This window comes from Ceratotherium simum, chromosome 33 (assembly GCF_057802395.1).
Source record: "Ceratotherium simum simum isolate JZ-2026a chromosome 33, ASM5780239v1, whole genome shotgun sequence".
Lineage (NCBI taxonomy): Eukaryota > Metazoa > Chordata > Mammalia > Perissodactyla > Rhinocerotidae > Ceratotherium > Ceratotherium simum.
This window is the reverse complement of record NC_141932.1, coordinates 16611924-16718950: the sequence shown is the minus strand read 5'-3', so window position 1 is coordinate 16718950 and position 107027 is coordinate 16611924. Positions and strand designations below refer to the sequence as shown.

General features: G+C 55.8%; 5 protein-coding genes and 1 long non-coding RNA gene across 10 annotated transcripts; 3 read left to right on the top strand and 3 right to left on the bottom strand.

Annotated features, from left to right (window-relative positions):
- Positions 1–1840: 1840 nt before the first annotated feature.
- Positions 1841–21947, bottom strand: EXOC3L2 (exocyst complex component 3 like 2). Its single transcript, XM_087421563.1, is given in 14 exon segments — positions 1841–2504; positions 4838–4959; positions 5735–5890; positions 6315–6437; positions 9337–9472; positions 10493–10603; positions 10816–10916; positions 11019–11120; positions 12073–12184; positions 13694–13997; positions 14000–14083; positions 14086–14313; positions 17941–18479; positions 21779–21947. Coding segments are annotated over 14 exon segments (2424 nt in total). The 5' UTR covers positions 21796–21947; the 3' UTR covers positions 1841–2215.
- Positions 21948–26105: 4158 nt separating this feature from the next.
- Positions 26106–54846, top strand: MARK4 (microtubule affinity regulating kinase 4). 4 transcript variants are annotated; one of them, XM_087421562.1, is made up of 18 exons: positions 26107–26430; positions 30913–31113; positions 33119–33172; positions 33266–33314; positions 34022–34087; positions 34169–34239; positions 35333–35389; positions 37617–37853; positions 41358–41477; positions 41895–41994; positions 43354–43463; positions 43563–43722; positions 46161–46378; positions 48749–48852; positions 51068–51346; positions 51496–51575; positions 52544–52588; positions 53851–54067. In XM_087421562.1, exons 1-18 carry the CDS (start codon positions 26380–26382, stop codon positions 53913–53915), a joined length of 2067 nt encoding a protein of 688 aa, XP_087277688.1. In that variant the 5' UTR covers positions 26107–26379; the 3' UTR covers positions 53916–54067. The 4 variants fall into 4 exon arrangements, with proteins under 4 accessions (XP_087277687.1, XP_087277685.1, XP_087277688.1 ...); XM_087421560.1 differs by lacking the exon at positions 51496–51575 and having other exon boundaries at positions 53851–54846; XM_087421561.1 differs by lacking the exon at positions 51496–51575 and having other exon boundaries at positions 26106–26430; positions 33119–33314; positions 46161–46252; positions 53851–54846.
- A 1954-nt stretch (positions 54847–56800) lies between these two features.
- LOC147912858 (uncharacterized) lies at positions 56801–61649 on the top strand. The gene is made up of 3 exons (XR_015549484.1): positions 56801–57526; positions 58567–59302; positions 61420–61649. It is a non-coding gene; the product is annotated as an uncharacterized LOC147912858 (long non-coding RNA).
- CKM (creatine kinase, M-type) lies at positions 58406–65511 on the bottom strand. 2 transcript variants are annotated; one of them, XM_087421556.1, is made up of 7 exons: positions 65319–65511; positions 64281–64439; positions 63586–63804; positions 61074–61245; positions 59930–60053; positions 59181–59370; positions 58406–58697 (listed from the first exon to the last, which is right to left on the bottom strand). In XM_087421556.1, exons 1-7 carry the CDS (start codon positions 65509–65511, stop codon positions 58519–58521), a joined length of 1236 nt encoding a protein of 411 aa, XP_087277682.1. In that variant the 3' UTR covers positions 58406–58518. The 2 variants fall into 2 exon arrangements, with proteins under 2 accessions (XP_087277682.1, XP_087277683.1); XM_087421557.1 differs by having other exon boundaries at positions 63586–63718; positions 64285–64439.
- A 10876-nt stretch (positions 65512–76387) lies between these two features.
- KLC3 (kinesin light chain 3) lies at positions 76388–84071 on the top strand. The gene is made up of 13 exons (XM_087421555.1): positions 76388–76462; positions 79240–79505; positions 79962–80192; positions 80519–80588; positions 80958–81177; positions 81569–81656; positions 81745–81846; positions 82252–82425; positions 83040–83130; positions 83207–83244; positions 83325–83431; positions 83629–83692; positions 83953–84071. The coding sequence occupies exons 2-13, from the start codon at positions 79248–79250 to the stop codon at positions 84022–84024; spliced, it is 1515 nt and encodes a 504-aa protein (XP_087277681.1). The 5' UTR covers positions 76388–76462; positions 79240–79247; the 3' UTR covers positions 84025–84071.
- On the bottom strand, positions 83284–99684 carry ERCC2 (ERCC excision repair 2, TFIIH core complex helicase subunit). The gene is made up of 24 exons (XM_014795242.2): positions 99666–99684; positions 99280–99379; positions 98258–98335; positions 98119–98181; positions 97837–97950; positions 95166–95282; positions 94958–95074; positions 94573–94696; positions 94363–94459; positions 94113–94246; positions 93867–94035; positions 91728–91846; positions 89536–89605; positions 89387–89456; positions 89187–89288; positions 88057–88120; positions 87437–87558; positions 85923–86015; positions 85745–85817; positions 85452–85522; positions 85194–85337; positions 84922–85065; positions 84323–84421; positions 83284–83427 (listed from the first exon to the last, which is right to left on the bottom strand). The coding sequence occupies exons 1-23, from the start codon at positions 99668–99670 to the stop codon at positions 84329–84331; spliced, it is 2283 nt and encodes a 760-aa protein (XP_014650728.1). The 5' UTR covers positions 99671–99684; the 3' UTR covers positions 83284–83427; positions 84323–84328.
- Positions 99685–107027: the final 7343 nt, after the last annotated feature.

Below are 107027 nucleotides of genomic sequence, written 5' to 3'. Positions count from 1 at the left end.
AACTCGTAGAAGCAGAGGATAGAATAGTGGTTCCAGGGGATGAGGGGTGGATGGGGAGTTGTTAGATGGGTACAAAGTTGCAGTTATACAAGATGAGTAAGTTCTAGAGATCTGCTGTGCATCATCATGCCTGTAGTTAATAATACTGTATTGTGTGCTTAAAAATGTGTTAGGAGGGTAGATCTCATGTTAAGTGTTCTTGCCACACACACACACACACACACACACGAGACCACATATTCTGTGACCCCATTTAAATGAAATATCCAGAATAGGCAAATCTACAGAAATAAAAAGTAGACTAGTGGTCACCAGGGCCTGAGGGGGATAGAGGGTTTGGGGGTGATGACTAAGGGGTTCAAGGTTTCTTTTTGGGAGGACGAAAATGTTCTAAAATTGATTGTGGTGATGGTTGCACAGCTCTGTGACTATATGAACAGTGACTGAATTGCACACTTTAAATGGGTCAATCATCTGGTATGTAAATTATGTTTCAATAAAGCTGTTTTTACGTAAGGCACTAAAATCTGTAAAGGACATTGCCAACCTGAGATTAACACATCTTTTTTTTTTTTTAATTTTTTGTTTATTGCAGTAACATTGGTTTATAACATTGTATAAATTTCAGGTGTACATCATTATACTTCTATTTCTGCATAGATTACATCCTGTTCACCACCCAAATACTAATTACAACCCATCACCCCACACATGTGCCGAATTATCCCTTTCACCCTCCTCCCTCCCCCCTTCCCCTCTGGTAACCACCAATCCAATCTCTGTCTCTATGTGTTTGTTTGTTGTTGTTATTATCTACTACTTAATGAAGGAAATCATACGGTATTTGACCTTCTCCCTCTGACTTATTTCACTTTGCATAATACCCTCAATGTCCATCCGTGTTGTCATGAATGGCTGGATTTCATCGTTTCTTATGGCTGAGTAGTATTCCATTGTGTATATACACCACATCTTGAATTAAACGCCTACAAACCACGACACGTTCATTCCCCAACTCCTCTCTTGTATATCAATGACATTGAAAGTGTCATTTGGGGTGTTGAAGTGAGAAGGGTACATCCTCTGGACTTCTCACCTTGTCCTGGGCAAAGAGAGGTTAAGCAATTCCCCAGAGAGGAAGAGGAACCACAGCCCAGAGAGGGTCAGCTTCCTGCCCGGGGTCACACAGCCCCGGGGCTCCAAGAGTCCTGAATCGCCACCTTGCAGAGTTCAAATGTGCGTGCATGAGGTTCCAACCCCAGCCCCAAGGCTGACCCCTGGCTGCCTCCTCCTTCCGACTTATCAGGAAAAAAAACCATGCCAGGAAGCATCCATCATAGGCTGTCCAACCGGGCCGGAGGGGCAGGGGTCAGCAGGGAGATGACCTCAAGGTCTCCATGGGGACCAGGATCCGGCGGGGCTGGGGGTGAGGAGCTGGAATTTTTCCCACCCTGAGATTTTCCTGCGTCAACCCAGGAGGGTGCCCTGGATGCTGCTGGCCCTGCCCCCCACCTCCTTCCTTTCTTGACACAGCTTCCCGGCTAAGGATGGATGGGAAGGGCGTGCCAAGGTGGAATTGCCAGGCCCAGCAAACGGACAGGAGCTTTGGGATTGACAAAATGAGGGACCTTGGCTCAGAGCAGCCAAGGGCCTGCCGTGGAGCCATGCAGCCTGGGGACTCGGTGTAAACGGAGCGGCTGGGCTCGCCCTGGCCCTGCAGGGCCCTCCACTGCCCAGCCCAAGAGTTGGACCCTAGCCCGGCCTTGGGCGTGTGAGAAGCCGTTGGCCCCGGGCCCTGCCCCTGCTCCTTCCTCCCCCACACACGGGACTCAGCCCTTCCTTGTGTTAAATAGAAACCTCTTTATTCTAAGTATCGTACATTCTTTAATACATTGGATTGGGGCCAGACCTTGAGGTGAGGGGAAGGGGGGGCCTGGGATATTTCTGTAGAGTCTTCCGAAACACCACCCACCACATGCTGGGCTGGGAGGTGGTGCTAGGGACGAGCTTCGTGGCCTTGGGAAAGTCCTTGCTCCCTCCGGCCTCTGTTTCCCTTCTGCACAGGGAGTCTGGGGTGGTGGAGAGGACCTCTAAGGATCTTTTCATCCCGGGGGTCTGTGGTGGTCCCAGGCAGGGAGTCAGGAGGGGGCCCTACAGGAGGATGGTTTGTCAGCAGCAAAGACGCGGGGCACTGAGGCGGGGACCTGGGAGAGTCTCAGCGTTGGGCCCGAGGCCGTGATGGGGAGGGAGGCCGGGGCCTGCGCAGACAGGCCAAATTGGGCCTGGCCAGCCGGGAGAGGGGCAGACGGCCCAGGAAGAGAGGGAGGCTGAGGCAGAAGGGCGGGCGGGGCACGGGGATATCTGAGAAGAAGGCCCGGTCCCGGGGGGGTGACAAGGTTCCCCCTTCAGACAGTTCCAGGTCCCGGGCCACGGCCAGGATCTCGTGGCGGGCGGCTGTGTTGCGAAGGCCACGGATGTCCAGAAGGGCCGCCACGTGCTTCCGCCTGGGGTAGAGGAAGGAACAGGTGCACGGGGGGTTCCCTGCTCCACATGCACACCCAGCCCCCATGTGGACCCCACCTGACCCTCATCCGCCCCAGAACCTGCCTGAGCTCTGGAGGCCCCTTGCACCCCCCCCCACATCCCTCCTCCATACCAGTCCCCCTCAAAGTCCTCCCCCTCACCAGCCCCCCTAGATCCCTCCCTTCCTATCAGCCCCCTCCACATGCGCATCTTGCACCAGGCTCCCCTCCAGATGTCTCCCTTCACACCAGCCCCCCAAGTCCCTCCCCCCATACGAGCCCCCCTCCAGAATTTCGCTTCTGACCACTTCTGACCACCACCATCAGTTTCAGAACCTTCAGCTCCAAACTCAGCACACGAGTTTTCCTTTTCACCCCGGTCTCGCTCCTGATTAAAATAACCATCAATCTTTACTCCCAACCTTAGACAGCTCCTAAATTTCCATTCTGGGCCCCTCACACCTGTTCAAGCTCTGGAATACAGCAACCCTTAACTTCACCTTCACTTTCATCTCTAACAGCTCCACTCAGATCTAGCCCAGAGGTGTTCACCCACGTTCCCATCCTAACCCTCTCCTCACCCCAAGGCCAGGTCTGGAAGTTTTTCTGCCACTGCGGTGCCAGTGTCCTCATGTAAAACTCAACTCACGATTGCTCAGTCTAGATCCCATTCTAGAACCTTCACCCCCAAATTCGGCCTCGGAACACTCATTCACTTCAACCCCCCCCCCCAACAACCCATTCCCAGAATCGTGCTCAATCAAAATTCTACTCCAGAACTAGAACTCACCTTGGGGACCCTCCCTCCAACTAGAACCTTTGTGCTCAAAACCAACTCTACTCTACAATGCTTGCCCCTAAATCCAACAGAATGGAAACTTCACCTCACCTCAGCTCAAGATGGCAGACCCCAAACTCAACTTCAGAACCACCACCATATTTCAACACAAGATCCTGAACCCAACATTCCTTTCCAGAACTTTCAAACACAGCTCTGGGGCCTTCACCACTCCCTCCAAGCCAGCTCAGTATCTTCACCTTCCCACATCCCAGATGGAATCCCCACAGCTCCAAGACACTCATCTAAAATGGGACTCAAGAACCTTCCAGCTCAACCAAGCTCCAAAACACGGCCGCAAACTCAGCCTTGGAACTGCTCCTCCCAGCCCACCTTGAGCTTCCAACTGAGCTTTGGTTCAAGTTCAGAAACCCCAATCCAGCAGGAATGCTGGCATTCCACCCCCCACCCCCCATCCCCCCACACACACACACTCCCACGGGACTACAGGGTCTGTGCCTTTCCAGGGACAGGCACCCCACACCCTAGAACCAGAGCTGTCCATCCTGAATCAATTCCAGAATCCTCACCCTCAACCTCTCGCCCTCAACCCTGGAACTTACACCCCACTGATGCCTCACTTCCTGGTCATGTGGGGTTCTGTCTCTTTGGGTACAGAATGTCTGTCCAGATAGCACTGCATCACTGCCATCACCATCGGTATTTACAGGTGGCAGTGGGGGGTGGTCTTCAGGTGCACCGCTTTAGGGCCAACCAGCTGCCGGGGTTCAAGTCCCAGCTTTGCCACTTGCTAGCTGTGACATCTGGGGTAAGCTACTTAATTTCTGCCTGCCCCAGATTATGCCAGACGCTTCGAACAGCACTCCCCTTTACTTGCAAATATTTTCTAAAATAACTTTTATTATAGGCCTTACTTATAGAGTGAGTGTGTAAGGCACTTTCCTAGGTCTGAGCTAAGGACTTGATAAGCAAGAACTGGCATTGTACTGTTGTCATCATTGATGATAATGATAATGATAACGATAACGAAGAATTGCCCAATGATCGGATGAGAAGAATACTATCATTCCCTCATGGAACAGATGAGGAGACTGAGGTTCAGAGTGGTTCACTGAGAAAGGAAATGGCCCACCATGATCGGAAGGGCGCCTGCCGCTGTCCCAGTGCATGTGCGCCTGTGTGCCCATGCGTGTCCCCGTGTCCCCCGCGGCTCCCCTGCTGGGCCGGCCCTTCCTGCCGCCGGGCGGCCCGGCGCCCCCCTGCCCCGGGCTTCCTGTGACTGCCTGTTTGTTTGCGAGCCCTGGTGGCGGCGGCGGCGGCCGGCAGCGACGGCGGCGGCAGGAGAAGGAGGGAAATCGTATTAATAATGCCCTGGTTCCAGCAGGAAACGGCCGTCAGACACGCTCACCGCCTCTCTCCCTCGCCCAAGAGGCAGGAAACGCAGGGACGGATGCCAAGGCCCGCGGCGGGGGAGGGCGTGGGGGGGGGGAGGCCGGGTGTTGGGGGGTGCTCTCACCTGATGTCTGGGTAGTCCCGCACCAGCACCCCCACTTCCACCTGAATGCTGGGCGTGTCTTCCAGCTGTAGGACTTCGGCCAAATGGGGCACCACGGCGTCCAGCCACGAGGCCTGGGACTCCTGCGGGAGAGGGCCCCGGCTCACACTTTCCCCCCAATGCCCACCCCACAAACCACACCCTTCCAAGGGCGACCCCTCCCGGCCTCAGTGTTCCCATCTGTAAAACCGGGCAGAGGACAGACTATCGTCAGAGGTTATCTGGAACTTTTGGAAATTTGAAGAAAAATCCATAATATAATCCACTCCCAGTTTTACAGATAATTTGGGGCTCAGAGACACCCCTTAGGACCTAGCCAAGTTTGCAAAATGTTACCACTGGAGGAAACTGGGTAAGAAGTACATGCGATCCATTTGCATTCTTAACAAAATTTCCAAAAAAAACAAAAAAACAAAACATTTCAAGGACTCCAGGCTAGAAAGTCCTGAAATAGCGGCTGAGTGAGGCCCTTCCGGTCCTGCTGATTACAACTGGGTACAAATAAGAGTAGGTGATTTTAGATTCTTGGATTTGGGAACGCTGTTTCTGTTGCGTTTCCCTTCTATCTGGGCTCACATAATAGCTCATGTTTCTGGAGTGTTGTCTCTGGGCCAGAAAGGGTCCTAAGCACTTAAGTGGACTTAACTGATCGGCTCCCACAACAATGCACAGGGACCCTGAGCCTCCGCATTCGCGCACAGAGGCGAGCGTCACCGTGAGAAAGCCGATTTTTACGCGCGCGGGGCAAGGATCAGAGTGTTCCTACTGCTTGAAAGTTGAGTGATGGTCTTATTCTAAGGCCCTGCCCCGGCTGTTTTCCCGGGTCCTGGAGCTCCCCGCCCCCCTGGCCGCACTGACCAGCCGCCTGAACAGCCTCTGGAGCTGAGCCGCGTCCTCCCGGAGCCTCCCGGCCACGCGGCTGCGGGTCCGCGCCGAGCGGCAGCGCAGGCGCCCGCGGAGCAGGGGCCGCACGTACTCGACCAGCGCCCGCCGGTGCAGCTCGGCCACCAGCGCCTGGGGACCGGGGAGACGCGAGGGGGGGTGAGCCGCTGGGCCCCGCTCCCGGCTCCCTGCCCACCCGCGCCCACCCCGGCACCCAGCGTGGAGCCTTCCGCCCGACCCAGCTCCCAAGGGGCGACCCCTGTCCTGCCTGATGATACCGCCAGCCCGCGGACACCCCCTAGCGGCCCCCAAAAGATGCCCGATCCCAGACCTCTCCCCATTCTCTGCAGCTCCACCGCCCAGAGGCCCCAACCCAGTCTGTACCCGGCCCTACCCCCCAGTACCGCGGGCACGCCTCACCAAGACCCCAGGCAGAGCGCCACCCATCTCACCCTGAGAGAGCTGCTCCCCACCTTGAAGGGGTCTCCGCCAGCGGAGCGCTCCTGCTCCCCCCTCCCCTGCGGCAATCCCCCACCCCCACCCCGCGCAGGCGCACCTGGTAGGGCTCGTCCTGCATCCGGCGCAGCGCCAGGGCCTGAGCGCCCAGCGTGCCCACGATGCCTTCCAGGGCCTCCGGGCTGCTCAGCCACTTCCTGCGCATCAGCTTGTTGAAGTGGGGCTGGGGGACAGAGCGGGGAGGGTTATAGCTCTCTTCCCTTCCACACTCTTTCTTCACTTACCAATTCAACACATGTTCCCGAAACATGCAGCTGAACCAGGGCTGCGCGGTGCTGCGGACACAGCTGTGATGGAGACAGCCCGACCCTGCCCTCCTGGGGCTCACAGTCCAGGAGGGGAGACAGACCCCACCCCAGAAAGTGACCACCCAGAGTGGGCAGGGCTGGGGGGAGGGAGCCCAGGGACGAGCACAGAGGGGATGCCTGGATCAGCACAGAGAGTCGAGGAGGGCTTCCTGGAGGAGGAGACACCAGAGCTGAGGCCCCAATGATGGTCATTGTTAACCAGGTGAGGGATGGGAGACAGAGTGACTCATTCGGAGGGAAGAACCAGCGTGAAGAAGGTTTAGATTTCAGAGGGTCCTGCCGATCAGAGGACCACAAAGAAGGTCAATGTGGCTGGCAAAAACACCCAAGTAATTCTCGGGCTGCAGTGCAAATGAAAATGGGGGACCCTTATTCAAAAAATTATTAAGAACTTCAAGACAGAGACAGCAGAGCATTAAACCAAGCTGTGGCCCTTCTAAGCAGGAGGCCCTGTGTGACAGCCCAGTGGAGAGATGGAGCTAGTCAGGTGGGTGGAGTAGAGTGCACAGGGCCTCCTGGGCGGTGTGAGGAGCCCCCACTTACTCCCGAGGGCACTGGGGAGCCGTGGCAGGTCCTGAGCAGGAGAGGGAGAGGGTCAGGTTTGTGCTCTGTCAAGATTGATGGGAGGGGGCAAGACACAGGCAGAAATCAGGGTGGGGAGGCTGGAAGGAGGGGAAGGGGGCTGAGCAGGGGGAAGGAGAACACAGGTGGCAGAATTCCTAGGATGCAGTGAGGCACCACCTGTGCGGGGAGGGGAGGGAGGCTTCAGAAGAGATCCTGGAGGTGGCTGGGCAGCGGGTCTGTCCCTGAGATGGAGGCTGGGGGGAGGGAGAGGGAGATGCCGCAGTCTGGATGGACACTGGGAGCTTTAGGTGCCGGAGACATTGGGGGTCGGCGTCCAGGGGGGCTCTGAAGCAGCTCCCTATCCCACTCGGCCTCAACTCCCCTTCCTGCTCTCTCATCCCGACAGCAGCCCAGTTTTCTGAACCCACAAAAATGGGGCCTGTGGGCTTCTGTTGAGAAGCAGGTGGGAATTCAGTGAGCTGAGGCTCTTGGTCCAGAGCCTGGCTCAGGACGTGTTGCTATCAAGTCTGTGCATTTGTGAAGATAACGATGGCCAATACCCGCCGGCCAGGACCCGAGCTAAGCCCTTGATGGCCAGTCTCATTGCTTCCTCACAGCCACCTGAGAAGCCTGGAATTTCTGTGCCCATTTTCCAGATGAGTAAACAGAGACCCCACAAGGATGACCAAGTTGCCCAAGGTCCCCCTACCTGGAAGTGGTGCAGCCAGGCCTGGAACAAAGACTGTACCCCCTTCCCAGCACCCCCACATTCACCTCCCCACACTCGCTCACTTTCATTCACTTACTTGTGCATTTAGTCACTCAACAAACACTCTCTGAGCCCAGCCCTGGGTGGCTCACTAGGAACACATGAGACAACGCTTGCGGACACACCAAAATGAGATAAATAAAACTCCAAGCACCTGATAATCATAAGCAGGTGGGGGAATCTGAACACTGATCTGATATTGGACGATATTAAGGAATTATTGTTCTGTTTGTTAGGTATGAAAAGGGCATTGCGGTTATGTTTGTTTAAAAAGGATCCTTATCTTTTGGAGATGCAGGCTGGAATGTTGATGGATGATGATCAGATGTCAAGGATCTGTTTCAAAATAATCCCGTGGGCAGGAGGGCGGGGGGAGATGAAATCAGATTGGCCAGGAGTCTATACTCACTGTAGCTGGTCCCCAAGAGGTCATTCTGTCATTCTGCCTACTTTTGTGTTTGTTTGAAATTTTCCATAATAAAAAGCTATTTTAGAAACATTCCAACAGATCCCTGTCCTTGAGGAGCTAACATTCTGGTGGGAGGAGACGATTTAAAAAAACCACCAACAACAAAGGAGATAGCATGGCAAGTGGCTGTAAGTGCTGTGGAGACAAAGAGAGCGGGGATGGGGGAACGGGGCTTCTGTTTTAAATAGGACAGTCAGGGAAGGTCTCACTGACAAGGTGACATTTGACTCAAGACTTTAGAGAGGGAGCTATGTGGCTATTGCAGAGAAGAGGGAACAGCAGGTGCAAAGGTACTGTGGCTGGACCATGTCTGTCATGTTAAGGAGCAGCAAGGGGGCTGTGTGGCTGGAGTGGAGCAGCGAGGGGGAAAGTGGGAGGAGATGAGTCAGAGAGGGAATGGGTCAATGATCAAGAAGGGCCCTGGGGGCCAAGGCAAAGACTTTGGCTCCTGATCTGAGGGAACTGGGAGCCATGGAGGGTTCTGAGCAGAGGAGGGACAGGATCTGATGTACAATGTGGACTGGGCATGCATTACAACCAGGAACACACACACCTCCCAGTCTCATTCCCCAGTACTCCCACCACCCTCCCCACATGCTCTCATCCACCTCTGAACTCAACCCCCGCTGGGCGTGCACAGGAGCCTATAGATGGGTGAGGGGGGTCTAGGGCCTAGGAGAGGCTGGGCAGAAATTTGGAGGATCTCAGTGGGGAGGGGCTCCACCCATTCCCCAGGCCCCCTCCTGCTGGTGGCTCTCCCCCCCATATCCTCCCACCTCTTCCTTCCTGCACACACCTCTGCCCCCCAAACAGCCCAGACATAGCCATCACCCCCCACCCCCGCCTGCTTCCCGAACACTGACTCACGGGCTGAAAGGAACTGCGGGATGCAGGGGCGCTCCCCTGTCCCCTGTCCTGCACAGGCCCCACCCCAGCCCCCTGCCTCACTCACCTGCAGCTCCTGGAACAGCAGGTCGGCCAGGACACCGTGGCAGAGCCGGGTCACACGGTCCAGAGCGCTGGCCGCTGCCTCCCGGGCCGGCTCACTTTCGGGGGGCCCCACCCGGGCCAGGCGCTCCGCCAGAGCCCTGTGGGGATCAGTGCAGCCAAAAGTCAGGGAGCCCCAACATTCAGCCCAACTGCCTGGACCTCTCTCCCTCCTTAGATGGACGCTGTATTTTGGGGCACCGGGGTGACAGGCCAGATGGGGGAGCTGGGGAGGGCCTGGGGGATGAGAAATATCGGGGGATGTCTGGGAGGCTGGGGGATGTGGAGGCTCTGTGGAATGTGATTCTAAACATCTCTACTGTAATTCTAAAATGCTACCCTTCTCATTTTCTGTCACTGTAACAGAGATGACCCTCCATCACTAAAAGGAGAGGAACATGGTCTAAGCACAATTGGGCTCTTTCTGTCTCGATTCCAGCAGGTCCCCCTCTGGGAAGGCATCCCTCAGAGTCCCCACACTTGTGGGAGTTGACAGAGGTGCCAGGTTCCTCTCTGCAAAAGGGCGGAGTCAACGATCTATCCATTAGGCACAAATTCCACAAACGATGGCGCATCTGACAGTGGAATACAGTTCAGATATTACAAAGGAATGTGGGGACTCCCCACGCGCTCTCAGAAAGACCTCCGAGCTGTGAAGGGGAAAGGGCAGAAGTGTGTCCAATATTCCACCATTTGTATTTTTTTCAAAAAGGAAAAGGAATAATAGGTATGCACCTAGTTAAATATATTTGAAATTTGTATCCTGAATTTTCAATTAGGTGACTGCATTGCCCATGTTTAAAATGCATTAAAAATCAGTTAATAAAAAAGAAGGTAAGATGAGGCAAAAAAAAGAATCTGGAATTGTTAGAGTGTTTGAGTCTGACTGCTCAGTTCTCACAATTCTAACACTCCGAGCCTCTGATTGCTCTAATTCTGGTGCTCGGTGATGCTCTGTGATGTGAGGCTTTTTAGGACTCCCAGGTTTTATGCTTCTAAGGTCCCGTGGACACGTCTCTCTGGGAGGGCAGCTCTGTGGTCCCCCCCCCAGGATCCGAGCGCCCCAGTTCAGCTTGTCCCCCGGGCTAGCCGTCTCCCCCACACGCTGTGGGTGCTCTCACCTCAGGGGGGGCCCGCAATTGACCAGCGAGATGGTCCTGCTGATGTAGGCGTCACGTGGCAGCTCCCGGAGCCCTGGATTCTCGTGGAATCGCTCTGCGCGCTGCTGGAAGCTGGTGGGAGGGGGTGTGGAGGAGGACATGACAGATGGAGACGTGCTGGGTAAGGGTCCCTCGCTGGGCGCTCAGCCCAGCGAAGCCTGGGACCCCCACTGAGGCCCCCCTGCCCCTCCTGACTTGATTTCCTTTCATCTCTCCTCTCTCTGTTGGATCCCGCATCCTGACCCCCGCCTCCGGCGCGCGCGCCCTGCCCCCAGCCCTCCTACCTCTGCAGGAACTCTGCCAGCCCCCCCAGGCAGCAGTGGGCCATCCGTTCCCCGAACTCCTGGCTGATGCGAGGTGCTTGCTCCGTGTGCTCTTCCAACAGCTGCGTGGTCAGGGGGCGAGAAGGGGTGAGGAGGGGCGAGGTCCCGCTTTCCCACCCTGGCACCCCCCAGCTGCTCCTCCTGCCTTTTCCCCCACCCCCTACCTCACACACGTCCTGTGCCAGGCTGCTGGGCCGGTCCTCCGGGCTCCCCCAGCGCTCCTCATCCTCCTGCAACACTCGAAGAAGGGCTGTCCGTGTCTGAGCCTGGAGCGGGGAGGTGCGGGGAGAGGCAGGAGTCGGGGGCTGCTGGGAGCCTCTCCCGCCTTTCTCCCACCATGATCCCCGCCTCTGAGCTCCAAGCAGGTGTGGATTCTACCCATGAACTCCTCAAGGTTATGCTGCAGAGGGAGGCTGGACCAGGAAACCGCCCCAGCCCTTTCCATCCCTAAGTCTGCGATTGGAAGGAGTCTGTGGTTGTAAGCCTGCTTCATCTAATAGCCAGAGGGTTTAAGGGTCTATTCTCTCATGAGCTGATGGCCCTAAGACTCTGCTCTCAAATTCTGCAAAACAATCATTCAAGACAGTCAGATTCTGTGATTCAAGAATTCCAAGGGTCTGGGATGCTAAGGTTTACATATCTCTGATTCTCTGGTCCAAGTTATCCTCAATTTCAGTGAGTCTGAGAATTTAGACACGTTCGAGTCTCAGAGTCTAGGCTCTCAAGTTGCAAAGATTCTGGTTTCTGTGGCTGGGGCAGGACTGGCGTTCAGGCAGGAAACACCCCTGTAGCCGGGCTGGGTGTCTACGGTTGGGCCGTTCTGCTCAGCGGCGCCTGTGCCCGGTTGGTTATGAACCATCAGCCCTGCTTATACACTGAGATGTCTTGATGCCCTCCTTCTGTGAGTCTTCGGGTCTGTGAGCTGAGGTTCTGTGACTCTCTTGCTCTAAGACTAGAAGTGTCTGAATGACCTGAACCTTACTGAGTGTCCCTATGCCCCGCTGGGTGCTTGTGATACAACACTGACCATAAGACAGAAGTGAGTAGCATGGGCTTACATTTCTGCGTCTTTTGGACTGAACTTAGAAGTCCATAAAGGGAAAAGGGAAATGGAAATAGCGAAAGGGGGAGAGGAGAGGCCCCCCAAGCCCACTGTGTCCCCTCCCTCCCTGCAGAGTGCCTCCTGCTCCCTAATCCTCAATGCCAAGTCCCAGATACCTTAACGTCGGTGACACATTCATCCTCCAAACCCCGCAGGGTGCCGGGGGACAGAAGGGGTCCCAGCTCTCCGTTCTCCAGGGCAACCACGTCCACCAGCCCTAGGACCTCTCTGGGGGGGAGGTGAGAGATAGGGAGGTCTGTGAGAGCTGAGGCTGGGCAATCAAACTCTTCCCCATCCCCGTCCCCTCACATCCGCTGTGTTTGTGACCCTGGGCCACTCCCTTCCTCTCTAGGGCCCAGCTTTGCTCATCCCTCAAAGGAAGTCTCTGGAATTGTTGCTCCCCTGGCTCCAGCTCTCTGAGTCAGCTCCCTGATGGATGGTGTCCAGGCAAGACTTGTAGGGGTCAAGTCCAGGCGTGATGATCTGGCACGCAAGATCTCACTCATGATCAGCTCCACCAGACAGAAGCTTCCTTCCACCACTGCTCTTTGTCCCTAGTGCCTCACCTGGCCTTGGAGGCTGCCCCAGTCCAGCCCTCACTCTCTGCTTCTACACTCTTGCATCTGGCCTGTGCAATATCTTCACCCTCCCCACTCCTCCCCACCACTCACACACACACGAGGCTTTTGCTCGTGGCATCTTCTCAGCCAGAAGCACCATCTCCCTACAAATTGAACTTAACTCATGCCCCACCATTCCAGGAAGCTTTTCAGACTACGCCTCCATCTCTCATGGATGGTGTGACAGTGTCATTAACACGTATTCCCACATGGGATCTAGGAGGGTGATGTTGATAGCTGCTGCCTTCCCTTTCTTCTGGTGACAGTATCCTGATTCTGTTTGAGGAACCACCCACCCTCTTCACTCTCCAACATGTGGCTTGAGTGTGGCCAAGTCCCTTTTCCCGGGAATGGGTAGGTGGCCCAGTTATGGCTAATCACCGTATTTTATCCCCTGGCCACAAGGATAGGATGTGTTAGCATTCAAAGGCCTGAGAGTTATAAGATTCTAAGACTGGGAGGGTCAATGGTGTTGAGGTTCTAGATGCTAAGATTACAGAATTCCAGGGGCCAACAGTGCCACAGTTCTCAAACTGGATGGATCAACAGTGTCAAGGTTCTAGATCCAAAGAAGGGATGAGGCTAAGGTTTAGGATACGAAGGCTCATTGGTACTAAGATTCTAGGATTGAAAGCGTCATCAGTTCTAAAGATCTAAGATTGGAAGACTCAACAGTGTTAATGTCCTAGGATCTAGAGAGAGCAGTGTAAGGGTTCTAGAATACTAAGGGTCAACAGGGCCAAGATTTTAGGACAAGAAGGGTCAGCAGGGCTAAGGTTCTAGGACTAGAAGGATCAAGGATGCTAAGATTCTAGGACTGGAAGGGCGCGCAGCGCTAAGATTCCTAGAGTGCTACGTGTTGACCATTCTGAGGTTCTTGGGCTGGAATGGTGCTGAAGTTCTAGAACTGGACGGACCAGTGATGCTAAGATATTGCGACTGGAAAGATGGATGGTGCTAAGGTTCCAGGACTGGAAGGGTCAACGGTGCTAAGGTTCTAGAATTGAAGGGTCGGCTGTTCCAAGGTCCTCAGGATCTGAACAGGGGAGGGGCAGGGACCCCGCGACCTTGGGGCAGGGGTCCCCAGGCTGTGCGGCCTGCGCGGGCCCCAGCTCACCTGGGGTACACGTGGTTGTGCCAATGCAGCAGCGCGTAGCGGTCGGCCAGCGGCAGCCTCCGGCGGGCGGCGACCCCGAGCCACTCGGCCAGCGCGCCGTGGTAACCGCGCAGGTAGACGCCGAAGGCGCCCAGGCCGGTAGGGTAGGCGGGCGCCAGGCGGCCCCGCACGACGGCCATGTCCTCCAGCAGCCGTGCCCGCAGCGCCTCCAGCTGCGCGGCCAGGCCCAGGCGCCCAGGCGCCGCCGCCTCAGGCGCTCCCGCGCCCAGCGCCACCGCCTCGGCCCAGCGGGCGCGCAGCTGCGGGCGCCCGGGCCCCGGCGCCCGTCGGCCGCCTCCTCCTGCACCAGCACCTGGCCCAGCTGCGCCACGGCGCCCGCGCCAGCGCCGCGCCGGTCCCGGGGCCCGCCAGCGTCTCGCGCACCAGCGCCCACAGCTCGCGCTGCAGGGCCTCGTACAGCAGCGCCACGTCCCGCGCCCGGCCAGCGCCCGCGCCCTCGGCCTTGGGCGGCCCCGGCGCGCCGCCCCCCGACGACGCCAGCTCCTCGGCCTCCAGCTCCAAGATGTGCTCGTCGGCCCGCGCGAGCTCGCGCTGCTGGATTAAGCTCAGGATCTCCAGCACTGTGGGGGCAGAAGGGGAGGGCAGGGGTGGGTGGTTAATGGGAAAGGGTGGGAGGAGGGGAAGAGGGTTAGGGGAGGGGAAGGTGAGGAGTCAGGGGCGTTTCGGGAGAAGGGTGTGGAATGGGGGCAGAGGAAGGGGGAGAGAGACAGGAGAGCAGGGGTGGAGGAGGAGGTCCTGGGAGGAGGAGGAGGAGAGTGGGGAGAGGAGGAGACAAGGGGGAGCAATGAAAGAGGGGCAGGGGGTCAGGGCTTGCGGAGGGGAGGAGGGGAGGGGGAAGGCCATGGAGGAGGGGGCAAGGGAGAGGGCAGGCCATGGGGAGGGGATAGGAGAAGTTAGGGAAGGGAAGAGGGGTTTGGCAACGGGCAGGGAGTCTGGATGTGGGAAGGAGGTCAAGCACTAGAGAGTGTCAGATTGGGAAAAGGATGGGGGAGTCAGAGGAAGTGGGGGTAAGGGGTTGAGGAGGAAGGGAGAGCATTAGGGCTTGGGGTCAGGGGTCAGGGCATGGAGGAGGGTATCAGAGAGTGGGTAGGACATGGGGAGGGGTCAGGGGAGTTGAGGGGTTAGGATAGGAAAAGTGCATCAGGGCCACAGAAAGGGAGCAGAGGAGCAGAGGGATGAGGGTGAGCAGTCTGAGCCAGGTAACAGGGGAGAGGGATGGAGAGAGCCAGTGGGCACTGGGCAGGGTGGAGGTGTGGAGGTGGGGAGAGGATAGTAAGACCAGCGATGGGGTCTTTTGGGGGTGGGACAGCTGTGGGGGTGATCTGGCATGCTGAGTTCCCAGGAGAGAGGAGTCATGGGGTTGGGAGGCCTCTGAGTAAAGGCAGAGGGAGGGTCCCAGCGGCCCAGGGTTACCCCGACACCTCCACCCCCCTCCACTTCCTCCCTGGCAGAGAAACTATTTCCTGGCCAGCGCTATTTCTGCCCATCCGTTTCCAGAAGGCGGGAGCTCTAGTCACCCCCTCCTCACCTCCCTGCAGTGCCCTCCCAGTCCCCAGGGAGCCCAGGCTGAAATAGCCTCTGGCCGGGATGTGGAGGGCACAGGAGGACGCAGAAAGGGCTCTCCTGAGGTCCCAGTGGGCTGCCCGTGGAGGGAGGGCTAGGAGGGGGGATGGGGGGAGATAGAGACAGGGTGAGGATGGAATTGAGTGAATGGGGGGAGTAGGACAGGGCTGGGGATGCGGATGGAGTTGCAGGGATGGGACTGGAGATGAGAGTGGGGATGAAGGTGGGCGCGGGGATGAGGGAGTTGAGGATTAGCGTGAGGTTGGGGTTGAAATCTGTAGAGGAGGATGGGAAAGGAATTGAGCATGGCGTGTGGGGCTGGGGTGGGGATGGGGTTGGAGATGTGTGTGGAGATGACAGGTGAAAGTTGAGGACAGGAAGAAGGGAGAGATGGATACGAGTTTGAAGATGACGTTTGGACGTGAGTTGGGGTTGGGAATGTGGATGGAGTTGAAGATGGAGGTTGGGAATGGGAGGTTAGGACTGGGACTCAGGATGAGAGTGAGGATGGGATTAAGAATGAAGGAGGGGCCAGCCTGGTGGCGAAAGCGGTTAAGTGCGCGCTCCACTGCCGCGGCCCGGGGTTCGCCAGTTCAGATCCCGGGCGCACACCGACGCACCACTTGACAAGCCATGCTGTGGCGGTGTTCCATATAAAGTGGAGGAAGATGGGCACGGATGTTAGCCCAGGGCCAGTCTTCCTCAGCAAAAAAAAAAAAAAAAAAAAAAGAGGAGGATTGGCAGATGTTAGCACAGGGCTGATCTCCTCACAAAAAAAAAAAAAAGAATGAAGGAGGAGGTTGAGTGTGGGGTTGGGATTGACACTGGGGGCTGTGGAGGGGCTAGGAATGGAACTAGGGCTGAATGAGGAAGTTGAGGGGAGGGGTTGAAGGTGGGTGCTGAGACGGGCCTGGGGTTGGCATCAGGAGTGAGACTGAAGAGGGGAAGGGGTTGACATGGTACGTGGGGATGGGATTGGAGTAGAGGAAGGGGCCATGGGTGGGACTGGACCACGGCGGTTGTCATGGTGTTGGCATAGCGATGAGGTTACAGATGGCGTTTGGAGAAAGGGATAGTTGGGATTAAGCATGTGGATGTGTCTCAGGGCGGAGATTGCTGATGGGGTTGGAACAAGTATGTGGTGGAAACCAAAACCACATTGTGCAAGACACTGGGATTTGGGGTAGTGTTGGAGTTGAGGAACAGATGGGGTGTTGTTATGAGTTGAACTGTGTCCCTCTCCCCCTCAAAAAAAGATATGTGAAGTCCTGACCCCCAGACCTCAGAATGGGCCCTTCTTTGGAAACAGGGTCTTTACAGAGGTATCGAGTTAAAATGAGGTCAGAGGGTGGCCCCTGATCCAATATGACTGGCGTCCTTGTAAAGAGGGGAGATGAGGACACAGAGACAGACATGCACGGGGGGAAGATGATGTGAAGACACAGAGCATCCTGTGACGGCGGAGGACGGGAGTGACGCAGCCACGAGCCCAGGACGCCAGACTGCCAGCAGAGCGCCAGAAACTGGAAGAGGCCGGGAAGGACTCCCCTGCAGGTTTCAGGGGGAGCACGGCCCTGCCGACACCTTGATTTCAGACTTGTAGCCTCCAGAAGTGTGCGTGAATCAGTTTCTATTGTTTTAAGCCACACGGTTTGTGGGCCCTTATTACGGCAGCCCCAGGAGACTAGTACAGGTGTTGGTAGAGTTGGGGGACGTAGTTGGGAGATGAAGGTGGACGTTGGGCATGGGGTTGAGTCTGAAGATGAAGTCCAGACGTGAGGTGGGATGGGGATGAAGTTGACGGTGGCTGCTGGGGCTGGGGGCTTAGGACTGGGGTGGAGTTAGGGTCGGCGTTCAGAGTGGAATGGAACAGGAGATGGGATTGGGGACGAAGGAGGAGGTTGAGGTGGGGGTTGGAGTTTGGGACCAGGGTTGGGGCTGGGGATGGGAATGGGGTGGAGTATGGAGGTTCGGAAGAGGGAGAAGGTCAAGGTTGAATGTGGATACTTCGAAAGGAGATGGGGTTGAGGTTGAATTTGAGGGGACGGAGGGAAAGAGGGTTGAAATTGGGGATAGCGGGCCGGCCCCGTGGCTCAGCAGTTAAGTGCGCGTGCTCCGCTGCTGGTGGCCTGGGTTCGGATCCCGGGCGCACACCGACACACCGCTTCTCCGACCATGCTGAGGCCACGTCCCACATACAGCAACTAGAAGGATGTGCAGCTATGACATACAACTATCTACTGGGGCTTTGGGGGGAAAAAAAAGGAGGAGGATTGGCAATAGATGTTAGCTCAGAGCCAGTCTTCCTCAGCAAAAAAAGAAAAGAAAAAAAGAAATTGGGGATAGGGAGGGAATTGGAGGAGATGGGACCACAGTTGGTGGTTCGCGTGTCGCTGGACGTTGGGGTGAGGTTGAAGATGGCAGGTGGAGAGGGGGATAGCAGGGGTGGGCGTGGAGACGGGGCTGAAGCTGGAGCCTGGTGACGATGGGGACAGGACTGCAGGGGTACAGGCTGGCGATATACATGGAGGTGGGCAGATGGAAACTGGAGAGGTGGATGGAGACGGGGTCACGGGTGGAGGCGTTGTGATTCTCCCGGGTCTGGGCCAGGGCTCCCAACTCACCTGACAAGGGCTCCTTCATCTTCGGGGGCTCTGGGACCTTGGGCGGGGGCTCAGGAGCCGCCTCTCCCGCAGGCACCACCCTCTCGGCCAGTGACGCTCGCCGGGGCTTGGGCCCACGCCCCAGTCTCAGGAAGGCCAGTCTCCGGGCGGCCTCCCCGGCTGCCTCCTCGTCGCCCTGCGCTCGGGTCCCCTGAAGCCTGGCCAGGAGGCCAATATCTGCAGAGCTCCTGCGTATTCCAGGCACCAGCATACGGCCCAGGAAAGAGCGGGACTGCCCGTCCCCGGGGCTGCCTGCCCGTCGACCAGGGGTCCAGCCCAGCCGGAAGGGGGCCAGGCCTGCCAGCTTCTCCAGGGTGGCGCGGCGGCGACAAGATGTCCCGTTGGGCAGGGTCCCCAGCTCCCCAGCCTCCTCCTCTTCCAGCCCTGGCACTTCCTCAAAGGGGTTCCGAGAGGACCTCAGGGGCAGGGTCCCCGCCCGGGGCACCTTAGAGTCTGCCACCCCTAGGCTCTTCAGGATGGGCATTTTGACAGGCAGGGACCTGGGGAAAAAATAATGGGCCATCGATGGTGTTGATGACAGTGGTGTGTGGATGACAATGCTACTGTGTACCCAGCACTTTGGGCCATGTGTGCCAGGTCTGAGCACCTACTAACCCTGTGAATCTGCACAATCCACAGAGGTAGGTGTTATCATTATGCCCATTTTGCAGATGACGAAACTGAGGCTCAGAAGCAGGAAGGCGCTTGCCTGAGCTCCCAGAGCGATTCAGGGACAAAGCCGGGATTCGTGCCCAGACCTGTTTGATTCCAGAGCCTGGTTCTTTCCCCTGAGCATCTGCATTCAGACCCTTTCCCTGCCTCACTCCTGCCCTGGAATGTTCATCATCTTAGTGGACCCTCCTACTCCGTGAGGAAGCAGGCCCAGAGAGGGGAAGGGTCTTTCCTAAGGTGGCACAGCCTGCGAAGGGCAGAGACTGCATGGGGACCCAGGCCCCACTGTCTACCCAGACATCCATGTCACACATCTGGGCACCTACCTCTTCTCCCTTGTCCAGTCGGTACCCGTCACCCCTACCCCACCCCATTCATTCCGTCAGCAAAAACTTACTGGGAAATATCCAGAATAGGCAAATCCAGAGAGAGAAAGGAGATCAGTGGTTGTCAGGGGCTGGGAGACGGGGACTGGGGAGTGGCCGCTTAATGGGTACAGGGTTTCTTTTTAGGGGGATGACAATGTTCTGGACTAGACTGTGGCGATGGCTGACAACATTGTGAATGTCCTAGATGCCTCTGAATTGGACATTTTAAAATGGATAATATGGTGAATTTTGTGTTATGTATATTTTACCACAATAAAAAAATACTAGGTATTTGCCATGGAGGCGTTGGGGATACAGCGACGGCCAAGGCAGACGCAGGCCCGGCCCATTCCACCTCCTAAGTCCCTCGTCTCCTCCCTCTCCATGGCCCCTGCCCCAGACCAAGCTCCCTCCCGCTTCCCTGCTGCAGCCTCCTCCCTGGTCTCCAGCCTCTAGTTTTGGCCCCTCCAGTCCACCTTTGACAACTTTGTTAAGACACAAACCCACCTCTCCCCTTCCTCTAACCTTCCATGGCTCCCCAGTACCCTGGGGACAAAATTCAGGCCCCTCACCTGCCAGCCGTGCACATCATCAGGGCTATCCCACAGTCTCCTCATCCTTATCCAGGCTCCTCTGTTGATCCTTCTACATGGAAGCCTGTTCTCCATGCTCCATTCAAGGTTTAGGAATGCCTCCTCCTCCAGGAAGCCCTCTCTGATACCCAAGCTGAATCAGGTGGCCCTCTCAGGACTCCCCCTACCCCAGCCCTGCCCACTCTGGGTCGTCACTGTCTGAGGATGGGTCGGCGTCCCCCCCTAGGCTGTAAGCCCCAAGAAGGCAGGGTCGGGCTGTCGCGGTCACCACTGTGTACCCAGCTCCCAGGGCAGGCACTCGGGGAATGAATGGGTGCTACACAGGAAACGGAGGAAGAAGGCAAGGACCTCATTCCTTGTGGGGGAGGAGGAATGGAGAGTCAAGCTGGGGAGTTCAGAAAGGGGCAGGCCACGAAATGCAGTGATGCAGGCCTTGGGCATTTTCCCAAGGGCACTGGGAAGGCACGGAAGGGCGCTTTTTAAAATGATGAAATAGTCCAAACTTTCAGAAAAGTAGAGAAAACAAGCTTAATAAACTACACCCGTGGCTACAATTGTAGTTGCATCTGAGGCAAACGTTCCCTCTGTTTGTTCAGGGCTTTTTAAGAATAAGGCATCTCAAATGGACCGAAGCCTCCTGCCACCCCTCCCCGATCCCGTTCCCTCCAGCCCTCTCCCAAGGAAAGCGGCATCCTGAAGGTTCTGTCCACCGACCGGGCAGACTGTTACCCTGTGCAGACACAGACTTGCATCCAGAAAGAATACATTGTTTTACATGGTTTCCTACTCTCTATAAACTATGTATATTGCAACTTGCTTTTTTTTTTTCTTTTTAGCTCACATTATAGGGGTGAGATTTATCCACACCCATCTCTGCGGCTATGTTTGATTTAAGTGTTGCATACTATTCCACTGTGTGACGATGCAAAATCGTGTCAAGTGTCCGATGTTCACACGTTCTCTTATTGCTGGGCACGTAGGTTGTTTTGAACCAGGACAGGCTCTGAGCAGGCGAGGGCCAGGGTCAGGATTGGGCAGCCACGTAAGGGTGTGTGGGGGACCTGGGGGAGGCTGGCGCTGGAGGGGCCCTGAGTTGGCTGGGCCGTGGGCAAGAGCATCTTCTTTCCTGGTGGGGAGCCCCCATGTTTCCTCCCTGACTCCAGCCTCTAGACCTGAGCTGTTGTTTCTGAAGCCTCCTGTTCCTAGAAACACCATCCCAGCCTCCGTCTAGTTTCCATGGTCCCCTATCCCCTGGGGAGGCAGTCACCATGGCACCCCTTGCCTGGAGGCCCCATGGCTGTGGGCAGTTGATACCAGCCCCCCATGCACACACTATCACACACTGGTTTCTCTATCTTTCATCTTCTAGACTGGCTTCCATGTGCCTCATCCCCAGAATGCTCCATCATCCCCCAGAACTGGCTCCATCATCCCCCCAAAACTCCACCTCCTCCTCAAAACAGGGGGCTCCAATCGCCCTCCAACTGAAGTCAACATCGCCCAAATTAGATCTGACATTCCCCCACTGGCTCCCACGTCCGCCCCCGAGCTGGCTCCAATACCCCCAAACCATTTCCAACAGCCTCAGACCTGGCGGCAACATTTCCCCAAAACTGGCCCCGACGTCTTCCCCTTCCTGGCTCCAACACCCTCCTCTGCAAACTGGCTCCGACATCCTGCCCCCTCCAGCCCCCTCGTCTGCCTCCCAGTGCCAGGCCCCTGACTCACTTCCGAGGCATCCCTCAAGCCCCCAGCCTCCAGGCTCCCGCAGGATGTCTTGGCCACCATTGCTTCCCCCGTCTCCTCCTCCTCTTCCTCACTGCCAGCCTTTCCCCAAAGCCCCAAACTCTCCGCAGGCAGCCTAAACTCTGTTTGCAGAAGTTGTCACCTCCAGTCCCCAGTGTCTGTGTTAGAGAATTGCCCTTACAAATGGCATGTCCAAGACCAACCCCAACCAATACACCCTGATCCAACCTTGCTCCCCAACAATCCCATCACCAGCCCAGCCTGTTTCAAGCTCATCCACATCTCCACTCCCAACCCTGTCCCCATCCCCGTCTCCTGCTCTGCCTCCCTCCCAGCCCTTGTGCCCTCTCCCGTCTCCAAGACCCCGTCTCTTGAGGATGGAGCAAGGCAGTCACCCGTCCCTGGCTTCAGTCTTCCCACCTGAATCCAGAGGGCATCAGACCCGCCACCTCTCATCCTTCTTCTCCCTCAGTGGTTCCCAATTCTCCACGGCTCCCCGCAGGCTCTCTGCATCCCCAGGGTCTCCAACGTCTCGCCTGCAGACTCCTGCTCCCGTCTCCCCTTGCCCTCTTGCTAGTGCCTCCCGAGGTCAGGCCCCCAATTCTCTCTTTGCCCCCAGCCGCTCCCGGCTTCAGGTCCCATCTCACAAACTCTGATCCAGCCCAAATCCAGAGTGGCCCCCGGGCGTTTGAATCCTGCCCCCTCCTCCAGCACGCTCACCTCTGTCCTCAGTGGCTTGTCCTTCTGTCCCTGCGGCTGTCCTGTCCTGAGGCTACTTCGGCCAGGAATGCTGAGAGCTTGGATCTGAGGAGGGGGGTTAGAGGAGGTCAGTTTCCTGTCAGGAAACCCCTCCCTCTCTGGGGCCAGGGGTGGGAAGGACTCTTTATCTGTCTGCCCTTTCAGGCCCTGCTGCGGCTGCGGTTGTGCTGGGAAAGACAGGCCCGTGGTCCGGCCCCCACCCTCACCCCTGCCCCAGCCGGAACTGCCCCCCCCCCGCGTGCCTGCTCTTCACGCCTCCCAAGGCGACAACACCATCCTGGGCCCCCCAGGAGACACTCCACGCTGGACGTGGGCCCAAGGTTCTCTCTTGGTTGCCTTGCAATGGGTTTGTGAAGACAGGGAGGGAGGTTCTGCTGGGCCCAGAGGCTAGGGTTGGAGGCCTGAGGGGGCAGCACTGGGCCTGGCTTTGGAATTGCGGTTTTCTTTGCCTAAAAGACCTGGACCCCAGTCTCTGCATGGCCCCCTACTTCTCCATCATCCCGGTCTCCACTCCAGTGTCTCTTTCTCAAAGGAGACGTTCCTCCAACCAGCACAGCACTTCTGCTGCCCCATTCTCTCTCTCTCCCCCAGGAACATCGCTCAGATGATCAATTTCTTCAGAGCACCTTCCACAGTCCGAAATGATCCGAGTCCTCTGTCTCCCTTATAGATGTTCTGACTCTCCCACTCAAATGTCAGTTCAAAGCAGATATTGCTTACCTTGTTCATCCGCATATAGTAGATGCTCCGTGAAGGTTTGTTAAAGGAACACACAAATGGCAATGGATCAGAGCTGAGTCCTAGAAGCTGGGGATGGAGATGGCAGATGCGGGTGGGGCTGGGCATGGGTTGGGTGTTGGGTGGGGTTGGGTTGTAGGGTCAGGGTTACTTTTAGGTTTAGGTGGCCCTTCAGGGACTTAGGCACAGGGTCCTAAGTGTTCGGCCTGGGGCAAGTGATCACTTGCCTGGGCAAAGTTAGGGCTGTAGGGGACTGGGGTCAGCATTAGGGTCAGGGGCTGGGCTGGGGGGTCGTTGCTTCTCTGTGTAGACAAGTAGGCTGGGAGAAGTGGGTCAGGGGTTAAGATTCCAAGGTCTGAAGGCCTCAGATCCACGACTGGATTTGCCAGACAATGGGACATGGGGGAGGGGCTGGTTAGGTAGCCAAGAGGGGAGGGGGAGGGACAGCCATTGTCCCCCCCAGGTCAGTGTGGCCCCCGGGGTAATCAGAAGGCAGGCCAGGCCGGAAAGGAGCGGCCTGTTACGGACCGTGACCACTGTCAGATCTCCTCCTCTTTCTGTTCTAGTTTTTTATTGAGATAAAATTCACGTGCCATAAAATTCACCCCTTTAAAGTGTACAATTCAATGGTTCTTAGTATATTCTCAAGGTCGCAGCAAACATCACCTCTAATTCCAGAACATTTTCATCACCCCAGAAAGAAAGCCCTGGAACCCGTGAGCAGTTGCTCCCCACTCCGTTCTCCTTTCAGCCCCTGGCAGCATGAATCTACCATATTTCTCCGTGGATTTACCTATTCTGAACGGTCCATATAAATGGAATCATACAGTAAGTGGTCTTTTGTGTCGGGCTTCTTTTGTTAGGCATAATGTTTTCGAGGTTCACCCATGTTGCAGCCTCCCCCGATTTCAGCCTCAGTCCTCCCATCTGGGAAATGGGGTAGGACTGTACTAGGGACGCGGGAGCCAGAGGGGACCTTGAAGCGTGGTGGGCGGGCATTTGTAGGGAGGTGGTCTGCTGCCCCCGTGTGGTGCTCAGGAGAACTGCAGCTCCCAGCACTGGGGCTGGGAAGGGATTAAGGGGTGACAGCCTCCACCCCATCCCCAAGACCCCACCCTTACCCGCAGAGCCCTTGAGATCTCAAGGCTTCTAGGACACCATCCTGATCTCCCTCTCTGCCTCCCACCATCCCTGAGACTCCCCAGGCCCCATTTGCTGAATAATAATAATAATGTCACCCACACATGAAGTTCTAATCTATTCCGGTGTGAAGCGCTTTACTTACATCGTCTCATTAATTTGCTGCAGACTGAGGTTGCTACTGTTGTTATTCGGGGACAGGAAACCACAATGGTTAATAACCCAAGTTTTCGAGTTTGGAGGCACTTAGTTCAAGTCCCAGTTCTACCGCTCACCTGCTGTGTGACTTTCGGCATGTTTTTTTTTTGGGGGGGGGTGTCTCTTTCCTCATCGGTAAGTGGGGTTGATAATGATGGTCCAACCTCATGTGGCGGCGGAAAGGATGAAGGGCTCAGAGCCTGGGACAGAGGAAGCCTCTGTGAGTCTACATAGCTGATAGTATCAACCAGTGATGTGCTGGTAAACGTTTAACAACCGGCTCTCGGGGGGGGGGGCCCGGGGGGGGCTTAATTTTGTAGCATTTGCCAATTTCTGTGGTGTAAATTTTCCCACCACGGCTAATTTCAAGCTACCAAGGTGCCATCACTGAACGCGTTTTTTCCGGGAAAAGATGCACAGTAGTCCATTACATATTAGTTTCACTATGCAGATACAACAGATGTAAATAACCTCAGGATCACAGGTAATAGTAAAACGTAGCGAAATAATTAGAACATGATGAATATTTATCACCTTTGTTTTAAATATTATTTATTTAATTTATTTTTATAAATTATTTTTTTATTATTTATTAATTTATTTATCATTTATTTAATTGTATGTTTGCATAATTTAATTTTTAATAACGCTGTTTAACCACCGGTTCCAAAATTCCTGAGACTGTAACAGTTCAGTTGAGCCGGCTCCAGGACACTGCTGTTATATCATCACACCTATTTTTTAGAAACGGAAACTGAGGCTCAGGAAGGTGGTGAGACACACCACGGCAGGGTATGGACCCCTCCCAGGGCTGTGTGATTCTGGGGCCAGGGCTACGCATGCCCCTCTTTCTTCCATCCCACCCTGGTCTAGAGGGCACGGGTGGTCCCCACAGCGCTGTGTGACCTCAGCAAAGCCCTTACCCTCTCTGGTCTCAGTTCTCCCATCCCGGGAGCAGCCGCGCCCTGCAGGCGGACACCTGCACAGGGTTCCTTTGTACCCGCTTCAGCCCTGCCAGGAAGGCAACGTGCGGATCCCCCCCTCGCTTTAGAGACTGGGAAACTGAGGCCCGGAAAGGGCAAATGCCGGCCCTGAGTCACACAGCTGGACAGAGAGAGCCCTCAGACCCCAGCTGGGGTGCAGAGAGAGGAGACTGCCGCCCACAACCTTGGGGTCTGGAGTTTTCTGGGAGGTGGGAGGCAGCATTGCTGGAGAGGTTGGTCACCCTTCTGCAGCGGCCCCGCCAGCACACCATCCCCCGGCACCCTTAGCCCAGAAAGACGCAGAGACACACAAAAAGAAGACGCTGTGTCCCCACGGGCTTCCTGGGCCCCTTGACCAGGGAGAGGGTGGACTGGCAGGGAGAATGTGAACAGCACGGGAGGCCTGGTTCCTGCTTCTGGGGGCTTCTCCGCCTCTGCCTCTGCCTCTTTGTATCCCTTCTCTTCACAGGTCTCTGCGTCTCTGTGTGTCTCTCTTTGTCTCTTTCTGTCTCTCCCTCTGTCTCTTTCCTTTCGTTTCTCCCTCTGTCTTTTTGTCCGTCTGCCCTTTGGCTCTCTTTGCATCTCTTTGTGTCTCTGTTTCTCCCCATCTCTTTGTCTCTCTTTCTGTGTCTCTTTATCTCTGCGTCTTTCACTATCTTTCTCCGCGTCCCTGGCGCTCTGCCTTGGCGTTTCTCGCCTCCTCTCTTTCCCGGTGAGTCTCGACTCGCCTGTGAGAACACGCTCCCCATCAACGCGCCCAGACCTGCCTCCGCCCCCAGAGCCCCGGGCCGGCCAGGGCCTGCGCCTTTAAGGGCCGGCGGCAGGGGGCGGGGTCCCGGCGGCCCCGCCCTGCCCGCCCCTCCCCCTGACGTCCCTTCCTCCCCAGCCCCTCCACCGCCTCCCTCCGCCGCCGCCCGGGCCGGCTCCGCGCCCCCTCCCCGGCCCCCGCCCGCTCGCCCGCCGCCCGTCTGCCCGCCGCCCCCATGGCGCCCCGGGCCCCAAGTGCGCGGGGCCACTAGGACCCTCGGCGTCCCCTTCCCTCCCCCGCCCTGCCCCCTCTCCCGCGGCGCGAACCCGGGTGTCCACGGCGCCCAGCTTTTGAGCTCGCGTCCCCAGGCCGGCGGGGGGGGAGGGGAAGAGAGGGGACCCTGGGACCCCCGCCCCCCCCCACCCGGCCGCCCAGTCCCCTGGGACCCGGAGAAAATGTCTTCGCGGACGGCGCTGGCCCCGGGCAACGATCGGAACTCGGACACGGTGAGTGGGGCTCGGCCCCTTGGGGAGCCCGGCCGGGTCCAGCCGCCGACCCCCTCGGCCCGCAGTGCCCCTCGCCGCGCGAGCCCCTACCCTCATTTCCCGGGTCCGGCGCGGCCGGCCACCTCCCGACCCCCGCCCGGACTTCCAGGCCTCTCGACCCTCCCCCACTCCTCAGCCCAGCCCGACCCCTGGGGGCGCCCCTCTCTCGGGACCCCTCTCTTGTCCCTTTGCAGACCGCTTCCGCCCGGGTCTCTTCCCTCCAGGAAGCCCCCTCCCCTGCTCCCAGGAGCCCCTCCCTTCTCCGGAGGTTCTTAAGCCCCCTCCCCTCCAGGCCGCCCGCATCCGACAACTCGCCCCCTCCCGGATTTACAGCGCTCCTGACCCCAAGGCCCAGCCCTGGCCCTCTCCCAGGAAGGCCTGGCCCCCTCCTGCCTCTGGCTCCGGCCTTCCCCGTCTGGATCTGGGTGCCGGGCTCCCCAGGAGCCCCCCTCTCCTCATTCCCAGCCCTCCGCCCCTCCAGGGTCTTCCTGGCTCCTGTGGGCACCCTCCTACAGGAAGCCCGTTTCCACCTTTCCTGGGCCCAGGGCCCTTTCTTCTCCTTCAAGGTCTCTCCACTCCCAGGCCTGGTCCCCATCTTCCAAGCAGCCCTGCCCCTGGATTCCTGGCATCCTGGGTCCCCCCAGATGCCCCCCGGACCCTGTCTGGTCTCTTCCTCTCCCAGGAAGCTTTGGCCTCCAACTTCCAGGCCCCCAGCCCAGTCTCGGATTCCTAGGCCCTGGACCAGTCTGACTCCAGGCCTGGTTTTGCCTGTGTTAACTCCTCATCTTCAGGCAAGCCCCCTCCCCGTGCCCCCGACCCCTGATTCCCTCCTAGGCCAGTCCGCTCCTCACAGGACACCATCTCTTCCCCTAGCTCTCCAGGCCCCCATCCCTTCTCCTGCCCAAAGGCCTCTCTCTTCCTTGCTGGAGGTCTGGCCTCCCAGAGAAGCCCCCTCCTCAGCTTTGGAGGCCTTCCCCAGCTCACCAGGCCTGGCCCCAGATCCTTCTTCCAGAAGACTCCTGGCCTCCAAGCCTCTGGTCTGGCCCTGGCTCTAAGCCCTCTTCTCTTGGAAGCCGTCTCCCCAAGTTTCTAGGCCTCTTCACCCCCACAAGGCTCAGCCTTTTTCCTCTGGGCTGCCCCTGGCTTAGGAAGCCCCTTCCCTAGGATTTCCAGGCCCCCAGACTTTCTTTGGTTCCAAGGACTGCTTCTAGAAACCCCCTTCTTTGACTTCTAGGAGTTTCCTCAAGACCTAGGCTCCCCCGCCCAGGGATTCTTGGCCCCTGACTTCCACTGCCCTATGGTTTCAACCCTACCCGCTATACCCAGGCCCCCGTCCCTACACCACAGCCCAGAACAACCTGGGGAGACCCCCGCCCATTTCCCTGGTTTCTAATTACTCTCAGTGCTTCTCAAGACCCTCCTACCAACACATGCCAGACTCTTCCCCAGCTGGGGGCTTTGTCCCTTTACCCCAGGCCTTCTGCCAGGTCCCTGCCCCACCCCCCACCAGCCTCCCTCACCCCAGATCCCCACCAGAGAGATTTATCTCTGCCCCTTCATCTCACAGGACCCTTCCTCACGGAGATCTCCCCCCACCGCCCATCGTGCTATAGGCCAGCTCTGATTTGGAGTCTCCAATAAGATGCCCCCCCCCTCCCCCCCCGCCGCTCCAGCCACTACAGGAAGTGCCAGGGAGCCCACAGGCCTGGGTTCAAATGCTGGCTCTGCCACCGGTTTGCCCTGTGGCCTCAGACTGCTGGTTCTCCCTCTCTCAGCCTCAGTTTCCTGCCCTGGAAAATGGGGATGATCGCCTGAGCCCCTCTGGGGGTTACTCGATGTGATCCGGGTGAAGCCTGGCACCCAGGACACGCTCCACATGTGCTCGCTGCTATTGTGACTGTGGATATGAGTCAGATTCTCACCCCGGGGCTGCCTTAGTGTGGTGTGAGCTCGCAGGTCCCCTCCGTGCTGGGGACCTCAGTTTATTTATCTCTATATGGGGTTGATGATGGCACCTCCCTGTCAGGGATGTTTTAAGAAGCCAAGGAGATTATGTGACTTAGGCACAGGGCCAGGAATGTGGTATCTGCTATTATTATTATTTATTATTATATTGCTTTGATTATTCAGACAAGCATGGGTTCAAATCTAGTTTCTGTTCCTCCCTAGCTGGGTGACCTCAGGCCAGTGACCTCACCTCTCTGAGCCTCGGTTTTCTCATCTGTGAAATGGAGCTCATAAGCACTTACTCCTCCTTTTGTTGTTCAGATCTGTGCGTAATGGGGATCTGAGGACCCCTAATCCCCTTCTCTCGTCTCCTCCTGACTCTAGTGTATGAGACCTGCAGGTCAGTCCTGGGGGGGGGTCACCTCTGTCCCTCTGGAGTCTGGTGTTGCAGCACCCTCCCCTGCCGTCTGGTTACCATGACAACAGCCAAGTGGGGTCATGCTCCCCCACCCCAAGTTCCAGGCCCCCCAGCGCCCAGCCTCCCTGGAGATTTCCTAGCAACAGCCCTGGTGTTGGGGCGCCAGCCGGGCGGGAGGGAGCCGGGCCAGCTGGTGGTGCCGGCCAATTTTAGCTCCCACCCCCGGCCCCTGGGGGCTTTGTCACCCACTGCCCCAGCTGCCCCTTGCAGGGGTTCCTCAGCCCCGCTGCCTTCAGTGGGGTGCCAGCCCACCCCCGGTTGTCTCCTCTGGTGCCACCTGATGGCACTTCTTCTCTTGGCCCTTATCTCGCTGGGGATCCCAGGCCTTATCAGCCGGGATCTCCACCTCCCTTCCCACCCTCCCCTGGGAGGACGCCTGGGGTTGTGAGCATCCCAGTGGGGTGTGGGAAAGAGCTCAATGCTCAGGAGTCAGCAGGCCTGGGTTCGAAGCCCGGGCACTCTGCCCCGTCTGCCATGCGACCTTGGGCAAGACATTTACCCTGCGTCGGCCTTGGGGTCGCTGTCTGGAGAATGCGGATTGTAATGGGCCCCACGTCGAAGGTCTGGGTGAGGGCACAGAGAGTGGAGGCCGTGTGGTTAGGGCTTCAGCCGTGGTGGTTGTCTTTCTGCCCCTCGTGAAGCCACTGTGTGACCTTGACCAGGACTCTTCTCTCTCCAGGCCTCAGTTTCTCCTCTGGAATATAAGGCTGCAGGTACCGCCCTCATTGGGCTTCTGTGGGAGTTAAATGCAGAGGAGATGCTTATTAGCCGAGGACATGGCCCACAGTAAAGGCTGCTTAATAAAAATGATGTGGGCGTGTGAGGCAGCGTGCTGTGGGGTGGTGAAGAACATCAGCTCAGGGTAAACTGGGTTCAGATCCCGGCTCTGGGCCTCAGTTTCCCTACCTGTAAAATGGGGATGATGATGTGTTAATGGCCAGTGCTTATTAACCGTTGGTCCTCATCACTGTTAAGTGATCTGGCAGATTCCCTGCATGGAGCAGCCCCGGGCCCTCATCTGATTGCCTACCTGGCCCGCGCTCTTCCTCAGCTCCCTTGTCCTTCTGTCGTCCCCCCCCCCCCCAGCCCTGGGAAGGGACAGAGCGGGGTCTGAGCAGAGCTGTCGGGGCTGGGGCGTCTGGCTCCCTCTGTCGCCCGCACCCTGGGCCCCAGCGCTGAAAGGGAGGCACCGTCCCTGGGGCTCACAATCAGGCCAGGGCAGCCTGGAGCAGGCGGGTGACCTGCGGGGGAGAGAAGCCCAGGAGGGACAGGTCGGCAGGAACAGAACGTTGGGGACAGATAGGAGCGATGGCGTGGGAAACAGCGGGTGGGGCGCTGATGGAACTGGGCTGTTGCACAGGGCGGTGGGGGGCCGATCTAGGAAGCAACAGTGTTACCCAAGGAGGGTAACAGGGTGTGCAGCTAGAACGTAGGGCAAAATGTCACAGTTACAATGTTTCAAGTCATGTTGGGGGCAGTAAGAATTGGAAAAAAAGGTTAGGGGTAGTAAACTGGGAATACAATGTTGACATTTGGGTTTGGAGTAGATTTGGGGGGCTGGATGAGGACAGGGGATGTTGGAAGCAGCGAGGGTGGGATGGAGCCCTGGGGCAGGCGTGTGGGGCTGGAGCGTCAGGTCCAGATCGAGGTCAATGTTTCTTGGGGCTGAGGGCGGGGCAGCATTTCGAATGAAATTTGGTGGAGCTGATGGAGGTTCCAGTGATTAGAAAAGGAAGTTGGTGATGGACTGAGTGCAGAGAGGGCTGAAGGGGAGGCCTGATGCTGGGGCCCTGGAAGCTGCGGAGTGGGGGGCCCTCAGGTTTTTATTCTTGGAGGTGTCTTTTCATAGAGAGAGATGGAGGATCCAAAGGCATCGTGCTTCCCTCTGGCCTGGATTTGGAAAGGGTCACCAGGGACCAGTGGCCGTGGCTGGAGTTAATTGCCCCAGCCCCGGGTGCCGCTCAAGGTGAGATTCGAGGGGCACTGCCCGCCGCTCACGCTCCATCTCCCCCGCCCAGCATGGCACCTTGGGCAGTGGCCGCTCCTCGGACAAGGGACCGTCCTGGTCCAGCCGCTCCCTGGGTGCTCGCTGCCGGAACTCCATCGCCTCCTGTCCCGAGGAGCAGCCCCACGTGGGCAACTACCGCCTGCTGAGGACCATCGGGAAGGGCAACTTTGCCAAAGTCAAGCTGGCCCGGCACATCCTCACTGGCCGGGAGGTAAGTGAGGGGGTGGGCGTGGCTCAGGGCCAAATCCTGCAGCCCTTGTGCTTTGTGGCTGGGGGGGTGGGGGAGAGGTCAGGCTTGGCCCTCATGTTGCTTTGTGACCTCAGGGAAGTCCCTGACTCTCTCTGGGACAGATCGGAACATCTCAGATTTTTCCAGAATGACCCAAGTGGGAGAAGAGAATCAATTTCAGACATCCCTGAAATTGTCAGGAAATATATCCCAGGCAGAGCCATGGGTTGTATTTCTAAGAATTCACATGGCTTTTGTGTCGTAACCTGGGCTACCTCCCTGTTTTAATGATGGACTTTGGTTCCATCAAATCATCCAGTGATTTTGATGAGAATACATGAGGTTTATTTGAGTTCTCAATTACACATTGTCTCCCTCTTCCCACCTGGCCTTCCAGAGGGGGCCTGTGTACTGAGGATGGCAACATTATTGCAGATGGGCCCAAGCAGACCTTGTAACTAGATATCATGTCTCTAATTCACACTTAGTGGGAAAAAAAGATGGTGCGTGGGTTCATGACTCCTCTGCTCCTTCAATTTTAAAGAAAGTGACTAGAGCAATTTTTTCTGCCCTGGCGCTGTCTACGCCACACATACAAAAGACACCAGGCCCCAATGGTTTTATGGGCAAATTCTCCCAAACATTCCACTTTTATGCCAATGCTTCCAGAGACTGAAGAAAGACTTTCCACTGCCCAGCTGATTTTATGTGCTATTTCGTGGATGACTGCAAAACAGATAAGAAATAAAATTATGGGCTAGCCTTACACATGATTGCAGATGCAAAAAAGACAAGACATCAGCACATAGAATCTGGCACATCAGTTCAAGAAAGCTGTGTGATGACAGAGCTGGGTTTATCCCGGGAATGCACAGTTCTTTTCAAATTGACAATTTATTCACATCCTTCGCCACGTTCACAGATTCAAGGAGAGAAACCATATGATCATCTCAATACTGGCAGAAAGAGTTCTTGACAAAATTAAAAACCCATTGGTGAGAATATGGGGAAAGCTAAGGGACCCTCTCCCCTACAGAGAACACGTCATTCCCCTTATGTGGAACTTGAACATGATTCCAGGGGTTTCCGGGAGGACCAGCTTCTGAGGAAATAGGGCCTCACAGGGGAAGAATTCTGTAACCCGTGGATCTGGGGGTGATTTGAGGTGGCCCCAAAACCCTTTGGGAAAACTATAGACTTAGAGCTGATTAGGACTTTTAAAGGCCCCTCACTACTGAAAAACTTACAGTGCTCTAACCCCAGTGTGTAATTCAAAATAAAAACTACAAGTGTAGGGAAAGTTCAATAACATTCTGATTTTTCAAAAAAGACCTCAGCTGTTTCAAAACTATATATTTTTTAAGTTTTAAGTGTTTAAGAGGTGACTCTGTCAGGCTGCATATGTTCAAATCCCAGGCCACAAACTTACCAGCCATGTGACCTTGGCCAAGTGACCAAATGGCTCCGTGCCTCAGTTTCCCAATTTGTGAAATGAGGATAATCCTAGCCCTTACTGAGTTGTTGTGAGGGGTGAAAGAGTTCTCGATTGTAAAGCACACAGATCAGGGTCTTGCACATGTGACTGCTGTAAATGTTAGCTACGGTTATTATTTATTATTCCGCAAGTAGTACTTTCAAAACAAAGATGTGATGGGTGAATGGCCTGAGATGTCCCCACAAAGGGGCCCCCTCAAGTTCTCGGTCACCCTCACACACACTCACACAGGCCCCTGCAGCAGCCCCACCCAGGCTCCACTGTGGAATAGGGGATGTTTCCCTGTAGAAGTAAGGGACACGGTGGCAACAGTATGTGCAAAGGTCCTGAGGCCCAGAGCCCCCAGCCACTAGGAATGGCCCAGGTGGAGGGCTTTCCGTGAGAGTGGGCAAAGGAAGGACATCCCAGAGTGATCTGAGATGGGGGACCTCTCCCAGCTGGAGGGCCTGTGGGACCATGGCATTTCCCCCCTCTTCCATCTGCCACCTCCAGGTCGCCATCAAGATCATCGACAAAACGCAGTTGAACCCCAGCAGCCTGCAGAAGGTGAGGCGCAGGGAGAGGAAGCAGGGTAGGGGCGAGGTTGGGAAGAGGGTCCTCGAAACCACCCACCCGCATCTTTCTCTTTCTTTCTTCCAGCTGTTCCGAGAAGTCCGCATCATGAAGGGACTAAACCACCCCAACATCGGTGAAGAGGGGAAGGGAGTGGACTCAGGCTACCGGCCAGGGCACTTGGGAAAGGAGAGAGTCAGGGGAAGGGAGAACTAGCAGTTATAATAGTTAGAAAGCCCTGTTTTCTTTTAGTAGTATCGGTGCTCACTGGCTGTGTGACCTTGGGCAAGTCCCTTAACGTCTCTGAGCCTCAGTCTCCTCCTCTGGAGCAGGGTGATAAGAGGGCTTACTTCAAGGTCATGTGAGGATTGGATAAGATCGTGCATACTGCATGCAAAACAGTTCAGAGCTACGGAAGCTGGTCTGATTATTGTCATCAGCAGCATCCGTTGTCACTGTCATTATCATTAGGCAGAGAGGGGAGAGAGGGATCTTTACCCAGAGGAGCAGGATTTAGCCTGGTCCAGATGTGGCCGCAGCATTTATTCATCCATTTGTTTGTGGACTCAGTAAATACTTACTGAGTGTTTGCTGTGTGCCAGACACTAGGGAGGCAGTGGTGAGGAAGCAGACACAAATCCTTGGCCTCATAGAGCTGACATTCTTGTGAGAAAGTGGAAAAGTGGGGCCGGGCAGTTTGGAAAATCTTGCCGGCCGTAGGGAGCCATTGAGCGTTCTTGAGTAGGGGTGTCACGGTCGGTGCATCCACATTGTTACTGAGTGCGGGTGGAGGGTGAGGGGCTCTCCCCGCGTAACCGGCGCCCCACCCCTTGGTCCTTACAGTGAAGCTCTTTGAGGTGATCGAGACCGAGAAGACGCTCTACTTGGTGATGGAGTATGCAAGTGCTGGTGAGCCCCAGCCCCCGCCGCCCTGCCCGCCCCCTGCATCTCCACGCCCCACCCTGACCCCGCTTGGCCTCTGCCCTGCAGGAGAAGTGTTTGACTACCTCGTGTCGCACGGCCGCATGAAGGAGAAGGAAGCTCGAGCCAAGTTCCGACAGGTCAGGGTCACGGCTGTGGGTGAGGCTGGGAGGGGCGCCCGTGTCCCCGGTGTCCCCGGGGAGGAAGGTCTGATGGCTAGGCGTGGGGCCAGTGACCTGGGGGTGTGGCTTACATCTGGTGGGGGTGGGGAGTGGAGAGTTGGGGTGTCCATGGGTGTGCAAATGCCCGGGTGTGAGATCCAGATGGAGGTGGGCAGGTGCCAGCCGGGGGGCGAGAGGGCTAGGCAGGAAGGTGCCCGGGTGTGCAGGTGTCGGATGTGTGGGTGTGAGAGTGTGCCAGGGTGTAGGCGTGTGACTAAGAGGAGCTGGTGCCAGGGTGCTGAGGTGGGTGAGTGTAGGAGTGTGGGTGAGGAGACATGTGGGGAATGGGTATGTGGGTGCCCGGCTGTCTAAGTGTGTAGATGTGTGGACAGAAGTGTGTATGGCCACCCGGGTGTATGGGTGAGGAGGGCCCAGGTGTGTGTATGTGTTTGTGGGTAAGAGGGCATGCAGTGTGTGGGCGTCCAGGTGTGTGGGCGCCCAGGTGTGTGGGCAACGGCATGTGGTTTCAGCTGTGTGGCAGTGAGGAAGCCCAGGTGTGTAAGCGGGCAGGAGGGGCCTCCGTGTGGGTATATAGGTTGGTGGACAAGAGACTGTATGGTGTGAGGATGTCTAGGTGGGGGAGAAGGTGCGTGGATGTCCGGGTGTGTGGCAGTGAGGGTGCCCACACATGTAAAAGGACGTGCAGGTGTGAGGGTGTCGGTCCAGGACTGTTCAGCTGCCTGACGCCGCGGTGCTGGGTGGGAGGCTTAAGCCCTGGTGTGCTGGGGCTGCACGTCTATCTACTGGTGTGCGATGTTCTCGTGTGTTTCCAGATGTGAAAGTCGGGAGGGGGCTGGTCCTGATGTCTTGGCTCTGACGTCCCTGCTGGAGGGTGTTCTCAAGTCTGGGTGCCTGACAGCGTTTCCTGCTGGGACTGAATCGGGGTGGGAGGCCCAGCATCTTGGCCTGTGCCTGGGGGAGGCCTGGGCCCCGGGGCCTCAGTTGTGAGTGGGTCACAGGGTTGCTAAGGGGCTTGGGGGCCGCAAGTAACTGACCTTCCCCCTCTCCCCAGATTGTATCGGCTGTGCACTACTGTCACCAGAAGAACATTGTCCACAGGGACCTGAAGGTGAGCCCCCCACCCCCCTCCCCCTGCTTGTCTGCAGTCCCCTGGGGTCCCTCTACCCTCCAGCACATCCCCTGCCTGCCCCGTGCTCCTCCCTCAGCGTCCAGAGCCCCTTGACTTGTTCTCAAGCTTTTGTGGCAAAAACAAGGCCAGAGGATGGGGGAGGGGAGGGGGGTGGAGATAGGAGGAGGGAACAAAGGAGAAAGAAACAGTGTCCCAGGACGGCCCTGGACAGTCCCTTGTGTGCCAGACAAGGACACCGGGGCGCGATAAAGAGCTCCTCCCTCTCGGAGCCTGGCCATCTCGCAGACTGTAGGACATTCAGGATCCTTGAGAGTCGAGGTTATAGAGCCCTGAGTCACCTTGCCTCAGGGTCTTAGGATCACTGGGCGTCTTAGAACTTGAACCCCCGAGGCCAGCGCTGGGCGGGGAGGGGACTCTGCTGGCCTGGACCCTGCTGCCGGCTGGAGCTGAGGTGGGGCAGCCCCTCGAGGCGCTCTGTGTCCCCGGGTCCCCGCTCCACACCTCCCACTGGAGAGACCCCCCGCCCATCTCAGGACCTCCTGTCTTAGACCAGAGAGAGATGTTTGTATGGCTCTGGTGAGTTGTCCTGACTCTCATTTCTTGAGCACCTACCACATGCCAGGCCCTGTGCGCTAAGGAAGGTCTTCTCAAGGCGTCTGTAGTGGAGGCCCAGGTGTGTTTTAGTGCCTTCCATTCCCCCTCCCTCATGGACAGGTGCTTTTGTAAAGTACAGTGGCAATGAAATGAAAAAAAGATGTATAAGATACAAGCCCAATTTTTTAAGTTATTAGATTCAAAAAAACCTCAAATTCCTACTGTCAAATTGCTGTAGAAGTTTCCAGATACTCCCTTGTCTCTGTGCTAACCATACGAGGAGGCCTTTTAGGGGCTCTGAGTGCCCTGAAAGGGGGGTGGTCGGTGTCCTAGATGGTGAAGATCTATCAGAGGAGGCACGCCCCCTGGTGGGGGGTCCTGGAAGTGGCTAAAAGGGATTTCAGGATCTGATTAGTTCACCAGGGGGACCAGCCACCGGGACCGACCCAGATGTGGGGTTGTGGCTAGATTGTGAAGCTTCAGATGCCAGAAAGGGGAATGTCACCCCTGAGCAAGATGCCATCACATTGAGTTTTGGGGGAGATCTCTCTGGAGTGTGTATCTTGTGGGTCTGTCCCCCTGTTGGGTCAGAGGTGGGGAAGGTTGGTACGAAATGCACCAGGAGGTAGGGAGACCAGGAGGGAGCCAGAGATGCTGGAGGCCTGGCTAGGGAAGGGCCAGGGTGGCATGGTCCAGACATGGGCGACATTTTGAAAGGCGGGTGGTGTGCCAATTTGTAGTCAGAAAGCTGGACAATGCAGGATGCTGGAACCTCCTTCCACGCTCAGGCCGTGGGGAGGCCAGTCTTCTTTTGGATTCCAACGAGGTGGCCCCCCTGAACCTCAGTTTCCTCGTCTGTGAAGTGGCTCTTACAAGAACACATGCCACTAAAAGCAGACCAAACCTCATAACAATAGGAGGCATTTACTGAGTGCTGACTCTGTCCCCTCACTGTGCTGGGCACTTGACGTTTATCCCCACGACTGCCTATGAGGCAGGTGCCGTGATGACCCTCAGTTTACACATAGGGAAACTGAGGCACAGGGAGGGCTGGTAACCCACCAAAAGTCACACAGCGAGTGGGTGGTGGAGCTGGGATTCGAAGCTGGGATTCTTCCAGAATCTGTACTCTTAACCCTACATTATGCAGCCGCTCTTATAAATGATAGTCCACGCAGCCCAGCGCATAGTAGGTGCATAGTAAGTATTAGATAAAATTCCTGTTTTCATTGTTGTCAGTCTTAGCAGTCCTCTTTTTTTCTTTTCTGCTGGGTAAACTGAGGCTCAGAGAGAGGCAAGAGATTGCCTGAGGACCCCTCTGCAGACCACATGGGATAATAGTAGCTAAGGTTATATAGCGCTTACTGGGTATAAATGTTCCAGGCCTCTCACGTGGATTAACTCATTTAATTCTCAGACAGCACCGTGAGGTAGGGACGTGGTTGTCCCCATTCTGTGGATGAGGAACCCGAGGCCTAGAGGGATAAGGTCACTGCTCAAAGTCACACCGAGAGTAGGGACAGGGCCACAGTTGGTCCAGGCAGGCCAGCTCTGGAGGCTGTGTTCCCGTCCGCCACGCGTGCCCACCCTCTGCCCTGTCCCTTCCCCGCAGGCCGAGAACCTCCTGCTGGACGCCGAGGCCAACATCAAGATCGCTGACTTCGGCTTCAGCAACGAGTTCACGCTGGGCTCCAAGCTGGACACGTTCTGCGGGAGCCCGCCGTACGCCGCCCCGGAGCTGTTCCAGGGCAAGAAGTACGACGGTCCCGAGGTGGACATTTGGAGCCTCGGTGTCATCCTCTACACCCTTGTCAGCGGCTCCCTGCCCTTCGACGGGCACAACCTCAAGGTGCCAGGCGGGGCCGGCGTGGGGGTCTCACTCTCCCCGGGAGGGTCTCTGCAACCCCACAACCAGGCCCCCAGCCCCCGCACACCTCCTCTGCAGGGGGCCGGAGGGGCGGGGCTGGCCTGCGGTCACACGGCAGGATGGGGGTCAGGGAGGACCCAGGTCCCCACGGCCGTGCGGCAGCCCAAGTGGACCACACTGTGTCGGGGTTCAGGGCACAGGCTGTGCAGCTGTCAGGCTTGAGTTCAAATCCTGGCTCGCTCACTCATTCACTCATATGTATTTTTGGCCCACCGTCGATGGGTCTGGGAGTTTTAGATTTTGCAGAGGACCAGAGAGGCAACAACCCTGCCTTCAAATGTTCTGCACATAGTCGACCCTCGAAAACACGCTAAGTGGGAAAAGCCGGTCATAAGAGGCCGCCGGTTGTATGATTCCATTAATAAGAAATGTCCAGAAGAGGCAAATCCGTGTTGACAGAAAGCAGACTAGTGGTTGCCCAAGTCTAGAGGAAGTTGGGGGAGTTTGAGATCAGAGTTTCTTTTGGGGTGATGAAAATGTTTTTAGGGGCCTGGCCCCGTGGCCGAGTGGTTAAAGTTCTGCGAGCTCCACATCGGTGGCCCAGGTTTACAAATTCAGATCCCGGGCACAGACCTACTCCATTTGCCAGCCATGCTGTGACGGCGACCCACATACAAAAAAATAGCAGAAGATGGGCACAGATATTAGCTCAGGGCCAATCTTCCTCAAGCAAAAAAACAGGCGAATCTTCCTCAGCAAAAAAAAAAGTTCTCAAGTTGATTGTGGTGATGGTTGCACAACTCCATGAATGCACTAAAAACCGTTAAATTGTGCGCTTAAAAAAAAATTCCTGCCCTCGTGGGCCAACATTCCAGCAGCAGGTGGAAAGCCTGAGGTGAGTGGTAGTGTTGCGTGTTTTTTTCCCTTGAACTTTTTATTCGGAAACGTTGCCAGTCTGCAAAAAAGTTGCAAGAGTAGGACGAACCCGTGGTAGCTTTCAAGAGATGCACCAATTGCTAGCCTTTGACCCATTTGTCCTATCTGACTGTGTATGCACATGGTATCGTTGTCATCATCGTTAGTGATGGAATATTCCAGAGTTAGTTGCAGATACGATGTTCTCTTATCCCTAAAGGCTGCATACAGCATGTGCCTCCTGAGACGGGGCATTTTCCTGTCCACGATCACACTCGGGCATTCAGCATCGATGCAATCCTGGCCTCTCTCAGCCCTGGTCCATATGCTCAGATTTCATCAGATGTCCCAAGAATATCCTTGGGGGCTGTTTTTTCTCTGGCTCCAGCATCCACACAGAACCCTGCATTGCATTCTGTCATCCTGTCTCTTTAGCCCCTTCTCTTCTGCAACGGGTTTTCTGGGTCTCCCGTGACACGGCATTGTGGGCGGGGTCAGGCCAGTCGTGTGGCAGGACCGCCCTCAGTGTGGGTTGCCCGGTGGTTCCTCGTGATTGGAGTCCCCTGGTGCATCTTGGTTGGGAACTCCGCAGAGAAATGCTCAGTCCTGTTCCACGTGGCCTGTGAGGAGCGTTCAGGAGGTCAGGGAAGTCCCTGCTGAGCACAGGCCATCAGAGCGGAGACCTGAGCGATGACGAGGAGGGACCCCCTTCTTGCCAGGGGCCTCGGCCGGCCCTCTGAGCCTCAGTCTCCCCCTCTCCTCACTAAGGACCATAAAGTACCAACCTCACAGCAGCGAGTCCTCGAGACCAGGTGTGCAAAGTGCTCACTGTCACAGAAGAATCTTTTGGAGCCCCTAGCATGAAACCAAGAGACCTTTTCAAAGGGCCAGGCTGGCATCACGCCTGCCCCAGGCCCTGTCACCTCCTCGTGTCCTGGTTTCCCCATCAGGCGCCCCAGGGCTTGCTGGGCGAAGGAGACACACAGCTGGAGACAGATCCTGGTTCTGTCATTTCCTTGCTGAGTGACCTTGGACAAGTCCCTTCTGAGCCTCAGTTTCCCCACCTGTAGGTGGGGACATAAAGAGTATCCACTTACAGCCAGACTGGGTGTGAAAAGCCCTTCACCAGGACTTAGCGTCTGGCCAGGGCGTCACACTCGGGAGCCACTCGGGAGGTGCTGGCAGCGGCCCGCTGGTTGCTGCTCGCCATCACGTGACAGGCGGTGTGGTACTGTGGTTACACAGCACAGCCTCTGGAGCCCGACCGCCTGGTTTCGAACCCTAGCCCTGCCACTTCCTGGCCACACAATCCCAGGACGGGTGACTTAACCTCTGGGCCTCAGTTTTCTCATCTGGAAAATGGGCATCATAACGCATTGTGAAGGCAGATGTAATGTGCGTAAAGACGGCTGCCCGGCTCAGGCTGAGTGCTCTGAAAGTGACGCTTGTCAGTATTCAATATTCACGACCCTCCGGCGGTGATGGTCTGCAGACCCGAGAAGCTCCCCAGGCGCATGCCTCTTCCAGCCCTTTTAGGAGAATGTCCCAGAAGGGAGCTCCCAGCCCGGTCCCCGGCACAGGGCTCCACCCCAAGAGACACCCCCCATCTCCCCATTCATCACCCCCTCCATTTTCTGTCTCCTGAGTCCTTCATCTGGGATGGAATGGGCTCTCCCTGGTCTGCCATGCCATGGAGCGTGGAATTTATTTTCTCTTTCACAGCCTCGGCTGGGCCCCTTGTAAAAGTCACCTAAAATAAATGGTCAGGGCCGAGCCCGGTAACGTAGTGGTTAAGTTCCGTGTGCTCTGCTTCGGCAGCCTGGGTTCACAGGTTCAGATCCTGGGCACGACCTATAGCACTCGTCAGCCATGCTATGGTGATGACCCACATACAAAATAGAGAAAGATGGGCACAGGTGTTAGCTCAAGGCCAATCTTCCTCAGCAAAAAAAAAAAAAAAAGTCAGCATATAAATCAGCACTTGTCCTTTGAGACTGCCAGGGCCCCATAGCCATTTGGAAAGGCGCCCTGTCTAGGGGAGGAGGGAGTTCCGGGGGTGGGAGAGGGGTGGGCTGGAACCCCTCCATCCTCTTTTGTGAACCTGATGTGTAAATAGCACTTGCTCTGGGCCTGACACGTGTGGCATTTATTTCTACAAACTCACTCACACCCTGGCCTGGGAGGTGGGCGTGATCCGTGGTTCCAGATAAGGAAGTGACGGGGCCCCAGAGGCTGACTCACCGGCCCGCCTCCCCTCTTATCTGGCTCACAGAAGTCACTTTCTCTGGAAGATTTCCTCTGAATGAAGTTACGGAGCTTTAAAAGAAAAAAATTTTTTTAGTTGCTGCATCTAATACAGTGTTCCCATTTTACAGATGGGAAACTGAGGTCGGGAGAGAGCAGTGGGGTCCTGCCCACCTTGTCGGGGCTGAGACTTGGAGCTCCTGTCGCTTCTGTGGGGGGTTGAGAAAAAGATGAGTGAGAGAGAGAGAGTGTGTGTGTGTGTGTGTGTGTGTGTGTGTGTGTGTGTGTGTGTGAGAGACCCCGCCCCCAGTAACCCCGTCCCTGCAGGAGCTGCGGGAGCGAGTCCTCAGAGGGAAGTACCGGGTCCCTTTCTACATGTCGACAGACTGTGAGAGCATCCTGCGGAGATTTTTGGTGCTGAACCCAGCTAAACGCTGTACTCTCGAGGTAAGCCCCAGCCCCGCTCTTCCTGCCCTGTGCCCACCTGCCTGGAAGGTGGGGGAGACAGGCAGCACGGGAACAGCCTCCCGGGCCTGTCCCGATGCCGCCCCCACCAGCCTCGCCCACTCCCGGCCATGCCCGTAATTAGCTAATGCGTTCCCAGGGTAATCACAAGGTGGCGGGGCCCCAGATGATGCGGAGGAGGGAGGTTGGCACTGGGAGGCTCCGGCTAAGGGGGGGCGGGGGCCGGGGGACGAGGAGGTGCTAGTTCAGAAGCCCTGGACTCTGGGGTATTAGGCCTTGGAGGTGGGGAACAGGGTAGATGGCCCCACTTGGGGGCCTACCTGGGAGGTGGTGAGCTGTATTTTTTTCAGTTTCTTTGACACCCGTCTCCCTTGCCTGTCCTGCTCCTGGTTCCTTCAGCAAATCATGAAAGACAAATGGATCAACATCGGCTATGAGGGTGAGGAGCTGAAGCCTTACACGGAGCCTGAGGAGGACTTCGGGGACACCAAGCGAATCGGTGAGGGTTGGGGGGCCACAGAGCTGGGGGTGGGAGCTTCCCAGCGCCTACCCCTCTGGTTAGTGCAGCAGAGAAATTTGTGAGGCGATTAGGGAGAGCGGAGAAGTCCAGGCTCCAATCCTTGTGCTGCTGCTTTCTAGCTGTGTGGCCTTGGGCAACTGGCTTCCCCTCTCTGGGCTTCTATTTCCTGATCTATAAAATGGGATAATCGTAGAAGCTGTCTCCTGGGGTTATGAATATTAAATGAGTTCATCTACATCAAGCGCTTATATTGGATGTGTAATAAGTGGTGATGTGTGTTAGGTTTGACTACTAAGACACGAAAAGAAATCGTAGGTCACTTCTAGAAGAGTTTGCTCACAAGCCATCAGTAATCTGTGTGTTTGGGGAAACCCCCACCTTGACACATGCCTCACTCACCACGCCTATGGTCCCCCTCCTTCCATCCTGGAACCCACAAACTCTTGACCCCTAAGGCATTCATTAGCCTTGGAAGTGCCCCTTAGGAGCCATCCACTCACCCTCCATTCTACAGCTGAGGAGACTGAGGCCACTATCAGAGCTGGCTGCATTAATCAGGACTTTGTGGTTGCAAATAACAAAACCCAAGCTGATCTGGCTTAAACCAGATAATAATAATAAATTGAACCATGTGAAATTGTCATTTTTATAGCTCAAAAATTGTCAGTACCAGCAGTTTCATGTGGTTTAATTTAATACTGATAACTTATTCATCACATAACTAAAAAGGCCAGGGTATGTTGGCCTTCAGGCACAGCTGGATCCAGGTGCTCAGAGTCAGTTGTTGGTAATCTTCTCAGTGGTGGCTTCTTTCCCAAGCAGCTCGCCCCCGAGGAGCAAGCTGGCAACAGCATATCCTAGTGGCCTGGACACCATCAGAAAGATAGGCCACTTTCCTAATGTTCCAATAGAAGCCCTAGGCTGGTGCCCATTGGCTACCCCTGAACCAATCAGTTTGGCCTTGGGGATGGAACACTCTGATTGGCCAGAAGTGGGTCATATGCCCTCCCTGAGGCAATCAGTGTGGCTTTGGGTATGAAGTGTTCTGATTGGCCAGATGTGGGTCATATGCCTGCTCTGAACCAATCAGTGTGGCCTTGGGGATGGAACACTCTGATGGGTCAGACCTGGGTTATATGCCTGCCCTTTGGGCTCAGAGCAGGCAGGAGTCAGCCAGGTGATGGGAGCAAGGAAAGAATGTTCTTCCCAGGAAAATGAGGGTGCTGCTGGCAGAAGGGCGAATGGATACTGGACAGGCCAAAGAGCTATGTGACGCAGAAACGAATGGAAGGGAAGGGTCTGGGGAGACTGACCCTCCTTTCCATGCCCCTCTCCCAGAGGTGATGGTGGGTATGGGCTACACACGGGAAGAAATCAGAGAGGCCTTGACAAGCCAGAAGTACAACGAAGTGACCGCCACCTACCTCCTGCTGGGCAGGAAGACTGAGGTCAGAGGGCGCCAGGGGCATTCGGGATGCCCGGGGTGGAGGGACTTCAGGGACTTCAGGGACAGGGGCTGAGGCTCCTCGTCTGTCATCTTCCCGCAGGAGGGTGGGGACCGGGGCACCCCGGGGCTGGCCCTGGCACGGGTGCGGGCGCCCAGCGACACCACCAACGGAACAGCCTCCAGCAAAGGCACCAGCCACAGCAAAGGGCAGCGGAGTTCCTCCTCCACCTACCACCGCCAGCGCAGGCACAGCGACTTCTGTGAGTACCCGCCCCACGCCCTCACATGCCGTCTCCGGCCCCAGTGCCCCTGCGTCACGTCAGGGTTCTCAGGCTGCAAGCAACAGAAACCCGCTCAAGCCAACTGCAGTAAAGGGAGGAATTTCTTATAAAGGAGCAGGGGCATTGCGTGGGACTTGGAGCCAGCCAGGCTCAGGAAGGGATTAGAAACTGGAAAGGCAGCCAGACCCAGAGCAGACACTCTTGTGTCTTGCTTCCTCTCTGCCTGTCTGGTTTTTTCCTTTCTCTCTTACTTATCTCACCTGATCTTTTTCCCAATCTCTCAGCTCCTTCCATCTCAGTTTTAGAGACCAGCCCAAATGGCAGCTGGAATCTCTTTGGTCCATTTGTCGGGGATGGAACTCTGATAGCAGGGTCCAGTTGGGATTAATCCATTTCGACGAGGATGCAGGAGGACACGTTGTACAAAGTGCGTGCTGAGAGCTTGCCCTCTGGCCTCTCCTCCACACTGAGATGAGGGGAGGCCCTTACTAGTGGAAAGGGGCTGGGCAGACGCCTAATTGTACTCCACGTTCTGCAACTGACAGATATCTCATCACCTGCAGAAAATAAATAGACACCGTCACCACCACCACAAATTAGGCGTGGAAACTTCCAAGAGGTCTCTTACCTACACCTTCATCAAATATTAATCCTCTGCACTGTTTTTTATTGAGATATCATTCACATACCATACAATTCACCCATTTAAAGTGTACAGCTCAGTGGTGTTGGTATATTTACAGAGCTGTGCATCCATCACCACAGTCAACTTTAGAACATTTTCAAGACCCCAGAAAGAAACTACACAACCCTTAGCCATTGACCCCCAATCCCCCATCCACCCTAACCCCCAGCCCCTGACAATTACTAGTCTATTTTCTGTCTCTATAGATTTTCCTATTCTGGACATTTCATATAAATAGAATCATGCACCATGTGGCCTTTTGTGTCTGGCTTCTTTTGCTTAGCATGTTTTCAAAGTCTATCCATGTTGTGGCCTGGACCAGTCCTTGATTCCTTTTCATTGCCAAGTAATATTCCATTGTGTGAATACACATGGATATACCGGCTGTTTATCCGTTCATCAGCTGATGGATATTTGGGTTGTTTCCATCTTGGCTATTGTGAATAGTGCTGCTGTGAACATGTCTGTACGGGTTTTTGTGTGAGCGTATGTTTTCATTTCTCTTGGGCATTTACCTAGGAGTGCAATCGCAGGGTCACTTGATAACTCTGTTTAACGTTGTGAGGAATTGCCAGAGTGTTTCCAGCTCTCTGTTGTTTTTGCAGCCCCACTTCTCTGCAGGGGTAGAGTTCTTACTCAAGGGTGGGACTTCAAGTCCCTAAGAAGCTTGGGACTCCAACATCCTGTGGTTAGAACATGGTAACCTTTTAAATGCCCACATGGAAACTGTCTAGGTCCCAGGGGTTCTGGGGTGAAGGATTGTTGATGGGCCCCCTGTCAGTCCTTGTAGAGCTCTCAGCCTATTGTGGTTCTGGGACTTTCAAGCATTAGGTTTCCTGAGAATTTCACACACAGAAGTTCTGACTGTTTGAAGTTCTACACATTTAACCCCCTGGTTCTAAGACCGTAAATTCCAAAGATATTCTAAAGGACCAGATTTGTTTTTGAAACTAATACAGTCATGTCCTTAAAATTTGATAGGGAAGAAGGTAGACAGTAAAAAAGTCTCCGTCCTACACATTTCTCCCAGCCACCAGCTCTCCTTGGACGCAGGCACTGTTACTGGTTTTATATGGATTCTTTTGGAGAGATTTTATTTGTACATAAATATATAAAGAGATAGATGTGAAAAGGAGAAAGAGAAAAAGAAAAGAGATATATAAAGATACATAAATATAATATTCTTATATTAATATATTTTAAAGAAAATGTTCTCCACTTTTAATACAAATGATAATCTATTGGAGGTATTCATATATAAACAAATAATGCAGATAAATAGATACATATAGATATACATTATCCCCATTTTTATACAGCACACCATAGGCCTCACACCTTGCCTTTTCTGCTTTACAGTCTAGCTTGATGATCATTCCATATTGGTACATAAGGACCTTCCTCGTTATTTTTTATAGCTGCGTAGTATTCCATCATGTGGAAATATCTTGATTTATTAAGCTGTTCCCTTATTAACGGGCATTTAGGCTGTTCCCAATCTTTTGGCCTAAAAAAAAGAATGACGCAATGAATAACCTGTCCGTGCATCGTGTCATTTATGTGGAGTTTCTGGGTCAGCGTATGTGTGTGTGTCATTTGCACAGATATAGTCAGAACGGCCTATGCAGAGATCATAGCCTGTGCGAGGAATTCTAAGGTCCTGAGGATCACCCAGAGTAGGTCCTGGCTTTTCCAGGTGATGCCAGCCCTCACTGTCCCCTCCCTCCACCAGGTGGCCCATCCCCCGCCCCCCTGCACCCCAAGCGCAGCCCGACCAGCACGGGGGAGACGGAGCTGAAGGAGGAGCGCCTCCCAGGCCGGAAGGCGAGCTGCAGCGCAGCGGGCAGCGGGAGCCGAGGGCTGCCCCCCTCCAGCCCCATGGTCAGCAGCGCCCACAACCCCAACAAGGCAGAGATCCCAGAGCGGCGGAAGGACAGCACGAGCACCCCTGTGAGTGGCCGGGGTGCGGGGGCCGGGCTGGGGGTGCCACCACCCGTGGCCCGACCTGCAGACGCCACCTGGTTCACATTTTTCACACCCTGCTGTTCCCCGTCATGTTCCCCAGACCAGCACGCAGGACCCCTTGCTACAGCCGTTCATTCATTCATTCGACAGACATTTATTGAGTGCTGTCTGTTTGCCTGAACTTCTACCTGATGCTAGTGTATAAGTTAGCATCATGTCGGAAGGAAGGACTGTACTTGCTTTAGCAGGAAGGATTTAATACAGGGAATTAGGCGCTTACAGAATTGTAGGGAGCACCGGAGGAGCAGACAGCACACAAGACCCACAGGAATGACACGTCGACACAGCAGAACTCACCCACCAAGGGAGCTGCCACCCTGAGGCCACCTCCAGCACCGTGAAATTCAAGAACACGTGGTCACGGCTGCCGTCCAAGACTCAGAGACTCCATCCTCCACCAGCAGAGCCCCTTGACGCCCAGAGGCTGGGAGAACAGGCACAGGGACCCCGCTGAAGCAAAGACCCTCATCTCGTGACCTTGCCTGTGTGAGCAGAAGTCAAAGGGCACAGGAAGGTGCCTGCCACCCCATCTCCACCTTCCAAATCTTCATGAATGCAAAGATTGGCAGAAGCCATGTATGTGCAGACCCTGAGCTGCAGAGTCTGGGAAATGTAGTCTTTGGCTTTCCTGCTTCTGCAGCTCTCTAGAATGGGAGGTTGATGGAACCAAAATAGCCTTAACATCGGGAGACAAGGGTCGAGGCAAGGTACAGGAAAGTGATCAGGACTCTGCAGCCACAGAGAAGAGTGTGAGTTTGATTACATTGATGAGCTGTGTGACCTTGAGCAAGTGACTTCACCTCTCTGAGCTTCAATGTTGCATCCTGTGAAATGGGCTCATCAGAGAACTTGGGTTGTTGTGAGGGTCTTGTGAGGTCTTGTACATAAAGTACTTCACAGAGTGTCTGGCTCAGTAAGCACTCCATGAATGAGAGCTATTGTTATTGTTAAAATAAACCCACACCTTGAGAAGCTAGAAGAGGAACAGCAAATGAGCCCCAAAAGAAGTAGAAGGAAGGAAATAATAAAAAAAGTCAATAAAGGAGAAAACAGATGTATTCTAGAGAAAATTGACAAAGCCAAAAGCCGGTTCTTGAAAAGATGAGTAACATCAGTGGACCCCTAGCAAAACTGATGAAGAAAAACAGACAGCAAACACAAATTACTAATATCAGAAATGAAAACGAGAACTATGTTCTGACAGAAAAAGCAAGTAAGAAGGTATTAGGAATGATTTTATGCCAATAAATTTGACAACTTTGATAAAATGGACAGATGTCTTTAAAAACACAGTTTACCAAAACTGACACGAGAAGAAATAGAAAACCTGAACAGTCTTATACTCTTGTTAAATTGACTCCAAAATTTAAAACTTGCCTGTAAAGAAAATTCCAGGCCCAGGTAGCTCTAACTGGTGGAATTCTTGCAAATAGTGAAAGAAGATGTATTACCGATTTTAGACAAACTTCCAGAGGATAGAAAAAGAGGGACCACTTCCCAGCATATTTTATGAGGCGACATAATCCTGGTGTGACGTTCCCTGTCCTCAGAGGGCTCCCAGTCCAGTCCGGGGTGGGGACGTATATGTGAACAGACACTGACAATGCAAATGATCTAGGCTGCAGTGGAGAGCCCAGAGGAGGTCCCTGACTCAGCCTGGGACGGAGAGTGGGGTATATGATGAACTGACACCTGAAAGATACAGAGGAGGGAGGTAGGATGAGACAGCATGTGCAAAGGCTAAGAGGAGAGACAAAATGTGGCATGAATGAGTATGTTAGACAAAGTTTGGGGGCTGGCCCCATGGTCTAGTGGTTAAGTTTGGCACCCTCTGCTTCGGCGGCCTGGGTTCGATTCCTGGGCACGGACCTACACCACTCATCAGCCATGCTGTGGCGGCAACCCACATACAAAATAGAGGAAGATTAGCACAGATGTTAGCTCAGGGTGAATCTTTCTCGGCAAAAAAAAAAAAAAAAAAAAGTGTGATGTGGCTAAACTGTACCAAAGTGGGGTAGAGCTGGGAGAGGAGAGGGGGACAAGGCTGCCTCCTGGAAGCCTTCCATGACCCGCTCTCCTCTCAGCTCCCGTGGCCTCCTGTGACTCAGCTGACATTGTTGAGATGGCCCATTAATGGGCCACACCGTTGGGCCCCATGGCCCGGAGGGCTGCTCACTCTCGGTTCACACGCAGGCCACTGCCTCATTCATAATGAGGGAGGCCAGAGAGCGTAAAAAGGGGGAGTTAGGGGTGTCCCTTCGCCCCCTCACTCCCCTCCTCACATTTCTCCTGCAGAACAACCTCCCACCCAGCATGATGACCCGCAGGAACACCTACGTCTGCACAGAACGGCCGGGGGCTGAGCGTCCATCGCTGTTGCCAAATGGCAAAGAGAACAGGTACAGAGAGGAGGCAGCAGTGGGGGGCGGGGTGGGGAGCAGGGTGTAGGTGAGCAGGGCCCCCCTTGATCTAAGACGATAGACACTGGGGAGGGGTGCCGTGGGGGGGACTGGGGCGTGTATGTGTCTGCCCTGCTCTTGCCAGAATCTACCCACATCCTCCCCCTCCCAGATGCCCCTGGAAATCCTCCCCCCTTAATTAATTAGTCATCAACACCAGGAAACCAGTCTGCCCTGTTCTCCACCCACCAGCCTTGGGAACCTGAGTTGATTTTTTTTTTTGAATGATCCATTTTTAGAACTTGAGAGAAGCCCCAGAATGGCACAGCTTCAGCATCCTCTGGTTGGCTGGTTTTCAAACTTCTTTGCTTGAGTCTCTTCGGTCTCTGTCAGCTGGGAAGTGAGGGAAACCAGTGCAGACGGGCTGGAGCCTAAAAAGAGAAGGAATTAGTTCATAGCACAGTTCAAGTCCAGGAGGGGGGCGGGCTTCTGGATAATGCCACACCCACCTGCCAGGACTGTAGGGCGTGATGCCGAGGTGCACTCTGGGAGACACCTGATAAAGGGAGGCAGAGAGATGGAGTGATGGAGACAGGGAATCTGTGGCTATTCAGCTCTGGGTTCCAAATCTTGCCTCTGCGCTCAGCTAGCAGGATTACCTTCGACAAGTCTCTGAGCCTCTGTTTCCGCCTCTGTAAGATGGGGCTGAGGTTCTCTGCCTCCGGGCCCCCTTAGAGGGACCCAGTGGAGATCAAGTGTGTCCTGTACCTGGCACAGGATCTGACACATTGTAGGCATTCCATGCCTAAGAGCTTTTTTTGTGGTTATTAAATAAAAATAGTAATAGCTGACATTCATCAAGCAGTTATCATGTGCCAGGCCTCTGTATATTGGCTGGTTGAATGCCCCTGACAGCTCTGTGAGGTAGATCGTGGTGTCTCCATTTTACAGCTGAGGAAAGGAGGCACAGAGAGGTTAAGTAACTTGCCCAAGGCCACACAGCTGATAAGGAGCAAAGATTCCCAGACTGACTCCAGAATCTGTATTTGTAACTGCTGTAAGGCATGGCCTTCCAGTTCCGGTCAAGAGATGGTGTATAGTTGGATTATAGACTCAGCTGCTGTAACAAAGAGACCCCAGGTACAGTGGCTTCAATGGGTTGGAGGTTTAGTCCTCTGTGATGTAACCAGCCAGAGGTAGGCAGGTGGGGTCCTCCAAGGGCCCAGGTTGATTCTGCCAATCTCAGCATGAGGCTCCAGCTCTGAGTCTGAGGCTGCTACGTCAGATGCCACCATTTCCCAACCAGCAAGAGGGGTGGAAGGAGAGTGGAGTGCAAACTGCCTTCTTTTTAGAGGCATGACCCAGAAATGGTACAAAGCACTTCTGTTTGTATCCCATTGGCTAGAACATAGTCACATGACCACCCCTAGCTGCAAAGCAGGCTGGGAAGTGTAGTCTCTGGCTGGATGGCAATGTGCAGTGCTCATGCTCTTAGAGGTTTGGTTACTAAGAGTAAAACAAGGATGATGGATTCTGGGGGAGAGGTGGAGGCATCTGACACAGTCAAGGTTCCCTCTTTGAGATCCAGGATGGTCCTGGGGTGGCTGAAAGAATAGAAATTGGAGGTCTGGCCCCTATTGTCAGGACTGGAAGGGCCAGAGGGGTTGGAGGAGGGTCTTGGGACAGTGGAGCTACCACTGTCCACAGAGCATCTTGAGAAAGTTAGGAAGAAAGTCTCTTCCTCTTTATTTTCACGTGTCGAAAAATTGTCATAATGAAGATAGGTACCCTTGACGTTCACATCTATTCCTTTTCTGAATTTGAATAACGAAAGTTCAGATAGCAAAGTGTTTGCAGAGTTGATTTGGTCCTGAGATTTGGATGGCAAATAGTTAAGAGATTCATCCAAAAATGTATTTGAATCTATTTATTGCTGAGTTTGGAGAGAGGAGAGTTGGGATGGGGACAATTGGGAGGGCGTAGAGTTTGAAGAAAGGACAGTTTGGAGGAGGGGTGACTTAAGAGGGGAGAGAAGTTGGTAAAATAATACTAGGGTTGTCTAGTACACAGCCCGCACAACCGTACCTGGCAGCCCTGTCTCTGAGCTCTAGGTTGGTTGAGGTCTGGTCTCAGGATAGGACAGTGAAGAATCAGAGGGACTGGGGCCTTGACCTGCCTCGAGGCCCCACTCTGACTTGTCCGTCTCTGCCCACAGCTCGGGTACCCCACGGGTGCCCCCCGCCTCCCCCTCCAGTCACAGCCTGGCTCCCCCATCGGGGGAGCGGAGCCGCCTGGCCCGCGGCTCCACCATCCGCAGTACCTTCCACGGTGGCCAGGTCCGGGACAGGCGGGCAGGGGGCGGGGGAGGTGGGGGCGTGCAGAATGGGCCCCCCGCCTCTCCCACGCTGGCCCACGAGGCCACGCCCCTGCCCACCGGGCGGCCCCGCCCCACCACCAACCTCTTCACCAAGCTAACCTCCAAACTGACCCGAAGGTGAGCCTCATGGGACATGGGGTGTGGGGAGTGGGATGGGGGGCTGATGGGGCCTAACCTGTCTTCTCCTCTGCTCTGCCTCCTGTGCCCCCACATCTCTTTCTCTTCCTCCTCCTCTGTCACCCTTCACCTCCCTCCTCACGCTGCAGGGTTACCCTCGATCCCTCTAAACGCCAGAACTCTAACCGCTGTGTTTCGGGCGCCTCTCTGCCCCAGGGATCCAAGATCAGTAAGTCCCGGCCCCCTCTACTCTCCCTGGCTCTGCCTCCCTGTCTGCATGTCCCATCTGTGTGTGCAGGCATGGGGGGACGGGGGCTCTGGGAGCGGGGAGGGGTTCTGTATGTGGGATGTCGTTCATTTACTCACTCCTTTGATAAACAATTATCCAGCCTCTGGAGCCGGACTCTTGAGCTTCAGACCCCAGCTCCGCTGAGTGCCCTTGAGCAAGTGACTCAACCTCTCTGGGCCTCACTTTCCTCTTCTGTAAAATGGGGATGGTAATAACAGTACCTTCCTCATAGGGTTGTCGTGCGGGCTAAATGAGGTGATATATGGACTGAGCTCAGAATGTCACCTTGGAAAATGCTTTATAAATGTTTGCTATTATTATTCACTGAGCACCTACTGTGTGCCTGGTGCCATCCGGGGCTCTGGAGTAGTGCATGAACAAAATGTGTAAAATCCCTGCCCAGGCAGAGCCGACATTCTACTAGGAGACCCAGACAGTAAACAATAAATAAATAAGATATATAGACTATCAGATAGTGACAAGTACTAAGGAGAGAAATAGACAGGGAAGGGGGGTCGGGGTGTGGAGAGGGAGGACGCAATTTTAAATGGGATGGTCCACTAAGGAGGTGTCATTGAAGCAAAGCCTGAAGGAGGGAGGGGTGTGTGTGTGTGTGTGTCCACGTCTTTCTGTATGTAGGTGTTTGTGTTTCTGCCCACCCCCTTTCTCTTTTGTCTTCCAAATTCTTCCATATCTTTCCTGTGACCTGCACTAACCATTTCACAATGGGCGCCCCTTCTGGGCGTGGAGAGAGAGCTCAGATCTCAACTTCCGGCCCTCCCCAGTCCAGCTCCAGCCAGTGGGGAGGGACCGGGGCTGAGGCAGGGCTGCCCAGAGTCCTGGAAGCAGTGGGTTGGGGGAGGGGCTCCCCATGTCCAGATTAGACACTGCCCCCTCCCTTCCCCTAGGGTCACAGACGAACCTGAGAGAATCGGGGGACCTGAGGTCACAAGGTGAGTGTTTGTGCCTGCCCCTGACTGCCACACCAGCCCCTTCCCCTTCCCCTGAGTTGGACCCCACTTGTCTCAGCACCTCCCCTCATTCCCCCCTCTGCTCGTCTTAGCCCTCCTCCCACTGATTCCCCTCATTTCCACCCCCATGCCTGGGCAGGACAATCTCTGTCACCCCTATTCAGCTCAACCATTAGCACAAAAGCAGCCATATTCAATACAAAAACAAATGGGCATGACTATGTTCCAATAAAACCTTATTTACAAAAGCAGGTAGCGCTGTGTAGAGACCCCAGTGGAAATAAACAGCCTCCCCAGCAAATCCAACGAAGTCCCAGGACTGACTCTCATTGACTGCAACTGGGTCAGGTGTCCATACCTAAACCAATGCCTGTAGTCAGAGGGCTGGAGGACTCTGATTGGTCAGAGCTGGTCATGTGCTCAGCCTTGAACCAATCACAGAGGAGGTGGAATGCGCTCCTTGGCCAGAACAGAGTCATGTGCTCACCCTGGGAGCTGAGAGCAGAGTTGGCCCCACCTAAACCAGAAAAACTCAATCTGCGATCCCATTCAAGAGGGACACCTTTGGTAGTTTAGGCGGGACATTTATTTGTTGTGCAGGGCCGTTCACACGCTGAAGAACATGTATCGTCTCCTATCCCTCCCCTCCAACATAATAATGCCAGCGGTGCTCCCATCCCGACACATTGTGGCAATCAAAAAGCCCCCAGAAATTTCCAGACACCCCATTGGGGGACAGTACTGCTTCTAGGTGAAAACCCGTGGTCTGGAGTGGGGAGGGCTGGTCCTCCAAAAAAGGTGATTGTTACCAGGAGGATGTGTTACTTAGGAAACAAGATCGGAGCAGAGACCCCAACCTACACACGGCAGTAAATTTCTCTCACACGCACCACGTGGCCAGTCCTGGCAGGCAGGCCCACTCTGTTCCCTGAGGTCACTCAGGGAGCCACGTTGTTGGATCCCCGTCCTTTAGAGCCCTGTGGTCATCTTCACAGTGGAAGCTGGCTCACGCTGCAGCCGAGTCCAGCTCAAGGAGGTGATGGGTGTGGAGTTGCGCATGTCACCTCCACTCACATCCTGGAATTTGGAGACACGGCCACGCCTGGCCGCAAGGGAGGCTGGGAAATGTAGTTTCCAGCTGAGCAGCCAGCTGTCCAGCTGATACTCGGTCACTGGGGTGAGAGGGGGAGACGGGTTACCGTCCTCTTCTCTCCCACCTTTGACCCTGATCTCCCCCCCCTCAGTTGCCATCTACCTTGGGATCAAGCGGAAACCGCCCCCCGGCTGCTCCGATTCCCCTGGAGTGTGAAGCTGACCAGCTCGCGCCCGCCCGAGGCCCTGATGGCGGCTCTGCGCCAGGCCACCGCGGCCGCCCGCTGCCGCTGCCGCCAGCCCCAGCCGTTCCTGCTGGCCTGCCTGCACGGGGGTGCGGGCGGGCCCGAGCCCCTGTCCCACTTCGAAGTGGAGGTCTGCCAGCTGCCCCGGCCGGGCCTGCGGGGGGTCCTCTTCCGCCGCGTGGCGGGCACCGCCCTGGCCTTCCGCACCCTCGTCACCCGCATCTCCAACGACCTCGAGCTCTGAGCCGCCGCGGCCCGGGTCCCCTCCCCTTCCTCTGCCTCGTCCCCTTCACTTCCGCAGGAGGGAGAGGGGTCGGGGAGGGCGCTCTCGTTTTGTCATCACCTGAGTTTCCCTGGATTCGATTTGGGGGCCGAGATTGTCCCCTCGGCTGTTCTCCGGGGCCGCTGGGCAGGAGAGAAGAGCGAGGGGACTTAGCAGGGGGAGCTGGCACCTTCCTGGAGCCTCCAGCCGGTCCTGTCCCCCCTCGCCCCGCCATGGGGCACCTGAGGAGACTTTGGGGGCAGGGCCGGGGCAGAAAGGGAAACTGAGGAAACTCTTCCATTCCTCCCGACAGCTCAAGAATTAGGCCTTGGGCAGGGGCAGGAAGAGTTGCTGAGCCTAAAGACTGGAGAATTGGGGGGGCTGGGCGTGGGGGTCCGAGAGGCAGATTCCTTCCCGTCCCCCTCCCCTCGTGCTCGAACCCCCCTTCCTGCCGCAGGCTGGCGCGGGGCACTTTGTACAAATCCTTGTAAATACCCCCACCCCTCCCCTCTGCAGAGATCTCTCGAGGAGCTGCCGCTGTCACCTCCGGTTTTTAAGTTATTACACCCCCACCCTCCTCCTGTCGGCCCCCTCACCTGCAGCCTGTTGCCCAATAAACTTAGGAGAGTCCCCCTCCCTCACGCTGACCCCGGGGTTTTCCTTCCCTGCCCTCCCCTACAAGCGAGATGAAGAGGAGGTGTGTGACCTTGGGCCAGTGGGTTCTCCCTTCGGAGCCTCGGCGTTCTCATCTGCAGAATGGGAGCAGAGGGGTGTGAGGGTCAAGGATGACCGTGGGAGAGGGCAGGACAGAACTTGGCCTCATCCACGAGGCCCCAGTTCCCATATCGGACCCCATTCATCCACTCACACGCCCACCCACGGTATACCGGACTCTGAACCACTTCTTACTCCAGTAGCACATTTATTCAATAAACAGTCATTGACCGGTGCCTACTCCATGTCGGGCCCAGTGCTGGACACGGAGACACAGGATCCCCTGTCTGTGGGGGACATGGGTTCTGACACAAGCACTAAAGAAACCATTGCTTTGTGGAGCCCAGAAAAGAAAGGGGGGCTTGGGGAAGGCATTCTGGTGGAACTGATGCCGGAGTTGGGCTTTGAAGGTTGAATAGGAGTTGACCGAGTGTTGGGTGTGCCTTGGGCAAAAGGCTGGGAGAGCATGGTTTATCTTCAGAGAACTCTGGGTAATTTCAGTGTGGCTGCTATATTGGGGGTGGGTGGAGATTTAGCAAGAGAAATGCTGTATTAGGACTAATAATCCATCTACTCTTAAGCAAAAATGTATTTGTTTGCTTATGTTATTTAATAGTCCAAGGGTGCCTGACTTCAGGTATGGCTGGATCTAGGCAGCAGGCCATCTCGCCTCTGCTTTTTTCAGTGTGAGTTTCATTCTGGTAGTTTCTTACAGTAGGCACTCCCTGATGGCAAAGATGACCCCCAGCAGTTCCAAGCTGTCATCCCTCCAGCTTAGTTGCTGCAGCAGAAAGTTCTTTATTGCCGACTTCCAGCAAAAGTCCCAAGACAGACTCTCATTGGCCCAGAGAAGTCATGTGATCGTCCCTGAACCAGCCGGTGTGACTCTGGAGTGGCCAGGCCTGTACCTAGAGCTGGACTTAGAGAGGGGTCCCCAAAGGAGAGGCAAGGTGTGAGCAGGGGAAGGGAAATGGGAGTTTAATCAACTTAAGCATTGGAGGGGCCATGCAGTACAGGAGGGCAGGGCTTGTTCCCCGGGACCTTGTGGGCCAAAGTGAGCAAGCTGGGCTTTCATCCGAGGGCACTGGGGAGCCAGGGAGGGTTGTATGCAGGGAAAAAGCCTAGACAAAACTCAGTTGCCCATTTGGAGCAGGTAGGGTCGACACTTGTCTTGTGTTCTTCATGGGGCAGAACCGCATTCCTGTCTTATGAGTGAGGCCAGAATAGGGATGTGCTGAAAGAGGTGTTTATAGTTGAGAGCGCAGAAAAAGGAGGTGTGGGAGGCGTGGGTGTTGGCCACGTCAATCACTGCTATTCCACCCTGTCTTGAAATCTCAATCTCTGGGGGCTTCCTCCATGCCCAGCCTGTGCTGGGGACACGGTGGTGACCAAGACAGCCCCAGGCCTGCCCTTCCGGGGCTCACAGTCCAGTGGAAGAGTCAGCACATCCACAGTGATGATCTAGAGTGGACAGGGCTGGTATGGGGGAGCCCAGAGGCTGGGGAAGTCCAGAGGGGGCACCTGCCCAGCCAAGGAGGGCTTCCTGGAGGAGGAGCAGCTCAGCTGTGACTGGGCGAGTGATGAGCAGCTAGCTAAACATGGCAGGATGGAGGGGTGTGCGTTCTAGGTGGAGGGAACAGCATGGACAATGGCTGGAAAGCAAGAGAGAGTGCAGGTCCTTTAGCAAATGGTATATGATTTAGGGTGAGTATAGAGTCACTGAGAGGTGAGGCTAGAGATGCTGGCAGAGCCTTGAAGGTTGGGGAGAGGGGCCTAGGCTTTCTTCCAAGGGCACTGGGGAGCCATGGTGAGGTTGTGAGCAAGAGAGAGGCGGGGGCAGGTTTGTGCTGGAAAGGGAGGGAAAGAGGTCAGAAGAGCAGGGAGGAGGTCGGGGCAGGACAGAAGGTGAGGAGGGAAGGGGTATTTCAGGCTTATGGGGCAAAATGGGCAGGACAAGTGTGGTAGCTGACAGGTGCCTGGACTGCGGCTGTGGCTGGCTCAGACCGTCCCGCTGGAGTGTTCGTGGTCTGTGTGGGCTGGGGGTGGAGCTAGGATTAGTGATGACATCTTCAGTTGGGGACAATATTGTAAAGGACATCCCAACGTCTGACAGGCCCTGCCTGCCTTGGCCTTTGGAGTCTCTTCTTCCTGTTTGAGTAACTCTCCGGGGGCTCTTGGGGACATCCCTGGGTCTCAGATTCCCCTCTGTCCAACGGAGAGTAGACTTCCTGATCTCTAAGAGCTCTTTACCTGTGTGACTTAAGGTTTGAAAAAGTGCTTCCTCCAGCTTCCTGAGGGCTCTGTCCTCTTTATTCTGCCTCACATTTCCTTCTGAAACCTGTGTCTCTTTTTGGGCCCGCCCTCCGCCCCTGCTCGTGGAGGCCTCAGCCTATTGGATGGAATAACGGTGATTGACGTGGCCAACACCCAATACCTGTTCAGATTCTTCTTGACATCTATTACCTGCTCCTTCCACTCCCCCCACGGCCCCTTCCTGCTCCTTCCTGGGACCAAGCTCTCCAAAGGCCCACCCCTGAAGACTTCACCGGGATGCTCTGCCCCAAGCCCCAGTCTGGAGGAGGAAGCAGCTTGGGCAAAGACATTAAGGTGGGAGTTGCAGGGGGTAAGGAGAGAGTGAGCATATACGGGAATAATGGCGACACAACTGGAAAAATGAGTCTTCAGCAAGTGGTACGCGTTTCAGTTTGACCTTGAAGCATCGCAAATAATAGGGGTGCGTTCTAGGAGATGTGGGGAGCCATGGCAGGTTCTTGAGCAAAGTTAGGGAAGTTGAAAAGACTGGTAGCAGCGATAGAGGGCTGAAGTCAGACGGCAGAGAAGGAGGCTAATGAAAAGCAGAATGAGGTATATGTGAGGAGATGCATGGGAGGTCTCAAACTGGAGGCCCGCGGGCCACATTCCAGTCTCAGAGATTTTGTTTGGTCTGCATTTCTCCCTGGCGTGATCCCTGTGTTAGAGATCTGAGCATGAGTGATTGGGAGCCCAGGTTGGGAAGGGCCCAAGCTTGGCTATGTGACACTGGGCCACACCTCTCTGGGTCTCAGATTCCCCATGGAGCCTTATAATTTTTGCTTTAGCCCCTGTACCCTAACTTTGCCTCATTTTAGAGATGGGCTGAAACATGCCTAGTACATGCCAAGAGAGGGCAAACCACTTCGAAGTCACACAGCGGCCACTTGCAAAAGTCCCTCCTCCTCGTCCCTCAATAACCATCGCACACAAAGCTAAGGCCACCATTGCTTTTATTTGTTGCTTTGAGTGGAGAGAAAGCATCAGCCCCAGATGTGCTGGGCACCTCTCCATCAGCCAGAGCTCCAGGTGGTGGGCGGAGCTCCGGAAAAGGAGAGGGCGCGAGGGAGGGTTCTCATTGGCCAGAACCCAGAGGATGGAGCCCATTGGTTGGAACTGTGGTTGGAATCGGAACTCCGAGAAGGGTGGATGGAGCCCCCGGTGGACCGACCCCTGATTGGGCCTCCGGAGGAAAGGGGCGGGGCAAGGGGTGAAGGGGCGGGCCTCCGGGGGGCCGGCTCCTCCCTCGGGCTGGGGCTCCAGCAGAGGGCGGCGGGCGGGCTGGGCGCCTACTTCTGGGCGGGGATCATGTCGTCGATGGACTGGCCCTTTTCCAGCTTCTTCTCCATCTCCACCATGAGCTTCACGCCGTCCACCACCAGCTGCACCTGTTCCACCTCGGACGAGCCCAGCCGATCGGCGTTGGACACGTCGAACACCGAGCCCACGGCGGCCGTGTCCACGCCCCCTGCGGGAACAGGAGGCAGGGGCGTGAGGAGGACGCAGAGGTGCCGGAGCGCGGCCCGGGACGCGGTCCCCGTGCCGACGCGACAGCCGCATGTATTGAGCGCCTACTGTGTAACAGGATGTGTGCACTCAAAGCCCCCTGGGTGTCTGTCTATTCGTGGGCCCACATCTCCGGCTTTAGGTTCCTCACCCCTCAACCATCCGAGAAGAAAATGTAACATGGTGGGTAAGAGCAGCTCTGGAGCCAGGACCATCCTCCCCTTTACAGGTGGGAAACTGAGGCCCCCAGGGGGCGGGAGACATACACAATGTATATTATATCACCATGATGATGTTACATTGACTCCTATGAGATAAGGCCTGCCGATGTCCATTTGCAGAGGAAGAAACTGAGGCTCACAGAGGGGCAGCCTCGCCGACCCCCAGAGCCCTCTGGGATGCCCCCCCTCGCGTCCGCCGCCGCAGGGGGGATGCGGGGCCGCACCTGTGCCGCGTTTCTGCAGGCGCAGACGGGTGAGGATCTCTTCGAACTTGGGGTGCTTGCTCAGGTGCGCCAGCTTCACGTGCACGCCTCCACGCAGCCCGGTGCCCAGGTTGGATGGGCAGGTGAGCACGTAGCCCAGGTGCTCGTTCCACATGAAGGGGTGGCCGGCTTTCTTGAAGATCTCCTCAATCTGAGGTAGGGGGAGAGGACCAGGGGTCAGAGCCGGCGGGCACCCCCAAACACGCCCGCAACTGGGACGGGGTTCGGAGGGACAGGGCGTGAGAATGTATGTGGGTGGCGGCGGGGTTCCGAGGGGGCGGGGCTGGAAACCGGGAGGGATGAGATTCTGAGCGGAGGGGCCCGGGGACACGGACAGTGGCAGATTCCGAATCCGCTTTGGAGGCAGGTTCTTAGGGGCGGGGCTTGAGCACAGGGGTGGAGCCATGATCCCAGGGGGCGGGGCCTTGGAAAGTGGGTGGGGCGGGTGCGAGGGGCGGGGCTTGGGCACGAGGAGGAACTGGGATCCAAGAGGCGGGGCCTTTGGAAAGGGTGGGGCAGTGCTGGGGGCGGGGCTTGGGAACAGGGAGGAGCCGGTGTGCGAGGGGCGGGTCCTTGGGCAGCGGGTGGGGCGGGGCTGGGGCGGGGCTTGGGCACAAGGAGGAGCTGGAGTCCGAGGGGCGGGGCCTTTGGGAAGCGGGTGGGGTGCTCAGGGTGGAGTCAGAAGTCAGCCTCGAGGGGCGGGCGCCCACCTTCTGCAGCCCCACGCAGAAGCGGCGGAAAACCTCCTTCATGTTGCCCCCTTTCTGCATGGAGATGACTCGGAGGTGGTCCTCCTCGTTCACCCACACCAGGAAGCTCTTGTTGTCATTGTGCCTAGGGTGGGGCGCAGCAAGAGGCCGCGGAATCAGCTCCGCGGGAACCCCATTCCCCGCTCTCGCAAACACATACCCCCGCTAGGGGGCAGCGGGCCTGCGGGGCAGGAGCGGGTGGCATCGGCTTCTTCCAAACCGCAGAAGCTTACACCTGCACACACTAACGACCCGGGGGTCTGTGAAAGCTCGAATCCCGAGATCAAGGGCTTTTAGGGTCTTAAGTCTTTGATTCTTAGAATCTCAGAATCTTTGAAAAATAGAAGCCTGGAATCAGAATTGATAAATCTTGGAAATCCTACATCTGGTCTCAGGACCGGAGAATCCTATCATCACATTGTGACGTCTCAGAAACAGAGTCTTAGAATCATAAAACTTTAGATCTGGAAACCATGAATCACAGAATCTGAAATGAGTGGAGTCTGAGAACCTAAAAATATTTAAAATCTTAGAATCATCCAATGTGTAAATCTTAGAACCCAAACTCTCCAAATCATTTGAAACCTAAATTCTGGAAAACTTTTTAAATCTGACTCTCCAAATCAGGGATTCTAAGATTCACGGAAAGCCTAACGAGCAACAACAGTTAGTGATAAAGATCATCCTAACAGCCAAGATGTACTGAGCGCTTACTGGATACCAGGCACTGTTTCCAATGCATTACATAAGTTAACTCATTTAATCCTCAGCTATGAATTATCGTGATCTCCATTTTATAGAGGAGGAAACTGGGGCAGAGAAACATTAAATAATGTGCCCAAGGTCACACAGCTTGTAAGTGGCAGCCCTGGGATTTGAACCTGGGGAGTCTGGCTCAAGTCTGAGTTCCTAACTGCCACCCCTCGGGTCCAGGTTTCCCCAAATGTGACACACAGACCCCAGGGAAGGTGGGCAGGGGAGGCAAGATCATTTGGGGGGCACTTGGAAAACATCATATTTGTATGACTCTGGTGGAGGAGTGAGGAGGGTCATGGGGGGACTAGAAGGGGTTGCAGGGGGTGGTCCTGGGGCAGCGGGGCCTCACCAGATGCCGCGGGCATCGGGCCAGTCTCGGGCCATGCCTGAGGCCAGCAGCAGCGGGGACACGGGCTTGTCGAACAGGAAGTGGTCGTCGATCAGCTGCTGCTGCTCCTGCTCTGTCATGCTCTTCAGAGGGTAGTACTTCCCCTTGAACTCGCCCGTCAGGCTGTTGAGGGCTGGCGAGCCGCAGGGGGGAGTGGTCAGCCGACTGCATCGGTGGTCAGACCCCGCACCGCTGTCCCCAACGGGCCTGGACCTTGGCCCCATGGAGGTCCTAAAGGTGCCTATACATTGTCTCAACCCAAATTCGTGCCCTCCCCCCAAAACGTGCTCCTCCCCTATCTGCCCAGGTCCTGGGAACAGCCACACCATGTGCTCAAGCCAGAAAACGTGGATTCCCTCTTCCCACCACAGCCCCTCACATCCAGTCCATCTGCAAGCAACAGCGAGCTGGTGCCCGCTCCTCCTGGCTGCCAAGACAGAGTCAACGCCTCAGGAATTTGGGGAGCCATCGGTCAAAATTCTTATAATATAGTATATATAGTCTTTGTATATATTCAGATATATTATAAATATATATTAGGTAGATAATAAATATATTTACATATATGTATAATATTTACATAATGCATATTTATTTATATACGTTTTAATCATTATTTACATAATATACTATATAATGTGTTATATATCATATACTATATACTATATTCTTAAAAGTAAATTATGTAAACTTATAATTAAGTAAATTATATTTAAAACAAAGGTGATAAAAACTCAAAACTATCACTTCCTGGGCCGGCCCCGTGGCTTAGCGGTTAAGTGCGCGCGCTCCGCTACTGGCGGCCCTGGGTTCGGATCCCGGGCGCGCACCCACGCACCGCTTCTCCGGCCATGCTGAGGCCGCGTCCCACATACAGCAACTAGAAGGATGTGCAGCTATGACATGCAACTATCTACTGGGGCTTTGGGGACAAAAAAAAAAGGAGGAGGATCGGCAATAGATGTTAGCTCAGAGCCGGTCTTCCTCAGCAAAAAAAGGAGGATTAGCATGGATGTTAGCTCAGGGCCGATCTTCCTCGCAAAAACAAAACAACAACAACAAAAAACTATCACTTCCTACTTATTTGACTACATTTACTATTATTTACATTCTTGACGTTATTTTCATCTACTGTATCTGTAAGGTGGGAATGCTGTATAATGATGTGCTACTATGCACCTCTTTGCATCTCTTCCCATCTCGGCATGACGTCACATCGATAGCTTACCATTGGCTATGGTAGGAGAAGCACACCATAGAAATTGGCAGTCACTGCAAATTAGGGCTTTTTTTTCTTTTGAGAGCTGGTTGTTAAACATTTACCGGAACAACATGAGTCCTGCTGGTTTTACCTCCAAAACATACCTACTCTTTCTCTCCATCCCATTGCTATCCCTCCTCCCTCGTCTGGACCACTGTGGTTGTCCCGTCATGGTCTCTCTCTGCTCCTACCTTTTCCCACGGTCTGTTCCCCACTCAGCAGCCAGAGGGATCCACGGAAGTCTGCACCAGTCCCTCCTCTGCTCACTGCCCTCCCATAGCTTCCACGGACCCCAGAGTCAAAGGCAAAGCCGCCCCGACAGCCCACAGGCTCTGCACAACCTGCCCCACCATAATCCTCTGACTTCATCTCCTCCCCTCTCCCCCTTGCCCACTCGGCTTCAGCCACACTGATCTCCCTGCTGTTCCTCCAACACAGCTTCCCACCTTAGGGCCTTTGCACTTGCCGTTCTACCTGCCTGGAATTTTTCCCCAGGTAGGCTCCTTCTTGTCAATCAGGTCTCAACTGTTCCTTTCTAAGCTAGCTTCCCCAAGCCATTCTCTGCCACACCCCTTGTTTCTTGGCTTCATGGCACTTTGGAATTATCTTGTTCTTTGGTTGGTTTCTGTGTTTCTTCTCATCTCCCCATCAGGCTGACAGCTCTGTGAGAGCCATGACCTTGTCCATCTTATTCATAGGAGCCCCAGCTCCCCGCACAGGGCCATAACAACCGTAAATGTTTGCTGGATGGATGGATGCATGCATGCATGGATGCATGGGTGGATGGATGCATGGATGCATGGATGGATGCATAGATGGATGGATGGATGGATGGATGGATGGATGGATGGATGGATGGATGCATGGATGGATGGATGGACGGATGGATGGATGCGTGGATGGATGGATGCGTGGATGGATGGATGAATGGATGGATGGATGGATGCATGGATGGATGGATGCATGGATGTCAGGACCCTGGTGCAGAAGAGTGTCTGCATGGATCTGTTCAAGGCCCCTCAAGTCTTGGCAGCCCCTCTAGACTCCCACCAGGGATAATGCTGCCAGCTGTCACTCACCAAGCATGCATAATATACCAAGCTCCTTACATGTTTTGGAAAATGGGGGCCCAGGGGAGCCAGAGACCTGCCCACAGAGGAGCAGAGCCAGAGCTGGGTGACCCCAGCGGTAGGCGGGGTCAGGGGATCTCACCTTCCACAGAGAGTTTCTCCACCGCCCTGCGCTCCCCGCGGGAGCAGTGTGGGGGCAGCGTGTAGCCCTTGATGCTGCGGCCGGTGCGTACACGGCTGCTGATCACGTAATGGGGGTCCAGGTCATCTCCACCCTGGAGGACAAGTTGGGGGTCAAGGCCCAGCAGACCCTTCTGGGTGGGCCGCCCCGGCTGCCCCATCCCCCGTCTTCCACCAGATCCTCCCATTCTCCCTGGCTCTCTGCTGCTTCCTCTGGCTCCTCCTTCCCCACTGGCCTCTCTCCCCACGGCCCTCCCCTGCTCTCTCTCCCCCTCTCTCTCTCTCCATCTCTGTCTCTCTCCCATCTCCCCATCTGTTGCTGTTTTTTTCTCTATACCTCTCCCCCCCATTTCTGTTTCTCTTCATCTCTCTCTCTGTCTCTCCTCCCCCTCTGACTCTCTCTGTCCTCTCTGCGTCTGTTTCTCCCTCTTCTACATGTCTGTTTTGTGCCCTACTTTTCTCTCTCTTTCCCCTCTGTCCCTGTCTCCTTGTCTGTCTCTGTGTCTCTCTGTCCCTCTCTCTGCTCCCATCTCCCTCTGTGTTTCTCTCCATCTCTGTTCATCTCTGTGTCTCTCTGAGCGCTCCTTCCCACCTCCATCCTGCTCCCTCTCTCCTCCTCACCCCTCTGTCCCCCATGCCCCCTCCCCTGGGGGCAGCCGACCTTGAGGTTCTCATGGTTGAGGTCAGTCTTGTGCTTGTCGGTGGGCTTGTAGCCCCCGTGCCGGTCCTGGATGATGGGATCGAAGAGATCCTTGAAGACCACATAGGACTCCTCGTCACCGGCCACACAGCCCACGGTCATGATGAAGGGGTGACCTGGGGGATCAGGGTGACGTCAGAGGTGCTCGTCCCCAGCAAGGAAGGCCGGGGCCCCTGGGTCCAGTGTAGACTCTGTGTGTGTGTGTGTGTGTGTCTGTGTGTGTGTCTTAGTGGGGGTTCATTCAAGATCTCCGAGTCAGAACTGAGAAGGCTGAGGGTTGGTAGGACAGGGAGGAAAGGCTGGGAGAGGTCAAGGTGGCATCTGGGGTGACAGAAGAATGCTGGCGGGCAGGGCGAAGGAGGAAGGAGAGTCTCCAGGGGCCAGTTACAAGGTACTAAAAATATTACCATTTCAGAGTCCCAAAATCATGGGACCTTCGCTTAAAAATTTTCAGAACCTTAGACTATCAGCTCCCACAAATAAGAGACTTGAAAGACCCTGTTATTTCCCAGATAGGGAAACAGCAGCCAGGAGAGAGAGAGGGCCTCTCCTCTCGATCACACAATGAGTTGGAGGCTAATTCTAGAACATGACTTCCGCCCACCACTTCCACTCGCCCTGGCGGGGTGTCCTTGGAGAAAGAGCACAGCACCAACCACACCCCCTGTGGGATCCCGAGTGCTCGCTTTGTGTCGGGCACGGACTGCTATGTTTTCACGACACGGGTGCCCATTTTTCAGGTGGGGAAACTGAGGCCAGGGAGATGAAACGACTTCCTCAGGGAAGTCTCCCATTACACCTGTGCACATTTATTGAGTGGTTACCCCGTCCAGTGCCAGGCCCCGTCCCCCCAGCCCTCCACACATAGTAACTCATTTGTTTCTCTCCACATTCCCTAGAGGATGGTTCCCATTTTGCAGATGGGGAGACTGAGGCCCGGGGAGGTGGGACGGAGGCGGCCTCCGGAGCCCCCGCCTAGTCCCGGCGATGCTTACCTGGGTTGTCCACACCTGTCTGGATGACGTCGTCCAGAGTGAAGCCGGATGGCGTCTCCTTGTCCCGAAGCTTCTTGTAGATGTCGAAGGTCAGCGCCTTAGCCATGTGGTTGTTGTGCTTGCTGAGGTCCGGGTACTCCTCCTCCGGCTTGTAGTTCAGCTTGAACTTGTTGTGGGTGTTACCGAACGGCATGGCGGCGGTGTGGGGGGCCTGGCGGGCGGGGGAGGAGGGGAAGGTCAACTTGTACCCAGTGCAGACCAGCAAGGGCACAGAGCGAGGCCTTGGGGTCAGGCCGGCCTGAGCGCCAGTCCTGACTCCTGTGCTGTGTGACTCGGAGCCAGAGGAATCCCGTCTCTGAGCCCTTGCATCTTGACAGGATGCATCAGGAGTCTCGGGTTAGGATTTTGGCTCTGTCACATCCCGGTGGTGACCTTAGACTAGTTACCTTATAAAGACTCAGTTTCTCCAGCTGGAAGATGGAGAGGGGAACCCCTTGGGCCAGAGTAGTAATCGTGGCATGGATAAGAGTGCAGGTTCTCAAATCAGACAGCCTGGGTTTGAATCCCAGCTGTGCCACGTGCAACAAGCTGTGTGACCTTAGGCAAGTTGCTTAACCTCTCTGTGCCTCAAATTACTCATCTGTAAAATGGGGATCATGATAACCCTCCCCTGACAGAGGAGCTGGGAGGACTAAATGAGTTAATTATGTAAAGCACTTGGAATAGTGCCTGGGACACAATAAGCATTATTTTATTATCTTTTTTTTTGTGTGAGGAAGATTAGCCCTGAGCTAACATCCATGCCAATCCTCCTCTTTTTGCTGAGGAAGACTGGCCCTGGGCTAACATCCGTGCCCATCTTCCTCTACTTTATATGGGATGCCGCCACAGCATGGCTTGACAAGCGGTGCATTAGTGCACGCCCGGGATCCGAACCTGTGAACCCTCAGGCTACACCACGGGCCAGCCCCACAATAAGCATTATTTTGCTCAGCCGTTACCATAATAATTATTATTATCGTTATTTTAAAGGTCTCTGTAAGGAGCTGGCGAGAAGGTGGAGGGTGTCGCTGGGAATGAGTGTGTGAGCAGAGAAGGGACATTCTCTCCACCAAGGTTCTTGGGTGCTCAGTCAAGGGATGAGGGGCAGGGTGGAAGAGAAGGCTGGATATATGCCCCCACCTCCGTTTGCCCACAACTCTCCTGCAAGGCTCAGTTGAGAAGAGACGCTCAGCCTCTAGGGTCGACAGAGCTGGGTTCAAATCCCACCTATGCCATTTCCCTGCTGTGTGACCCTAATCCAGTTGCTCGACCTCTCTGAGCCTCTGTCTGCCGTGAACTGAGCCTTCCCCATGGGGTTGCCGGAAGGATTCTTCGAGTTCAGGCGTAGGTCCTGGCGTGGAGTTGGGGCCTGGTACCTAGAGGGGGTGGCTGCTATTCTAGTTATTATTACTTTTATTCACAGGGCCCAGAAAGGAAGAGGGACCCTCCAGCAGTGGGGGTAGGGGTGGGATACCCACCCCCGGCTCCAGGAATGGGAAGCGAGGACGACGGTGGGAAGGGGATGGGGACCAGGGTGAGCTGAAGGCTCAGGCATCAGGCCGTGGGGGATGGGACCCCACGAAAGCCCTCTGGAGCTGCTGTCCAGGGTTGAGGATTTATTTTTAGAGTCTGGCAGACTCGTCCCCCGCCAGCTGCCGCCTCCCACCCCACCACCCACATTCCAGGGGCTCGGCTTGCACCAAGTCAGCAGGCTGGAGACAGGTGGGCCAGGATGGCCGGGAGGACACGCATCCAGGCCTTGGGGCTCAAAGGCTTCCAGCCCAGAAACCCGCCTTCAGAGGGTGTCCCCACCCCCACCCCCAGGCAGGGCCCTGAGCCCAAGAGACACGAGCAGAAATGGCCCCAGAGCCACACACACTCACATTACCCCCAGATGTGATCTGGGGCCCCAGGGACCCTCAGATCACACCATAAACAGAGTCACACCCACACACCTCCAGGCTCAGGGATGCACCCAAGACACAGGCACAAGGTCGCACTGCTGTGGGACACAACAGGGACCCACAGGGTCGAAAACCCAAAGACCCCACAGCGTGCACTCTCCCAGCCCCTGACCAGTGACACACAGACACCTCCTGCGGCTCCTGGCGCCCAATTCCGGCGACAAACCGTCAAGAACAAGGCCCAGCCCGCAGCCCCTTGCAGGGGGTGACAGCTGGCAGCTGTCAAGTCTCCTTTAGTCTCTGGGATCCCTCCCCAGGACCCTGTGCCGAAGAGGTCACACGTCACGGCAGGGGTCCGGGGCTCACAGGTGGAGGGGACCCCGGACACAAGGTCAGTCTTCCCACACACCTGTGTGCAGGAGGACGGGGTGGGGGTGGCCGCGCGAGGCCCCTTCCAGAGGCAGGTCGGTCCCTGGCACCCCTGGGCACCCCCACTCTGGAGCCCACCCTGAGTCCCACCGCAGGCGGTACCTGGCTGGGCTGTGCTGAAAGGGGCTCTCTGTATCCCGGAAGGTGACACTGACCCGAAGGAAAAGCCTGCAGCCCTGGCCTTATATAGGGGGGGCCCCGGGCTGTGCTATTGGCTGGGAGGGGCTGCCCCCAGGGAGGGGGCCCCCAGAGCAGCTGAGCCTCCCACCTGGCTCCCTGGGCACTGTGCCCACCCTGAACCCAGGCATGCCTTGCGTCCAGCCCCATGGCCTTGTATGGGCTGCCCCAGGGGCTGGGCCCTGGCCACCCCCTCCGAGCTGATTCCCCGGACCAAGTGCTGAGTCGGGCTGGTGGGGACAGCTGGCCCCCTGCCAGGGACACGGGACCGTGGCAAGAAACGTCCCAGGCACGTAGAGGCCTCTCCTTAGCCCCAGTGGCCTTGACCCTGGAAAACGGCAGAGTGCCCCGAGCGGAGCATCTGGGGAAAACTCACGATGGCCCCAGGAGGGCCAGGTATCTGATTTCCCAGAGGAGGAAACAGAGGTCCAGTGAGGCTGTGACTTGCCCGCTGTCACCCAACCATAGGGAGCACATGACCAAAGCCGAGGCGGGAACACAGGGCAGCCTGACCCCAGACGCCTGTGCTTAGATGCGCTTCCCTCCTTGGGAGGGTGCGTGGGGGAAACTGAGGCTCAGCTGAGTGGAGGAGATTCGAACTCAAGGTCGCCCGCCCTGCTCCAGCCTCCGGTGACGCGGGGAGATTTCCCCCATGGCGGGGACAGGGAAAGACTCTGCCGGGAATGGGGTTTATTTTTAGAGCGCGCACTGCGCTGTCTCCTCTGCTGAAGGCCGAGACCCAGGGGATGGGGGGCGCGGGGGCAGGTGTCGGGGGTGGGGTCGCCACGTGTCCGGGTTAATTATAACCAGGCGTCTCGGGTGTCCCCGGCCTCGCCTCCTTACAAGGGCAGCCGCGGCTCCGGAGGCGCCCGCGCGCAGGGCGAGGGGGCTGGGCGGAGACTGGGGTCAGAGCGCCCGACCCGCACGGAGCCGGGAGCAGCAGGAGCTCTCGGCACCTTGACTGTGTGACCGGGGACCTCAAGGGCTGAGGATGGGACTCTGCGGAAGGGGGACATAGAGGAAGCTGCTCTCTCCGCCTGGAAGGCGCCAAGATTTCAGGACAGGCGAGAAGGCGAGTCCAGGGAGCGCCCAGGATTGCAACCAAGAACAGAAAATTCTTTATCCTCTGGGGGTCCTCCCTCCTCCCCGGGTCTCCATCTTTTCTGGCGTCTCTCGGGTCTCCCCCATTTCTTCCCAGGCAAGTGGGGGCTGACCTAGGGAAGGGGGGCCCTCTCGGCCTCCCCCTAGATTCCTAGTGGGGAGGGGGGTGTTTAGGAAACTTTTCCTTGGGGCCCAGCCCCTGAGCTCTCCACCCACCTGTCCCTTCCCAGCAAGGTCAGAGGGGCAAAGTTCTCCTTCAAGGTTAGGGAAACTGAGGCAGGGAGAACTCAAAGGAACAGGTCTGGAATCATAATGCATTTATCATTTCAACAATATTTATAAAGCACTTACTGGGGACACCACAGAAATCAGCACAAGACCCTGCACTCATGGAGGTGACATTTTAGGGAGAGTGAATAAATATAAGCTGTAGTGTCGGGGCGATAAGGGCTTTGAAGGAAAATGAAAGAGGGTGAAAGGTGAGTGATGGCACAGCAGGGGAGGTCAGGTCAGGCCTCTGCGGGGAGGTGACATCTGAGCAGAGACCTGAGGGAGAGGAGGGAGCCAGCCATCTAGGGATCTGAAAGAGGAACAGCAGGTGCAAAGGCCCTGAGGTGGGAGTGGCTTGGCATATCTGAGAGACAGGGAGGAGGCGGGAGGGCTGGAGCAGATGGGGCAGAGGAGAGAGCGGGAGGAAGAAGATGAGGTTGGAGGGGGACAGGAGCAGACCCGTAAGCCCTGGGGGCTGTGGGAGGAGTTTCCACCCCGCTGTGAGTGAGATGGGAACCCCTGAGGATTGTGAGCAGTGGAGGCACAGGATCCAGCCACATCACACACCAGGGTGAGTGGCACACCCCTGGACCCCTAATAACTCGCTGTGGGGACATTTGACATTCTTTTTGGACACGCAGCATCAGAAGCCCTTTCTGTGTTTCGGGAGTGCCCGCCCTATGCCCGCCTCCTTTGAGGAAGCCAAAAACGTCAGAAACTCGGTTTCCCAGCATCCTTTGCAGCAATAGTCCAGTCATGTGACCTGGGATGAGCCAATCAAACACTCCAGCAGGACCTTGTGTCATGAGCTCCACCCACTTCATCTTCTTTGAATCTCATAGACACAGTTGGCCTTGGGGAGAACAAAGACCCCATTATATATCTTTATTCCACCACCTAGCCCCCCAGAGCCCGTCAATCTCCAATCTGTCCATCCCTCCTCCTACCCTAGCTCAACACCTCCTCCACTTCCCCTCCTGCCCGGGCCTCCTCCCTGGTCTCCTGCCCTGGTCTTGCCTCCTCCCATCTACTCGATACTTGCTGACCTCTCCTTCTCAGAACCTGCTGTGGCTCCCCAGTGCCCTCAGGATACATGAGTATTTGTTGACTAAATGAATAATGGTAGCCTTATTAGTTAATTGGAAACCACTCCACACAGCTTAAGCAGAAAGGGCTTTACTACCAGGTATTAGGTGCTTACAAAATCGTTGGAAGGGCTAAAGGGGCAGGTTCTAGGCTGGGCCTCCGGGAACACCTCTCACCCCCAGAACCGTGTTCCTTCTGGAAAATTGGACGTGCTAGAAGGAGGCAAGCATGGATGTTGAGTGGCCACTCCACAGTCCCCACCCTAACAGTTGACTCTTATGGAGGACTCCTATCTGTCTAAGTGCTTTAACATATATTAGCTCATTTAACACTCCCAACAATAAGGCTCAGAGACGTTAAGTGACTTGCGCAAGGTCACACAGCTGGGAAGGGGCAGAGCTGGGAATCAAATTGGCACAGGGCTGCCAAGAGTGGGTTCAAGCTTTGGTGGAAATAATTTCCAAGCCTCTCAGCAAGCTCGATCTATGCTGTTAGCCCAGAGTTCCTCTCCACATCTTCAGGTTCTGATAATTTGTACCCACTTCCCCATTCCCTCTCTGTCAATCCAGCAGTCTGGTTTAAAGGTCCAAGCACTTTATGTGTACTAACCAATTTCATTCCCCAACAGTCCTAGGAGGTGAGTACTGCAAATTTTACAAATCAGGAAAGTGAAGCCCAGAGAGGTCAAGTCACTTACCCAAAGTCACACAGCTGGGAAGTAGCAGAACCAGACCGAACCAGGTAGTCTTTCCCAGAGCTTGTATTTATAACCCCTTCCTGAACGCACCTCTTCATGCTGAAGCCCCGTTTTACAGAAGGTGGACACTGAGGCTGCAAAAGGGCAAGGGAGTGGCCCAAGGTCACAGCCAGTATTCTGGAATTCCAGAGCCTACACTCTTTTCCCTTTACTCCCAAGGCCCTGACATTGCAGAGCAACCCTGCTCCCAAAATTTCCCTTTTTCCTACCACCCCCCCCGTCCCTGTCCCTGCTCTGGGGATGGGGCTGCCACCGCCAGGAGAGACTCTGGGAGCCAGCAGCCCACCCCCATGGCCCACCACCCCGGAACGTTCTCCTCATCCATCCCCAGAATTCCTCTCCCAGTCCTGGTAGTCTGCGATGCCAAGTGACTCAGGGAAGACAGACTGTAAATCAAAGCCAGCCCCAGAACCAGAGAGCTAAGGAACTGCCCACTCTGTCTTGTTCCCCAGGAGCAAGGCCAGGCCTGCTGCAGCCCTGTAATCAACCAGACACCAGGCCCACGTGGTGGTGGGTTGGGGAAAGACAGGCAAATGAGATAGTCTTTCATGACTCCCCACCTGCCCTGCCCAGTCCCTGCAAATCCATCTTTATCAGTTGAGCTATACATTTTCCTCTGGGTGCTGCTTTAGCTGCATCTCAGATTTTTTTGTTTGCTGTGTCTGTTTTTACATTTGGTTATAATTTCAAATTTATTCTTTACATTGAAAATGTTATATTTGGAGTGTTTGGATGGTCACATTTATTCATGTTTTAGTTTCTTAAATTTACTTTTTTATTACAGTATAACGTGTATATTCAGTGAAGCGCCCGATCTTAAGGTCAATGAACGTTTATATATATGTACATCTGAGTAACCTCCATCGAGGTCAAGCACCCTGAAAAGCCCTCCCATGCCCCCACCCAGTCAATGCCCCCTCTCTTCTCCAAAGGAACCACTGTCCTAGTTTTTAACACCACAGATTAGCTTTGCCTGTGATTGAACTTCATGTAAATAGACTCACAGGCTGTCCTCTCTTTTGTCTGATTTCTTTTGCTCAACATTCTAGCTGTTAAGATTCATTCATATTGTCACAGGCAGCAATAGAGTGTTCTTTAGCAGGTTTTGTTATAGAGCAGTCTGACTATTGGTCACTTCTAAATATTTCCTAATTTCTGTTCTAACTTCTTGTTTGTCTTATGAATGGCTTTAAAAAGTCTTTTTATGAATGGATAAAAGATGAGACATCTCCTACTGGAATAATATGCAGCTGTGAAAAAGAGTAAAGCTAATCTATATGTAACGCTCTGGAAAAACTGCCAAGAGCCTGAGTCCATTCGGGCTGCTGTAACAAAGACGGGGTTGCTTACGAACAACAGAAATGTATTACTCACAGTTCTGGAGGCTGGAAGCCCAAGATCAAGGTGCCAGCGTGGTCGGGTGAGGGCCCTCTTCCAGATCACAGACCTCTCGTATCCTCACATGGCAGAAGGGACAAGGGAGCTCTGTGGGGTCTCTTTTATAAGAGCACCAATCCCATTCATGAGGGCTCCAACTTCACGACCTAATCACCTCCCAGAGGCCCCATGTACTTATACTTATCATCACCTTTGGGGGTTAGGATTTCAACATATGAATCTGAGAGAGACACAAACATTCAGACCATAGCACAAAGATATATTGCTAAGTGGGAAAAAATAACTATAGACCTATTGCCACAAGAAGGCTGTGAAACATACCACCCCAAAATGCAGTAGCTTAAAAATGGGCGTGGGGTCGGCTGAGAGTTGGCTGATCTGGGCCGGGCTCAGCTGGGAAGCTCGGCTCCATACTGTTAAAAACAATTCAGCAGGCTCAAAATGGAGTCACCTACGCTAAGCCCCACGTCACCAATCACCAAACCGAGACAGAACTGAATGACGGTTTCCGCTCTCCCAGAAATGGAATCTTTTGTGTGTGTGTGTGTGTGCGCGCGCGCGTGTGTGTGTTTGTGTGTGTGTGTGTGTGTGTGTGTGTGAGGAAGATCAGCCCTGAGCTAACATCCATGCCAATCCTCCTCTTTTTGCTGAGGAAGACTGGCCCTGGGCTAACATCTGTGCCCATCTTCCTCCACTTTATGTGGGACGCCGCCACAGCATGGCCTGACAAGCGGTGCGTCGGTGCACACCCGGGATCCAAACCTGGGCCGCCAGCAGCAGAGCACGCGCACTTAACCGCTACACCACCCGGCCGGCCCCAGAAGTGGAATCTTAACTCGTCAATCAGGAATCGCCGGGTCAGCTCTAGATCGGTATCTGCTTGATAAGCCCCTGCTGTCCCCTATCAGGGAAAGTGACCTTGTAGTCACCAAGCTGCCTTTTTGCCCAATACAACCTCCTCATTCCTGCTCCCTTCTGCCTATAAGTCGTTCATTTTGTCCTGCTCCTCGGAGCACCTTTCCATCTGCTAGATCAGAAGCTGCCCGATTCCCATCAATCTTTGCTCAAATAAACTCTTAAAATGTTTACTTTGCCTCAGTTTATCTTTTGACAGTATGTGGACATTGTGGGGTGTGGGCCAGAGGGGGAGCAGCCACGCAGCGGGGGCCTTTCTCATGCTGAGGCCGGGACACAAAAGGAGACAGTCAATGTCTTGAAGGTCTTTCTTGAACCTCTGAAGGTCTAAGCTCAGAACCGGCCCGGCCATCCCTTGTGTCCCTCTGCCATTGGTCAGAGCAACTCACAGGACCACACCCAAGTCAAGGCCGTCATTCGTGTCCATGGGATACCTCTGGAAGGATGTCAGAAACTGGTAACCACGTTTGCTTCTGGGAATGATGTGTGGGGACCAAGGAGAGACTAGTCTTTGTTCTCTGTGACATTTTTTCTGACAGTGCATTACTTTGTAAATTAAAAAGGGGGGGGCAGCTTTCTAAAAACTGGCCAAGAGGTAACAATCGAAAAGCTCCCCATCCATCCACCCATTTTCCTGACATGGCAAACTGAGGCCTTCAATGACAGGATGGGAGTTTGGTTGAGTGCCTTCTGGGCTGTGTTCTGGGGCAAGGGATTCCTCCTCTCTGGGCCTCAGTTCCCTCATCTTTAGATGGGGCTAGTTATAGTGCCTACCACAGGGGGTGCTGTATGGATGCAAGGGCTCTGCTACGCCTCAGCTGTGTGACCTTGGATAAGTCACTTGACCTCTCTGTGCCTCATCTTCTTTACCTGTGGAATGGGGATAATCATAGCACCTATCTCATCAGGTCGGTGTAAGGATTAACAGCGTTAATTTACAAGACTTAACATAGGGCCAGTTCTGGCTAAGAACTCAGAAAATCCAGCCCTCGTTGGCGCTGTGTGAAAGTGCTTGGCATAGGGCCGGCCTAAAGAAATGGTCACCCTCGTCAACACTTTCTCGTTTCAGCCTTTATCTCATTTAATCCTCGCCACTGTGCTGTGACGAGCGTGACAATCCTGGTTTAACAGACGAGGAAACAGGTGCTCAGAAAATCATTGCCTGCCCCAGGTCACGAGGAAAGGAAACGGCGAGACCAGGATTTGAACTCAGGTCTCGCTGGCTCCAACTCCCTGCCACGGCCACCCCCACCCACACAGTGTTTCCACTCGCTGTTCTGCGCTAAGCCTTTGAAAGGGATTACTCATTAATCCCCCAACAGCCTCACAAAGTAGGGTACCCTCGTGAGTCTGGTTCTGCAGACCAGGAACCTGAAGCCCAGAGAGGTTAGTTCCTGGCTCACGGGTCACACAGCCAGCAAACGATGGAGCAGGGATTTGCACCTGGGACGCCTGGCTGGACTCCCTGTGCTGCCTTGTAGTAAGCGTGTGGCAGATCCAGAACCAACGTCCGGTGTCCTGAGGCCAAAACAGTGGGGGATGGGGAAGGGAGGGACTCAGCTGGACCCTTCTACCCTGCTCCCTAGAAATAACCTGGAAAAGTTAAGAGCGTGCATTTGAGTTTTATTTTCCATCATTCAATCAACACCCGTTCTCCCGACTGCCTTCTCCGTGTTGGGTCTGGGCTGGGTAGTACTGGAGACACAGTGATGGGTGAGACTGTCCTGGGCCGTCGTCCCCTCCTCGGGCTTACAGTGCAGTCCAGCGGGGGAGGCAGAGCCGTCCGCAAGACACTGACGACCCGGAGCGGGCAGGGCTGGGATGTGGGAGCCCAGGAGGCGGCAGGAGCCCGGAAGAGGCGTCCGACCCAGCCTGGGGGATCAGAGAGGGCTTCCTAGAGCAGGAAGCATCCGCAGTGGGGCTCGAAGAACCAGGGGGTAGAGAGCGGGTTGGCTGCCGCTCTGCGGGAAGGTAAGGACCCGCGCTGGATCTGGCGCCTGGTCCACGGTCCCGCAGCGCCCTCTGCTGGAAGCATCCTGTAGTGCAGCGACCGGAGTGCTCCCGAAGTTGGGAAAAACTCGCGTTGAACCAAAGTCTATGATCTAGAATCCTGTGCGCCCAGCTTTGGCCAATTTACGTTTCTATGACTTGATTCATTCTGTCAGTCACGCAACAAATATTTATTGGGCACCTACTTTGCACCAGGTTCTGTTCTAGTGCTAAAAATAACAGTGTTGACAAAACAGAACCCAGACCTCGAGAGCTGACGTTCTAGTCCTGGAGAACCAATAATATCATATAACCAGTAGCTAATATTTGCTAAATCCTTCCTATCCATGTATTAACTCATTCAATCCTTTCCGCCTTTGACTATCCTCATTTTCCAGATTAGGAAAACGGAGGCACAGAGAGGTTAAGTTACTGGCCCAAGGCCTGCACAGCCAGCAAGTGCTGAAATCAGATTTGAACCCAAAGCCAATCTTTAGCCGTCAGTTACCTCGCCAACAATGTGATGTAACATAACATAATAATGTGCTATGTTACCTAAAATAATTTTAGGCCCTGAAAAGTTTTGTGAACAAACTCCAGCAGGGAAATGAGGTATGTTTGGGTGGGAGAGTGTAATTTAGAAGGGGCAGGCAAGGAAGGCCTCTCGGAGGAAGCGGCCTGTGAGAAGAGGCCAGATAGACGACGAGATCCATGGGAAGGGAGGTCCAAGCATGGGCACTGCCAAGGCAAAGGCCCGGCGGTAGGCCATCGGTCTGGGATCCAAAGTTTCCAAGATGCCGAGTTTCCCAGATTCTAGCTTCCGTTTCAGGCCTCGAGCGCGCTGGAATCACCCTGGGGTTCGACGTGCCCTGGAGGCTCCGGGCTCCGCGGGCGGGGCCCTGCTCTCCCCGCGGGGCCCGGGCGGTGGGCGTGGCCGGCCTCACCTGGGGGCGTGGCCTATGGCCGCCCCGCCCCGGAGGAGCAGCCGGGGCCGAGCCGCGGGGCGCAGAGGGGCGCGGCGGGGCGTGCGCGGGGCGCGGCGTGGGGCCGCGGGGCCCGGAGCCGTCGGCGGTCAGGTGGGCGCCGGGAGCGCGGGGCGGGGACCCCGGGGGCCGCGAGGATGGGGACGGGGGCGGGGGATGGGAGCTGGGCCTGGCGCACCCCTGGGCCCGCTGGCCCTGCGACGGGGACGGGCCTTGGGACCCCTGGAGGCCCCCTGCCCCGGCCTGGGGCTCCCCGGCTCTGGAGGCCCACCTGGGGCCGCGCCCTCTGCCCCGTGCGCAGGTAAACAGGAGCGAGGACGGGGCGGGGCCTCGCGGAGGGAGGGGGCCCTTGTGACGGCGCGCGGGGCTGGGCCGCGGCCGGGAGTACATTGCGTGGTTTGGGGGGGCCTGGCCAGGATGGGGGCCTCCTGCCTGCGAGTGTGTGCGTGTGCATGAGCGAGGGTGCACGAAGCTCAGGGGTGTGTGTGATGGTGTCAGGTTATGGATGTGCGTGTGAAAGGGAGATGGACCGTCCGTGTAACCCTGCGAGGGCGCAGAGGGACTGTGTGAATGATGTGGAATTGTTTCGGTGATGTGAAAACGGGGGTGCCTCTGATGGTGTGTCTGTAATACTGTTGGGGGGGGCCTGTGTGTATGGTAGGGCATTGAACTGTTTATAGGATTAGGTGTGAGGGTGTGTGGCCGTGGTTGTCTTTCTGCCTGTACGATGGGGAGGGTGCCAGGGAGGTGGGGAGTGTGTGGAACAGCATGGATGTGTGCGGTGTGCCTGTGACTATCATTGTCAGCTGTGGGTTGTGTGCATGGGGCTGAGCACATGAAGGGGAGTGTGTGGCTTGGGGGGCTGTATGAGGGTGGGAACTGGTGTGTGTGGAGGAAGCAACCCGCGTGATGTGTGGCTGTGGTCGAGCCGTGAGTGTCGCTGTGACTGTTACCGACCACGGTTGCCAGTCCGGCTGTGGGTGGTGCGTGCGAAGCTGTGTCTGGAGCATTCGGCTCAGCTGTCTGAGATTGTGCGTGATGTCATGGGAGGTTGTATATGTCGGCAAAACTGCATGAATAATGGTTGCGGTTGTCAGAAGGGCTCAATGAACTTGTGTGATTGTGAGTTTGTTCATGGGGCCTGTGTGTGAGGTGTGAGACTAAGCGTGGTGTGACACACATATATACACACATATACACGTATAGAGAGATTGATGGCGACTGAGAGCCTGCCGTATATAAAATCCTCAGGATTACACACCTGCCCTTCCTGTGTGTGTGTGTGTGTGACGGTGAACGTGCGAGCAGGTGCAGAAACCGCTGGGCTGCTTCGGGTGGACATGGTGACCTGTGGGGGGCGGGTGTGGACACTGTGGCACTCCCTCTGCGCGTCTCCACAGCCGTCTGTGCCGTGGGCAGCCACTTGTGACAGCGTAACTGAGTCTGAGTTCAGGGATCATTTGCACGTCCGTGTATGTGTGTGTGCACCACGTGCGGGCCTGCGAATCCCTGGCTCGCCTGGCAGGGGGCGGGGCGTGGGAGGAAGTGGGGAAGATGGTGACGGATCCGCAGTGAGTCCTGGTGGGGGTGGTGCTGAGAGGAGGTGCTGGGCAGATACTGGAGAGGTGGCTGCTTGCCGGACTGTAGGACTGTGGGACAGGGCGTGTGTCATGGGGACAGGTGCAAGGAGACAGGATGTGAGTGATCTGGGATTTGGTTATATTTTCTAAGGTGAAGGGGGACAGACAGACAGAGCTTCTTCATGTGTTGGCTTTTATTTCTGAAGGGAAAATAGACCTGTGTGTTGGGTTGTATTTCTAAGAGGGGAGTGTACATGTGTTATTTCTGAAAGGAAAATGTGTGTGTGTGTGTGTGTGTGATATTTCTGAGAGGAGAATGTGTATTACGTTATATTTCTAACAAGGGAGTGTGTGTGTGTGTGTGTGTGTGTGTGTTGAGGTGTATTTCTGAGAATGTGTATTGTGTCATATTTGAAAGGAAGGAGAGAGTGTTATATTTCTGAGACTGTGTGTGTGTCTGCGTGTGTGAGGGCCCCAGAGGTATCACCAGCTGTCACGGACCTTGTCACCCACATACAGCCACATGAAGTCCCACATATGAGACCCCCACCCATTACGATCTGGGCCTCAGCCCCTCAGCTGTCACACGGCCGGAATGATGACACCCATGGGCCACGCCTGCCACACGTGTGTCCCGACACGCCTTGGGCTGGCTGGGCCTGTCTGCACTGGAGGGCGGAGCCCCTCTGGGTCTGTCAGCTCCCCAGGCCCTGGGAGCCAACGCATGGGGCCCCCTCCCTGACCCCCTCAACCTGGAGGCCTCCTCTGCTTCCGGCACTCCAGCCCCTTGGCCCTCTCCTCGCGCCCCACCCCCAGTGGTCTGACTGGTTCCCAACAAAAACACCCTAAGAATGAGCTCACAGAGAGGCTGCCGCCTCCACGTGCCCCGCCCCACACGCCCAGCAGAGGAGGGCACCTCCAGTCCCAGGTCCCACAGCTGGAGTTCCGGGCCAGGGTGTCTGGGGTCCTCGGGGTGGGGAGGGCCGGCCAGGTGAGCTGAGGGCGAGCCAGCGGTGTGCCCTCCTTTGGTTAATTACACACAGTGGGGTTTGGGGGTTGCCCTCGGGACAGGCGAAGCTGGACGAGAATGTTCCCAGCTTCGGGCCGGCCGGGATGGGTGTGGGACAGGGTGCTGGCTGGAGTGGGGAGAGCACGGAGGCGGAGGGCTGGCCGGGAAAGATGGAGAGGGAGGGAGAGCTGGGAAGGGTCCTGCTGGCCGGAATGGCCTGGAGGCTGAGGGGCTGGTGCCTGGCCCTGGCAGTGATTCCCCCATCCCGCTTACCCCCCCAGGAGCAGCAATGTCCGTGCAGGTGGCAGCCCCCGGAAGCACGGGGCTGGGCCCCGAGCGCCTGAGCCCTGAGGAGCTGGTGCGACAGACGCGACAAGTGGTGCAGGGGCTGGAGGCCCTGCGGGCAGAGCACCGCGGCCTGGCCGGGCACCTGGCTGAGGCCCTGGCAGGGCAGGGCCCGGCGGCTGGCTTGGAGCTGCTGGAAGAAAAGCAACAGGTGGTGACCCACTCGCTGGAGGCCATCGAGCTGGGGCTGGGCGAGGCCCAGGTACGAGGGGGCCAACTGGGGGGATGTGGCTCAGGCCCGGGGGGAGACCCAGGGATGAAGGGTCCGGTATGCAGGGGGGCAGCCTGGGGCAGGGGGAGGCCTAGGGGAGCCAGGCCTGGGAGGGGGAGGCTCTAGGCCAGAGATGGGGGTCTTGGTGTGTGACGGGGCCCCTTAACCCAATGGGGCCCTACATAGAACTGTGGATCCTGGGGAGACTTTGGGGTTGCACGGGTGGAATATGTGTCCCTAAGCATAATTTGTGGGCCTGGGTGAAATGAGAGGGGTCCCTGGGAGCCTCTGAGCATCCCTGGAGCCACACTGCAGGGGTCTCTGCAGAATCGGGGAGATCCTGGATAGCATGGGGGTGCCCTGGCTGGATCTGAGGCCCTGGGCCGGGCCTGGGGCTGCCTGGCAGGGTAGGGACCAGGCCCCCGACCTGCCCCCCACCACCCGCAGGTACTGCTGGCCCTGTCGGCACACATGGGCGCGCTGGAGGCTGAGAAGCAGCGGCTGCGGGCGCAGGCCCGGCGGCTGGCCCAGGAGAACGCGTGGCTGCGGGAGGAGCTGGAGGAGACGCAGCGGCGGCTGCGGGCCAGCGAGGAGGCCGTGGCCCAGCTGGAGGAGGAGAAGAGCCACCTCGAGTTCCTGGGGCAGCTGCGGCAGTACGACCCGCCCGCGGAGAGCCAGGTGCCAGTGCCGGGCCAGGCGGGGGCCGCAACGCGCTGCATCTCCCACCCTCCTAGATACCCCCCAGCCCCCAACCTCTCCATGGAGCCCCCAGTGCCCTAGACCCTCCAGAGAACCCCCCGAAGCTCTGCAAAACCCCACAACCCCCAGCCCCACTAGAGCCTTCCGCAGGAGCCCCCCAGCTTCCGCAAACCTGCGGATCCTCCCCAAGCCCTCGGGAGACCCCTGAGGCTCCAGACCACCTCCTCCCTCAAACCCTGAGATTCAGGACCCCAGTCTCTGAAACAAGCCCCAACCTTCATGACACCCCACTTTCCTCTCTGCAGCAGCCCGAGTCCCCCCCTCGCCGAGACAGCCTGGCCTCCCTGTTCCCTAGTGAGGAGGAGGAGAGGAAAGGTGGGTTGGGGGGAGCAAGTGACTGTGGGAGCCCAGCCGTGGAGGAGGAAAGGCCGAGGCTGGGGAGCGACTGCTGGACCCCAAGGTCTCTGAGCGGGGACTGGGGTGGTCAGAGCAGGGTGTCAGGAAGATCAAGCAGGTGGCTGTGGGGGTGACAGCGGGCAGGTGTGGAGCCACGCAGGCCACGGTGACCACAGCCCCACGGGCCCATCAGATGCCTGTGACCCCATCTCAGAAGTCAGTGCGGGGCCCATGGTCCCGGGGGCCAGGTGGGCAGCGAGGCAGCTACAGCTCTGGGGCGTATGTGTCCCCTGGCGTGGGGCTGGAGGGGCAGGAGGCCTGCAGTGACTCAGCGCCCGCCACCCCCAGGTCCTGAGGCGGCGGGGGCCGCAGCAGCTCAGCAGGGTGGCTATGAGATCCCGGCCCGCCTCCGGACCCTGCACAACCTCGTGATCCAGTACGCAGGGCAGGGCCGCTACGAGGTCGCTGTGCCACTGTGCCGCCAGGCCTTAGAGGACCTGGAGCGGAGCTCAGGCCACTGCCACCCTGACGTGGCCACCATGCTCAACATCCTAGCACTGGTCTACCGGTGAGGCCCGCAGCCGGCTGTGGCTTAAGGGGGAGCAAGGGCGGGCACCTGTTGTTGGGTGGAAGTGGGGGACCCTGGTATCTGCTCCACCAATGTGGGGCACCTGGGCTGGTGGTGAGGAGGGGCGACCCAGGCAAAGAGGAGTCAGCACAGGCAAGAGACCCCAACAGGGTGAGGAAGAAACCCGGGGTGGCCGGAGGCTTGGCAGCAATCTAGGGATACAGGGACCCTGTGCTAGACCTGGGAGGTGTGGGGAGACCCAGAAGGGACCCCCAAAGGGTGTCACCCATGCTTGGTTCAGCCAGGTCCCTGGGCCTGCGGGAACGAGCCCAGCCCATGGCCCCTGCTGCCAGCCTGGCTGACCCCCTTCCATCCCTGGGCCCCCCAACAGGGACCAGAACAAGTACAAAGAGGCCACAGACCTGCTCCACGATGCCCTGCAGATCCGGGAGCAGACGCTGGGCCCAGAGCACCCCGCGGTGAGTGGGGGCCCCGGAGGGAGGGGGGGCGGGCGGGCGGGCTGGGGGGCTGTGCCTTCTCACCCGACCTGCCTCCCCGACCCCACAGGTGGCCGCCACCCTCAACAACCTGGCCGTGCTCTACGGGAGGCGTGGGCGTTACCGGGAGGCGGAGCCCCTGTGCCAGCGCGCCCTGGAGATCCGGGAGAAGGTCCTGCCCCCCTGCCCAGCCCCACGGAGTCCTTTGTCCTGCATGGCCCTTCCCGTTTGATGTTGTGAGCCCCCAATCCCGTGACCCGCCACCCTTGACCCTCTGTGAGCTCCACTTGATCGACTCCTGACTCAGATCCCGTCTTACACCTCACCTCCTATGCCCCCAACCCGTCCCGACCTTCCAACCCCACAGGACCACCAGTACAGCCCCATCCTTGAGCCACGACTCTGACCTCACCCATCCCCAGTTTAGTGGTGTAACTTCTGCCCTCGGCCCCAACCTCATGTGACTGTCCACTCTGATCCTATAATCCCTAACTCGTGACCCCCATCACGGCTGCTGGCGTCATGTGGCCCACCAATCCCCGAGGACCCCAATGACTCGTGACCCGTGACCCCCTAGGTCCTGGGCCCCGACCACCCGGACGTGGCCAAGCAACTCAACAACCTGGCCCTGCTCTGCCAGAACCAGGGCAAGTTCGAGGCGGTGGAGCAGCACTATGCCCGGGCCCTGAGCATTTACGAGGCCCTGGGCGGGCCCCACGACCCCAACGTGGCCAAGACCAAGAACAACCTGGTGAGGGCGCTGCGGGCATCTCGGTCCTGGGGCCCCGGGCGGCGGGGGGGACACCCATTCGCCCGAGCGTGGGATACCGCGGAGGCCCTTGGAGGTGTCCCGGGACTCCAAGCTGGGCCCTGCCTGGTGAGATAGCTCAGCACAGAGGACATGGACGAGTCAGGAAACAGGCAAGTTAGCGGCGGCCAGAGCACAGCTCCAGGGGCAGAAGAGGCTGGAGACACTGGCCGGAGCTGACAGCAGGGATATTTATTGAGCTCTAGGCCCCCTTCTTAGTACTGCCCTGTACCATCCATTGCTTAAAGGACCCTACGAGGTAGGTGCTCCTGTGGCCCCATTTTACAGATGAGGAAACTGAGGCACACAGAGGTTGTATCTGGCCCAAGGTAGAGCAGGAAACGGGCTGAGCCAGGAAGTCACTGTCCTGCGTGGGGAGCAGGTGGGGAGGTGGTGGGGCCGGGCTGCAAACCCACTCTGCTATAAGGTGAGGCCTCGAGTGCGGGGTGAGCCCAGGCTTCTTCCTGGGGGTGGGGGGATGTGCCTGGATGCAGTGCTGGGGCCGGGGAAGGTCCCAGAGTTGAGCCAGTGTCACCCAGGCCGCCCCCTCCCCACAGGCCTCAGCCTACCTGAAACAGAACAAGTACCAGCAGGCAGAAGAGCTGTACAAAGAAATCCTCAGCAGGGAGGACCTGCCCGCCCCTCTCGGTGAGCCCCCAGACCCTCCCCCCCTCCAGGTGGCCCCGCAGTGTCCCCACCGCAATGTCCCCCATCTGTTCCACAGGAGCCCCCAACACAGGCACAGCTGGTGACACAGAACAGGTAAAGGTGGGCGTTGCTTTGGCTTCCGGGGAGGCGACGGGGACTGGATGGGATGGGGACTGACGGGTGTCCCCCCGCAGACCCTGCGTCGGAGCAGCTCCTTCTCCAAGCTCCGAGAGTCCATCCGACGGGGAAGCGAGAAGCTGGTCTCCCGTCTCCGAGGCGAGGGGGCGGCGGGGGCAGCTGGGTGAGTGTCGGATCAGGTCAGCCAAGAGCCCTGACATCTGCAGAATCGGCGCCCACCCCTCTCCCGCTCAGGAACCTTCCATGGTTCCCATCTCCCCTGTGACGTGGACAATCAAACCTGGTGCTGGAGAAGTCTCCCCCAGGGTGGGAGCCAGACACTCCTGGACTCACCCGTTCCCCCCACCCCCTCCTTTACAGGATGAAGAGAGCTGTGTCACTCAACACGCTGAGCATGGATGGCCCGAGGGCTGCTGGGACCCAGGTGAGGGGGGCCAGGGCCACCTGAGGCAAGGGAAGGGTGGGGATGACCGGGCTGGTGTCGGGAGCCAGGGGCTGCTAGGTGGCAGTGGGAACGGCCCCGAGGACAGGAGAATAAATGGGTTTTACTTGGGGTAGAAGCAGGGGGATGTGGGGACAGGAGGATGAGCAAGCCGGCAGCCAGGCTGCGGGGGTGGTCCTGGTGGCGACTGGGGCAGAGCTGTGTCCTGCCCCTCGCCCACCCTTCAACCATCCCGTCCCCAGTTCCCCAATCGGCACGTGAGCGAGGCCCCTCGGACACTCAGCGCCAGCACCCAGGACCTGGGCCCCCGCTAGAGTCGGCAGGACTGCGTGGCTGCAGCTTCTCGGGGAGACTGGGAGAGGGGTGGGCGGTGGGGGGGGTCCTTTCACCACCCTGCCTCGCTCCCCGCCTCTGGGGGGCACCCAGTATATCGGGCTTCCCCGCTGCCCTCTCTTCCTGCAATTAAAGGCCGTAGATCTGGCAGCCAGCCACGTCTGTGAGGTTTCCAGCAAGGACCTTCAAGTCCCTCCCCTGAGGGTCCCTACAAGCCGCTGGGACCCAGGGCAGGTAAGACTCAGAAGTCGCACAAACACCTTTTATGGCCCGGCCCACCTCACGCTACAGCTGCTGAGCAATCTGCTCTATCCTCCGCAGCGTCTCCTCCGACTGCAGCTGCTCCAGGCTGAGCAGGGACAGACCCAGCTGATCCTCCTGGCGGGGGAGAGGGTGTCAGACCAGGGGCTGGGGATGAGACGGCGGCTGCACTTCCCCACACGCCCCCATGGGGACACGGGGTCCAAGACTCGGGGCCACTAGTGACAGGAACGGCCCGCAAAGGCCTGTGGGACAGGACGTTTGAATCTGGAAACCCATATAATGCAGAGCATAGCCTCCTGCAAACAGAAGACAGGCCCGAGGGAGGCGGCAGCCAGGGAGTTGGGTCCACGCTAGAGAAGGATCGGCTTTCCCGAGGCCCAGCTTGCCCCGCGCCCCGGGCTCCGCGCACCTGCTCATCTATGGTAGACGCACACTGGCAGCTGTGGCCCTCGACTCTCCCCCCAGTTCCCAGGCCTGGCACGTGGGTGCACACAAACCTCTCTTTGTGGAAGGCAGTCTGGGGTTGGGGCGCGGGGAGAAAGCCAAGGGACCTCCCCGAGGAGGAGCTCAGCCCGGGGGGTGAAGGGAGGTGAGGGCAGGCTGCCCTGGCTCACCCGGTGGAACGGCTGTGCCATCTGCCTCAGGAAGTACTTGGCGACCTGGACCCCCTCGTCGACGGTCAGGTTGAGGTTGGCGTCCGTGAGGTGCTCCTGGATCCAGCGGGGCAGCTTCCCCCGTTTGTCCGCCCGGGCAAACCGCTTTGAGCAGGAGGGCAGGAGAGGGCGGGCGTCAGAACCCCCCTGGGGGCCCGGGCCAGGCCCTCCCTTCCCCGTCTGGAAAGTGACCGCGGGGACAGCCTGGGTGGCAGAGGCCCCTGAACCCGCACCTTGTCAGCAAAGATCATGAGGCCGTAGTCCGTCTTGCCCCTGATGGCCCGACCCACACACTGGGCCGCGTGGCGCATGGCATCGAAGGTGAGAAAGTCATTCTCGCGGATCTGGAACTGGTCCCGCAAGTATTCCAGCCGCGCCTGCAGGCGAGGAGGGCAGGGGGCAAGAAAATGGGGAGCAGTCCCTTCCTGCCTGCCCCTCCCCCACGCCACACATGTCCCTGTGGACCCCAGGCACCCCCAGGCACCACTCACCTTGAGAATGCGGCTCTGGGTGTAGACGTAGGGGACTCCGAACATGAGGACAGCCCGCCCGTAGTGGTGCACTGGGGACGGGGGCAGGAGAGAGGTCACCAGTGGGCCCCAGGAGGCCGTGCAGTGTGAGTAGGAAGAGAGTGCATGTGCTCCAAGGGCCGTGCCGGGCCCTAGGGACGAGGGAAGGGGGGCCCTCTGCGTGCCCAGGCTGTGGGTGGGTGGTCCCCTGGGGGAGCAGGCATGGCGAGAGCTCCACGCAGGCGCTGGCGGAGGGGAGGGCCTAGTCCACTCACCAAAGTCGATCCCCTCGGACACCTTGCCTCGGGCCACTGAGAGCAGGATGGCCCCACGGCCGTTCTCGCAGGCCTGGGGAGGCCAAGACGTGAGATGCGTCCCCTCAGAGCCGCCTCCTTTGGCCGCTCGGCACGCTAGTGGGTGCAGCATCCCCGACCCCCGCCCCTCCATACCCACCTCCTGGTACTTCTCCAGGGCGACACTGGTCTCAGCCCCGTCCTGGGTCTCGATAAAGAGCAGCTTGTTCCTCTGGATGTTTTCAAGGATGCCCTAGGGAAGGACTCGGGCAGGTCAGCGGGCGGGTTGGCGGAAGCTGGATTAAGGGCACGGCGCCCTGGCTACACTCAGCTGTGCCACAGATTCCCGTGTGACAGACACTTCTGTCTCCAGGCCTCAGCGTGCCCAGCAGAGATCGGGGAGGGAGGGAGGGAGGGTGGTGGAATCAGCCGGCCCCACTTCTTTTGGGAAACCCTGTGACCCAGGTAGGGAACGAATCCTCGCGCCCCATCTTGCAGACAAGTAGGGCAGGCATGGCCCAAGACGGCCAGGTGGGCCACTCCACCCCAGCCGGTGACTGGTGCAGAGAGTGACGTGGGCCGGGCAGAGCTGCTGCCTGGAGAGTTCATGGACACTGTAACAGAGACGTGTGGTACTGATGGAGGACAGACATGTGGACAGAGCGGTGGGACAGGACAGTCCAGAAACACCCCCCACACAGATGGGCCCCTGTGCCATTTGGGGGGAGAATGAACCTTGACGCCGACCTTACACCACCCAAAAGAGGTACCTCACAGAGCTAGACGTGAAAGCTAAAACTACACAGCTTCTAGAATGAAACACAGGAGACTATCTTTGTGACCTTGGGGTAGGCAAAGCTTTCTTAAATAGGACACAAAAGCACTCAGGATGTGGGGCTCCGGTGGCCAGCACCTGCCTTTCCCACTGTGTGGAAAGAGCCCGTCTGAGGACAAGACCGAGGGCTTTGCCGTGAGAGGACGAGGTGCCCCCCCACCCCCCCGCCCCCCATTCCCTGGTGCTTGGATCAGCCAAGTTCACTCATCTCACCCCAAAGAAGCCCTCGCTTTAACCTACCCCCGAGAGCGGGGCCATGGTGCTCACAGAAACAGAAAGGACACAGCCCCCCCAACCCCATCCTGCTGGCCGCCCAGTGCCCAGCTGTGGTGACCCCGTTTCCAGATGCCCCATGGCCTCACCCACACACTCCCCAGCAGGGGCTCTTGCAGACTCCCTGCCCTGGTCTCCGTCCAGCCTTAATTCTCCAGAACCTTCCTCTAACAGCACAGCACCCAGCAGTCACGCTGTTACCCAGGGTCTCCACACCACGCCATAGATACTGGAAGGACACAGTGATGGCGGTGACACCCCAAAAAAGTAGTGAGCAGATAGGGAACCCAGAAGGGGGATGTGGTTACCTCTCCTGAGAGGTATGCCTTTGAAGGAGGGGCCCTCAGAGGCAGCTAATGTTTTGGTTCTTAAACGGGATGTGGGGGCAGGGGGCAAAGGGGTGCACACTTCTTTAGACTGTTCGTATGTGTTCTGTACACTGTCCTGTCACCTGATACACGTCACCATTTAAGACACAAGAGGCGTGAAGCCAACACAGAGGAACAGAGCCGCGACTGGGGAGAGAGGGGCCTTAGGGGAGCAGGGGCCGGGGTGGCCGGGCGTACCTGCTCGTACCAGGAGGCCACGGTGCTCTCCATGTACTGGTAGCTGGTGAAGAAGGCCACGATGCCATCGGGGACCACGGCGGACATCTCCAGCAGAAGGTTCCCGTAGTTCCGGATCACCGCTGTCAGGGGTCAGAGGTTGGGTTCGCTCCTGGCCTGGGTCCTCTGCCCCGCCCCCATCACAGCTTTCCTGTCTAATGTCATCTTGGACTTGGGGTCCCCAGAAACCCACTGAGGCTGTCTGTAGGGGTGTTTGCAGACAGGCCACTTCTCTGGCCCTGAAGTTAGGCGTGGCCACGTGACGTGCCGTGGCCAATGAAATGGGTGCGGGAGTGGCCGAGTGTCACTCCGGGTGAACACTTTATGAGCCAGTGCACAATTCACCGTGACCCCTCCTGTCACATGTCACACTGCCGTGACCTGTCCAACGGTGGAGGTTCCCAGAGAGGAGACGGGGGGCAGGCCCCCGCCCACCCACAATGGCAGGGACTGTGGGCAAGAAGGAACCCCTGTGTCGAGCCACTTTGATTTGGGGGTACCTGTCACTGCAGCGTGACTGAGCCACTCTGATACACCTCCCTGGTCGGAACCCAAACAAACCACCCCCATGGGCAGCATACCAATATCTTCCCGGGTCTCAAATTTGGAGCTGATGGCCACCTGGTCGTTGCCACGGCCGATGATCTGGAGAGAGCAGGAGAGGTCGTAATAAGTGAAGCAGCAGCAACCGCTCCAATGAGTGAGGCCGGTGGCTGCCATGCTGTTCTAAGCTTTCTAGAGACACGGTGTCATTGAATGAACCTCGGCTACCCTGTTACCTGCATGGCACAGATGAATGACCAAAGGTTCAGAGAAGGTGAGTCGCCTGTCCAAGGTCACACAGCACTAAACGGCAAAGACAGAACTGACCCCAAGCCTGTCCACGTTTCCAACCAGCTGGCACACCCTGGCCAGCCCCAGCCGCCAGGCCGGTTGGTTCCAGGAGATGCTGCGCACCGCGACCTCCACAGCCGCCGGTGCGTCCCCACTGGCAATCACAGCACCGGGACGCAGCGCGTGCTCGTCACCAGTCCACAGCCCCTGAGGGGCCATGCCAAAAGCCAGAAAACCCTGGCAACTCCAGATATTTCAGTTTGGCACAAACTCATAGTGGCCAAACCTGCCCCACCCTGAGTCTACTCAGAGTCCTGACTTAGCTCCCCCAGTCTGACTCTTCAAAACGCCTTCCCGCTGAAATATAACACGACCTTCACTGCAGGGAGCTGCCCAGGCCCCGCCGGAGTGCTGCATACCGCACAGCATGTGCCTTCTTCCTAACTTCTGGAAAATTCCCAATTCTAAAACCCATCTGGCCCACGGGCTTCAGGGGAGGGACTGAGGGCCTGTGTTTGACGCCTGTCGTACAGAAGAGGAGACTGAGGCAGAGCAGAGGGGTCACTGACTAAGGTCACGGCTGGACGATGAAGCGGGCAAAGCCAAAGTGACCAACGCCAGGCCCCCGGCCACAGGAGCACGTTACACTCATTGTCTCACTGAATCTCCCCAACCGCCCTGGAGACGGGGAGGAGGCCTTCCCATTGTACAGAGGAGAAAACTGAGGCCCACAGGGAGAGGCGGCAGCAAGCCCAGGTCTTCTGAATCCAGCCTGTGTCCTTAGCCGTAAAGCTCTCCTGCTGCGCAGAGGAGGGGGCAGAGGAGGAAAGGCGGCCCCACGCCCATGCCCCGCCCCCAGCACCCGGCCCCCACGCACCATGGGGCAGAGGCAGACCCGGGCCAGCGTCATGGTGAAGGTTGCCATGGTGACGGGGTGGAAGTCCAGAATCTTGGGATAGATGTCCAGCGGGGACAGCGTCTACAGCAGGGACAGCAGGAAGGACCTCAGCGAGACTGGCAGGAACCAGGAGCTCCGTGGTGGAGGCGGGGGCTGGGGTGGGGGTGAAGGGTCCTCACCCCGGAGGTGATGATGACAGACTGGAAGCGCTCAAACACGGGTTTGATGGCCAGCGAGGCGTCCATGCAGCTGTGGGAAGCAGAGGTGAGGGCCAGGCCAGGGGGCTGGGCCCCCGCGGTCCGTCACATCCCCAGGGGTCTGGTCTCACCTGAAGTGCAGGATGGGGTTGGCAATGGTCGGGGTCCGGTCATCAAAGGGCTCGATGATGATGGTGAAACCTACAGGAGGCCGGTGAGGTTCCCTGGGCGCCAGGCAGAACCACGCCCACCGGCCATTCCCCAAACCCCCCACCCCCGTTAGTGAAGGGGACCAGCCACCAGCCGCCCAGGCCTAAAACCCAGGCATCCGAGTCCAAAATACACCCCAACCTGCCTGCCTCTCCCCAGGGCCGACACCTGTGCAAACACCCATGGAGGACCCCGAGCAGAGAGCACCAAAGGTTCCTCCACAGACCCCCAGCATCGCAGGGCCCACCCCAAGGCCTCGAGCCTTCTCCTACCATCTTTCTGTCTAAGCCCCAGGAGGCCAGTCAGCTCTGTCTCCAAAGTCCATCTGCAGGCCGACCACTTCCCCCAGCCCCTCCCCAGTCCAGCCGCCGTCACCACCCGTCTGGACCACTGCAGTCGCCTCCTCACTGGGCTCCCAGCTCCCACACCTGCTCCCTTCACAGCAGTCAAAGGCACCCTGGGAGATCTTGAGTCAGAAGCCCCCCACGGCACCCCACACCCCTCCCGGGGTCCAGAATCGTCTGTGGGGCCCTGCCAAACAAGCCCATTTCCTCCTTGCTCACAGGCCTCCTATGTAACTTTCACAAACCACCAGGCTCCCTCCACCCCAGGGCCTTTGCACTTGCTGGCCCCACTGCCTGGAAAGCTTCCCAAGGTGGTTGGCTTCATTTGGTCATCTGGGACTCAGGTCAGATGTCAGTTCCTCAGAAAGGCCTTCCCTGGCCACTGCAGGCATGCTCCAACACGGTAACATATTTGTTTCTCAGGAAAACTATTGCTTCCTGAATCATCTTCCTTATTTGTTTGTGTCTTTGCTCCCTGTCTTCTCCTCTACAATATAAGTTCCAGGAGGTCAGGACTGAGGTCTTTCTTGGTTCCTGAGACTCCCCAGTGTTGGGCCTGGCCCATTTGTTGAACAAATAGATGAATGAATGAATTCACATATTCAATTTCACTTAAAAAAAAATCAAGTCCTCTGTGCCCAGCCCTGTGCTGGGGACACAGCAGTGACCGAGACAGCTCTGGCCCTGCCCTCTCAAGGCTCACAGTCCAGTGATGGGGACAGACCTGTCCCCAGAGTGACCACTCAGAGTGCAGGGCTGGGACAGGGGAGCCCACGGGAGGGGGCCTGACGCACCCTGGCCATCAGAGAGGGCTTCCTGGAGGAGGGGACATCTCTACTGAGCCGAGAACTGAAGGATGATGGGGAGGTAGCTGGGGACTGAGAAAGATGGGGAACGATGTTCCAGGTACAAGACTGAGGTGTTGGTAGACGGGGGAGTGGAGAGGAGAGGAGAAAGCCAGAGAGGGAAGACGGTGGGACAGAGGGACGGACAAAGAAGGAAGCTTCCAGCGGGACTTGCTGCTGATTGGCCCTGGGGTGGGGGGACGGACTCCCTGTCCTCCTGCTGAGCCCAGCCCGGCTGCAGGATGTCAGGCGGGCCTGACCTGGTTTCCCGGATAGAGGAGTAATCCCCAGGGATCAGACTGAGCCCTTGGCCAGCTTAAAGCTGAGGACGGGGAGGGACTGTGGACCGATAAAGCCTCCAGGACACTTCCCCTCTCCCTGCAAGCTGGAAACCTGAGCACCATCCTCAACCCCTCTCCCCCATGCTCCCCAGTCCCAAGCACCAAGGCCCAGCCTCTTTACCTCCCTCATCTCTCTCCAGCCCTCCCTTTTCTCTTCCCGCCGTGGCCCAGTCTCCTGTCCCCAGTCCCTGCCAGAAGAATCTTTCTAAAGCACAAATCTGCCCCTGCTCCTCTCTTGCTCAGAACCTGCCATGGCTCCCCAGTGCCGTCGTAAGCAGAATGAACAACTCCTTACCACACCCTAGAGTGTGAGCTGACCCCACAGAACTTCTCTGGCCTCACTCAGGCCAGTGCCCGCTCCCATCCCTCTCCACTCCACAGCCAGAGGGAGCTTTGAGAATACAAACCTGAGCATGAGGCTCGCTCACTCAAGAACTGTCCGTGGCTCCCCACTGCCCTCAAAATAAAGCCCAAACTCCCGAGCCCAGCCCTACAGGGTCCTGTGTGTCTTGAGTCCCACAGCCAACCCTCTGGACTCCACTGGGACCCTGACCCCGGCAGAGGCGGGAAGAGGGGGGCTTACCCTTGGCGTAGGTGCTGACAAGGGTGGCGAAGTTGGCGAGGAGGGTGAGCGGGGAGAAGTCGGCGAGGTCGGCGATCTCCAGGGTGTACAGGAGGGAGCGGAGGCGCTCGGCGCAAAATCTGGAGTGGGGGCGAGGGAGTCAGGGGGCGGGGGCAGGCAGGAACAGGACCAGCGGCCAGGACAGAGCACGTGGCCACGTGTCTGTCTCCCCAGGTCACTGGGCGCTCCGGGAGGGCAGGGACCGGGGCTGTTTCGGTCACCTCTGTGTCAGCAGCCATGCTGCTTGATGGCACATACAGAGCAACAATCATACACCTGAGTACGTGGTCGTACGTCACACGTGGTCACACTATCTCGTACTCAGGTTCTCAGTCAAAACAGAGACGCACAACCACACCCAGATTCCCACTTCACGATGTGAATCCTGCACGGCCACACGGTCACATGCTCACGCCCAGAACCTCTCACACTGCCTGTCACGCTTGGCCACCCACCCTCAGTGACACACACGGTGTCAGAGTCCCACAATCTCACGCCCCCTCGAGGAGCCTCACACACACTGCGTCAACAGCACGCATGCACACGCAAGGCCACCCACCCACCAACGCTGACAGTCGGGCTTGAGGCTCTCACCCCTCAGGGACAGGTCACAGAGCAGGACCGCCTGGCTGCAAGTTTAAAACTCGCCTCCTGAACGTGATTTCTTCAAATCTGTCTTCTCTACCCCTCCCCACTGGCTGTGATCCCCTAGCCTCAGGGCTCCCCTGTCGCAGCCCTGCCCACTCTGGGTCGCTCCTGTCTCATCCCTTTGTTTCCCTCACAAGTCCCCTCCTCCAGGAAGCCTACCCTGATCTCGATCTCATAGTTATTTAATGTTTCTTCCTCTGATTCTCACGATGTTGGTGGGGTGGGACCATCTCTCTCTTGTTCCCACTGCATCCCCTCCTCCAGGAAGCCCACCTGGTCCCCTGCTGGGTCAGGTGCCCCCTCTGTGTTCCCTCAGCCCTCTGGGCTCCCCCACCTCAGTTCTGCCCATTCTGGGTCATCCCTGGTCTAGGACAGGTCTGTCACCCCCTGGACGGTGAGCCCAGGAAGGCAGGGCCAGAGCTGTCTTGGTCACCACCATGTCCCCAGCACACAGCAGTCACTTGGGGAACATGTGTCGAGTGGCTAAGATCCTCTCTTTGCCCTCACAAGTCCCCCATCCAGGGGAGACCAGGGAAGCCACACGGGGCCGTCCCACACCCTCAGGGGCAGGGCGGCAGGGGCTTCAGAGCCCTACAGACCTGGCTCTGCACGACTACCCCACACAGTGCTGTGTGACCCTCCTCTCCAGGCCCCGTGTCCTCATCTGCAACACGGGGACACCGCACTGAGATTCCATGAGAAACGGAACATAGAATGCTTAGCTCCTCGTCAGTCCTCAGACAGGGTAAGTGACTCGTATCATGCTTTCTCATTTAACCACCACAGAAACCTGGGAGTAAAGGAGATGACCCCCTACTAACTTTTCAAAGGAGGAAACTGAGGGTCAGAGAAGACCAATGACATCCAAAACAGCAAAGGGAAAGTACAGGAAGCCTCACCCCACTCCCAGGTCCATTCTCTGCCTGCTCTGTGCCGGGGAGACTGAACCCCCCCCAGATTGCATCATGGGGATGCGCCTGCCCTCAGGCTTGGGGGACAACTAGCAGCGCCGGTGTAAGGAGACACGGGTCCAGGGGCTCCTCAGCATTTTCCCCCAGCTCCCACCCTGCTGGGCCTCGTCAGGAGCCCCTCTCCAGGGCCGCTCCCTGCCCTGCCCCGGTGACCTGGGGTAGAAATCTCTCTGAGCTCTAACAAGTGCCCAGGGGCCTCACCACCCCTGTGGGTCCTCCCCCCCTGCCTGCCCCCTCTATAAACAGTCCTCCATCAAACTCGCTTCAGGTAAATTCTCCGATCCAGCCCTGTGTTGCCTGCCAGGCCCCCGCCCAACGCAGGGACCCAGCACCGGCAGGGACCTCGCCCACAACCTTGTCCAACCAACGGTGTCACACATGCCCCACCCACTCCTCGCGTCTCCCGACACTGGCGACGCGGTGACCCAGGCCCGGCTCGGAGGACAAGGCTGGGCCCCCGCCCCGCAGGGACCGGGCGCACCTGAGGGGCTTGCGCTGGATGCACACGCGCTGGGCCAGGCCGCTCAGGAAGGCGGGGGGGCTCTCCTGCACCACGTGGTGCACGCGCAGCCGCCACTTGACGTACTCCAGCAGGCGCCGCAGGAAGCCCAGGAAGTGCTCGGCCGTGCGGATGGAGCCGGGCACCGCCTCTGCGGGGAGAGCGGGTCAGGCGCCGCGGGGACGGCCGGCACGGGCGGGGGCCGGGGGCCGGGGGCGGGCGGCTCACCCTGCAGCACCTCGTCGGGCAGCACGGGGTTGGCCAGGTGCGCGTCCGTCTCCCGGGCGATGCTGGCCTCCCGCAGCCCCTCCACCAGGCGCCGGTACTCCTCCCGCAGCCGCTGCTCATCTGTCTCCTTGATCCTGCGGGAGAAGGGGTGTGGGCGGGTGGGGACGCCTGCGGGGCACTGGGGTGGCGGGGGGGGCAGGTCAGGCAGAGAGCAGGGGCCCGGGGGGCCAGGGGGGGCACCAGGGCCGACCTGAGCACCGTCTTCTGCAGGGTCTCCAGGTTGCCCTGGCACCGGTCTAGGGTCCGGCGGGTGATGTTGACACTCATGGAGTCGATGCAGACGTTGTCTAGAGAAGAGGGCGGAGAGGCTCAGGCTCCGCCAGGCAGAGGGGAGCAGCCTGAGGGGCTGGCGGCTGGCACCCTCCACCCCCCCCACCCCCGGCTCTGGGGCCCTCCTCACCGATGTTGTGGGCCTCGTCAAAGACCACCACGGCCTTGCGGGCCAGCTCCTTGGACACCTGGTCTGCAATCTTGGGGTCCAGGAGGTAGTGATAGCTGTACACCACCACATTGGCGTGCAGGATCTGGGGGCCGAGGAGGGCAGTTACCCCAGCCCGTCTGCCAGCACCCACCCCCGGGCCCTGCCACCCCCGTCACTCCCTCCCAGGCCCACAGGGGTAAGACAGGAGAGAGACACGGGCAAGGCACGAATATAAGTAAACGGATTGAGACAGACAGACTGCCAGATATAGACATGGACCCACAGGGAGATACAGGCAGACAGATGGGCAGGCAGCCTGTAACCCTCACACAAGCCCCTCTGCCCGCCCCGCCAGCCTCCTCACCGAGTAGCGGGCAAGGAAGTATGGGCACCAGCCCTGGCGCTTCCCCAGGGCCTTCAGGTCATCCAGGTTGTAGATGCCAGCGGGGAGGGGCACCTGGCGCCCATGGGTGTCAAATTCCTGGGTGGGGCGAGAGGGAGCCTGCGGGTCAGGGAGGTTGGCCGTCCCAAGCAGCTCGCCCTCCCTCCCTCGGCCCTCCCCCCGTGGGCACCTCGTAGAAGCGGCAGTGGGGCAGGCTGGGGTCCTGCTGGTACTGCGCCCGCACGTAGGAGGCCGTGAGGCTGTGGCATTTCCCATCAACGTCCTTCCCAAAGCGCAAGGGCGTCACCTGGGCAGACGAGGGGCATCTTAGCACCGAGACAGGCCGAGGAGCCTAACTAGTCCTGGAACTGGGGGCTCACCTCACAGCTAGGTGGGATGGGAGGCTGTCCTGGCCCATCCGGGGTGAGACTCGGGGATTTTTGGAAAACTCGAACCTCAACCTGTTTCATTATTAAACAGTTAAGACACTTGGGAACTCACTGCAGAGACGCAAGAGTGGTAAGATTGTTAGACTCTTCAAATTATTATTTTTAAAACATTAAGCCCTATATACAATAGGATATTCTTCAGCCATAAAAAAGAAGGAAATCTTGCCATTTGCGACAACATAGATGGACCTTGAGGGCATTATGCTAAGTGAAATAAGTCAGAGAGAGAAAGACAAATATCTTATGAACTCACTTATATGTGGAATCTAAAAACACAAACCAAACAAACTCATAGATACAGACAATAGATGAGGGGGGCAGGGGGTGGACGAAATGGGTCAAAAGGTATAAACTTCCAGGTACAAAATAACTAAGTCATGGGAATGTAATGTACAGCATGGTGACTACAGTTAATGATGCTGTACTGTATATTTGAAAGTTGCTAAGAGAGTAGATCTTAAAAGTTCTCATCACAAGAAAAAAAAATTTTTGTAACTACGTAGGTGACAGATATTAACTAGACTTACTGTGGTGATCATCTTGCATGGTATACAAATATCGAATCGTTATGTTCTAACCTGAAACTAATATAATGTTATATGTCAATTAGACCTCAATAAAAAAAAAATTAAGCCTTGAAGATTCTTTAGCATGTAAATTGAGGATAACTGCTTTATCTTTTTTTTCTCCCCCCAAAGCCCCAGTAGATAGTTGTACGTCACAGTTGCACATCCTTCTAGTTGCTGTATATGGGACGCGGCCTCAGCATGGCCGGAGAAGCGGTGCGTCGGTGCGCGCTGGGATCCGAACCCCAGGCCGCCAGCAGCGGAGCGTGCGCACTTAACCGCTAAGCCACGGGGCCAGCCCTGCTTTATCTTTTAAAATGCTACAACAGCCAGAACCTTGGCGAGGTCTAAGAATCAGAGGAGGTTCTGCTCGCACAGTCTGAGAACCTGCCTTGCCTTCACCCTGCCCTGTACCCTCCGAGGCTCTGCTGGTGGCACCACCACAGCCCAGGGCTGCCTTTCCTCAGAATAAAACCCTGGGGCCGGCCCCGTGGCTTAGCGGTTAAGTGCGTGCGCTCTGCTGCCGGCAGCCGGGGTTTGGATCCCGGGCGCGCACCGACGCACCGCTTCTCCGGCCATGCTGAGGCCGCGTCCCACATACAGCAACTAGAAGGATGTGCAACTATGACATACAACTATCTACTGGGGCTTTGGGGAAAAAAAGGAGGAGGATTGGCAATAGATGTTAGCTCAGGGCCGGTCTTCCTCAGCAAAAAGAGGAGGATTGGCATGGATGTTAGCTCAGGGCTGATCCTCCTCACAAAAAACAAACAAAAAAAAGAATAAAACCTTTTCCTTCGCCAAGGGAAGGCTCCGAGACTGCTGCCCCTTCCCTCTCCCCTTCCCATTTCATCAGTCGCCAAAGCCTGTGCTACTTCTCTTTAATTATCATTCATCATATGTATCATTTCTCATATATTCCTACAAATAATGTTACATACTATATATTCCATGAGTTACCAGACATTAAGTGCTTAGAACAGTGTCTGGTGCACAGGGAACCCAATAGTTTTGTAACATAATTTAATAACAACATTCTATGTGTCATTATTATATATTAATATCATAATTTCTAATAGTCTTTTAGCTCTTTGCACATGCTAAGGGCTATATGCATTATCTGGCCCAATCTTTTTTTTTTAATTATTGAGCTATTATTGGCATATGACTTTATATTAGTTTCAGGTGTACAACATAATGATTTGATACTTGTATATATTGCGAAATGATCAGCACAATGAATCTAGTTAACATCTATCACCACATATTGTTACAATATTTTTGCTTATGATGAGAACTTTTAAGATCTACTCTCTTAGCAACTTTCAAATATACAATACAGTATTATTAACTATAGTCACCATGCTGTACATTACATCCCCAGGACTTACTTATTTGATAACTGGAAGTTTGTACTTTTTGACCTCCTTCGCCCATTTTGCCCACCCTCCAGCCCCCTTGCCCAATCTTATCAACAACTATATGAAGAAGGTAATGAATTATCCCCATTTTACAGAAAGGAAGACTGAGGCCTAGAGAGTAGAAATCTCCCATCCAAGAGTACATGGCTAATAAGTTGCAGAGCCAGGAAAGCAGGCCTCCCAGACTCCAGGAGCTGCCTTTTTAACCTCTCCCAGGCTGGGAGAAGTGGGAAGTCTCCCCGGAGGAGGTGTGCTTGCCTGGGCCGTGAATGATGAGTGGGAATTTGATGAGCGAGAAGAGAAGTCTGTGTGTGGCCCCTGCATACCTCCCTGACAGGTCTGGTCTGCAGATCTAGGACTCCTGGTTGGATGGAAGAGTTTCCTCAGCCCCGAGGCTTAGGGCGAGGGGAAAAATGGGCGCTCACCTCAGGATGAATACACAGGTTCTTCCGGGAGCTCAGAGCCAGCCCCAAAAACTGCAGCTTCTCGCCCTCCTGCTTCTCGTAGAAGTTGAGCAACTTTCGAAGCTCCTCGATCACCTGGTCCGGTCGAGGAGGGAGGGGGGACTCAGCCTCGTTGAAAGCACAAAGCCCCTGCCCAGCCAGGCCCCAGCCCTTCTCCAGCTTCCCAAGCGCCCCCAAAGCTGTGATGGCCACCACCAGGGGGACCAACAAGGTCCAGGAGCACTAGGATTGGGCCTGGCTCACCTTCTCAATCTCAGGCACAGTCCTCGAGCAGTAGATGAGTTTAGTCACCTCCAGCGGATAAGCCTGCCGACGACAATGGCCTCAGCCCCTGTCCAGCCTGCTCCCTCTTTCCCCTACACGGGCCCACTGGGTCACTCACCCGCTGGTATGCCATGATCAGGGCCAACAGGGACACTGTCTTCCCGGTGCCTGAGGGCATCTCCAGCACTCCATGACCCTGTGTGTTGAGGGTGGCAGGGACAAGACACAGGCTCTCAGAACTTCAGGGACACAAATTCTGGGGACCTCCTCTCCAGAGTGCCATCATCTTGGAATAGCAGGACAACACAGCAGCTAAAAGTCTGGGCCCCAGGGGCAGTGGGTTTAAACCCACTTCTGCCTTTCTGGCCTCAGTTCCTTCATCTTTAAAATGGGCCTCATAAGCACTTCTTCATAGCATAACTATGAGGATTAATGAGCAACTGGGGGTTAAATACCTAGCATCTGAAATATAGTGACCCCTTTTCCTTTTAATTTAGCAAACACTTCCACAGCACTCACTTTGTGCCTGGCACTACTTCTAAGCGTCTTACATTAGGGTTTCTCAACCTTGGCTCTATTGACATTTTGGGGCCAGATAATGCTTGCGGAGGGCTGTCCTATGCACTGTAGGATGTTTAGCAGCATCCATGGCCTCTACCTACTAGATGCCAGTAGCACCCCTCGACCCGTATGACAACCAGGAATGTCTCCAGACACTGCCCAATGTCCTCTGGGGGGCAAGATGGTCCCCAGTTGAGAGCCACTGTCTGCCTGAGTGAATTAACTCATATAACCCTGACATAACCTCCAAGGTAAGTACTATTACTATGGCCATTTCACAGAGGTGAAAACTGGAACGGGGAGATTAAGTGATTTACCCAAGGGCACACAGCTGTGGGTCCAGGATTCCAACCCAGGCAGCCGACTCCAAAGTTTATACATTCCTAACCACTGAGCAGCTCAGCCTTCGATAACTGTTGGTGGCTACTATTATGAACTATTATTATGTAAGATAACGGGAGGGTTGGGAGTGCTGGCTCCCTAGGACCTCAGGTTTCTAAAATCTAGACGTGCTGCAGTCTCCAGACGCCCGTGGGGCAGCCCCCCGGTCAGGTGGGCAGCGGCGGCCGGCCCACCCACCTTGGCGTCCAGCGTGCGCTTAAGTTCCAGCATGTAGGAGAACTGCTCCGGGTAGATGTAGTCGTAGGGGAAGTAGACCAGCAGCCCGTCCACGTTGAGCCTGGCGGCGGGGACTGCCGGGTCAGTCGCCCGTCCCCTTAGGCAGCCCCCAAACTCCCCCGTCGTCCGACCGACCCGCCGGTCCCCCCGGGCATCCCCCAGTTCCCAGAAGCCTCCGGGTCCCCGGCATCTCCTCGCTGACCATCCCCGTTACGGCCTCGTGGGTACCCACCCCCACCCCTGCAGCCTCCCCTTGGCCCTCTGGGGCCCCAGGCGCGGCCCCCGGCCCCCCGATCCTCCAGACCCCCGCGCCCACTCGCGAGCCGCGCATCACGACCCCCTCTCACTTCATGGCGCCGGCGGCGGAGTGAAGCGGCGTCGGCCCGCCTCCCTCATGAATATTCAGTGAGAGGCAGGATCCGTGGGCGGCCTCGAGCGGCCTCTCCATCTTTCTCATGACGCCATTGGCTTATCCCGCCCGTCACTCCAGTGGGGCGGAGCCAATCGGGATAATGCGCGTGCGCACGGCAATGGGAGGGCGGGCTCCCGGGAGAGGCGGGGCCGGAGGCGTCTCTGAGGATCGCCGAGTACCAAGAACAAAACATGGAGGGAAGAGAACCGAGAGAGTCGATCCCATTTGTTAGGATTCTTGCTTTCTGCATCTGCCCGGATTGTTTCAGTAGGGAATAGAATCTTAGGGAAAATTACAGAGAAAGTGGGGACTCCTTCGGGACGCATGAGTTAGGAGTGGCTTCGCGACACCAGAAAAACATGCACTTATAAAACGCCTGCTGTGTCCTAGACCTCTCTGGGATAAATAACTCCTCCCATTTATTGAGCTCCTACTGTTTGCCAAATACTGTGCCAGACGTCTTAATCAGCCAGTAATGGAAAGGTGGTGTGGTTTGGTGGTTAAGGTGTGGAGTCTGGAACCAGAAGGCCTGGGTCGAAATCCTGGCTCCACTCTCTGTGTGACCTTGCTCAAATTACTTAATTTCTCTGGGGTTCCATTTTCTCTTCTGCAAAGTAGGAACAATTAGGTTATCTACAATGTAGATGACGCTTAATTAACCCACATAAAGCAGTTAAAACTGGGCTTAGCACATACTAAGCATTCAATGAATGCTAGTAGCTTTTATGTGTTCGTTCAACAACTAGCTATGGGGCATCTTCTGTATGCCTGACCCCCTGTTAGGCCCTGGGAACACAGAGGTGACCAAGACAGCCCCTGTTCCTGTCCTCAAAGAACAGATACTAAACATACAAATAAATATATGATGACAAGTGCTGTGAAGAAAATTTTCAGGCAACCATAAGGGCTGTGTACAGAAGCCTGCAGTCAACTGTGGGGTGTGAGTGTTGACCAGAACAGTGGTCACCGAAGGTTTCTTTGAGGAAATGAGGTTTGAGTAGAGACAGGAAGTATGAGAAGGAACCAACCAGCCAAGGGGGATGGATGAGGGAAGTGGAAAGGGTGTTCCAGGCAGAGGGAACACTACACGTATATAAAAGCTCTGAGGACAGAAGAAAGCTGTTACCTCAAAGGGCTGAACGGAGTGCTGTGTGGTGGAATTCAGCAAGGACAGAGAGTAGAGAGAAGCAGCTGGAGGGCCGGGCAGGGCCAGATCAAAAAGTTTTACAGCGGCCTACAGAGAGCTCTCTCTAACTAGCTGACCCCCTCATCATGCCCACACCAACCCAACTTACCTCTCTCTAATCTCCTCTTCTCTCCCTCAGTTCATTCTGTTTCAGCAACGTTATCCTCCTTGCTGTTTCCAAAAATGCATGAGACACTTCCTACCTCAGGGCCTTTGCACCTGCTCTTCCCTCTGCCTGGAATGCTTTTTCCCCTGATGTCCACATGGCTGATCTACTCACCTTCTCCAGGTCTTTGCTCAAGGGTCACCTCCTAGGAGGCCTTCCCTAACCACCAAATGAAACTCAACCCCTGCACACACACAAACACACACTACGCTGTATCTCCCCTGCTTTTTTTTTCTTCAGAGCCCATCTAACCATCTGACATACTGAATATTTGACTTATTTTGTTTAGAAAGTCAGCTCCGTACAGACAGGGATTTTGTCCACTTGATTCACTACTATAGCTGCAGTGCCTGCTACCATGCCTGGCACACAGTAGGGGCTTAATAAACATTTGTTGAGAGAGTAACTAAGCAGGGAAGGGAAATGATCAAATGTGCATTTTGAACCCATAATTCCCTTTGGGTGCCCTGTGGCACGTGAACTGGAGGGACAACGATTGGCAAACAGTCAGGAGCCAGTCGGTGGCTGAGGCTAGGGTAGCAGAGAGAAGAATTATGTCACTTAATCCTCATGACAGTCCTATAAATGGCATGCTTTTATTATCCCCATTTTACAGATGAAAAAACAGGTTCAGAGAGGTGAGGTGAGTTGCCCAAAGCCCATTTTATCCTACTTTCTGTGTGTCTGTCTGTGTGTATGATGGATTCTGCAGTTGATCTGGGCAGAGAAGGAAAGGGGTTTTAGCAGGGATTAGAGAAAAGAGCTCTGTTGATACAACCACAGGGCTCAGCGAGAGAGACAGGAGGCAGGAGGCAGTGGGCCACACCAAGGTTGTGACTTCCTTCATAATCGCCTCACTTTCTTTCATTCGTTCATTCATTCACTCGTCGTATATTCCCCGAGCCCCTGCTCTCTGCACACCCTGTTCTGGGTGGCAAAAGGCACACAGCAGTGACCGAGACAGCCTCAGCCCAGTCCAGTGGGGGAGATGGACATGTCCAGGGGTGACCCAGAGCAGGCAGGGCTGGGATGGAAATGGGATAGGTGCAGCACCCGATCTGGCTGTAAAGCCTGGGAAAGTTTTTCTCTGAGACTCAGTTTTTTCACCTCTAAAATGGGGATGTGATATCTACATCAACAAGTGACATTTACTATACAGTCATCCAAATGAGAATATACTTCCAAAGTTAGACAAAAGTTCTAAAAATGGGTCCTCGGGAGCTGGTAGAACTCATAATGGTGGTGATGGTGGGGACGGGTGTGGAGCCAGTTAATGAGGTCACCAACTTCACCTTGAGACTTAACTGAAGAAATGCTCGGTGGGAAAAGCTACACACACAGAGATGCTCCTTGCAGTAGCACGTACAAGGAGAACAGACTGGGAAGAACAAACACACGTGACTTCGGGTGGCTAGGAGTAAGTCATGGTGATGCCTTCTGTTTTGGAGGAGTTCATGCTCCCCATTCTGCATTCCAGCCCCATCCTGCTGCTCACTCCTCTGCTTTCCACTGGCCTCCAGTGGTCTCCTCTTTGCCTGCAGCATCGTCTCCCAACCTTGCCCTGCCTCACTCCTACTGCTCACCTTCAGGTCTCAAAGAGATGTCCCCTCCTCCAGGAAGCCCTCCCTGACCCCCCAGGATGGGTCAGGCACCCTCTCTGGGATCCCCCATCCCAGCTCTGGTTACTCTGTTAAAGTGGGGAAGACATCTTCAAACCAAGACGATAAGAAAATGAAATCGAGTATTGAACTTACATGCGCCAAGCACTGTGCTAAGTGTCCTGCCATCTGGCTGACGTCATCTCCCACTGCTGTCCCCCTCACCCACTCCTTCCAGCCACACTTGGCCTCCTGGCTCTTCCGCCCAGGCATCTGGCCTGCATTAGTTGGCTAATCTGCATAACAAATTACCCCCCAAATGTCATGGTTGAGAATGACAGCATTTATCATCTCATGGACTCTGTAGGTCAGGAATTAAATGAAGCTGCAGTCATCCCAGCTCAGTAGGGAAATGATTCACCACTGAGCTCACCAGGTGGTTGCTGGCAGGATGCATTTCCTTGCTGGCTGTTGGCTGGGGGGGCCACCCTCAGGTTCCTGGTGCATGGGCGTCTCTGAGGGCAGCTGCTTTATCAAAGTGAGAAAGCCAGAGGAGACGGTGAGAGATGTGAGCAAGACAGAAGCCACTGTCTTTTGTAACTTAATGTCGGAAGGCCTAGTCCATCACATTCACTGTGTTCTTCCTTAGATCCATCCCCACATCAGCCCATCATCATAAGAGGGCTTACTCAAGGGAGTGAACACCAGGAGGCAGGGATGATTGGAGCCATCCTAGAATGACTGACACCTGCCTCCTCTTGGCCTTTGCTGCTCCCTCTGTCTGGAAGGCTCTTCCCCAGACTGCTGCATGGCTTCCTCCCTCACCCCCCTCAAGCTTTCCTCAAAGATCGACTCCTCAGAGAGGCCTTCCCTGACCACTTTATTTAAATTGCAATACTGCCTGGGTAGGCTGGATGATGGTCCCCAGAGATCTCCAGACCCTGATCCTTGGAACCTGTGAATGTTCCCTTACATGGCAAAAGCAACTTGGCAGGAGGGATGAAGTTAAGGATCCTGAGACGTTCAGGTGTGCCCTAAATGTAATCACGAGTGTCTTTATAAAGGGAGATTCAACAGTAGGACAGAAACAGAGGCAATGTGACACTGAAGCAAGATGCTGGGCTGCAGGCTTTGAAGATGGAGGAAGGGGACAGAGCCAAGGAATGCAAAGAATGCAGCTCGAGAAGCCGGAAGAGGCCAGGAAACCAATTATCCCCTAGAGACTCCAGAGAGAGGGCGGCCCTGCCAACACCTTGATTTCAGCCCATCCAGCAGCCCTAGGAAACAAGTACATCTCCCATTCAGGTGCAATATAACCTCTCCTGCTTTAGTTTTTTCTATAACAGTGAGCAGCATCTGATACAATATATTTTTTGCTTATTATTTTGTTTATTGTCTGTCTCTTCCACTAGAATGCCGGCTGTACAATTGCAGAGGCATTTTACAACTGTTTCTTAAGGACAATTTCAAACGGACACGAAAGTTTGGAGAGTAGGGTAATGGAGCCCCACATAGACTAAGCTTCATCAATTTTCAGCTCAAGGCTGATCTCGCTTCATCTACACCCCAACCATTTCCCCTCCCACCAGTCAATTACTTTGAAGCAAATCCTGGACATTGTATCATTTCATCAAGAATTATTTCAGAGGTATCTCTAAAAGTAAGGACTCTTTGTAAAAACAACCACAATATCATCAGCAGACCTCAAAGAAAGTAGTAATCACTGCTTAATAGCATCAAAGGTCCAGACGGTATTTGAATTTGAAGGCAGGGAATTCTGTCTCCTTGTTTGCTTGTTCTCCTTCGCTACTTTATGTGGCAAAAAGGACTTTGCAAATGTGATTAAGTTAAGGAGCTTGAGATGAGGAGATTATCCCGGATTATCTGGGTGGACCCAATGTACTCACAAGGGTCCTTGTAAGTGAAAGAGGGAGTCAGGAGGGTCAGAGTCAGAAAAGGAGAGGTGACAATGGAAGCAAGAGATGGGAGTGATACAGGTACTGGTTTTGAAGATGGAAGGGGGCCGTGAACCAAGGAACATAGGCAGCTTCTAGAAGCTGGAAGAGGCAAGGAAAAAATTCTTCTTCCCTTGAGTCTCCAGAAAGGAACTCAGCCCTGCTGACACCTTGATTTTAGTTCAGTGAGACCTGTTTCATATATCTGACCTCCAGACTGTAAGATAATGCGTTTGTATTGTTTAAGCCTCCAAGTTTGTGGTAATTTGTTACAACAGCAATGAGAAACTAGTACAGATTTTGGTAGTGGAAGTGGGGTCCGCTGCTGTCACAAATACCTAAAAATGTGGAAGTGGATTTCAAATTGGGCAATGGGCAGAGGCTGGAAGAACATATAAAAGATGATGGGAAAAGGCTAGATTGCCTTGAACAGACTGTTAGTAGAAATATGGATGTTAACAGTTCTGCTAGTGGGGACTCAGAAGTAAGTGAGGAACAAGATAGAGAAAACCTCTATCATCTTAGAGAATACCTAAATCATTGTAAACAGACTATTGGTGGAAATCCAGGCAGCCTCTAGAAACTGGAAAAGTCAAGGAAATAGATTCTCCTCTAGAGCCTTTGAAAGGAACATGACCCTGACAACACCTTGATTTTAGCCCACTGGGACCCATTTCAGACTTCTGAGTTCCAGAATTATAAGATAATAAATCTGTACTATTTAAGCTACCAAGTTTGTGGTAACTTGTTACAGCAATGATAGGAAACTAACATATCTTTGTTATGAAAAAGAGAGGTCAGATTAGTGTAAACACATACAAAAAAAAAACGCCCAGAAAAAACAAATATTATACAGGAAAAGAAGAAAGCTACAAAACAAACACAAAAACCACCTGTAACTAAAGTACTTTTTAAAACTACCTAGCAAGATAATGGAAGATGTCACATTTATAAAATAAGAGGGGCCGGCCCAGTGGCGCAAGCGGTTAAGTGCGGGCGCTCCACTGCGATGGCCCAGGGTTCGCCAGTTTGGATCCCAGGCGTGCACCGACACACTGCTTGTCAGGCCATGCTGTGGCGGCATCCCATATAAAGTAGAGGAAGATGGGCATGGATGTTAGCCCAGAGCCGGTCTTCCTCACACACACAAAATATATATATATAAAATAAGAACTGGAGGCTATGAAAAAATGAATGATTAAATAACAAGAAAGAGTTCTTGGGAATTCAAAATAATAGATAAAATGTAAATTTTAACAGAAGGATTAGAAGACAAGGTCAAGGAAATTTCCTAGAAAGTAAGGGAAAATTAACAAAGGGATGGAAAATAGTAGCAAAAAGATAAGAAAACTGAAGGCTCACACCAGACGATCCAGCATCCATATAATAAAAGTTCCAGAAAAAGAGAGCAAGAAAATTAAGGGGAAGAAATCAATACAGACGTATATAAGAAAGTTTCCCAGAACCAAAGGGCCTGAATCTCCACATTGAAAGGACAGACTTAGGGTGAGGATGATTAATGAATAAAGACTACAGTAGGCAACTCATCCTGAAATTTCAGAACCAGAGAAAGAGAGAAGATCTCAAAAGCTTCCAGGAAAAAAGCAAGTCAAATACAAGTTCAAAAGAAAGGGAGAATGGAAACAAATCTAAGGGAAAAAAATAAAACAGGTATCCCTTGTTATCCAGACTTGCATTCCAACTCAAGAAGCAAATAGATTCGAATGACAAAGGATGCTTATATTTCCAACCCAGGCTTTTATACCCAGCCAAACTATAATAAAGTGGGAGGGTAGAGTGAAGATATATTTAGTTGCACAAGAACTCAAAAATATTTACCTCCTCTTCACCCTTTTAAGGGAACAACCAGAGGATGTGCTCCAGCAAAATGAAGAGTCAACCAAGAAAGACAGACTTGGGATCCAGGAAACAGAATCCAACTCCGGGAAGTCCCAGGATAGCTTAGCGTAGGCCTAGAGAGCAGCAAGTCAAGATTCAAGTAGGAGAGAGGATTTCAGGAGGGAGAAAAAAAAAATTGAGTGTACTGTTCGGAGTAGGGAAGATTCAATGGAACATTTGAAAAATATTAAGTATAGATGCATATGAAATTAAGCAAGTGACAAAGGTAATTATTAATTCTCAAGAATTTTAAAGTTTGTATAAGAGAGAAAATTCTAGTACACTACATGGCTCTGCGTGAAAAAAAAACTGACATAACCGCAACATGGTAAAAACTATTGATTGGTATAAAATTTTGATATGATTTTGTTGGGGAGGGTGAAGTGGGATTAGCCTAACAGAGCTCGAGCATCATGTACTGTACCAGGGAGTCAGTAGAAAATGTCTACAACTGATAAATCAAGAAACAGCAATGTCCCATCAACTGATGAAG

Coding starts and splice junctions, on each gene's coding strand:
- MARK4 (XM_087421559.1), top strand. CDS start 26,380: ATGTCTTCGCGGACGGCGCTGGCCCCGGGCAACGATCGGAACTCGGAC. Junction 33,315..34,021: donor ACTAAACCACCCCAACATCG/GTGAAGAGGGGA, acceptor TGGTCCTTACAG/TGAAGCTCTTTGAGGTGATC. Junction 37,854..41,357: donor TCGACGGGCACAACCTCAAG/GTGCCAGGCGGG, acceptor CCGTCCCTGCAG/GAGCTGCGGGAGCGAGTCCT.
- KLC3 (XM_087421555.1), top strand. CDS start 79,248: ATGTCCGTGCAGGTGGCAGCCCCCGGAAGCACGGGGCTGGGCCCCGAG. Junction 81,657..81,744: donor TGGGCCCAGAGCACCCCGCG/GTGAGTGGGGGC, acceptor CCGACCCCACAG/GTGGCCGCCACCCTCAACAA. Junction 83,245..83,324: donor CAGCTGGTGACACAGAACAG/GTAAAGGTGGGC, acceptor GTCCCCCCGCAG/ACCCTGCGTCGGAGCAGCTC.
- ERCC2 (XM_014795242.2), bottom strand. Junction 95,075..95,165: donor CCCACTGCCGCTTCTACGAG/GTGCCCACGGGG, acceptor CGCCCCACCCAG/GAATTTGACACCCATGGGCG. Junction 91,847..93,866: donor ATCCAGCGCAAGCCCCTCAG/GTGCGCCCGGTC, acceptor CCCCCACTCCAG/ATTTTGCGCCGAGCGCCTCC.
- CKM (XM_087421556.1), bottom strand. CDS start 65,511: ATGCCGTTCGGTAACACCCACAACAAGTTCAAGCTGAACTACAAGCCG. Junction 64,440..65,318: donor GACAGGTGTGGACAACCCAG/GTAAGCATCGCC, acceptor CTGATCCCCCAG/GTCACCCCTTCATCATGACC. Junction 59,371..59,929: donor TCTGCGTGGGGCTGCAGAAG/GTGGGCGCCCGC, acceptor CCCCTACCTCAG/ATTGAGGAGATCTTCAAGAA.